Here is a 144,179-nt window from a genome sequence, read left to right as displayed (position 1 = left end):
AATGCTGCTCGTTACTACAAGAAGTCAAATATTAAAGGTTTGTAAGTCACGGAATAATTATTTGCTTCAAACTAGCATTTTTATGTTGCATGCTTCCGATAAACATAGAAGCAACATCTTTGGATGTAAGTCCGTTCTGTTCTCCATATAAGCCTCTTTTTGTTAGGAGCTTCTTAGAGGTTTTGCATTTAGTAATATTATCTTGTCCCAAGACAAATTATATGATTGTTTGTTGGCGTCATACTTGATTAGACCTTGTTCCAAATTAGTTTCTCTACCATCATAAGCTGCTAAGTGCACTCCTTTATGGGTGAGATTGGTTTTCTTGATATTAGAATGACACTTGCAATTTGTTAATGTATAATAAGGATGGTAGAAGGATTGGAGTGTTGCACTGCCAACTATCCTGGGATATAGTTATGATTTAAACTTTCTTTCAGCGATAAGTTTCAGATTAATTAAAAATAGAAAGAGTTCTGAAACATTTGGAAACTATTGAGTTAATGTTAAGTAATTTTAACACAGTAACTTTACTAGATTAGTTTGTAAGATACGCAATGATTATATGGTTACAAAGAAGACGAAGTTATTGAACTTATACAGCAAGAAATTTCATGCATTAATACATAACATCAAAAGTATCTATAAAATACTAAACATAGAAGTTTACGCACAACATCATTTATGATTTACCATATTGGAACAATAACTTTGTAGAATTTAGTGGAAGTAATATAATTCACTCCCATTTATTTGAGACTTTATAATAGGAAGATCTTAATGTGGATGATAGTGTGATCTTTTTAGATCTACATTGTAGATAGTATTCCTAAGCAACAATGACAGGATCGCCAGAGAGGACATAGTGGACTTACAGATGATTATTAATATTTGGATCATCTAATTAAAGAACTTCTTGATATAAAACAGATATAGCCTTTGCATATAAAATTGATGCAGGACCCCATTAATTTAACTAGCAGATCTGACTCTTCTGTATAGTATTAAGTGAAGAACTTAAATGTTTTTCTTTATGGAACTCAATCGTCTCTTGATCCAAGGACGGGGAGCATCAAAGTCATTATTGTTGTTTATTGTTATTTGTCGTAACTATTTTTGCAGATTTCATTACGTCTTTCCTCACTCCCTTCTCCTTCTCCTCCTCCTCTAAAACTTCTTCTTCTGGTACTATATCTTCTACCATTTCCTCCAATTCTAAGCCCAAAGAAGAGATTGGCTTCTCAGATTTGCAACAATCAATTGACGATGAGAAAATCCCAAAACATCCCCAATTTACCATCTATAAATCTTCCAGATTGCCTTTAACAAGTGACAACTATATCTAAAAAAAAGAAAAAAAAGTGACAACTATATCTCAACTATCGAACAAACTGTCCCTCTGAAGTTGGATCATGTGGATATTAAGCTTTTAAATCCAAAAGCTTTAGAAAAATATAACTGAAAATATAACTATCTTCATTTTGGGATTGTCCAGATCGGAACTAAACCTCTTTCTAGAGAAGGTCTAGATATCTCACTTCTTATCTGTCTAAGAGTATCAAGGTTCTTAGACTTCAATGATTCCCTCTTGGGAATTGTAGAAACCAATCTCCGCAGCGGTCCTATTTACTTTGACCGTTTTCCAAATTTTACTGTTTCTCTCAAAGATATTGATATAAAATTCTTTCACGCTCAATGTTAAAACTTTCAATTACAAGACCAAAATCGGATCTCTCCCAGTAACAATTATATATAGGATCCACTATAAGGCAATGAGTTTGACCTTCAATACTGGAGCTATGAGAAGTAGCTATAAAGGTGAGACTGTGCTTTTCAAAATAGATATGCAACGATCTCACCTGTTAGTTCCCAAGACAATTTCTTAAGAGTCAAGTTTCTCTATCCCAGAACAGGTTGTTGCAAGACACCACTCTAGTCGAGAAACTCGAAAATACTACAGTCTCCCAGATCCAACAATGTTCAATGGATGTGTGTTTGAGTTTGATGGTGCTGATTTGAGAATGAAGTTACACTAAGGGCCCGTTTGGCCATGCGATATGGTATCATCATATGGAATCATGATATGGTATCATGAGATGACATTGAAGGTTTGTTTGGACATGCGATATGGAATTTTTGTGTTGTATATTTTCTCATAAACATAAAAATCCCATAAGTTGTAAAACTATTAAAATAACCCCAATTGTTAATTGAATCTTATCAAATAAACAAAAAATTATAACATCGCATATCAAAATCACAAGCACATAAGACATTTTGTGATGTTCTTCCTTTGCGATTACGATATGCTTGTTGCACCGCTTTAGGAACCTTCCCTTCTATATATGTTCCATCAATCGCACCAAAACAATCCTACCAAATAAAAAATACATCAATATTAGTTTAGTGAACATAAAATAAATTAGAAGTATTATAGAATGCACTTCATAAAAATAATGTTTGTAAGAGTAATAAAAATAGTGCTTCCAAGACAATGCAAAGTCATAAAATAAATATTATCTGTTTAAACAAAGTTGATAGGAAATATGTAACTAAATACTAATAACTTACACATAAAATATAAATGTTCACTTATTAAGACAATAAAATAAATTTATTAATGTGATTGAAGTTTTACCTTAAACCAAGGCCAAAATTGAGTATTATGTCGAATTTTGGAATGTACACCAGTCATATTTTTTGGTTGTATAAATGTTGGTGCCATCTTGCTAATTGCCTCGGCAACTATTTTAACATGCCGGTTAATTGTTTCAAGTGAATGTTGAAAAGCTTCACAATCGTGAGGTGCGAGTTAAAGTGACTATATGTTGGTAAGAATAATAAATTTTATGTCGGTGAGAATAATAAATTTTAAAAAGTAATGATGCGATTATAAATTTTATTTACTTATGAAACAAATGGTAGTAGATATAAATGTGGGGTTGTTTTAACAAAATATAAACTCATGGATCAATTATTGTATTAAAATATCTCAAATCATGATATGGAATCACATGGTGATTCCATATCATGGTTTTTGGAGAATATGGTATCACCTCTCATGATATGGAATCATGAGATGGAATCAGCGTAAAATTGCATGTCCAAACGCTGATTTCATCTCACGATACCATATCGTGATATGGTATCGCATGGCCAAACACCTACTAAGTATTAATTATTTGTCAAGATATACCCATCATGTTTTCTTTTCACCATCCTACATAAGCTATCATTTAAATATTCGTTCTCTCAACAAATAGTCACAAATTATGTTCTTCCTAGACTAAACATCATATAGATTTAACAAGGTCTAAATATTTTAATTCATTCACCAAACAGGCTTAGCTAGTCACGATTACTTAAATTTTTCATTCATAGAAACATTTCATTATGGACAAGTAAATTTAGTTATAGAGAGATATACAAATGTCAACTTTGTTGTCAATACCGATTAACATTAAAATTACCTTCTGGGGAGGTCCGTTTGATATCCAAAAACTGCTCAGCAACAGTCGGACAAGTGGGGAATGTTGGGGTGAATCAGAAAAGTTTGGGTAGAGCCGGATCTAAGCGTTGGCTAGGTAAGCGTCCTGTAGTAAGAGAAGTAGTTATGAACCCTGTAGACCATCCCCATGGGGGTGGTGAAGGGAGAGCCCCAATTGGTAGAAAAGGAAAGTGATTAAAACACAATCCTAAACCTTTATCTAAAAAATGACACAATTTCTCATCTCATACTCAATCAATCACAAAAAATTTAAAAATAAAAGACATCTTCACTACACCATCAAGAATCAATTTTAGTGCAAAATCAAGAACTCCACAAGTTTAAAAGAGAGAAAAATAAAAATTAAGATAAAGACACAAGCTTAAAGCGAAAACATAAATGAATCAGAACATACAAATCAAACAAAAGAAATACTATCAATAAAGCTTGAAACACTATTACACAAACACCTTCTTCTTTTTCTTAATAATAATAGGGAGAATGATGAAATTTGTCATATCATTGTGTAGAAAGAATTTATTATACCTTTTTTATTAGTTAAAAAATATTTCCGTTATAATCTTGAGTGTTGTTAAAAATGTCGGAGGCTTGGTTGAAATAAAATATGTGAAAATAACATATTGATGGAATTAAAAGCCACAATTAGAAGCTAATTAATGAAGGGCAACAATTAGATTCCAACATTTTTAACAACACTCAAGATTATAACAACGACAAAAATATTTTAAAACTAATAAAAAAGGTAAAATAAATTTGTTATACACAATGATGAGGCAAATTTAAGTCTTCTCCCTTTTAAAAAAAGAAGAAGGAGGTATTTGTGTAATAGTGATTCGAGCTTCTATTGATAGTCTTTCTTTAGATTGATATGATCTTGATTCTTTCATGTTTCCGCTCAAAGCTTGTGTCTTTATTTTAATTTTTATTTCTCTCTTTTAAGCTTGTGAAGTTCTTGATTTTGCACTACAATTGGTTTTTGATTGTGTAGTGAAGATGCTTTGCCTTCTTTTTTTTTAATCTTTTGTGATTGTTTGAGTAAGTGATGAGAAATTGTCATTTTTTCGATAAAAGTTTAGGATTATGCTTTAATCACTTTCCTTGTTAGTTGGTATTGAAAACAAAGTTAACATTTGTATATTTCTCTATAACTACATTTACTTGTCTGTATTGAAGATGTTTCTATGAATGAGAAACTTAAGTAATCGTGATTAGCTAGCCTGTTTGGAAGATGTATTAGAATATTCGGACCTTGCTAACTCTATATGATGTTTTGGTCTAGAAAGAACATATTTTGTGACTATATATGTTGAGAGAAAATCTTTTCAAATGATAGTCATATATGATGGTGATAAGAAAACATGATGGGTATATCTTGACCTCAAATCAGCACCATCAAGCTCAAACACACTGATATTCTAAGGTTTTTCAAGAACCAATTTTAATGCAAAATCAAGAACACCACATAAGTCCCTACATATTTACAAATAAACCCTTCTTCTAGAATTCTCTACATGCCTAGAATATTCTAAGGTTTTTCAAGAATTCTTCCTAGATATTGTAGAGTCTTTCCAAGAAGTTCTTCATGGCTCTAGAATCTTCCCATAAATGCTAGCATACTTAGACTTCCAAATGGACAACTTTATGCCACGTGGCGTAATGATGTGGTGGGTCATGACGTACCGCTAAACTTGTGTCTTATCTCCTTAAAAGTGCTCTTTTTTTTTCCTTAGGTACTTGGAGAATGCCAATATGAAAATGTTCAATCTGTGGATGTTGTGTAAAGATGGTTGACCTCTGCTTGGATTGAATTCTGAAGCTTGCAGACAATTTACTGGTCTTCAAGGTATCTTATATATTCTACAATTTAATTTCATGATTGAATTAATGTAGAATTATTCACTATTTCTTTTACAGGAAAGTCACTTGAAAGTGGTTATGTTGCATCTGCAGACTGCACCACCAAGTATTCCGTTAAAGAAAGAAAATGGTTGAGATACTACTGATCGAACAAGGGTATCCAATGCCAACTTTCAAGGAAAGGCAATTCAACAACAATCAGTTTTGATCAGTTGAGTTGAGAGTTCTGCAATAAAAAGCACAACCTGGAATAAAATGCAGTAACTAAGGTTCTGGATTGATTGTTGGAAGGGCACATATATGTTTTTCTCTACACATTGTAAAGAGCATGTATAGAAACACTTGGGATAATTTTTATTCAATATCCATTTTTATTAGTCTACAGTAATTGTTAAGTAGTTGAATTGTTAGTCTTTCATCTTTTGATAGTGTTCCCATTTTTATTCAATATCCATTTTTATTAGTCTACAGTAATTGTTAAGCAGTTGAATTGTTAGTCTTTCATCTTTTGATAGTGTTCCAATGGTAACTACTTACAGATTCCATATACAGTAATTGTTTTGATCTGAGACTGCCTAAAAGTATTCATCTTTACAAAAGCTGATCTGAGGTTACCTGATTGTGACCATAGAGGAAGAATATTCTTTGGCTTATTTAGTCAGCAAAAATAATTTAGGATACCATAATGTCAAAATGGCTTTTTCTATCTATTATTATATGACTAGATATATAAGAGCCCATGCAAGCATTGACCTAATAAATATTATTTAATTTGTTTGAATATATGTGGCACAAACGATATTAGGAGAATCAATCAAATTTTCATATACTTTTTAAATATTTTAAGTTCTTAATTATTGTAATTTATAGTACGTTTAACGTAATTTTCAAATAATATATGTCACTCACGTTGTCTCAATTTATGTGGCAAATTTTGTAAGTCGATTAGTATGTTTTTTTAAATTTCTGAAGTTGTTAAATTTTGAGTCTTAGCCTAAAATAGTCCATCATCTTTGGGTTAAGACTCAAAATCATCCTTGAGTTTTCACATGGAACATTAATAGTCTGTCATGTTTGCAATATTGGTGCACTTTTGGTCCTCCAAAGTTTTGCCTATTTTTTAACGTTGATTTATTCATAATTTATGTATGGAATGTTTAATCGTCATTTTATATATTTAGTAGAAATAATAACTCCATGTGAGAGATTGTGAGAAGAAAAACACCTTATTTTTCTTTAGTCCATTCACTCTCTCGAACTGAATGTGTGGAAAAGGGTTTAGGATTCACTCTCTCGAGCTGAACCCATGACAACACAATACCCATAGACCATCAATTCAGTAATCTTGGTTTTAAAACCTCTCTGTCGAGCAAGCCAAAAACACGAACGTAGAGTTAAATTTGCAACTCCAACCCTTTAAATTGAACCACAATTACAGATTGGAATCACTTTTAAACAATATTTACATTAACAATAAACAATACCCACAAACTAAATCAACCCATAATCACATAATCACACCCCAAGCATTGGGGTTTTACCTAGACATCATAAAAAGATAGAAATTGATACCAAATTGTGTTTCCATCAACTGGGTACAATTAATTTCGTTTTTACAAAGGTCCAAGTGGAAGAATCTCAAAGACCCATTTCCAATTTCTTAAAAATGGAAAATTTCAATTCTTCAAAGCTAAGGAAAATATTGTCTCAATACTCTCTGCTCAAACTCAAAAATTACTCTAATGAATGTTTAGAATAAAAATTGATACTAAACATAATGTTTGAAAATGTATTTATAGTTGCCAAAAATATGTTGCGAAGGGCCATTCGGCACAATAAGTCAGGATCGCCGATCAACTCGACGATCTGCCCTTTGGTTAGTTCCATCGCCTTTTTGCTTTGGCCTTTAACATCCTCAAGTTCTGTAACTTTGGGCGATCCAACACTGCATCGTAGAATCGTTTGGCAACTCGCCAACTGTTCCTTTCTCTCGCTGACTTGATTTTCTCCTTCAGGGCTTGGCACACTGGAACTTTAGGCGAGGTAATAACCACTCGGCAACTTGCCCAATGGATTAGGCGATCAACATGCCTTATTTTCTTCGTTCTTTTAGCTGCCTTGTTCCTTTTTGCCCATTAGTGTCCATGCTTTGTTACTCAATCCAAATACCTGGAAAACAAGGATTTTACATAAGTTATTGACACAAAATAAGTATTTGAGGACACTAAATCTATCCAAATAAATTCCTAAATGAGTCCAATTCATGGACTCATCAGTCCCCAATATATTGTCCCTTACAAAATATCCAAAAGGATTGGTAATGTAACTTATGAGTTGGAGCTACCACAAGAATTAGCAGTGATCCATCTGGTATTTCATATTTCCATATTGAAGAAGTGCATAAGAGATCCTTCACTTATCATACCAACCGAAGATAGTGGTATCAAGGATAACTTGTCTTATGAGGAGATTCCTGTTCAGATTCTAGACCGTCAGGTTCGCAAGTTGAGGATCAAAGAAGTAGCATCAGACAAAGTTCTTTGGAGAAATCATTTTGTTGAGGAAGCTACTTGGAAAGCTGAGAAGGATATGAAGAAGAGGTATCCACAAGTCTTTGAGCCCAGAGAAATTCCAGACCAAGGTACTAATTCTCTTCTTAGTTCTCTTTAATTGATATGCCTAATGTGTTAAATTTGCTTGTTGGGTGTTTGAGCTGAACATTAGATGTTACGCCCTTAGTCTACTTAGAGTGATCTCATTCGAGGACAAATGTTCCCAAGGGGGAGATATTGTAACACCTCGCTAAGTGAAAGAGCTAGAATTAGAAAGAGTCATTTTTGGAAAGAAATGAAAAATCTTGAAATTTGTTTAAGTTATGTTAAGCTTAAGTTTTGGGTCAACTTCAAATGACCATAACTCCTAGTTCAGGATGATTTAGGTGTGCTACCAGATGCCGTAGGAAATATCTTTGAATTATCTTTCAAACGTGGCCGAGTTTGCTTGATTTCGAGTTCGTATGAGGGAGATATGACCATTCAAAGTTGGGTTGTCTAGATAAGAAAAGACAAAACCGGATTTTAGAAGGGTATTATGGTCATTTCACTACCCAATTAATTAATTTCATTTTTGGTAATTAAGTTTGGGTCTAAATGGGATTGGTTCAGTTTATGCTTTACAAGATTAAGTTACGGTTTTGAGAGAAGAGAAAACAAGAGGAGAAAAGAGGAGAATAAGCAAGGATTCGTCACGTTCTTGAAGCTAAGCTTGTGAATTTCGCCAAGGATTGATCCCTACGAGGTATGTGAGATCACATAGCGTTGGGTTAGTTCACCCACGCACCAAACATGATTCAATTCCGCAAATTTATGTTCTTGAAAGTATAGAAATTGAGTTCTTTATGGGTTTTGTTGAAATTCTATTGGGTTCTTGATTTGTTGAAGTTGATGAGAAGTTCTTCAGTTAAATTCATGAAAATTGATGTTGTTTTGAGTAGTTTCTTGCTCATTTTGGTTGTGTATTTGATTCTAAGCGTTTGAGGAAGGAACCATTCGAATCTAGGGAGTTTAGAGTTGAAAAACGAGCATGAAAATTCGTCAAAACTCTAGGGAGGGGGCTGGAGAGCCATGCTACTCAGAGCTCCCCAAACAAACTTCTTTAGTTTGGGCTCTGGGGCTCCACGCCAGCCAGTGCTCCCCAACCCTGCTTCTGAAATTTGCCCTCTGGCGCCCCGCGCCACTCAAAGCGCCATGGACGCCAGTTCTTCTACCTTTTCCCACTTCTTTCCATTTGAGTTTCCTTGAATCGTACCTACGTTTACCAGTTGATTTCTACACTCTAAGGTACGTCTAAACATCATGATAATATCTATAACACGAGATCATGACCCTTGACTCCATAAATCAAATTCAAGGTAGAACTAAGAGTCAAGTCACGAGAGTTCTTAGAGTCTTTCAAAAGTCTTATACAATTGTTTTAAACTTGTTTTAAATATTTAAGCATTGAGTTTGAGAAAGAGTAGAGCCAAGTTCATTTCTTTAAATGATACATGGGAACTAAGTAATCCCAGTGAACAAATGTTTTCACATTTAAGATAAGAGGAAACATCGATTTCCAAATAAGTTTTCATGAGTAGTTTTGAGTTCCATCTCTTTTAGGAGATAAGCTTTTGAGTAATTACCTCAAATCATAGAAATTTTTTTGTTTTAAAACATATGAGCTGAGTGTATTGGGAGTAGTATTGAGCATCGATATGGGGACGAGTTCATAATGACATAAGTCTCCATAAACCATGTAGTCATCGTGGGTAGAAAGGGTCATACTTTTTAGATGATTCCTTAATGCTTTTTATCATAGACTAGTGGATCCACTTAGTCAAGGCGTTCTATATCCTGGCAAGTTATAGGACAGTTCTGGTAGCGTGTGCGTGACGATATGGGGACGAGTTTATTGCTTTACTAGTTTAGTTGTTTAGGATGATCGGGGGTCTGTCCCGATATCCCTCATAGTTATTAGAGGATTCATAGAAAGTGAGACGATATCCGTTCTTTGGTATTATTCATTTAAGTTGTTTGTTTTAAGATTTGAGTTTGCCTTATTGGCTAGTTGAATGTTTTCTTTATAACATTCTAGTTTTATATGAGTTTTTCTTTGGTTAAGTTAAGTCTTCCGTTGAGTAGTAAGCCAGACCAAGGGTTCGCTTGGGGCCAACAATGGTTCTACAGTGCCAGTCCCGCCCATAGTGTAGGCTCGAGGAGTGACAGTCCGATGATATCAACCTAAGCAATAGTAATGATTGTTCTGAAACGATGATGAAAAACTTTATGATGTTAACAATTTTAGGGTTATTTTTTTACATATACATAATACAACATACTATAATAAAAAAGAGAATGATGTTCATAAGAAAGGAGTCGAAGGTCCTTCATTGGAATTTAGTTCATTTTGTTCTTGTATGGACGTGATGTTCCACTTTACTTGGAAGTGTTGTTGTTCGAAATTATTTGGTCTCATCTTTAACGTGTCTGATGCTGTTCTTTATAACTTCTTGGAATTTAGAAAATTTCGTTACTTGTAGCCAACTATTTTCATGAAGATTTTCTTATACTTCTTGCTTATACTTAAATCTCCGACTCATAATTTTTGTGCAACAAAAAAAATAGCACTTTAAGATTTCGGAGAAACTCTTTGGCTTAAGATAAAATGTTCTTGAAAATGTAGTATGTATCGAAAATATGGATATTATCGAATGATCATATGTAAGCTTAAGTAAATAGTTCAATCACGCGCGAAGCACAAATAATTTACCTAGTTTACTTAATAATGGAAAGAAAATAAATTGCATTGACCATGTTTCTTAATTTAGATTTTTTTAATAAAATAATCTATAATTCTAGGAGAAGAGAAAAGAAAAAATATAAAATAAAATAAATTTGGAAAGAAATCCAAGTCAGAGTGTCCAGATTAATTGTATTTTCTAAATAATATATATACTTAATAATGAAAAAACAAATAAATTGCATTGACTAGATTTCTTTAGTTCAGATGATACTTGACTATAAATAGGACTTTTCAAGTAAATCATGTAAACTAAATACTCAAATAGATTCTTTCAACACTTCCCCAACCAATAACTTCATCTGATGACTCAGGCCGCTACCATCTCATCCACCCCATTGGTAATCATTATTGACGATGAATTTTTGTCATCAGAAATTTGATGTTACAGTACGAAACCTACATCGATGTTGAGTCGAATGTTAGCTTAGAGACTACCACACTAAATAAGTACTACCAGATGAAGGAAATATGCTCGATCTAACTCCAGTGTAGACAAAGAGTACTCTAGAGCTGTAGATGTAGACGTCATCGTCTGTATATCTAGAGTACTCTTTCTAGGCACCGAAGTTAGATTGAGCATGCTTTCCTCATCTAGTAGTATGTCTTTATTTAGTGTGGTAGTCTCTAAGATAACACTCGACTCAACATCGATGTAGATTTCATACTGTAACATAGAATTTCTGATGATAAAAATTCATCGTGAAAGTCATCGTCAATAATGATTACCAATGGGGTGGATGAGACGGTAGCGGCCCGAGTCATCAGATGAAGTTATTGGTTGGGGAAGTGTTGAAAGAATCTATTTGAGTATTTAGTTTACATGATTTACTTGAAAAATCCTATTTATAGTCAAGTATCATCTGAACTAAAGAAATCTAGTCAATGCAATTTGTTTTTTTTCCCATTATTAAGTGTGTGTGTGTATATATATATATATATTATTATTATTATTATTTAGAAAATACAATTAATCTGGACATTCTGACTTGGATTTCTTTCCAAATTTATTTTATTTTATATTTTTTCTTTTCTCTTCTCCTAGAATTATAGATTATTTTTTAAAAAAAATCTAAATTAAGAAACAATGCAATTTATTTTCTTTCCATTATTAAGTAAACTAGGTAAATTATTCGTGCTTCGCACGTGATTGAACTATTTTCTTAAGCTTACACATGATCATTCGATAATATCTGTATTTTCGATACATACACTACATTGTCAAGAACATTTTATCTTAATCCAAAGCGTTTCTCCGAAATCTTAAAGTGCTATTTTTTTTGTTGCACAAAAATTATGAGTCGTAGAGAGATTTAAGTATAAGCAAGAAGTATAAGAAAATCTTCATGAAAATAGTTGGCTAGAAGTAACAGAATTTTCTAAATTCCAGGAAGTTATAAAGAACAACATCAGAGGTTAAAGATGAGACCAAATAGTTTCGAATAACAACACTTTCAAGTAAAGTGGAACATCACATCCATACAAGAACAAAATGAACTAAATTCCAATGAAGGACCTTCGACTCCTTTCTTATGAACATCATTCTCTTTTTTATTATAGTATGTTGTATTATGTATATGTAAAAAAATGACCCTAAATTTGTTAACAAAATAAAATTTTTTCCTCATCGTCTCAGAACAATCATTACTATTGCTTAGGTTGATATCAGCGGACTGTCACGCCTCGAGCCTACACTGTGGGCGGGACTGGCACTGGAGAATCATTGTTGGCCCCAAGCGAACCCTTGGTATGGCTTACTACTCAACGAAAGACTTAACTTAACCAAAGATAAACCCATATAAAACTAGAATGTTATAAAGAGAACACTCAACTAGCCAATAAGGCAAACTCAAGTCTTAAAACAAACAACTGAAATCAATAAGACTAAAGAACTGATATCGTCTAACTGTCTATGAATCCTCTAATAACTATGAGGGATGTCGGGACAGACCCCCGATCATCCTAAACAACTAAACTAGTAAAGCAATAAACTCGTCCCCATATCGTCACCCCCACGCTGCCAGAACTGTCCTATAACTTGCCAGGATATAGAACGCCTTAACTAAGTGGATCCACTAGTCTATGCTAAAAAACATTAAGGAATCATCTAAAAAGTATGACCCTTTCTACCCACGATGACTATATGGTTTATGGAGACTTATGTCATTATAAACTCGTCCCCATATCGGTGCTCAATACTACTCCCAAAATACTCAGCTCATATGTTTTAAATCAAAACTTTTTCTGTGATTTGAGGTAATTAATCAAAAGCTTATCTCCTAAAAGAGATGGAACTCAAAACTACTCATGAAAACTCATTTGGAAATCGATGTTTCCTCTTATCTCAAATGTGAAAACAGTTTTTCGATGGGATTACTTAGTTCCCATGTATCATTTAAAGAAATGAACTTGGCTCTACTCTTTCTCAAACTCAATGCTTAAATATTTAAAACAAGTTTAAAACAATTGTATAAAACTTTTGAAAGACTCTAAGAACTCTCATGACTTGACTCTTAGTTCTACCTTGAATTTGATTTATGGATTCAAGGGTCATGGTCTCGTGTTATAGATAATATCATGATGTTTAGACATACCTTAGAGTGTAGAAATCAACTAGGAAATGTATGTACGATTTGAGGAAACTGAAATGGAAAGAAGTGGGAAAAGGTAGAAGAACAGGCGCCCCTGGCACTCTGAGTGGCGCGGGGCGCCAGAGGGCAAACTTCAAAAGCTGGGTTGGGGAGCATTGGATGGCGCGGCACCCCAGAGCCCAAACTACAGAAGTTTGTTTGGGGAGATCTGAGTGGCCTGGCTCCCCATCTCCCTTTCGAGAGTTTTGACGAATTTTCATGCTCGTTTTTCAACTCTAAATTCCCTAGATTCGAATGGTTCCTTCCCCAATCGCTTAGAATCAAATACACAACCAAAATGTACAAGAAACTACTCAAAACAAAATCAATTTTCATGAATTTAACTGAATAACTTCTCATCAACTTCAACAAATCAAGAACCCATTAGAATTTCAACAAAACCCATCAAGAACTCAATTTCTATACTTTCAAGAACATAAATTCGCGGAATTGAATCATGTTTGGTGCGTGGGTGAACTAACCCAATGCTATGTGATCTCACATACCTCGTAGGGATCAACCCTTGGCGAAATTCACAAGCTTAGCTTCAAGAACATGATGAATCCTTGCTTATTCTCCTCTTTTCTCCTCTTCTTTTCTCTTCTCTCAAAACCCTAACTTAATCTTGTAAAGCATAAACTGAACCAATTCAGTTTAGATTCCAACTTAATTACCAAAAATGAAATTAATTAATTGGGTGGTGAAAACACCATAATACCCTTCTAAAATCTGGTTTTGACTTTCCTTATCTAGACAACCCAACTTTGAATGGTCATATCTCTCTCATACGAACTCAGCCACATTGGAAAGATAATTCAAAGATATTTCCTACGGTATCTGGTAGTACACCTAAATCATCCTGAACTAGGAGTTATGATCGTTTGAAGTTGACCCAAAACTCAAGCTTAACATAACTTAAACAAATTTTGAGATTTTTCATTTCTTTCCAAAAATGACTCTTTCTAATTATAGCTCTTTCACCTAGCGAGGTGTTACAATATCTCCCCCTTGAGAACATTCGTCCTCGAATGAGATCACTCTAAGTAGGCTAAGGGCGTAACATCTAACGTTCAACTCAAACACCCAACAAGCAAATTTAACACATTAGGCATATCAATTAAAGAGTACTAAGAAGAGAATTAGTACCTTGGTCTAGAATTTCTCTGGGCTCAAAGAGATGTGGATACCTCTTCTTCATATCCTTCTCAGCTTCCCAAGTAGCTTCCTCAACAAAATGATTTCTCCAAAGAACTTTGTCCGATGCTACTTCCTTGGCCCTCAACTTGCGAACCGGACGGTCTAGAATCTAAACATGGATCTCCTCATAAAACAAGCTATCTTTGATACCAATGTCTTCAGTTGGTATGATAAGTGAAGGATCTCCCATGCACTTCTTCAATATGGAAATATGAAATACCGGATGGACCGCTGCTAATTATTGTGGTAGCTCATATCATAAGCTACATTTCCAATCCTTTTGGATATTTTGTAAGCAACAATATACCGGGGACTGAGGGATTTATTTGGATAGATTTAGTGTTCTCAAATGCTTATTTTGTGCCAATAACTAATGTAAAATCCTTGTTTTCCAGGTATTTGGATTGAGGAACAAAGCATGGACACTAATGGGCAAAAAGGAACAAGGCAGCTAGAAGAACGAAGAAAAGAAGGCCTGTTGATCGCCTAATCCATTGGGCGAGTCGCCGAGTGGCTATTACCTCGCCTAAAGTTCCAGTGTGCCAAGCCTTGAAGGAGAAAATCAAGTCAGCGAGAGAAATGAGCAGTCAGCGAGTCGTCGAACGATTCCGTGATGTAGTATTAGATCGCCCAAAGTTACAGAACTTGAGGATGTTGAAGGCCAAAGAGAAAGGCGATGGAACTAACCAAAGGGTGAATCGTCGAGTTGATCGGCGATCCCGACTTACTGTGCCGAATGACCCTACTTAGCATATTTTTGGTAACTATAAATACATTTTCGAACATTATGTTTTGTATCAATTTTATTCTAAACATTCATTAGAGTAATTTTTGAGTTTGAACAGAGAGTATTGAGACAATATTTTCCTTAGCTTTGAAGAATTGAAGTTTTCCATTTTTGAGAAATTGGAAGTGGGTCTTTGAGATTTTTCAAGTTGGACCTTTGTAAAGACGAAATTAATTGTACTTAGTTGATGGAAACACAATTTGGTATCAATTTCTATCATTTAATGATGTCTAGCTAAAACCCCAATTCTTAGGGTGTGATTATGTGATTATGGGTTGATTTAGCTTGTGGGTATTGTTTAATGTTAATGTAAATACTGTTTAAAAGTGATTTCATTCAGTAATTGTGGTTCTATTTAATGGGTTGTAGTTGCAAATGCAACTCTACCTTCGTGTTTTTGGATTGCTCGAGAGAGAGGTTTTAAAACCAAGATTACTGAATTGATGGTCTGCGGGTATTTTGTTGTCATGGGTTCAGCTTGAGACAGTGAATCCTAAACCTTTTTCCACACATTCATCTCGAGAGACTGAATGGACTAAAACGTAGGTTGTTCTTAATTGTTGCTTGCTGGTGTTCGAGAGAAACCAACTTGATTGGGGTTAAATTGTTTGTGAGAAAGTTTATCCCCTCTAAAGACTAGCTTAGTCACTGATTTATAGCTATTCACTATCAATTGCAACTACCCATTTGTCTACCTTAGCCTATAATCCAATCACATCCCAAGAACCCGTCTCTTGTTAATTTGTTTTATTTGCTGCTGTTGTAGTTGATAATTACAACCAAAACCTCCCTGTTATTTGACACTTGTGTCACCCCTTAATTTGAATTATGTTTTTATTCGTAAATATCTATTCCTATGATTGACTTGAACATATTCTAACTTTGCTCTTGATTCTCAAACACGTACCACTTCCTGTGGGATTCGACCTCAACTCATTTAGTTGGGTTATATGCTGACTAACGATCGTTGACTCTTAGAATTGGATTAATTGTCTTTGATAACATTATTCAATCAAAATGGAGCCGCTGCCGGGGAGTGGTGTTGCTTGAGAATTTTCTGTTAAGTGGAATTTTGTTCTTGATAGTTATAGTTGAATCTACTTACTTTCAATTTTGGTTTTTGTGTTACTTGTTGAGCAGAGAAATTGAGCTTATCTGGTAGCAACAGGGCCAAATGGTTCACCCTCCTTTGAGATTGATGAGTCTCAGGGATGACATCCTAACCTTTAAGCAATTGGAGGGTGAGACCATGTATGAGTTGTGGCAAATATTTTAAGGACTTACAACAATGCTCAACTCATGGAATTCTAGATAAGATGCTTCTGCAGGGGTCTTGGCCCCAAAAATAGAATAGTGGCTGACCAAGTTTCTTCGGGTTGTTTGATTGGACAGTCCTATGAAACAACAGCCCAACTCCTTGATTGTGTGGCCAAAACCAACAAGGAGGCAGAAAATGACCAACACTTGGCCACATTATTGGGGTAGCTGGATATCTTGGCCAAAAAGGCAAGGAACTGGAAGAAGTGTCCAAGAAGAAGGACATATACATCCCACCTCACGAGCGTCGAAAGACAAAGAAGCAAGAGGGTGGGCAAATTGAAGAGGTCCTCTCACTAGTCCTCCACAAAGTCAAAGAACATGACAGAGTGTTGGAAGAGATAAGAGAAAATGTCTTGATGCTAAATCAGATGTCAACTTCTCATTCCATGTTCATTCAGCTACTGGAGTCCTAAATGGACCAAGTGTTGTCTTGTCTCTACCCAGAGCCAGAAAAGGGGATTCCTTATGAAAATGAGGCAAACCCAACTAATGGAACTTAAGTGGGGACTTGCGTCGTGCCACGACGTTAACTAAGGCGCTTCTTGGGAGGCAACCCAAGGCTTTATCGCTTTTTATTTTTTGTTTTAGAAATAATCGTGTGTTAATTTTGTAGGTTGAAGTGTGGAAAGTGTTGGAAAAATGCAGGTTGGCGAGCCAAAAGTCCAGTCGATGCATCGCTGAAGAGGTTGGCACACCCAACTTGAACTGTCGTTTGACTTAAGACATTTTCAAATTGGAGTCTATAAAACTCGACGAGCCCAGGAGCAAATTGGCAAATCACCGACCATGTCAGCGATTATGACTTTGTCCGCCGTTTGGACCCCCACATTAACTGGAGGTCCTGTAAAACTCGGCGAGGTAAGTGCCCACTCGGCGTGTCACCGAGTGGGTCGGCGAGCAATACTAATGTCGCTGAATGGGCTAGAACTGGACGGTTTTTAAAGGTAAAAAGTTTAAACTTTCTAACTCTTTCACTTTCCCTCACTTTTGAACTTCCCAAACTCACACCACACCATAGTTTCCATGTTTTTATGTTTTTTTATTACATTTTAGTCATCAGATTTGTGTTCGGAGTTGAAATCTTTGCCGCCTAGCTTTTCAAATCTTGATTATTTGGCATCAAAGGTTGGTTTTCCGAACCCCGAATTTAATTTTTAGTAATTTATACTCATTTGCAAGTGATTTTTATCTTAGTGATGTGTGCTGGGCCTCTATGATCATAATTGTATTTGTGTGAACCTAGCTTAACTTAAATATCGTGCCTCAAATTCCTATAATGTTAATTTCCTGAGATTTTATGCTTTAAAATTGTTTAAAATTGTGGGGTTGTGCTTGCATGTTGTTTGGTCAAGTCGGGTGAAGTCTAAGCACCCCGCATTTGTGCTAAATGACGTATTTTGCCCAATGATAGAGCGATTGACGTCATTCTTAAGGGCAAAAGTAATCAAATGGCCAAATTTGGCCAAACCGGGAGAAGTCTAAGTATCCCGGGGGCATGGGTGTAATGTGTCTTAGTTTAATTGTAATAGTGCATGTTTTGATTTTGTTTTTGGGGGCTGCGAGGTTGAATTTGGGAAGTTGGGTTGAAAGTAGGCACGTTGGGTCGTTTGGCGAGCTGGGTCGATCTTGTCGAACCACTCGGCGGTTTGCCAAAGTTCCCCTTATCGCCTTTAATTTCATGCTTTATCTTGAAAAAGGTTCTATAACTTTTGGTGAGAAGCCTGAGTTCGCCGAGTGCATTCAGCGACTCGCCGAAGGTCTTTCTTGATTGCCCTTTGTCTACTCCCCTATCCTTTAATGCTCTGTAACTTTTGACGGGCTAAGCCACGCTCGTCGAATGCCGTTGGCAATTCGCCGAAAGGCCTTTCCCATTGCTGATAGGCCATTTGTTTGAGAACTTTTTGAGCCAATCCTTTAGGCGAGCCCGATCTAGCTCGCCAACGTGATTTGGCGACTCGCCGACCGGATCGGCGAGTCTGTCTGTAACTGTTTCTTCTGTGATTCTGCTTGAATTATTTCTAACCCTTTTTGATGTTTTTGTAGACATGGCTAGACCAAAGGTTGCTGGTAGGGATATGTCACCCCGTAGAGGGTAAAAGGGATAACTATCAATGAGGATGTATCTGCATCCAGGGGCAAAGCCACCAAACTGCCCACAACTGGTGAGAAAGGAAAGGGCAAAGGTTAGGCCCCTGCGTCACCGAAGGCCAGCTCTGATAGTGATGGTATCTACGCCACTCACCTCACTAGTTTTGAGAGTGAGGGTGAGAACCAGGAGCATCAGGCTGCAACTTCAGAGCCTGAGGTTGATGAACTGTTAGCAACACAGAGGGCTGAGCTGCGATCCAAAATGATGAATGATCCGTCTAGGTTCAAGACTCCTCAGGCCACAACTACTCCTCCTCCAGCTCCAGCACAGGTTGTGGTTCTAGAACCACCAGTACATGGTCCTCCTCCCAAGTCTATGAACAGACTACATCAATGTTATGAATTGTGGATTAAGAGGCGCAAGAGTAGTAATGTTACATTGCAATTGAAATCAATTTCTTTGTTTATTCTTTCTTCTTTTGGTGCCTTGAAATTTAGCGTTGAATTTTAAAAGGTGTGAATGGAAAATAATAAGTTGTGACTTTTATGAAGAGTTCTGACTTTTCTAAAGAGTTCTAACTTTTCCGTAAGGTTGTGACTTTTAAGAGTAAAATAAGAATCCTGATCTGTGAGGGTGCCACATAAGCGGATCTAAGATTCTCTCTTTCAGGAAATAAAATTAATATGGTCACTTGAATTGAATTTCTTACTATATTATATTTTATTTTATAATTTTTCTTTTGTCTTCTCCTAGAATCATAGATTAGTTTTTTTAGAAAAGATCTAAACTAAAGAAATTTGGTCAATGCAATTTATTTTCTTTTCATTATTAAGTATATATAAAATACTTTTACACATTTATTTTTAGATTAAAATAACAAAAATAAGTTAAAAGATTCGTCCAAAAAGGTCTATTGTTCCAAACTTCCCTCGAAATTCCAGCAGGTCTAAAAATCAACTTCCAAAAATTGAGGTGGTCTCGACTCACGATAATAGAAGTAGAAAGTAGTCCTAAATCGCATGATCACGTCTATAAATAAACCTACTTTCCCATCTATTCCTTCATTTTTATTCAATTTGATCGATGGTTGAAATCAGTGATAAGTGCGGTGTTCCAATTTCATGATCCATTTGAATATGTGACTTCATGATTCTCATACCAGACCACGAGGCCACTTGCTTGGATTCAGTCTAGGTAAGGTTTTATTGAGTTTTCATATTGCACTTCCTCTATGAGTACTAAATCTTGGGTTTCTCTATCTAATTGTTGAAGTGATCATTAATAGAGATTAATTGGAAAAAAAGTTATTTATGTTGCACTTAATAAATCATTGCATAACATGTGTCTATTACATAAAATTTATTTACTTTACCATCGATAATTAACGTCTCAATTGTGGCCAATGCTCCTCTGGAGTTAGTTTTTGTTAAGTTTAGAGTCGAATTTACACTATTTCATCCTCTTTCGAAACCCTAGCATAGGGAACGACATGGTATAACAAACCCTAGCATGGGGAACAACATGGTGTAGGTAGTTTTCTATTTTCTTGGCCAGTAAGGCTTCGGTAAATACCAAGAAATAACCTCACATATTAGATTTGAATACGAGACTTCATGATTCTCATACCAGATCACGAGGCCACTTGCTTGGATTCAGTGTAGGTAGGGAATTATAGAGTTTTCATATTGTAATTAAAAATATGACATCTGAACTTAACTCAATCTCAAAAGTTAGTTCATTTCATTCTCCAACCAACATGGACTCCAATACCCCCTTCATGCTCAGGCCCAACTAGACTATATACCAAGAGTCTAAACTAGGATGAATCTGTATGTGACAGCATGTAAAGATTTGATATATAGGCTTAACTCAATCCTAAAATCTAGTTAAGAAGGGAGGATTGTTCAAGTACATATAAGAAGATAACTAGTCCATTCCCTAACCAAAATGGAACTCTAACACATTTTTTTATGTGAAACGACATAAAATGACACCTGAAGTTGTCCTGAATTTTCAAAAAGACACCTAAAGTTTGTGGGCATCCTATTACCCCATGAAACTATTTCAAATCACAATAAATATACACTTTTGTCCCATTTTCATAATAGTTGTTTTATCACATTTGATAGGCGTGTGCAGGAGTAAAAATACACCCCCAAACTAGTGTAAAAATGTCATGTGGCATTGACAATTTGAATTTTCTTCTTTATTAAAAGACTCAGTTTTCATCTTCTCCAAAACCTCCATTGATAGATGTTGAAGAGCTTTCCATCTACAACAAAAAAAAAATCCCCATCCTCAATGAAATTATCATCTAGCTTTACTAGCTTCAACTTCTTCCTTTTATTTAAAAGTTATGAAATCAACTAATATGTAAATCTTGAAAGTGCAATTGCAAACAAATTTTAAAACTAAATCAGTGAAGAAACATTCAAACTCAAATCAGTCCTACACTAACACTACATACACATGAATAATAGATAACCCAAGAAGAAAATAACACCAAATCACTATAAAGATGATTTTACAAAAAATACTACTATATAAAAAGAAGATTTTTTAAACCAAATTTGCATTCAAATCAAGAAATAATTAACATGTGAACCTTCACTTCTTTGTTTTGACTCTATAATTCAAGAAATTATCTCCGCAAAATAAATTTATTGTGACTATTGAAATGCTTTAGGGTTTTGATCATCAAAGAGAGAGAGAGTGGAGTGAAAATCTAAAAGGAGTTTAGGGTTAAATGGAGTGGGTTATGATTAAAATGTGAATGGGTCAAGATTTTATCCAATTTTTACTAAATAGATTGGAAAAAATATGTAATTATATTATTAATTGGGGTGAGATTCACGCTCAAGCCGTGAGAATGCAGATTGTGTAAAAAGTGTGTATTTATTGTGATTCTGAAATGTTTTGTGGGGTAATAAGACGCCCGCAAAGTTAAGATGTCTTTTTAAAAATTCGGAACAACTTCAGGTGTCACTTTATGGGGACTTTGAATTAAGGGTGACAAGAAGGTGTCAAAATAAAATGGCGGTGACATAAGTCTTAATTATTGAGTGTATGTGACAATTATGTAATTAAGGATTAAGGATTGTGGGAGTTGCCCTCAAGTTTTAAAGTTGACAGTTTGGTCCATTGTATTAAATGAGGGGTAAAAGGGTAAATGACTAACAACTAGTTTAACCAATTTTGCTGGGAACCAAAACTGGAGGGAAGCCAGCGAACTGAACCAAAAAGGGAAATAAAAGTGTTTTGTCGTTGTCGTCGTCGTCGTCGTCCTCCTCCTCTTCTTCTTCCTCTTCTTCCTCTTCCTCTTCCTCTTCCTCTTCCTCTTCCTCTTCCTCTTCCTCTTCCTCTTCTTCTTCTTCTTCTTCTTCTTCTTCTTCTTCTTCTTCTTCTTCTTCTTCTTCTTCTTCCTCCTCCTCCTCTACTTCTTCCTCCTCCTCCTCCTACTCTTCCTCCTTCTTCTTCCTCTTCTTCTTGAATCAGATTTAGCTAATCTGATCTTGTATCAATTGGAATTACTTCATAAGTGATTGTGTTCACACACCATTGTTTGGTAAGTAAGATTAATAGTTTTTTGAATCATTCATCATCATCTGGGTATAGACCTGCAATATTTTCAATAATCTGCATTCGTGTTTCCAACATAAGGTTATATATGTTACAACAGTTGACTATTGGAACAGATGATAGTCTTATGTTGCAACAGAAAGGTTATTTCAATCGCAACAAAATAGTCATATGTCGCAACATATAATTTACACAAGTCGCAACATATAACTTACACATGTTGCAACATATGATTTATTTATCGCAATAGAATAATTATAAGTAGCAACATATGACTTACATATTGCAACAAAATAGTCATATGTTGAAACATGTGATTTATTTGTCACAACAAAATAGTTATATGTAGCAACATATGACTTACATGTCGCAACATAATAGTTATATGCTGCAACATATAACTTACACATTTTGTTACAACATATGATTTACATGTCATAACAGAATAGTTATATGTAGCAACATATAACTTTATGTCGCAACAAAATGGTCATATGTTGAAACATATCACTTACATGTTCCAACATAATAGTCATATGTGGCAACATATAATATACATATGTATTAGTACTAATTGATTTTTGAATTAATTTATTCATTAGTACTAATAATTTTTTAATTAATTTCTTCAGGTACAATAAATTGAGGGATTATTTGTAGGGATTGATTGTTGTAGTGAATGGATCGAGAAGAAAAATCGATATATTTGGATTTGGAAGGATGGTAAGAAAGGGTCGATAGGGATGACTGTCGAAAGAAGTATTTTGTATGATGATTTTGTGAAGCCCTATACAGAAAAGGCATGGTAATTTTTAATATTTTTCGTATGTATTCACGTTTTTATCAATGTATTCTTCCTTTTAAATGTGTTATTTCTTCTGTAGTTTGATTTTTTCAACCATAACAATCCAAATGCATTGAGAATGATTAGCAAGCAGTAGACAAAGGCTATATTAGTGCATCATATGTGCTTGCCATAATTTCAATCTTCAAGGGCAATGAATCCATGAGAAAAGACTTAATGTTCATAGCCAATATGAAAAAAATTGAGCCACTAAAAACCAGGCGATGTCGACACAAGTTGCAATATATTTTAGATGAAATGTGGGTACCAGAACCTTATTTATTGGGAGAAAGACCCATTTGTTGCACTGTTCATCAACATGAGCAAAGCGTTCGCAAGAATGGTTGGCCCAGGAAAAGTGATGATGAAGATGAAGATGAAGATGAAGATGATATTCGTTGTGAATTATGTAGTTGTGATTTAGAACTAGATTATGTAATTAAATTTTTGTCTTATATTGTGTGATATTAATAAAATTGTCATATGTGGCAACATATGTACATTTTGCAGGATAATATGTTGAATTTTGCAACATAAATTGCAACGGATACGTCATATGTGGCAATATATATATATCCTAAAATGGTTTTTTTCATTTTAATCCAATTAAATTGTGACCTAATACAACATTTAAGACTAATATATAGTCCTACAACATGTTTAAGTACAAAATTATGGTCTAATACAACAACATTCATCAATTCTATCAATTATTTTTACAAATACTATCATACCGCTAGTTCATCATAAATGACCAAGTAATTTCATATGATAGTTATATATCACCCTTGTAAATCGTTGTTCGAAGTGTTATAACATATTTTTATTGCGTAATTATGGTTCAAAGTACTAAAATATGGTCCAATTTGACATTTTTCATTGCTAAATTGCTTAATTTATCGATTAACCCATCTATCAAATGTTATCTTTGGCAACATAGGTACGTTCTGTTGGATAATATGTTGAATTTTGCAACAGATATGTCATATGTGGTAACATATGTATATCCTAAAATGTGGTTTTTGGTATTAATCTAATTAAATTGTGACCTAATACAACATTTAATACTAATATATAGTCCTACGTAAACATGTCTAAGTACAAAATTATAGTCTAATACAATAATCTTCATCAATTCTATCAATTATGTTTACAAATACTATCATACCACTAGTTCATCATACAATGACTAAGTAATTCCATATATAATTATATAACACCCTTATAAATCGTTGTTCGAAGTGTTATAGCATATTTTTATTGCGTAATTATGGTCCAAAGTACTAAAACATGGTCCAATTTGATAGTTTTCATTGCTAAATTGCTTAATTTATCGATTAACCCACCCATCATTGTGTAATTATGGTCCAAAGTACTAAAATATGGTCCAATTTGACATTTTTCATTGCTAAATTGATTAATTTATCGATTAATCCATCTATCAAATGTCATCTTTGGCAACATAGGTACGTTCTGTTGGATAATATGTTGAATTTTGCAACAGATATTGCAACAGATTCGTCATATGTGGCAACATATGTATATCCTAAAATGTAGTTTTTGGTATGAATTCAATTAAATTGTGACCTAATACAACATTTAACACTAATATATAGTCCTACAACATGTCTAAGTACAAAATTATGATCTAATACAACAACCTTCATCAATTCTATCAATTGTTTTTACAAATATTATCATACCACTAGTTCATCATACAATGACTAAGTAATTCCATATGATAATTATATAACACCCTTGTAAATCGTTGTTCGAAGTGTTATAGCATCTTTTTATTGCGTAAATATGGTCCAAAGTACTAAAATATGGTCCAATTTGACATTTTTCATTGTTAAATTGCTTAATTTATCGATTAACCCATCCATGAAATGTCATATGTGGCAACATATGTACATCCTTTTGGATAAAACACGTAAGTACTTTATAAAAGTTATAGGCCCAACCTCTAAAACTAGCCCAATCGTCCCATTATTTCATTTCTAGAAGGGATATATATAAATTAGGGTTTTCATTTTCATTTCAAGAATAGGGTTATCATTTTCTTCCTCGTCGCTTAGGTTTCTCCGCTTCACTTTCTCTCTCTTCTCTCTTTTCGTATGGATCTCAGATCTCTGGAGTGCATGAGATATAATGATGTTATTTATTTCATCAGTCTTTTTTATTCTTTGTTTTTTAACACGCAACTAATTGATTGGGGTTTGGTTAAACCAAATCAATAAATAAACATAGTTTTGCACTTCAGTTCCAACATTTTTACTTGTTTTTAACAAAGCATAACACCCATGTGTTGCTACATATGAGTCAAATGTTGCAACATTTGAGGCATATGTTGTTACATATGACTCATTTGTTGCTATAGATGCCTCAAATGTTGCAACATATCACCCTTATGTAGCAACATTTGACCATATGAGACATATGTTGCTACAGATGACCCAAACACTACATAAAGTCAAATATGGCAACATTTGAGGCATATGTTACTATAGATGACCCATGTGTTGCTATATATGAGTCAAATGTTGCAATATTTGAGGCATATGTTTTTACAGATGACCCATGTGTTGCTACATATGAGTCAAATGTAGCAACATTTGAGGCATATGTTGCTACAGATAACCCATCTGTTGCTACATATGAGTCAAATATTGCAACATTTGAGGCATATGTTGCTACAGATAACCCATTTGTTGCTACATATGAGTCAAATGTTGCAACATTTAAGGCAAATATTGCTACAAATGACTCATTTGTTGCTATATATCACTCTTATGTAGCAACATTTGACCATGTAGTGGATAGATAGAGTAAAAAGGGAATTGGTTGAAGCAACATAACATATAACATCACAGATAAAATAAAACATTATCATTAATTACAAACACATTGTCAAGGCTCCAAGTTCTTATCTACTATCCCAGCAACCCAATTCCATTGCAATCGACCAACTGTATTGTCACACACCAAGGTGTTGGGAGGTTGAATTGGTGTGTTGGTAATCAAATGCTCAATAAATGCAAGCAAATATGACTCACATGCGACATTGGTGATATTTTTTACCATGGGTTTCAATCGACCTTCAAATTCTCATGGTTCATTGAGGAGCTAATCTGACAAATGCTTCATTATTCCACTTTGCCTCAACAAGTTTGACAACAAGTCGAACACAGGTTGTATGAATGTCAAAAACGCATCATGTTCTGTACACGTCAGGTTGCCGTCATAAGCATTCATGCGACCCTCGTGCAAGAGGATCTCAAGAGTCACAAAACTGCTAGAATTCTTTTTGCACCAATCCAATCATGCCTCCAGGATATGGTATAATTCCCCTGATGTAGTCAATCATATCGCCATTTCATACAAACTCATTAAGTAACTGTGTAAATCTTTTGCCACCAACTCTTGTTGCCTCCTCGCGGATACTGTCATACCTTTGTTTGAAGTTGGTATAGAAGTTGAGATCCATGATTCAATCCGTGGAATCATAGTGCTCAGGGTATCTCAACTGCCTCTCCCGCATGAGACTGAGAATTTCATCAATATACTGAAATAACAATTAATATTAAAGAGTAAATAAGAGTGTTGATTGAAAAGATAAAACAAACAAACATTATAAATTGAAGGTTAGTAGAGAAAAATTACTCAGTCTTCCCACCAAACGGTTGTACTACCTTTTTAATTTTTTTTTTTGAATTTCAACAGTATAATGTTGCAACATATGACAATTCAAAAATTGTCATATGTTGCCACATATCTCCTTTCTGTTGGGGTACATGCAGATAATTTTGTGGGTTTTTTTACAATAAAGGTTATATATGTTGCCACATATGATCTTCCTGTTGAAGAACATGCAGATAATTATGTGATTTTTTTTACAACAAAGACTATATATGTTCCAACAAAATAAAAATAATAATAATCATTAATATTATCAGCAAAAATAAAACTTCACCAATTGTTTTTTTACAACTTATCAACAAAAAAGGTCAATGGTATACATAACCATCAAAACTAAATCTAATCAATGGTAGTAACCATAAAATTTTCATCTCGACATGAATAATAAAATATTCATGTTGCTGCTCATATCCTTCGCATCGACAAGAAGAGCATTTGATGTTAGATGAGGAAGCTACACTAGCAAAAGATTGAGTTGTTGCCACAAATGAAGCTCCTTGTGACATTTTATCTACAAGGTAAATAAAAAAAAGGTTGAGAGTATACAATTGATTATAAAATAATAAGGATAGCAATTTATACATATGTTGACACAGATGAACATTTTGTTGCCACATTTGTACCTTTTGTTGACACAGATGAATCTTCTGTTGACACAGATGATCATTATGTTGCTCTAACACATAGGTGACATGTTCCAACATATGACAACTATGTTGGAATATGTACCAACATATCATCAATATGTTGCAACATACGACACAAGATGAACAAAACTAAATTTCTACAATCGTATGAACAAAATGTTGGACAACTGAACAAAACTAAATTTCTATTCATATGAACAAAATGGTCACAAAAAGAAGAACAAAAGCAATAAAAATGACTCTTCACTGAACAACAACAAAAATGACTCTTCACATATACATTTCCTAAAAATTAGAATTTTTTTGGGTTTGTCGATTTTCTTTCAAAAACAAAAATAATAGGTATCATTACACCATTATTCATTTTTCACATCTATAGAATGATTTCTTGTTCATTAACCCAAGAAAAGAACTTAGTATCAAGAGTGTGTTGTTCGAAATTGTAAAATCTTTCAAGAAAATGACTTGTCCGTTTTAAGTCGAACACGACCTTCACTTCAGAAAGAGAGAGACAGAGAGAGAGAGAGAGAGAGAGTGACGGCCGGAGATGAGGAGGAAGATAATGGGGGAGAATGGTCGAATTTTCTAAGGAAGAAGAAGAAGAGAAGAACGTTGGAGAGAAGAAGAAGAGAGAAAATTCTATTTTCTTTTAATATTTCTTTTTAAATAGAAAGTTTAAAATGTAGTGATTTTTTGAATTTTATAAAAGATTAGAAAGTTTTGAAAATGTTAATTTGGTCCCAAATTAACTTAATTACCTTTTTAAGTGGATTTGACCATTTCTTGGTCAAAATGTCACCAAAAATCAAAGCAAGACTTAATTGATACATTTCATTTCATTTTCTCCAATTTATGTCTTTTTCTCTTTTTTTAATACTAATTACTAATTTGGGAATTAAGACATAATTGACGAATTTTAAGTAGTTTCTCCAAGCATTTAACGAAATTTTGTGGAGACCTTTGGTTTTTGAAGTGTTAGTAGGCAATTGACTAGATGGAAATAGCAAAGATATCAATGTGTTTGAGTTTGATGGTGCTGATTTAAAAGTGATTTTTTTTTATTTGATAGTGAAGTACTAAGTATTAACAATTTGTCGAGATATGCCATCATGTTTTATTTTCACCATCATATATAAATACTATTATTTGAATAGATATTTCTCTCTACAAATATAGTCAAAGATATGCCATCATGTTTTCTTTTCACCATCATATATAAATACTATTACTTGAATAGATATTTTCTCTCTACAAATATAGTCAAAGAATATGTTCTTGGAGTAAACATCATATAGATTTAACAAGGTTTGAATATTCTAATTCACCGACTAAACAGGCTAGCTAGTCATAATTACTTTAGTTTTTCATTTATAGAAACAATTGCAATACAAACAAGTAAATTTAGTTATAGAAAAATATATAAATGTTAGCTTTGTTTTCAATACTGACTAGCAAGGAAAGTGATCAAAATGATACAATTTCTATCACCTACTCAAACAAAATATTTTTTTTTTAGAAGGGCAAAGCATCATCAAGAACCTATTTTAGTGCAAAATCAAGAACCCAACAAATTTAAAAGAGAGAGAAAAATAAAAATTAAGATAAAGACACAAACTTGAAGTGAAAATATGAAAGAATCCAGAATATACCAATGAACCAAAAGAAATACTATCAATATAACTTTGAAACACTATAACACTAAAACCTTCTCTTTCTTTTTTTCAAGAAGGAGAAGGATTAAGTTCGTCGTAACATTGTGTAGAACGAATTTTGTGACTATATTGTGAATTAACAGTAATCAAACATTCCTGAACTTTATATTTGTATTAGTTAAGTTGTAAAATTATTTTTTATACCAATTAATACATAGAAAAAACATAAAACTTTTTTTTGGATAAAATAAGATCTATTTTTTTTATAATAATAGTTTGGATCTGATTCAGATGGGAATGGGATTAATCTTTGGGATAAGCATAAGATTTTTTTTCAAAGGTATACCAAATATTCAAACAGTTGGCTGGGTCATATATACAATCCAATGTGAAGGCTGCATTTGAGTTAACTTTGACAAAACACAATTTGGTCCATTATGATATGATAAAAGTTATTCCTAGTTGTATTTTTATATCTTTTATTTGCTCTATAAATAGCTTAAGAGATTATAACATCCTCAAATTAAAGCAAGCAAATTCAAAGAAATATACAATGGCCTTTTACAAAGTTGGTATCCTTTCTCTCCTCCTATTGTCTGGTAAGGCTTTTTTTATATACCGTAAAATCTCTTTATAATCAATGACGTTACGTTTGTTGTCTTGATATTTATTGATGCAAAATAATGTTATAAAAAATCTATGATATACAAAGAAAATTTTAGCAAAATAGGTCACCTTACCCTATTGTTAAATTTTGGTAGCAACTAATTACAACCCTCCACATACACAAGCTGCATATATTTTAATATAATACAATTGATGACGTGGCCATCCAACATGAAAAAAACCTTGGTTAGAGGATGATTGTTATAGAAAGGTCTGACTGTATTCTATTGCACATCAAACTTTCAAGCTAAAAAAATGTAAAATGATACCTTGCTTATTGTGTTGATCAAATATTTGGGTGTTTTTCATAGGTATATTTCTGTTGGGAATTGAGGTGGAATATGGAAATGCTCAAAAGATGTGTCTCCAGGTTTGTGACAATGAAGTTGCTTACATGACTTGCCCCTCTTCAGGAGATGAGAAAATTACTGAAGTATGTGTCAACTGTTGCACAGCAGATGAAGGCTGTAAATTATTCCGCGCTGATGGATCGTTAATTTGTACTGGAACCCCTGAATAATATATATATATATATATACTTAGTAAAATGTAATCATTAAATTCATATTCGTTTGTAATAAGACCTGAGTTATTTTACTCTGGAGATTCGTAATAATATTTGCATCCTATAGCTATTTTGTCTAAGGTTTTAAAGATTTCAATAATCATCCTATTTTCAGCCACAGTTAAACTGCTCCTTCTGGAATTGATGAAAAATCTTGTCTGAGTAGACACAAATCCGCCTTATATCATAAACTTCTTTACAAGCCATCGTCTTACCTCATCTCATGTCAAGATTAGGAGACTACGAGGCACTTCATAAGCAATGTGGTCCTCATACAGAAATATACAACAGGACCGTTGAGCTTATCAAGTCTGGTGAATACAATGGATCAGCAGATTGTAATGTAATTACTTGGTCTGGATTTCCTTTAGTGGTTTAGGAAATAGAATGCTAACTTAAGCTTCTGCTTTCCTATATGCTCTTCTTACTAATCGAGTCCTACTCATTGATCCTGATTTCCTTAATTTTCAAATGTTTCCTGGTTGATTTCCCTTTGTTCAATCAGTTTAGTACCTTTGATCAGCCTACGGTTATATGGTGAAGCACGATATAATCAGCAATTCATCGACTCTAATGACTATGATTGATCAAGATAAATTATTTTTCTGTGACCACAATCAAAGTTTTCTCAAGAAAATCCCCTGCCTTTTTTTTCGTCCCCTGGCTAGTCATGAAGACAAATACTTATTTTGTGCCTTCTCTATTCTTGATCCCATCATTTTAGCAAAAAATCAGTAATCTTTTTCCGGAAAAAGTAACCATCTTCTATTTTCTTAGTAGATATTTGTTTTGAATTCTATATTGGGGCTTGTAAAGAGGTAGTATCAAACTTATTTGAAAACTTAGGCATTCAAATTAGATCAGTCTTGGAGAGAGGTGACAGTCCTTTTAAGTATGTAGTGGATCAAATCATCGATTGTACTATGAAGGAAAATCTGCTGCAAGAAATCAACTGGCAGTGAGGCTATAGTCCACGAAGCAGGGGAAGACCATACCCGTACTGATAACTTCTCTAAGGCTTGGATACTCAGAAGAGTTCCAGAAAATGTACTGACAGGAGAGATAGTTAGCTTTTATCAGCCAAGTCAGGAGGAATATCATTTGTCGTTGTATTTGTAAAATCACAATAGATGGCTTAACATGGCATATAGATCTTAGTCATTGTTTATTAGCGTGAATTATGTTTCGAAGTCTTAGTTTATATATATATATATATATATATATATATAACTATCTCTGTCACAAAATGCTTTCTCTTAATAGTTATTATTCTTGAAGACTACAAACACGTCAGTTATAGGGAGATGACACTGTAGACAATTAAATTCGAGTCCGCAAAACAATAATCAAGATTAGAAAATAATGCAATAATCATTTTTATTGACTTTAGAATATGAATATCACAATCTCTATGATTCCTCTAATTCGTCTTTTCAGATATAAATTCAAGGGCTCTTGAGCTTAATCTTGAACTTGATCTTGGATTCAAGGGCTTTGGAGCTTGTTTTTGAATCTTCGATGAACTTGAACTTTATCTTGACTTTTACTTAAATTCAAGGGATTCAAGCTTGTTTTGGAGTTGGTAGTCTTAATCTTGATCGTTCATGAACTTGAATGCTTGAATTATTGAACTTGTAGAGAAATCTACTGCTTTTGATCCACAAGCTCTCTTGTTAGAATTCTAGTCTCTTTTATCTGAATTATGAGACCCTATTTATAGTTGTTGAATAGAGGAGTTGTGATAAGAATAGACTTCTCTTCAACCAATCAAATTTAAGTGGCATGACATATTGGGTTTTACGAAGTGACTTGTCATTTTGACACATAACATGATTCTATTGGTTTCTTTGTTTGACTTGGCATGCCACGTCATTTGACAAGTGACACCAAACTAGGTCTCTAGGATGAGATCACATGGGGCTTAGCAAATTGGGCTCATTTGTCATAGCCCAAATAAATGGACTAGTCCAATGAAATTGAATTTGGGTAAATTACATAAATCACATAGTTTTAATATGAAATTACAATTTATCCCTAATAAGTTTTTAATTACATTAATCCTTTAAAAATTAAAAAAATCGGATACAATAATTGAAGCTTGGATACATTAATATGTAGCTCGGATACATTAAATATTATCTCAGATACATTAATATGTAGCTCAGATACATTAAAAACTAGCTTGGATACATAATATGTAGCTCAGATACATTAAATACTGGTTCGGATACATTAACATGTAGCTCAGATACATTAAAAAATAGCTCAGATAGATACATTAAATATTGGCTCGGATACATTAATATGTAGCTCGGGTACATTAAAGAAGTAAGGAATTTTGGAGATTTTTAAAAGTAATAGGGGATAATGGAAATAAGTGAAACAAAATGTGTGTATTTCTGTAATTTGTCCATTGAAGTTTAATTAAATTCATATTTATTGATTTAAATAATTAATTCAATTATATTAATTCACAATATTTACTGGACTAATATATTTTGAATTTAATAATCTCTGAATCATTTTATAAATTTATTTTAAATAAATTTTAAATGATTACAAACACATATATATAAAGTAAATATTAAATGAAGAGAGAATGTATCTTAAAACATAAATAAGGATAAAATAGTTCAAATCTAATTAATATTTTCTTAAGAGACGTATAAGATAGAAACACGACATATAATTGGGGTGAAAGATTGACTAAACTAAACTTTAAGACGATGAAGAATGAAGAAAAATTTACGCCAGGCACTGTTATGGGCCTAATAAGGTTATCACACATATTCATACATCATTAGGCTTACTTCTCACCTTATAAAAGTTTGAACCAAAATTCTCTTTTTTTAATGAAAAATATATAGAAAATTTACATAAATACACAATTTAAGATATCATAATTTATAAAATTTCATACTATTTAAGAATAAAATAGTCCACATCTAATTAATATTTTCTTAAGAGACGTGTAAGAGAGAAACACAACATATAATTTAAAACAATTTAAAATAGAAACCACATTATTAGCTCCACCGCATTAGGTTTAGGGAGGGCAATTATTAAAAGAGTAGATTTTATCTAGGTTTAGCAAACATAAAAAATTATATTTGTATGCTATTACTATGGTTTGCATAATTGCGCTCCATAACAAACTTTATTTTGCTATGGAGCATCAGATTGTATAACTCGCTGGCAGGAGCAGATTTGCATAAAATCGCTGGCAGGAGCAGATTTGCATAAAATCGCTGGCAGGCCTCTCATTTGTATAAAAGCGCAGCAATTGTATATGCATATCAGTTAGATAATTATATATATGTAACTACTATGTATATATATATCAATGATTGTGTTTGTATATCTCCATAAAATTTGAATTTGTATAAAATTGAATCGAAATAAAGCGTTTGTATATCAAATCTCTCTCTCGCTCGCTTTATACAACACAAATTATACATTGTAATTTGTATAATATGTGTGTGTATAAAGCGAGAAACAGAGAAAGACAAAAGAGAATTGGGGTATGAGAAGATCTGTATTTGTATAATTATAAGTGCATAAGACGAAAATATATGTATTTGTATTTGTATATACAGTTTTATTTCACTTTATACAAACATAAACGCATTTTATACATTTGTGTTTGTATAAAGTGAGAGAGACGAGGGAGAGGCTGGCGAGCGAGAAAGCTGGAGAGAGAGGCGAATGACAACTGTTTGCTACGGGTTACAATTAAATCAAACTGTGGTTATAACATTTAATTTGAATTAATAGTTTGTTATTTTATACAATTTCCCTTATTAAAATAGGAGAACGGAGAAAGAATCTCATCACCTCTACCCCAAAGCCTATAATTGGGGTTAAAGATTGACTAAACTAAACTTTTACACGATAATGAAGAATGCAGAACAATTCACGCCTGGCACTGTTATGAGCCTAATATGGTTATCACACACATTCATACATCATTAAGCTTAATTCTCACGTTATAAAAGTTTGAATCAAAATTCTCTTTTTTTAAGAAAAATATATAGAAAAATTACATAAATACACAACATAAGATATCATGATCTATAAAATTTCATACTATATAAGAAATGTCACGATCCGAGCCTACACTCTGGACGTGGATGGCACTCGAGAATCATTGTTGGTTCCCAAGCAAACACTCATCCCGGCTTACTACAAGCGGAAGACTAACTTAAGCATACAAAAGCTTAAAACTGAATTAAATTCAATAAATTCATATACTAAATTGTTTTAAAGGTTTGTACAATACTCAAAATATAAGTAAATACAGAAACTCCTCAACACTGTCTATCTATGAAGCCTCTACTATTACAGAAGGATATTGGGACAAGACCCATGACATCTCAAAACTACTAACTGTAAGATAAAGGTGAAGTCCTACGAAATATAAGAAGGCTCACCAAGCTGACTGGAACATCACATGACCTCAACGAAACGCTTGTTGATGATCCTGAATACATGTATATGCATCATGAAACGATGCACGCCAAATGACTCAGTACATGGAATGTACAAGCATGCAAGGGGTATTCTAAAGCATAAACATAAGCTTGAAGTGATGAAAAAGAAACATACTTACCACTTCTCAACTCAACTCCACTCAACTCAAAGAAACATAGTTCAACTCAACTCAGAGAAAATACGGCTCAACTCAATGATAAGATATTCAACACAGTGAAATAAGGCTCAACTAAATAATAAGATACTCGACTCTGTGAATTAAGGCTCAACTCAATAATAAGATACTAAACTCTAGTTACACAACTCTGGATAAAGCAACAATAAAAGATGCAATATATGAAAAGCTTTTAAACAGTAGATAACAACTTAATGTATTGAAGAATACAATATTAACTCAGTTTGTATATACAATACAATATAACTCTGTGGGAGATTCTTTAATCGACAACCATCACTATGAGTTATGTGATGATACAACGTCTTGCCTTACGCTGTCAGGGTCGTCTTATACTTTGTTGGGGTATAAAAACTACTACTAAGTGGATCCACTAGTCTATGCTAAAAAGCACTAAGGAATCACCTAAAAAGTATGACTTTTTCTATCCACGTTGGCTACATGGTTTATAGGGGTTGTGAGTTATCTGAACTCTCCCCCATATCGGTGCTCAATACTACTCCCAAAATATACTAGCTCATAGGTTTTTAAAAATATGACTTTTTCTGTGATTTGATAGTATTACTCAAAAATCTTGCTCTTAAAAGAGATGGTACTCTGAACTGCTCGTGAGAACTCTTTTGAAAATCGGTGTTTCCTCTATGCTTAAATAAAAAAACATTTACTCTTGAGATTACTTAGTTCCCAAATATCATTTATAAAGAAAATGAACTCAACTCTACTCTTCCTCAAACTCATATGCTCAAGTCGTAAAACAAATTTAAAAAGGTTTGCAAAAGACTTCTTAAAATAGGGTTCATGCATGCCGAATTATGGATGTAAACGACTCAATTCAAGGTTTTCAATAATCATACATAGAACTCAATATTCGGAACTCAACAACTCAAGAACTTAAGAAATTCAATGATACTACTCATTTCAAGAATGCTCAACTCAGATGGTTCATGTGGAATTATGGGCATGAACAACTCAACTCAAGGACTTTATGATACTACTTCATCTAAAGAATGCTCAAATCATAGGGTTCTTGTGGAATTATGGGCATGAACAACTCAACTCAAGGACTTTATGATACTACTTCATCTCAAGAATTCTCAACTCATAGGGTTCATGCGGAATTATGGTCATGAATAACTTAACTCAAGGACCTTCATGGGTAACATAAAATAGTCCCGTGATTAGGAATTAAATCTCAAAAGGATTAGGAACTCAATACTCAAGAATTAGAACTTGAAGATACTACTCATCCAAAGATACTCAACTTATGAAGTTCATGCGGAATTTATGGGCATGAACAATTCGACTCAAGGGTCTAAATAACAATATGGAATTCATGTATACGACTCTTCTCATTCTCATACTTACTTCCTCAAAACATAACTCAAAATCGATAGTTGATCTCAAAGGATTCACAATTGAACTCAAAAGCTTTCTTGAACTCTACGCTTAACTCTATCTTGAATTTGAATTATGAATTCAAGAGTTATGATTCATGATATGAAAGATTGCGTGATGATATTGTAGACTCATGAATACATTCTCATACTCAGTTACTCGAGTCTTGAAACAAGTTACTAGAAATTGAAGAAGACTCCTCAAAAGACTCAAAGAGACTTTCTCAAAAGACTCGAAAGAACTCTCAAGACTTGGATCTTAACACTACCTTGAATTTGAATTATAAATTTAGGTTATGATTGATGATAGGAACAATATCGTGATGATTAAATCAGTTTTAGATAGTTAATAATGAGAAACGGTTGAAAAATACCATCTGGGGAGCAAGTCCGCAACGCGTAGATGAATTTTAATATTTGGACGAAATAATTTTTGAAACAGTGGAGCCCGCATTCACTCCGCAACGCGGAGAGGATAATTTCATATTTGAGGAACAGGTCCGCGATGCGGACCTGGTACTTTGTTTCTGTTCGACTTTTTCTTACTTGTTTTTCGACCCTAATTCGTCTAGAATCGAATGGTTTCTTTCCCAATCACTTAGATTAAAATACTCAACTTATGTACATGATAATATACTCCAAACCACCCTCAATTCATTAACTTTTATCTCAAGAACTCCTCAAACCCATCCTAATTCAAGAACGGAAACAATACTTTCAAGAACTCAAATTCTTCAATGTTAAGAACGAAACTTCACTGAAAATAACATGATTGACATGTGGGTGAACAAATCCAACACTATGGAAGCTTGCATTCCTCTTAGGGATCAAACCCTTGGCAAAATCCACAACGAAACCTTAACTTTTCTCCTCTTTTCTCTTCTTGAACTCTTTTCTAAAACCCTAAGAGTAGATTAGGATTATTAAACTGAACCAAATCAGTTTATACCCATAAAACTTTACCAAAAATGAATTAAAGCTAATTGGATAAGGAAAAGACCAAAATACCCCTCATATTTTTGGGTAACTTTCCATAACTGGACAATCTAACTTCAAAAGAGCATATCTCACTCATCCAAACTCAAAACTTAGCAAACTCAGTGGTGTTGGGAAGATAATCCAAATTCCTTTCATTTGATATCTTATGGGCCACCTAAATCATCATGTACAAGTTGACCCAAAACTTAAAGGAACTTAGGAATGACTTGAATGATTTTCTCTTTAGTTCTTCTTGGAACTCAAGGTGCTACATCTAGTGACCTTAACATGTAGAAAAAATTTGAACTGCTTGATAAAAAATTACTCACTACAAAGGATGATTCAAGTCTTAGCTCAAAAAAAATTCGGGGTGTTACAACATCTCCCCCTTGGGATCGTTCTTTCTCGAATGACGGCTGGATTGAGTATGAAATGGGGTTACTCTTAATAAGGTCTGAGCCTAATGGTATGCCCTTACTATATTCAAGATTAGCCCAAATCCTAATGTTCGATTTCTATACTTCTTTATAGGGAATCTCATCCCAAGACTATTACTCTTTACCACCACATTGGGCTCATATAAAGAACCACTTAATGTTTAACAACACCACATTCTAGCTTAGTACTCTAACAACTCCATGGACTCCTACTAACCAACTCCTTCGGAACCAACTAAGGGTTCTCATTTAACTATTTCTCATAGTAAAACCTCATCCTCCTCTTTCTCCTCATTTATAACCTTATGTAGAATTATCACACCATCACTATCACGATAAGATCATTAACCTTCTCCTTCTAACATCACGCCACTACTAAAAAGATCTCTGAAAAGATATCTCCCATACTCCTTGGAACTCATTACTATGTTACTCTCAAACACTTAACTTGATTTCTCGTCTTATCATCTCCCCCTTAGGTCTAAAGCTAACACTTGAAGGCTATGGACCTATTCCACATAGAAAGCTCAATTATGCTATCTAGGCACACATGGAAAATGATAAACTTAATTAGAACCTCGTCTGATTACATACCATTTCGATACACCTCTTAATGCTCTAGTTACTCTTGTGAGTTAGCCACACTTCACTGCCCTTATCTAAAGGCTAGGGTCTCTCACTTGTACCACTCATATTTATTGCAGCTAACATCTTAATTCATCACCTACTCTTATGTCAAATTTACCAGATCAAATCTCAAGACTAGCATCATCACCCTCATGTTGCCATTCTTTTGGTCATAACACTCATCTCAAATTCAAGATTAATGTTTATTACTAAACCCGAATATCTATATGATTGCTCGCCTACTATATTATACCTCATTACTTGATCAGTTCTATAACCTTCTGAACATCATGACCCTCTCAAACTAATCATAAACCTAGCTTAGATCTATCACTTTATGAATACTATGTTCTCTTATTATTCAACACATGTACTTAGTATCCTCTAACACGATGACACATCGACATTAACTCTATTCTGGTTAACAATAAACTTTAACTTATCTTGACTAGTAACTATTCCTCTTCCTTCTATCAAGAACTTTCTACAACATTATTATTCCTTATTCTACTCATAAAGTAAAAATCTTCATTAGCAACTTACTAGGTGCATGACTATGGTAACATAGCTTGTCAAACACCTTCTCCCTTTCTTGAATTACTAAACCTCTGCATACTAACTCTGGGCTCTTTCACTACTAATGCTCATAATCTCGTAACTCATGTTACTTTTTACAGTGAAAATATTACTCAAGCTCTAAACATACTTCCTCATAAGGATCTCAACTGAAAAAAGGCTTAAGAAACAGAGTACAACCCATTTTTATCTCAAACACACGATTCATATAAAAATGGGTGCATTCTTTCGAAATTCAACACTTAACTCATTCATGTACTTCTCTCAAGCCCCTCTGAAGTCTCATGACTTCCTCAAGACTCTTGATAAGAATAACTCATCCATAAAGATTTTTGACTATACTTTTCAACCACCTTTAATATGAGAGGTAGTCGAATGAATCTGAAAATGCACGAGTATGAATAAATCTCTATGACGTAGCTCTATTGCACGATTAAGAGTATGAAAGAAGGAAAACTTTTCTTGAATGTCTGTAGTCCCTCATTTATAGAAGTGGGGCCCTCACACCCATAAATAAGATCCTAATTGACATGACTTGATAGACACCCTAGGGCACTTGAACTTGGCCCCGATACCAAGTTTTTCAAGACCCGAGCCTATACTCTGGACGTGGCCGGCACTCGAGAACCATTGCAAGTCCCCAAACAAACCCTCATCCTAGCTGACTAGAAGCGGAAGATTAACTTAAGCATACAAAAGCTTAAAACTGAATTAAATTCAATAAACTCAAATACTCAACCTTTAAAGGTCAGTACAATACACAAAATAAAAGTAAATACAGAAACTCCTCAACTTTGTTTATCTATGAAGCCTCTACTATTACAGAAGGATATCAGGACAAGACCCACGACATCTAAAAACTACTAAGTGTAAGATAAAGGTGAAGTCCTACAGAATATAATAAGGCTCACCAAAGCTGACTGGAACATCCCATGACCTCAACGAAACGCCTGTTGATGATCCCTGAATACCTGTATCTACATCATGAACCGATGCAGGACAAATGGCTCAGTACATAGAATGTACGAGCATGTAAGGGAAATTTTAAAGCATAAACATAAGCTTGAAGTAATGGAAAAGAAACAAACTTACCTCTTCCCAACTCACTCAACTCAGCTTGACTCAAAGAAACATAGGTCAACTCAACTCAGAGAAAATAGGGCTCAACTCAATGATAAGATATTAAAAACAGTGAAATAAGGCTCAACTAAATAATAAGATACTCGACTCTCTGAAATAAGGCTAAACTCAATAATAAGATACTCAATTCTAGTTACTCAACTCTGGATAAAGCAACAATAAATTATGCAATATATGAAAAGCTTTTAAAAAAGTAGATAGCAACTTAATGTATGGAAAAAGACAACATTTACTCAGATTGTATATACAAATACAATATAACTGTGTGAGAGATTCTATAACCGACAACCATCACAATGAGCTATGTGATGATACATCGTTTTGCCTCATGCTGCCAACGCCATCCTATACTTTACCAGGGTATTGAACCTACTACTAAGTGGATCCACTAGTCTATGCTAAAAAGCATTAAGGAATCATCTAAAAGTATGACCCTTTTTACCCACGTTTGCTACATGGTTTATGGGGGCTGTGAGTTATCTGAACTCTCCCTCATATCGGTGCTCAATACTACTCTCAAAATATACTAGCTCATATGTTTTTAAAAACATAACTCTTTATGTGGTTTGAGATTATTACTCAAAAATATTTCTCTTAAAAGAGATGGTACTCTAAATTGCTAATGAAAACTCTTTTGGAAATCAGAGTTTCGTCTATGCTTAAATGTAAAAACATTTACTCTTGAGATTACTTACTTCCCATATATCATTTTAAAGAAAATAAACTCAGTTCTACTCTTCCTCAAACTCATATACTCAAGTTTTAAAACAAATTTAAAAAGGTTTGCAAAAGACTTCTTAAAATAGGGTTCATACCGAATTATGGATGTGAACGACTCAATCCAAGATTTTCAATAACCATACATAGAACTCAATACTCGGAACTCAACAACTCAAGAACTTCAATGATACTACTCATTTCAAGAATGCTCAACTTAGAGGGTTCATGTGGAATTATGGGCATGAACAACTCAACTCAAGGACTTTATGATACTACTTCATCTCAAGAATGCTCAACTCATAGGGTTCATGCGAAATTATGGGCATGAACAACTCAACTTAAGGACTTTATGATACTACTTCATCTCAAGAATGCTCAACTCATAGGGTTCATACAGAATTATGGGCATGAACAACTCAACTCAAGGACCTTCATGGGTAACATATAATAGTCCCATGATAAGGAATAAAATCTCAAAAGGATTAAGAACTCAATACTCAAGACTTAGGACTTGAAGATACTACTCCTCTCAAAGATACTCAACTTATGAAGTTCATGTGGAATTTATGGGCATGAACGACTCTACTCGAGGATCTAAATAACAATATGGAATTCATGTATACGACTCTTCTCGTTCTCATGCTTACTTCCTCAAAACTTAACTCAAAATCAATAGTTGATCTCAAAGGATTCACAATTGAACTCAAACGCTTTCTTGAACTCTACTCTTAACTCTCTCTTGAATTTTAATTATGAATTCAAGAGTTATGATTCATGATATGAAAGATCTCATGATGATAATGTAGACTCACGAATACATTCTCATCATTATCATACTCACTTGCTCGAGTCTTGAAACAAGTTATCAGAAATTGTAGAAGACTTCTCAAAAGACTCAAAGGGACTTTCTCAAAAGACTCGAAAGAACTCTCAAGACTTGGCTCTTAACTCTACCTTGAATTTGAATTATGAATTTAAGGTTATGATTGATAATATGAAGGATATCGTGATGATTAAATGAGTTTTAGATAGTTAATAATGAGAAATAGTTGAAAAACACTATCTCGGGAGCAAGTCTGTGACGCGGAGATGAATTATAATATTTGGTCAAAATAATTTTTGAAACAGTGGTGTCCGTGTTCTCTCCGTGACGCAGAGAGGAAAATTTCACATTTGAGGAATAGGTCCACGACGCGGACCTGGTACTTTCTTTCTGTCTGACTTTTTCTTACTCGTTTTTCGATCCTAATTCGCCTAGAATAGAATGGTTTCTTTCCCAATCTCTTAGATTCGAATACTCAACAAATGTACATGATAATCTACTCCAAACCACCCTCAATTCACTAACTTTTATTTCAAGAACTCATCAAACCCATCCTAATTCAAGAACGGAAACAATACTTTCAAGAACTCAAATTCTTCAACTTCAAGAACGAAACTTCGCTGAAAATAACACGATTGACGTGTGAGTGAATAAACCCAACACTATGGAAGCTTACATACCTCTTAGGGATTAAACCCTTGGCGATATCCACAACGAAACTTCAAGAACTTGACAAAACCTTGACTTTTCTCCTCCTTTCTTTTCTTGAACTCTTTTCTAAAACCCTAAGCGTAGATTAGGATTATAAAACTGAACCAAATCAGTTTAGACCCTTAAAACCTTACTAAAAATGAATTAAATCTGATTGGGTAAGGAAAAGACCAAAATACCCCTCATATTTTTGGGTAACTTTCCATAACTAGACACCCTGACTTCAAAAGGGCATATCTCACTCATCCGAATTTGAAACTTAGTAAACTCAGTGGCGTTTGAAAGATAATACAAAGACTTTTCATTTGATATATTATGGGCACCTAACTTGTAACATCCTGCCTTAGAAAGAAACTAGAAATAAAAAGAAACCATTTTTGGAAAGATCAAATTTGGAATGTTTGGCAAGTTGTGCTAAATATAAGTTTTGGGTCAACTTCAAACGACCATAACTCTCAGTACATGATGAGTTAGTGTACTATAAGACATCAAATGAAAGGTCTTTGAATTATGTTTCCAACGCCACTAAGTTTGCTAATTTTCGAGCTCGTATAAGGGAGATAATCCCGTTTGAAGTTGGGTTGTCTAGATAAGGAAAGTTAACCGAATTTTAAAAGGGTATTTTTGTCTTTTCAATACCCAATTGGGTTAATTCATTTTTAGTGAATTAATTAGGGTCTAAACTGATTTGATTCAGTTTACACCTTACAAAATTACGTTAGGGCTTTGAGAGAAGAAAATAGAGGAGAAAAGAGAAGAAAAGCGAAAGTTTATCGTTTTTGAAGTTTCGCTTCTGGATTTCGCCAAGGGTTAATCCCTAGGAGGTTATGTGAGATCACATAGCGTTGGGTTCGTTCACCCACGTGCCAATAATGATTTATAGCGTATTTACGTTCTTGAAAGTAGAGTAATTGAGATCTTGATGGATTTTGTTGAAGTTTCTATTGGGTTCTTGATTGTTGAGTTGTTGAGGAGTTCTTGGATTATTTTCATGAGATTTGAGGTTGCTCTTGAGTGGATTCTTGTATACTTTGGTTGGGTATTCGAATCTAAGTAATTGGGGGAGGAACCAATCGAATCTAGATGAATTAGGGTCAAAAAACGAATAATGAAATTCATCAAAAATTTGGGTGATGGGGGGTGGGGTGTCGTGCCACTCAAAGCGCCCCACAGCAGGTTCTGTAGTTTGGGCTCTGGGGCGCCGCGCCACTCAGAGTGCCCCAACCCAGGTTCTGTAGTTTTGGGTCTGGCGTCCGACGCCACTCAGTACTCCAGGGTCGCCAGGTCCCCTACCCTTTCCCACTTCTTTCCGTTTGAGTTCCCTTGAAACATACCTATGTTTTCCAGTAGATTTCTACACTCTAAGGTATGACTAAACATCATGATATCATCCATAAACATGAATTATAACCTTGAATTCATAAATTCAAATTCAAGGAAAGTTAAGAGCCAAGTCTAGAGAGTTCCTAGAGTCTTTTCAAAAGTCTTTTACAAATTCTTTAAACTTGTTTTCAAACTTGAGTTTCGAGTTGAGTAAAGAGTAAAAAGTGAAGTTCATTTCTTCAAAAAAAGTATATGGGGACTATATATTCTCAAAGAGTAAATGTTTTCACATTTAAACAAGAAAGGAAACACTGATTTCCAATAGAGCATTTGAGCTAGTTTTTCAGTAAAGAGTAAATGTTTTCATAATTAAGCAAGAGAGGAAACATTGATTTCCTAGAGAGCCTTTGGGCTGGTTTTTGAGTAATTATCTCAAACCACATAAAGAGTTATGTTTTTAAACATATGAGCTAGTTATATTTTGGGAGTAGTATTGAGCACAGATATGGGAGAGAGTTCAAACAACTCAGAACCCCCATAAACCATGTAGCCATCACGAATAGAAAAGGGTCATACTTTTTAGATGATTCCTTAGTGATTTTTATCATAGACTAGTGGATCCAATTAGTAGTTAGGTTCTATACCACCGGCAAGGTATATGACTTCCATGGCAGCGTGAGGCAAACATTATATCATCACATTGCTCTTAAGTGATGGTTGTCAATTAGAGAAACTCCCACAGAAGTATTTTGTATTCTTATATACACAGAGTTAATTGTATTTGTATATACAAATAGAGTTTATATTGTATCTTTGCATACAAACTGAGTTACTATTGTATTTCTCAATACATAAAGTTGTTATTCATGTTTTAAAAGCTTTTCTTTATATTGCATTCATACTATTGATTTATATTGAAATAAGTTAAGTTGAGTTGAGTTGAGCCCATGTATGTTCTTTCAGTTCCTTTCAAGCTTATGTCTTGTTTTAGATTTCCCCTTGCATGCTCGTACAGTCAATGTATCGATGCCAGTTGGACTGGATCTTTTATGATGCGGATACAGGTAATCAGGATCAGCATCCAGCGCATCGTTGATTCTAGTTGAGCTTCAGACTTGTTCGTGAGCCTCCTTGCTTCCAGAGGATCCCTTTTATTGTTTTATTAGTTAGTTCATTAGGATGTCGTGAGTCTTGTCTTGACGTCCATCTCAGTGGTTAGAGGCTTCATAGACAGCTGATGTTAGTTCATGAGTCTTTTACATTTCCTTTTCAGTTATGTTGAGACTTGAGTTGCCATTTTGGCCAGTTGAATGTTGATCTTTAAAACATTCTAAGTTATTTATTAAGACAGTTTAGTTATGATTGTATTTCAATACTTTCCTTTATCATGAGTAAGTCTTCCGCTAAGAGTTAAGTCAGGCCAAGGGTTCGCTTGAGGCCAACAATTATTCTCGAGTGTCAGTCCCGCCCAGGGTGTAGGCTCGGGGAGTGACATAACTCATCCTGTACTGAAAGTTATGGTCGTTTGAATTTGACCCAAAACTTAAAGGAACTTAAGAATGACTTGAATGATTTTCTCTTTAGCTCTTCTTGGAACTCAAGGTGCTACATCTAGTGACCTTAAAACTTAGGAAAAATTTAAATTTCTTGGTAAAAACTTACTCACTACGAAGGATGGTTCAAGTCTTAGCTCAATAATTTTCCGGAGTATTACAAGAAATTACGTAAATCCCCTCTCAGATACATCTCATATTCCCTCTTGGATACATCATCATGCCTTCTCATATACATCTTTATCCCCTCTCGGATACATCCCTCTCCTCTCGGATACTTCTCTGTCCCCTCTTGGATATATCCCTGCATTAACAAATGTATCATTTACAGTGTATCGGACAACCAAGAAATGTATCCAGAAGCAATGGAAAATTCAAGATTTTTATAATAAGAAATACTTCTGGAATATGATGTAATTAGCCCATATAAATTAATGAGATTTCTATAAAATGCTTGAAATATATATTACATTGCGAAGGAAAATAAGAGGGACAGTAAGATTCTCAGAGGTACTATTCCTCCTACACTATATATATATATATATATATAGCGGGATTTGGTGAACAAACTTGTGGGTTCATCAAACGAAGTAAATTTTTGTATAGGAATTTTATAAATGACTACAGTTTGGGCTTTATTAATAGTTTGTAGTTATAGTTTATACATTTATCTGTTGTAGCAAGAGATGTTAAGCGATAGTATATGTATAGGCGCATTTAGATTGTATTAATGAATACAGTGAATATATATAAAAATACAAACAATAAAAGATTACAAAGGATGGTATGGAATTGTATTTCGTCACTCACTCACTCTAAATTCACTTGTCTCATTTCCTCCACTTTATTAATCATTACCGGTACTTAATTATTCTTAATACACTAAAGGCAAATACTTAAATACATACAATTTTATTGAATACAATCATGATAGGTTGTATGCATTCACTTAATTATTCTTAGTACACTAAAGGCAAATACTTAAATACAAGGGTGAAACACAATGGTGTATACAAGGGTACAAATAACAATGAATACATTGTACAATCAAGATGAAAGTACCAAAATATAGTGATTATCGAAAAATTCTTCCTTCAGAATATACATAAATACAAGCGAAATGTAAAATATACAACATATCTGCAAAACATTTCCGAGGTACAAAATCAAGGCGAAAATACAGAAATACATAGATTTATCATAAAAATCCCTCCTTCAAAAGATACAGTAATATAGTCGAAAACAAACAATTCATAGAGAGGCGATTAATTATATTTTCTAAAAAGTAAGAATAAATATAGTAGAAAATATATATATATGGAAACTTTAATTTGGATTCATTTATTTTAAAAAATAATCTATAATTCTAGGAGAAGAGAAGAAATATTATAAAATAGGATAAATTTAGAAAGAAATCCGACTCAAAATGACCAGATTAATTGTATTTTCTAAATAATATAAGAATAAATTAAACATATATATATAAATTACATTGACTAGATTTTTTTAATTCAGATGATACTTGACTAAAAATTGGCTTTCTAAGTAAATTAGGTAACTAAATACCCAAATAGATTCTTTCAACACTCTCCCAACTAATAATTCCATCTGATTACTAAAGCCGACACTGTCTGATCCATCTCGCTGGTAATCATTACTGAAGACGACTTTCACGAGAAAGCTTACCATTGAATTTGTTGTTACAAACTGAAAACTACATTGATATTGAGTCGAATGTTAGCATAGAGATAACCACACTTAATAAAGATGTACTACCATATGAGATGAAGAAAAATTGTTTAGTCTAACTCCAGTGCCGACAAAGAGCACTCTAGAGATGGAGATGTCATCGTCTGCATCTCTAGAGTACCCTTTATCAGCACGTATGTTTAATTGAAAATGTTTTCTTCATCTAGTAGTATGTCTTTATTTGGTGTAGGGGTCTCTATGCTAAACTTCAACTCAAGATCGATGTAGATTTCGTACTATAACATCAAATCCGACAGTAAAGAGTCATCCAGAAAATCATCGTTAATAGTGATTACCGATGGAATGGATAATACAATGGCTGCTTGAATCATTGAATGGAGTTATTAGTTGGGAAAGTGTTGAAAGAGTCTATTTGGGTATTTAGTTTACATGATTTTGAAAGGTCCTTGTAGACAATAAAATCCGCGTCGAGAAAACAATAATCAAGAACGAAAAAATTATGCAACAATCATTTAATTGATTTAAAGTGCGAGTATTACAATCTCTATGATTCCTCTGAATTCGCCTTTTCAAATATAAATTTAAGGGCTCTTGAGCTTGATCTTGAATTTGACTTTAACTTGAACTTCATCTTGATCTTGATCTTGATCTTGATCTTGATCTTGATCTTGATCTTGATCTTGAACTTGAACTTGAACTTTATCTTGATCTTGGCTTCTAGTTGAATTCAAGGGTTTCGAGCTTGATTTTTAATCCGGCGGTCTTGATCTTGACCGTTCTTGAACTTGAACTTTATCTTGATCTTGACTTCTAGTTGAATCCAAGGGCTTTGAGCTTAATCTTGAATCCGGCGGTCTTGATCTTGATCGTTCTTGAACTTTATCTTGATCTTGACTTCTAGTTGAATCCAAGGGCTTTGAGCTTGATCTTGAATCCGGCGGTCTTGATCTTGATCGTTCTTGAACTTTATCTTGATCTTGACTTCAAGTTGAATCCAAGGGCTTCGAGCTTGATCTTGAATCCAACGGTCTTGATCTTGATCGCTCTTGAACTTGAACTTTATCTTGATCTTGACTTCTAGTTGAATCTAAGGGCTTCGAGCTTGATCTTGAATTCGACGATCTTGATCTTGATCGTTCTTGAACTTGAACTTTTTCTTGATCTTGACTTCTAGTTGAATCCAAGGGCTTCGAACTTGATCTTGAATTCGACGGTCTTGATCTTGATCGTTCTTGAACTTGAACTTTATCTTGAACTTGAATGCTTGAATTCTTCAACTCTTAAACTTGAACACTTAAATTCTTGAATTATTGAATTCTTAAACTTGTAGAGAAATTTGTGACTTTTGATCCACGAGCTTTCTCTAGCTTCTTGTTTAGAATTCTTGGTTCTCTTTTCTGAATTATGAGGACCCCTATTTATAGTTTTAAAATAGAAGAGTTGTGATTGGAAGAGGACTCCCTTCGGCCAATCAGATTTAAGTGACATGGCATATGGGCTTTATGGAGAAGGCTTTAATTAAATCTATATTTATTAGATTTAAATAATTGATTCAATTATATTAATCCATAATATTTATTTGAACTAATATATCATAAATTTAATATAATCCAAATCATTTTATAAATTTATATTTAATAAATTTTAAATGACTACAGTCTTATTTATAGTAAAGTATCACATCAACTAAAAGATCTAGTCAATGTTATTTGCTTTCTTTCCATTATTAGGTGTCTTTATTATTTATCTTAAAAGATCTAGTCAATGCTAAATTAATCTTATTTTATAATTTTTCTTTTCTCTTCTCGTATAATTATAGATTCTCTTAAAAGAAAATAATCTAAATTATAGAAACATGCGCAATGCAATTTATTTTCCTTCCTTTATTAAGTAAATATATATATTCTACTTAATTTATTCTTAGTTTATAGAAAATACAATTAATCTGGTCACTTGAATTGGATTTTTTACTAAATTTTATTTTATAATTTTTCGTGTCTTATCCTAGAATCAATAGATTAGTTTTTTTTAAATCTAAATTAAAAACATCTAGTCAATACAATTTATTTTCTTTTCATTATTAAGTACACTCTTCGTCCACTTTTAATTGTCATGTTGAATTTTTTGAAAGTTGATTTGACTAATTTTCAAAGTTAAATTAGATTACATTAATTCGATATTTTAAATAAAAAATTTAAATATTCAGAAACTATACGAAAAGTACTATAAATTGTAATTTTTTACATATCAATATGATGAAAAAATATATCGTAAAATGTTAGTCAAATTTCTTATAATTTGACTCTAAAAAAAGAAACCATGGCAATTAAAAGTAGACGGATATAGTATATATAAAACTATTTTTACACATTCATCTTTAGATTAAAATAACAAAAATAAGTTAAAAGGTTAAATCCAAATAGGTCTATTATTCCAAACTCCCTCGAATTTCCAGCGGGTCTAAAAAATAATTTTCAAAAGTTGAGGTGGTCCTAAATCGTGTGATCCCTTCTATAAATGAACTCATTGATTCAAGTATATATGTTTTCTATATTGCACTTCCTCCATGAGTATTAAATCTAGGGTTTAATTTCTCAATCTAATTGTTCAAGTTAGGGGTGTACAAAATCGAACCGAAAACTAAATTAAACCGCAAATTGAGTCAAACAGAAAAAAAAATCCCACTAGTGGTTTAGTATTGGAAAAAAAAACCCGACTATATTTGGGTTGGTTTGGTTTTAACTAAAAATAATCAACCCAAGACCAAACAACCTGACATTATAGATATAATTTTAAAATTTTATTTTATACATAAAAATATTTACTTTGATATCATTTTTAAATATTTCTTATGATTTTTCCTAGTTTTTATCTTTTCATATATTATTTTAAGTTTGAAACATAGAATTCTAAATGGTCCAATAAATATTATAGTCCACAGATGTTGGTAATTATAATAAAGCTTAAATCAAATCAAATTAATAATAATGCAAAAAGAAAATCAATTAAACACTAAGACAATAGTATTGAATAATTGTTCTTTAGTTTTACATTGGTTTAGACAATTAAAATACATAATTTAATTTTAATTTCCTTTAATATTTAGTCATGTAACTAATACTTATTAAACTTATTTTAGCATGATTTAGTACTTTCAAATTATGATCATTTTCATTATGACTTGTTAATTTGCAATATTTGTTTTACGTGATTTCATCATTATTATTTTTGTTGGATATTTAGTTTCATTAATCATATCATATTTTGTGTTATTATTTTAAGAAACACCTTAAATAGTAGTATTTTGGTAGGACTAAAGAAAATATTTGAAGTACAAGTAAATTATATGCTTGTATAAATACTTTACCGGAAAAACCTGAGGTTGAAAAATCCAAGTTTTATTGGTTTGGTTTGGTTTATAAATTTAAAAATCTGACACAAATAGTTTGATTTGATATTTGAAAAGCCCGAACCAACCCGACCATGTACACCCCTAGTTCAAGTGATCATGAATAGAGATTAATTGGAAAAAACGGTTATCTATATTGCTTTTATAAATCATTGCATAACATGTGTCTATTACATAAAATTATTTACTTCACCATCGATAATTAATGTCTCAATTGTGCCCAATGCTCCTTTTGGCGTTATTTTTCGTTAAGTTTAGAGTTGAGTTTACCCTCTTTCATCCTCTTTCGAAACCCTCTGTTTTCTTGGTCACTAAGGCTTCGGTAGATACCAAAAAGTAACCACATGATTGGATTTAATGTAGGTAGGGTTTTATTGAGTTTTCATATGGTAATTAAAGATATGACATTTGAACTTAACTCAATCTCAAAAACTAGTTCATTTCATTCTCCAATCAACATGGACTCTAACACCCCCTTCACGCTCAAGCTCAACTAAAGCACATACAAGGAGTCCAAACTAGGATGAATCTGCATGTGATAGCATGTAAAGACATGATTTCTAGGTTTAACTTAATCCTAAAAGCTACTTCAAGAAGGAATGATTGTTCAAGTTCATATGAGCAGACCACTAGCTAGTTCGTCCCCAATCAATATTGGACTCTTAACACATATTTTTTTATCCTAACTACTTTGGGAATTGAGACATAATTCATAGTTTTAAATAGTTTCTCCCAGTGTTTACTGAAATTTTGTGGAGACCTTTGATTTTTGAACCGTTAGGCCCTTCTTTCTGTTTGAGGCAATTGACAGGGTGGACATACAATAGGTTTTGCTTCTGCAAAGATATCAGTGTGGTTGAGTTTGATGGTGCTAATTTGAGAGTGAAGTTACACCAAGTATTAATTATTTGTCAACATTCATTCACCATGTTTTCTTTTCACCATCTTATTTAAACACTGTCATTTGAGTAAATATTTTTTCTTGTAAGAAATATAGTCATTAAATATGTTCTTCATGGACTAAACATCATATAGATTTAGCATGGTCTGAATATTTTAATCTATCAACCAAACAGACTAGCTAGTCACGATTACTAATTTAGTTTTCCATTCATAGAAAAAACTTCAATACTTACAAGTTAATTTATTTATGGAGAAATATACAAGTGTTAGCTTTGTTTTCAATACTGACTAACAAGGAAAGTGATTAAAGCACAACCCTAAACCTTTGTCGAAAAAATGACACAATTTTTATCACCTACTCAATCAATCACAAAATATGTATTTTAAAAAAAAAAAAAAAGTCAAAGCATCTTCACTACACAAACAAGAACCAATTTTAGTGCAAAATCAAGAACCCCACAAGTTTAAAAGAGAGAGAAAGATAAAAAATTGTTGTTCATCCTGAATTCCTATGACACTTAGAACAAAAATTTTGAAGAACTTGAGAAGAAACGACAAAGTTTAAAGAGTATTTCAAAACTAGAAAATTAAAACCAATAGAGAAAATTGAATCAGAAACAGATTAGAAACAATATACAAAATATTTTTCTTAAAGAAGAAAATCGAGTCCACTGAATGTACAATGTCCCCTTAAGGAAATTATTTCCCCCAAGTACCCTAGGTTAATGGAATATATCTTCCCAGGATAGAACAATCTTACTCACCGGTGTATCGGTACCTAAAACCACGGTGTCAGCGAACCACTCAACGGTAGTAAAGTACACTTAAAATACTAAATTTACTAGTAGTAGAAGAAGTCCAGAAAATTGGTTCTCTTAAAATGAGAGGAAATCCCTCTATTTATAGACAATAAAGGGTAGTGTGAAATAGTGTTTATTGTGCCTTATCGAAAATGTCATAATCTTTTGGAAAGGTCACAACTTTTTATAAAAGTTACAACTCTTCATAAAAGTCACAAATTTTCATAAAAATCACAACTCTTCATAAAAGTCGTAACTCTTCATTTTCCATTCACACCTTTTAAAACCCAACAATCCCCCACATGAATGGGAAATGACTCCAAGACAAAGAAACGTACAAGTGTGTACACTTTACAAGCAAGAATTAATTGCATATAGATAAGTAGGTTTCCCTTTGAACTTTCCGTAGTGAACATATGTCGGATATACTTGATCAATCGGTAGACTTGATATCTTTGAACCGTCAAGCTTTGGTGTATACCTAGACAACCATATGTCACACAATCAAAATTTAACATTTATGATTCTTACGGTTGTGTTCGTTTCAGCCATGAACACCTCCTGGTTTCATGAGTGTATAGAGAATAGGCTTTTTATAATGATTCTCTTTGAAGCGGCTTCCACTTCACACTCATATAGGTGATTTCTAGTACATGTTATCGCGTAGATACACTATTTGGTCAAATCTGTCAAACTTAGCAAATCATTAAAATCTTTAAGCTTTATTAACTCATTAACAAGCCTTAATATTTTATCCTTGTTCCTGAGCATTGTCTCCATCATGAGAATGGATTGAGTTGGTTGACAATGCCGAACCGTCAGTCACAACTTTGTTTTCTCCTTGAACCTAGCTCTTGGGATCTCCAGTCTGCTAGGTAGAGTTGCTGCCATGAGGACTTGTCCTAAGCCATAAACTCATTCCCTTAGATGATATTTCAACTCTCTCTCTCTAATTAGACCTTTTGTAAGTGGATCCAACATATTATCCTTTGACTTTACATAGTCAATTGTGATAATTTCACTAGAGAGTAATTTTCTAACGGTATTATGTTTACGTCTTATATGACGAGACTTTCTATTATACATCATGCTTTATGCCCTACCTATTGCATCTTGACTGTCAAAGTGTATGCATATTGATGCTAAATATTTGGGCCAAAAGAGAATATCTATAAAGAAATTTTGGAGTCTTTCAACTTATTCACCGGCCTTATCTAGAGCGACAAGCTCAAAGATCATTGTAGAGCTAGCGATACATGTCTATTTGGAAGATTTTCAAGCCTTCTCCCCACCAAGAGTAAATACATATCCACTCGTGGATTTTACTTCATTTGATTCGGTGATTCAATTTGCATCACTATATTGTTTCAATACTGTTGGATATTTGTAATAATGCAAGACATAGTTTTGAGTATGTTTTAAATACCCCAAAACTCTTTTCATTGTCATTCAATGAGTTCGATTGAGATTACTTGTGAACCGACTCAATTTAATAATAGTATATGTTATATCTGATCATGTACATTTCCTGATATACATCGTACTTCTCAATACTCTGGCATAATCCAATTTTGAGTCACTTCTGCCTTCATTCTCTTGAAGTACAAAGTTCACATTTATTGGAGTTTTGACAATATCAAAATCTAAATATTTTAACTAGTCAAGTAGCTTTTCAATGTAATGAGATTGTGGCAATGCTAAACATTATGGAGTTCTAAAGAATTCTTATACCTAAGATTGCATCAGCAACTCCAAGAGCTCTCATATCAAATTTTCTTTCTAGCATATGTTTAGTAGCATTTATGTCATTAGTGTCTCTACTGATGATCAACATGTCACCAATATACAAACAAACAATGACCTTGTGATTTTAATGTAAACACATTTATCATTTCCATCATTCTTAAATCCATTTGCAAACATGGTTTGGTCAAATTTCTTATGTCACTGTTTGGGTGCTTGTTTTAGTCCATAAAGTGACTTAACATGTTCGCACACTTTCTCTTCTTTATCGGGAACCACAAAATCCTCGGGTTGTTCCATGTAAATATCTTCCTCCAATTCTCCATTTAACAAAGTTATTTTCACATTCATTTGGAGGTCATATACCGCAGTAATGCAATTAGCATCCAAATGAATGTAATTCTAGTTACTAGCGAGTATGTATCGAAAAAATCAAGACCTTTTTTTTTGTCTAAAGCTTTGACAAAAAGTCTTGCTTTGTATTTGTCAACAGTTCCATCGACTTTCATTTTCCTTCTGAAGATTCACTTTGAACCCAAAGGTTTATTTCCTTGAGGAAGATCAATCAACTTTCAATATGATTGTTCAAGATTGAATCAATCTCACTATTGATACCATCTTTCCAAGAGGATGAGTCCACAGAAAACATAGGAAATGTTACAAAATCAGATCTGAAGGAAGTAGATGTCCTTTGACATTTACTATGCCTATAAATCTCTTTATTAAGTACATTCTCTTTTTGTTCTTTCCAAGGTCTTTTAGGCCCTTCTCTAGACTACTCAAGTCTAATTTACAGTCCACAGTCTTAGGTCCTATTTAAATCCTTTTAGGAATAGAAAGTTGGACTTTGACTTGACACCCTTACACTTTGAAATATTTCAAGTTGAATTTCTTTCATTTTAATTTCTCATATGGAATAGATTGTGTCCTGAACAAACAAAACTTTTTATTCCTTTCTTTTTGAAAAGACAAACCTTTTTTGTTGTTCCCTTTTGCTGTAAGAATAGTTTCTCCACGCAAGTTTTGTGGTAAACCTAAACATATAAGTAATGTTGCCATCATTTCCTTCAAAGTTCATTTTTTTCATTTTGCAATTCCATTAGATTGAGGTGAATAGGGAATTTCCAAACATATTTATGCAAAAGGAGACTTATATTCTCCATCCCTATCACTTTTTATCTTTTTCCCAACTGATTTTCAACTTCAATATTATATTGCCTTAACCTTTCTATTGTTTCATCCTTCCCATTCACCAAATAGACATAACCATAACTAATGCAATTGTCGATAAAAGTTATGAGATATTTTTTTTCCACCACGAGATGGTGTTGACTTCATATAAAAAATGTTAGTGTAAATCAACTCTAAGGGATTAGAATTCCTTTCAACAAATTTATAAGAATGCTTAGCATACTTAGATTCAACACAAACTTGACATTTTTTATTTATTGCACTCAAAGTTAGACAATACTTTTAAGTTGATCACTTTTCCTTGCAAGGTTTTGTAATTGACATGTCTCAAGTGTTCATATCACAAACAATTTGACTCAAGCAAGTAAGAACAAACAAAATATTGAGTTTGAAAAGCTCTTTGTGAGATAGGTTTGTCTCACAAATATTTTGTTCCTACTTCCTATAATTTTGAGTGATACAAACATTGTTTAGAGTCAGCACCTTGTCAAGTGTCTTTTTTAGAAGGACATTTCCATAACTTTCAATTTGATTGTTATAGAACTATCCATGAACATACACTACTAAAAAATTGCCAGAAAGAGACGAAAAAAAGCAACGGACTGCGTTGCTTTTTTGGCCAAAAGCGACGCAGTCAATCTCGTCGTTTTTTGGCTCGATGCTTTTCAAAAGCGACGGACTGCGTCGCAAAAAAGCGACGAATATCGTCGCTTTTTTTTTAAAAAAAAATTATTATTATTTTACAAATGCGACGCCGTCCGTCGCTTTTTTTATTTTTTTATATCATTTAATCTTTAAAAAGAGACGAAGTCCATCGCTTTTCTTAATTTTTAATTTTTTTAGAATCTTGAAAAGCGACGGACTAAAGGACCCCGTCCGTCGCTTTTCTGGATTTTTCAAAAAATAAAACCCAAAAAAGCGACGAACAAAACCACCCTGTCCGTCGCTTTTCCTGCAATTTTTTTGACAGCAAAAACTACAAGTTTTTGTTGCCCACTTGCAAAAGCAATTCAATTCAACCCAATCAATCCCTAAACATTATAAAGAAGCTACACAAAATATAAAACAACAAACTTAAATTAACATTCAAAAATATCTAAATCACAATTTAAAGACTTATAAAGACTTTCAAAATTCGTTTCAAGATTTCAAGTAATTCAAACTTCAAATTAAGTTCAAATTATGTTCAAGCTTAATTAAATAGTTCATAAAGACTATATTTTATCAACATTTCTAAAGTTCAACCTAATAATTAGTTCATAAATTCTATAAATCAAGATTCCTAAAGTTCACAATCAAAAGTTTGAAATCCTACAATAATTCAAGATTCCTAAAGTTCACAACTTAAAGTTCTAAAATACCACAATAATTCAAGGTTTGTAAAGTTCACAACCTAAAGTTCTAAAATCCCACAACAATTCAAGATTTCTAAAGTTCACAATCTAAAGTTAAAATCCTACAATAATTCAAGATTTCTAAAGTTCACAACTTAAAGTTCTAAAATCCCACAATAATTCAAGATTTCTAAAGTTCACACCAGTTCTAAAATACTAAAATAATTCAAGATTTCTAAAGTTCTAAAATCCTACAAAAATTCAAGTTCTCTAAAGGTCACAACTTAAAGTTCTAAAATCCTACAAAAATTAAAGTTTTCTAAAATTCATAACTTAACGTTCTAATATTCTACAATAATTCAAGATTTCTAAGGTTTCACACCCTAAAGTTCTAAAATCTTACAAAAAATCAAGTTCTCTAAAGTTCACAACTTAAAGTTCTAAAATCCTACAATAATTCAAGATTTCTAACGCTCACAATCTTATAAAGTTCTAAAATCCTACAATAATTCATGTTCTCTAAAGTTCACAACTTAAAGTTTTAAAGTCCCACAATCATTCAAGATTTCTAAAGTTCTAAAATCCTATAATAATTCAAGATTTCCAAAGTCTACAACCTAATTAAAGTTCTAAAATCCTACAAAAATTCAAGTTCATATCTAATTTCTAGAATTTCTAAGTTCAAGAATATAATTCAAGTAACCCAATTTTCAACAACAATATAATATATAAGCACAAATACAATGACAAATTGGAAAATTCAACTAATCTCTAACTTCTAACTTCTAACTTCTAATTATTTGTTAGCTCTAACTTCTAATACTTAATTTACAATCATATTTAAAAATCCTCAATTCAAAAGAAAACTAATCCTAAAATCTAAAATCTTCAATTCTCTCCCTAACTAACAATAATCAAATGTACAAATTAACAATTGAATAACACAATTCTTCAAACTAAAAAAATATACAAACTAAGAAATCAAATATAATTACTAGAATTGAAAAAAAAAACTAAAATTAAACTCTAAATTTAAGTTCTCAAAAGTTCACAACTTAAAGTTCTAAAATTCTACAATAATTCAAGATTTCTAAAGTTTACAACCTAAGTTCTAAAATCCTACAATCATTCAAGATTTCTAATGTTCACAATCTAAAGTTCTAAAATCCTACAAAAATTCAAGTTCATATCTAATTTCTAAAATTAATTCTATATAAACTTCAAATTCAAAAATTTCTAAGTTCAAGAATTCAAGTAACCTAATTTCAACTTTCATATAACACATATCCAATATTTTTCTAACTTTAAACTAATCTAACTTTCATGTACAATCTAATATTTTTCTAACTTCAACTTTCAAAAAAAAAAAAAAATCAAGAACTTCTAAATTAAAAATTCAACTAATCTAATTTCGACTTTCATATACAAATATTTTTCTAACTTCAAAGTAATCTAACTTTCATATACAATTCAATGTTTTTCTAACTTCAACCGTCAAACATACAAAATTCAAGAATTTCAAAGTTGGAAAATGTAACTAATCTAACTTCTAACTTCTAACTTCTAATTATTTGTTCGTTCTAACTTCTAATACTCAATTCACAATCATATTTAAAAAAAAAAAACCAATTTAGAAGAAAACCCATAAAATCAAAAGTCTTCAGTTCTCTCCTAACTAACAATAATCAACTATACAAGTTAGCAATTGACTAACATAATTCATCAAACTAAAACAATATACTAATTTATAACAAATCAAATATTACTAGAGTTGAAAAAAATTAAAATTAAATCCTAACCTTAACAAGTTAAGGAAAAGAGGCAGTGAGGACGATGGGTGGCGGCGCCGACGGGACTAATGCTCAAGGAGAGAAGGGCGAAGGCGGTGTGGGGTGGCGGCGCAACAACTTGGTTTTAGAGAGAAGGGAGAGAAGAGAGAAGAGAGAGAAAGAAAGATGGGAAAATGGGGGGAAAACCCGTTTTTGGTTCAACTTAATTTAAAAAAAGCGACGGACAACGTCTCTTTGTCCTTCGCTTTTTTAAAAATATTTGACCAAAATTTTGACTAAAAAGCGACGGACTAAGAGACGATGTCCGTCGCATTTTTAAAATGTTTGACTAGATATTTTGACCAAAAAGCGACGTACTAAGAGATGCCGTCCGTCACTTTTTGTAAAATAATTTTAAAAATAATTATTTTTATTAAAAAGCGATGGACGGCATCTCTTAGTCCGTCGCTTTTTCTTTCGTCGTTTTTTAGCAGTTTTTTAATTGTGATAGTTTCATCGGGTCCAATAAAGGCAATATAATCTAAATAATTCTTTTACAAAACATGACAAATGATTGTTCACCAATATTCATGTCTATACAAATAGTTATGTTTAATAGACATATCTTTTCATGAAAAATCATAACAATTTAAGTGATACTCTTTCATAAAAGAACACAATTATTTTGAACAAGTGTGTGTGTGTATATATATATATAATTTGGTAGTTTCATACTAGTCATACCATATACTAGTAAAAGAGAAACTCAACGACCACAATATATACTCCAAGAATTTTGTGGGTCTAACATAATACAAAAGTATCATTGAATTTCATATGCACAGTGTCCTCTTAATAAAATTATTCCCCTCAAGTACCCGAGGTTAATGGAATATATCCTCCCAGGATAGAACGATCTTACTCACCGGTGTATCGGTACCTAAAACCATGGTGTCAATGAACCACTCAACGGTAGTAAAGTACACTTAAAATACTAGATTTAATAGTATGTAACATATCGCTTTAGAAATAGCTAAATTTAGAAAGAACTAATTTGAAAAGAGCCAATTTTAGAATTTTGCAAGTTATGCTTGAGTTGTGAGTTTTGGGTCAACTTCAAACGGAATAACTTTCAATACAGGATGAGTTAGGTGGCCCATAAGATATCAAATGAAAGGTATTGGAATCATCTTTTCAACGCCATCGATTTTTCTAAATTTTGAGTTCGGATGAGGGAGATATCTCGTTTGAAGTCTGCCTGTCCAGTTAAGGAAAGTTACCCGGATTAATGAGGGGTATTTTGGTCTTTTCCTTACCCCATCAGCTTAAAACATTTTTAGTATTATTTTAAGGGTCAAAACTGATTTGGGTCAGTTTTGACAATCCTAAATACACTTTGGATTTTGAGAGGAGTTCAAGAAGAGGAAAAGAAGAGAAAGGAAGAACGAACAAGATTCTTGCAATTTTGGTTTTCACCAAGGATTCGTCCTAAGAGGTATGTAAGTTTTCATAGCGATGGATTCATTCACCCACACGTCAATCATGAGTTCCTTTTACAAATTTTGTCCATAAGATTGAGTATATTTGAGTTCTTGATGAGTTTTATTAAGTTTGTGATTTAATCTTTAAGTATGAGGTTTCGTTGAGTTCTTGCGATGAGGATCTTTTGTTTGAGTATTCCTCTTGAGCGATTTAGGGCAGATTTTGTTGTAATTATGTTGGGTCTAAGAATTCAAAGGAGTTTGAGGGAAATTGTTTGATTCTAGAGGAGTTAGATACGAAATTGAAGCAAGAAAACTCGTCATAAATCTGGGCAGGGGGTGGGGCGATGCGCCACTCAGTGCTCCCCAAACCATCTTCTGTAATATAGGGGTTGGCTCCCTGCGCCACTCAGTGCACCAGGGTCGTCTGCCCCTGTCATGTTTCCATCGTTTGATCCGTCTGAGTTCTTTTAAGGTGTACCTTAATTTACTCATTTCTGATTCTAACTACTCTAAACTACATCTCAACAATGATAGATTCTTCATAAAATGAATCATAACCCTAGAATTCATAATTTAAATTCAAGGTAGACTTAAGAGTAAAGTCTTGAGAGTTGGTACGAGTTATTTTAAGAAGTCTTTTACATTTTTTTAAAACCTGTTTAAAGACTTGAGTACTTGAGTTTGAGGATGAGAATTTCAAAATGAATATATGGGAACTAAGTATTTCCAAGAATAAATGATTTTACATTTAAAATGAGAGGAAACATCGTTTACCAAATGAGTTCATGAGGAGTTTTTGAGTATAATATTTTTTAAGAGAACCTTTTGAGTAATAATCTCAAAGCTTGAGGATGAGGAAATGTTTTTAAACATATGAGCTAAGTATATTTTTGGAAGTAGTATTGAGCACCGATATGGGGACGATTTCATACAACTCGAAGTCCTCATAAATCATGTAGCCAACGTGGGTAGAAAGGGTCATACTTTTTAGATGATTTATTATTATTTTGTAAGCATAGGTTAGTGGATCCACTTAGTTGAGAATGTCTTATACTCCGGCAAGGTATAAGATAGTTCTGACAGTGTGGGCGAGACGATGTATCACCACATAGCTCATAGTAATGGTTGTCGGTTAGAAAATCTCCCAAATTAAGTTATTTTGTATTTTACATACAAACTCAGTTATTATTGTATTTTTAAATACATTGAGTTGTTATCTACCGTTTAAAATATTTTATAGAAACTGCATCTTTATTGTTGTTTTTATAATGTATTGAGTTGAGTATCCATGAGTTGAGGTTGAGTCGAGCAGAGTTGATGTGAGTATGTTTCCTTCTTTCCAAGTTCAAGCTTTTATGTTATGTTCAATATTCCCCTTACATGCTCGTACATTCAAGGTACTGATGTTGTTTGGCCTACATCGTTTCATGATGCAGATACAGGAGATCAGGGTCATCAACAGGTGATTCGTTGATACCATTTGCAGTTTCAGAGTTGTTTGGTGAGCCTCCTTACTTTCGGATGATCCCTTATTTATTTCCATCTATTTCAGTTTTGTTAGGTTGATCGGCGGTCATGTCCCGACATCTCTCATAGTATTAGAGGCTTCATAGATCGATAGACAGTAGTAGTTAAGAATTCTATTTTATTTTCTATTGTTAATGTTCTAGACTTGAGTTGCCCTTGTGGCCAGTTTGAATATTTCTAAATGTTCTAAGTTTAAGCATTTGAGGCATTTGAGTTAAAACTTTAAATTTGAGTTAAAACTTTATATTTAAGTTATCTTATGTTGTGTAAATCTTTCGCTGAGAGTTGAGCCAGGTAAAGGGTTCACTTGGGGGCAGCAATGGTACTCTAGTATCGGTCACGTCCAGGGTGTAGGCTCGGGGCGTGACATAGTAGTAGTAGAAGAAGTCCAGAAAATTGGTCCTCTTAAAATGAGAGGAAATCCCTCTATTTATTGACAACAAAGGGTGGTGTGAAACAGTGCTTATTGTGCCTTACCGGAAAGGCCGCAACCCTTTGGAAAGGTCACAACCTTTCATAAAAGTCACAATTTTTCATAAAAGTCGCAATTTTTCATAAAAGTCACAACTCTTCATAAAAGTCACAACTCTTCATAAAAGTCACAACTCTTCATTTTCCATTCGCACCTTTTAAAACTCAACAAAATTAATGTAAAGACACAAGCTTTAAGTGAAAACATGAAAGAATCAAGAATATGTACAAATCAACCAAGAAAACAATACTATTAATAAAGCTTGAAACACTATTAAGCAAACACCTTCTTCTTCTTTTTAACCGAGAAGGATTAAATTTGTCTTATCATTGTGTAGAACAAATTTTATTTTAATGTTTCTCCCTCTTAAAAAAAGAAGAAGCATATGTTTGTGTAATAGTGTTTCAAGCTTTATTGATAGTCTTTCTTTTGGTAGATTTATAGGTTGTTGATTCTTTCATGTTTTCTCTTTAAGTTTGTGTTTGTCTTAATTTTTTATATTTCTCTCTTTTAAACTTGTGAGGTTCTTAATTTTGCACTAAAATTGGTTCTTGATTGTGTAGTGAAAATGCTTTACTTTTAAAAAAAAAAAATCTTTTGTGATTGATTGAGTAGGTGATAAGAAATTGTCTAGTTTTTTAGATAAAGGTTTAGGATTGTGTGTTAATCACTTTCCTTGTTAGTCGGTATTGAAAATAAAATTAACGTTTGTATATTTCTCTGTAACTAAATTTACTTGTCTGTATTGAAGATGTTTCTATGAATGAAAAACTAAAGTATGCGTGATCAGCTAGCATGTTTGATCTATAGATTAGAATATTCCGACATGTTAAATCTATATGATGTTTAGTTAAACATATTTTGTGACTATATTTGTTGAGAAAAAAATATCTATTCAAATGATAGTTTATATATGATGGTGATAAGAAAATATGATAAATATATCTTGACAATTATTTGAGAGAGTTGATTTGCTTGTACGGAATGATAATTAATATTGTATGCCAAAAACAACCAATTTTTGGGATCAGTGGAATATTGTCACTCAGCGATGCGGGGTTGCATGTGTATAATTTTTGGAGAATTAATTAAATAAACAATTAGTATTTATATAGTTGATGCTTAACTTGTTTGGGACTGAGATAGTATTGTTGTTCTTATTATTTTCTTTTTTCAATTTGCTAAACATAATATTTGCGATACCAAGATAGACAATTATCGTCTTCAGATTATATTGATTTAGGGTGTGTTTGGTATGAAGGAAAATGTTTTTTTTGGAAAAACAAATTGATTTCTAACTTATTTTCTCATGTTTTGTTGGTGAGTAGGTGTTTGGTTGGTGAATGGAAATATTTTCGGTGTAAATGCACGTTTTGGAACTCCTTTTACTTCTTGTGATATGGTATATTCATCCTTCCTTTGCGTGATTTCGTTAATTAATTTGACACAGGCTAAGGCTGCTTTTGCTGATGAATTGAGGACGGAGGATGTGCAAGATGAGGAAAACCTCCGTATGTTGTGTTACGAGAGGGGGGCGAAACATTGGATTCTTTGATAGCAAAGTTATTCTTTCATCGCGAAATCTGAATAATATCCATTACTTGAAGTGATTCTTGATTTTGCATATGACCAATTAAGATACTAGGGAACAATATTCTCAATTTCTTGTGAATTCTTAGCCTATTTTTGTACTCATTCTAGAAACCACAAAATCACAAAGAAAATAGATTCATAAGTTTGATTCCTTGTATAAAACACACGTGTAAGAAATATTCGGTTGCATGTAAAGTGTAGTTCACAGATGAAAAAATGGCAATATGGATTCATTTTCATTGTTCTTTAAATGATTATTATATGTGTTGAGAGATTACTTCTCACATGTTTTTTCAAATGAATGGTTGAGTTTCAAAGGGTTTAAGCTCCTCTATTTCAAGATGACATGATTTTAGGAACTTGCAGTTTGACTTTAGTATCCAGTAAAGCATAGATGATATGGGCAAATGGTAATCACATCATCCCTCACTCAACTCTTTTTTATCCGTACTAAATATAAGTAGGTCGGATATTATCACATTTTTAACCTGCCCATATGCCAAGCGCGTTAGTGAGAACATATTTATATGCAAATCGAGATGAAAGCAGTAAAAGTATCCACACCTGGATTATATGACGAAAACTTTTTACTCCTATGAATATCCAATGAAAACCAGTACAGGTTCTCACAATGTATCTAGATTTGCCACCTTCATAGGATACACGTCTATATAACTCAAGCTCCTATTTGTCTCAAAAACAGAATATGCAAAAACAGTCACTGTTCCTAACAATGGCTGAATATCAACACCTGTTGAGCTCCATTTACAGCTATTGAGGCACTGTCACTCAACTTAGTGTGATGGTTCTATCCCTCTGTCTTTGTTTTTACTCCATTTTTTAAACCTGCAAGTACGGATTGCTACTGTCTTACTGAGAACCAAATGGTCGATCCTCAACCACTAGAGTTGTATCCCTGCTCTAGAACAAGCAACTTTAACTGCCAGAACTTGAGACATCATCCTTGAGCCGCATCTACTGAAGCTAAAGAACAAACTTTTACGTCAGTGACTTGGATAGGGACTATTTTTTAATAAAATCTCAAAGAGAGCGATCATTATTTTCATGTGTAGGAGGGTTCACACTTGACCTATAGCACAGAACAGGGTCATAGGTTCAATCTACTGAGTTAGAAAATTGCAAAAAGCTTAGCGCAATGAAATCATTCATAAAGAAGGAACCAAAGTTGAATTATGCCATTGATTACTGGTAGCCACACTTCCAGAAGTCGAGAATAACTTGACCTCAGCTCAGTGTCTCTGGGTGTAGATGAGGTTTTTTTTAAAGGCTCTTCTTCAAGTTATGCGACCACTTTGAGTATTTTGATATGAGGGCATTGTTGAATAGAACAGGTTAAGGCCCGAGCAACAAGGAAACACCACATTCAAAGGGGAGATCATGCTTCATTCCTGATCCAAAGAAGAAAAGGAGGAAAAGCAGGTATTTTTACCATTAAGGTTCTGAAAGATACAAAAACTTTTCGTGTTTGGCATTATGTTCCATATCTTCTACATGTTTCAACGGGTTGAGAGGGATGATCCGCTGATAGTTGCCTGTATCGGTGTCCTAGATAAAATGCTGTCAGTATCCACATCAAGCAGACCTGAAAGAAGAACCAAAGTTATGTTGAACATTCAACCTTTATTTCTCTGAGGCTTTTCAATCACTAAAGAGAAGTGTGCAGTAGTGTGTATCCACTATCCAATCATCTGGAATTGTATAAATCTAAAACTATAATTTCAAGACATTAAGAGTAGTGTTGTCAAGGAGGGTTTTACTTACAGGCAGGGCATATAGAGAAACAGCTGATGCCTTGCCACTGAGAGTGCTGAAGAGTAGCTTGTACATTGCAGCTGCTGTAGCATCCCCAAGTCTTTGAACAATTACATCTATGCATACCTGTATAGACACGTTGGCATACCACAAAAAGAAACAATAGAATCATTCTACTGCTAGGGATATTCAAGTGACACTTACAACCACAACAATCCTTTCAAGTGTCATGAAACACTTGTGCAGACATAATAAAATAATGCTTAACCTTCTAGCTTTGCTATATCCTATCAAAAAGATTATTAAAATTGGAAATCAAGATTTGCTACAGACATGATATTCACAATTCAAGCTGCTGCTAATATGTAAGATGGAACAATGATAATCTTTCAGGTCACTATTTTTGTAACATACCTTTGCTTTATACTTCTCGTCCTGTGAGACAACAGTGAAAAGAAGCTCCCTTGCAGGCCTGGTAATGACGTATGTGACCACCTATCGTAAAAGACAAAAAATATGAGGCTCAATTGCAGAAGTGTATGCCTACGCCTACTTATCTTTTATTCGTCACAAAACCTGTTGGCACGGCATATTCAGTACACCTTAACTTTTCTTTGTTCTAATTATCCACCGCATACTTGGGTTTTTGATAGCCTCAACCCCTTGGATGGTGATGCAGGAAAGAGTGTGGATACACTCTCTTCTAAGGGCATGGAAGTAAAGAAAATTGAAAAATTAGCTTCCGAGTGAGGTATTTTCCAACCATTGATTGCCACATAGATAGTCTATTTGTTCCAATTGTCTCTTTCTCCTTGCTTCTTCATAATATACAAGGCATATTTTACCCCATCTTTGAACTTTTTATTTCTCCTTTCAAAGGAAAAGTTTATCTGTTTCAACTGTGTATTTCTTCTTTTTGACACTAACTATGTATTTCTTCTTCTTCATACCAAAAATGCAAAATAATTGGCTGAACACCATTATTTTTAGCCAAATAAAAAGTTTTAGCTACAATAATGGGTTCTAATTGTATATTTATTTCTGTTTCTTTGGCTACAATAGCTATTTATTCCTATTCTGTATTATTATTAAGACAAATCTGTGAAGAACATAGTTAAAATTTCATTATTTTTAGCCAAATAGAAAAAGTTTTAGCCAAAATAATTTAGTTTCAATTGTGTATTTGCTTTTGTTGCTTCTTTAGATGTGATGTCTATTCATTTCAACTATGTAATTTTTCTTTTTTGGGGTAAATCTGTAAAAAAAAAACTTGGCTAGAACTTCATTATCTCCTGCCAAATAATAAAAGCTTTAGACAATATAAATATATAATAGAGCACCAACAGTGTAATTCTTTTTATTTTATTTTTTTTAAACTGGTAACTTTGTATATTCCTCAAAAGAGAGTACTAAAACTGTACTGGTCAATATTTACACAAGTACTTCAAATCCTACTATCTTTTCCTAAATTGAGTATGGTACATCAATTACGGAGATTGTATCATTTGAGTATAACTGATTACACCAAAAAAAATAGAAGCATAAAACAATATAGCTTGACTTTTTGCATACTGTTCTCTATACTATCAAAAGTTCTAGGTCTTGTATCCTGATATATATCCTCTAGTATCCCACCAGCAGAAGACCATAGTAGATCATTGGACTCCTCAAGGGTGGAACTTCATCTTTAGAAGACAATTAAATGACTGTGAGATTCAGAGGGTAGCAGATTTTTTCAACACCACTGAGCAATCTAATGGACTGGAAGGGGGTCAAGACATTTTGTGGTGGAAAGGCAGTCAGAAGGGTAGTTTTAAGGTGGGCTATGCATACAAAAACCACCCCAATCAGCCTCACAGTCATTGGAGAGGAATCTGGAAGTCAGAAATCCCACTCAAAGTGGCCTGTTTTGTCTGGTTGTTAGCCAAAGAAGTTGTACTGTCTCAAGACAACTTAAAGAGGAGGTGGATACCATTACGTTCTAGATATTTTTTTTTGTGGGGAAATTGCTAACAGGCAAGTATCTCTTTCTACATTGCAAGATCACTGGCCAACAATGGAGGTTATTCCTGAATCCTGAATCTTAAGGGTATGCCATGGACCATGCCTGCCAAGATCACAGAAGCAATCCAGAGTTGGGAGGAAGCAGGAAAGCAGTCCAAGAACAGAGACAAATAGAGAATTATCACAGCTAGTATATGGTGGGCAATATGGAAGGAAAGGAACTCTATAGCCTACCTGCTTCATGCCAAACATCCTTCCAAAATTCTGTTTTCTCTCCATTCCCCACTTTGATCTTTGTGTTAGCATTAAATTCATGTCACAGAGATCTAATGAATCTCCATACACTGACCCCATATGGTGTAATCACCTCTTTGGTCATCCATTTGTCTTCATCTACATATTTTGCGTTAATGACTTCCTTCCAGTAGGTCTGCTCTTCATTATTGAACTTCCACAGCCATTTTATCCTAAGGGTTTTGCTCTAATTCATCAAGTTCTTTATTCCCGGACCCCAATGCTTCTTTCCCACTATCACATAGATTACTTACTCCTTAGGAAGGGTGATAGAGGTCGCTGTAAGGATTGCAAGGTTATCCCAAGTGAAAATCTTACTACCCAACACAAGCTTTTGGTGATGGACCTGGAAATTAAGAGGGATAGGAGGAAGAAGAGGGTTTTCGATCGACCGAGGATTGAATGGGGTGGCTTGACCCCTACCCTTTCTCGGGAGATGGGCGAAAAGTTGACTGGGATGGGGGCTTGGAGTGGTAGTGAGGATGCGGACACCATGTGGAATAAAGCAGCTAGTTGCATTAGGGAAGTCACTTCTAAGGTGTTGGGGGTTTCAAGGGGTAATTTTGGAGGCCATAAAGGAGATTGGTGGTGGAATGGGGAAGTCCAAGGCAAAGTGGAAGCAAAGAAGGCGGCTTACACAAAGTTGGTGGAGTGCGAAGACGAGGAAGAGAAGCGGACGCTTAAGAAGGTTTATAAGACGACAAAGACAGAAGCTAAGTTAGCAGTTACGAAGGCTAAGACGGCAACTTTCGAACGCTTGTATGTCGAGCTGGGGGACAAAGGTGGGGATAAGAAATTGTATAGGCTTGCAAAAGCAAGAGAGAGGAAGGCTCGTGACTTGGACCAAGTGAAGTGTATCAAGGATGAGGAAGGCAAAGTATTGGTGGAAGAGACCTCCATCAAGCAAAGATGGCACAGATACTTTCACAAACTTTTAAATGAAGAAGGGGACGGAGACATTGTGTTGGGTGAGTTGGCGCACTCTGAAAGACTTCGGAACTTTGGGTACTGTAGGTGTTTTAGGATCGAGGAGGTTATAAGTGCTATTAGTAGGATGAGCAGGGGAAGAGCGACCGGACCTGATGAGATTCCGGTGGAATTTTGGAAGAGCACGGACAAGGCAGGTATAGAGTGGTTAACTGGGTTGTTTAATGTTATTTTTAAGACAGCAAAGATGTCTGATGAGTGGAGATGGAGTACAATGGTTCCGTTGTATAAAAACAAGGGTGATATCCAAAGCTGTAACAACTACAGGGGTATCAAACTGCTAAGCCATACTATGAAGATTTGGGAAAGAGTGGTGGAGATGAGGGTGAGAAGAGGGGTGTCCATCTCTGAGAATCAGTTTGGATTCATGCCGGGACGATCGACTACGAAGCCATTCATCTTATGCGAAGGCTGGTAGAAAAATATAGAGAAAGGAAGAGAGACCTACATATGGTATTCATTGACCTTGAAAAGGCCTATGACAAAGTACCGAGGAATGTCCTCTGGAGGTGCTTGGAGGGTAAAGGTGTCCCGATGATTTATATTAGGGCGATAAAGGACATGTACGGTGGAGCCAAGCCTCGGGTTAGGACGATTGGAGGAGACTCGGAACATTTCCCAGTTGAGATGGGGCTGCATCAGGGATCAGTCCTTAGCCCTTTTCTATTTGCTGTGGTGATGGATGAGTTGACGCGGTCTATTCAAAAGAAGGTACCATGGTGTATGTTATTTGCGGATGACATAGTACTGATTGATGAGACGCGGGACAGAGTTAATGCGAGGCTGGAGGTGTAGAGACAAACGCTGGAGTCCAAAGGGTTCAGGTTGAGTAGGACCAAAACTGAATATTTGGAATGCAAATTCAGTGATGCGGTGGATGAGGCAGATGGGGAAGTGAGACTTGACACACAGATTATTCCTAAGAAAGAAAGTTTTAAGTATCTTGGGGCTGTAATCCAAGGAAGTGGTGACATAGACGGTGATGTCACACATCGCATTGGGGCGGCTTGGATGAAATGGAGGCTTGCCTCTGGAGTCTTGTGTGATAAGAAAGTCCTACCGAAACTTAAAGGTAAGTTCTACAGAGTGGTAGTTAGACCGGCCTTGTTATATGGAGCGGAGTGTTGGCCAGCCAAGAACTCACATGTTCAAAAACTGCATGTTGCGGAGATGAGGATGTTGAGATGGATGTGTGGGCACACGAGGAGCGATAAGATTAGGAATGAGGTTATCCGAGAGAAGGTGGGAGTGNGATGTTGAGATGGATGTGTGGGCACACTAGGAGCGATAAGATTAGGAATGAGGTTATCCGAGAGAAGGTGGGAGTGGCCTCTGTGGTGGACAAGCTGAGGGAAGTGAGACTGAGATGGTTTGGGCATGTGAAGAGACGGTGCACAGACGCCCCAGTGAGGAGGTGCGAGGGGCTGGTTGTAGAGGGTACGCGGAGGGGTAGAGGTAGGCCTAAGAAGTATTGGGGAGAGGTGATTAGACAGGACTTGGCTCAGCTTCGCATTACCGAGGACATGACTCTAGATAGGAAGGAGTGGAGGTCACGTATTAAGGTTGAAGGTTAGTAGGGCTAGCGTGTTGTCTTCCCGTGCGAGGGTTTCGGTGGGTAGCGTTTGTAGTAGTCCTAGCCTTGCTCTTGTAGTTCTTGTCTGTGATCCTATAGCCATTTGTCGTTTACTGCGTTTCACCTCTCACAGTATTTTCTTGATGTTATTGTCTCCTTTGTTGATTATGCACTTTTCTCTTATTGGATACTATATCCTATATAATGTTTCCTCTTCTTTTACTTGGGTTGTCATACTTGAGCTGAGGGTCCTCCGGAAACAGCCTCTCTACCTCCATGAGGTAGTGGTAAGGTCTGCGTACACTCTACCCTCCCCAGACCCCACTTAGTGGGATTTCACTGGGTATGTTGTGCTGTTGTTGTGTAGCCTTAATTCTTACTGTTTCCTTGCCAGAGGAATTTTCTTCTCATTTATCCAACCTATTGATTACCCTCTTGGGAATTGGGAATACTAACATCATATAGATTGGTAGTGAATCAAGAATATAATTAATCAAGGTCAACCAACCACCCATAGAGATATGTTGTGATTTCCATCTTGCTATTTTTATTTCTTCTTTTCTTTTGATGCAATGAACTTTTGTTTCCAACTTATATTTCTTATCAATTCCATAAAGAGTTTATTATTAGGGGTGTGCATAATTTGGATTAACTCAAAAATCAAACCAAACCGATTTTTTTTTGTTATTTAGTTTGGTTTTTTGGTATGGTTTTGGATTAGAAATTTTGGTTTCTTGGTTTGGTTTCAGATTTTAGAAAACAAATACCGAAAAATTGAACCAATAGAGTATATATTATGTTTATATATATATATATGTGTGTGTGTGTGTATATATAACGCATTTCATTCTTGGTACATGGTCAATAAAGAAATAGACTAGCATTAAACAATACCTACATTTTGGTTTGATATTAATATTAGGAGTGCAATTTGTTGACTTGTTCCATTATGCTTTTGTAGGAGACTAGCAGTGTTTGGCTATCTCATCAAACATATATATATATTGTTATCCTAGCAGTGTTGTCCACTATTTCAATCATGTGAATTGAATTTAGGAAAAGTATTAATTTAAGAGAATGTCATTACCACTTCTCATTCTTTATAATAGTTATTCTTTTTTTGTCATTTAAATATAACTATTCAATTATATTAGATCTGTGTTTTCTTATATGACACAACTGAATAACCAAAAACACAAACTGAAAAAAAAGTAAAAATGAACCGAAAAGAGCAAAACCGAATCAAACCAAATTTATTTTGATTCAGATTGGATGACATTTTATCAAAACCATAAAATGAAAAACAGAAACCGAATGATGCAAAACAAAACCAAAAAATCGGATGCACAGACCAATCCACTATATTCTGTCAAACGAAAAAAATATCGCCTCAATAATGGAGTTGTTAACTCTTTTACGAATTTGGCCCGCAAAAGATGATCCAAAAATTCAATGAGTATAAAAAGGATTTTATTTTTAAAAAATGACACATCGACAAAGAATCCACATGGCAGCGCGTGGGTCTCACCTCCATCAGATGAGATTGGTCTATAGGGAAAGGAGGAGGTAATGAGGACTACGGAAAGTTTAGGTGTGGACTAAGTGCCCATTTGAATTGGCTTATTTTAGGTGTTTTAAAGCCAAAATAGCTTTTAAGCAGTTTTGTAGTGTTTGGGTGAACTAAATAAGTGCTTATAAGAACTTATTTATAAGACGATAACAAAAATTCTAACTTCTGACTTTTGGCTACAAGTCATAAGCCAAAACTCGATCCACACAGGCACTAAATAAATTGTGCCAAGTTTATGGGGTAATAATGTATTCTGCCAACTAAAAATTGTACGAATGCCAGAATGGCGTTCCTCTTTTACAACTTCTTGTCATTATTTTTATTACTGTTCTTTAGAGGTTGGGAAAAGGATGTAAGGAAAATATACCTTCCTCAGGGTTTCTGAGATGGCCACTGCAATCCATGTGGGCCATACTGCTAAAGCAATTAGATTCGCGAAGGCAACAAAAGGTGCAGAGCAAATAGCTAGAGTAACACCAGCAAAAGTAAGGATGCCCCCCTGCAACCAAGTGGTGAATAAGGACTTTTAAAACGTGTGACACTAGAGATGCCAATTAAAATGAATCATGTTGTAGCATGTTGTGAATGTAGAGAAATATAAAAGAAAGAACGGGAACTGCAGTTCAAGAAAATAGGAAACTGATCAACTTAAAAAACTGTCCTAGATATCTTATCACTTCAAAATTCTACTTACTCTGACTTTGCATACATGGGAATTCTTTGTAGATCCTTCAAAATAAACTTCTAACTCACTAGGAGCTAACATTAACCAACAAGATATTAACACTCTTACACACCCCCAAGTGATAGAAATAGTTTATGTTCTATGGTGGAACTCAGATAAGGAAAGTGATGCGAATGACAAGAATATTTGGAGAGGAAGAAGCCTTCCAGTCAGAACCTCCATCACATTGAGAGTAGATAAGAGAAGTTTTAAATTAGAGTTGTTCAAGTAGCATGTAGAGATTGTATACACTTCCACAAATTGGAGAAATTGAATGTCCCCTCAAAACCCCTTTCCCTCAGACACACAAAAGGGAGAAATAGGATTAGCTTCATGATTGAACTTTTGCATGTTATATACATCTACACCATACCGTCAAAGTGAGCTGTCCAGCAAGGATAAAAATAGCAATAAAACTATTGATCTGTGCAAATAATCTTCTTCTACCAGTGGGATCTGTTACTGCAGCAGCAATAACAGTTACTTTCTGCAAAAGAGTCAAAAGGTTGGGAGTGAGGCTGCAGTAACTATAAGCGGGTTTTTCATAAAGGCGGTCATCTATGTGAGATTAGTAAATCACATAAATACACCACATTACAGATCATGTGATCCATTCTGTCACTTAATAAAAGGAAATTCTTCTCATACCTGAAAGTAAAAAAAGGAGGACACAACTGCACTCAGCCAAAGGAATAATGAGACATGCAATAAGTAAGTCGAAGAAAGAATGAGCTTTAGCCCATCCAATATAGCCCAGAACTGAGGCTTTGCTACAGAAGCTGGAGATTTTGGGGAAGTTGTTCTCTGTGTGAGCCCTGGTATATTCTCGGCCTCTTCAGCTTGATCGGTATCAGCTTCCCTAAAAACAAAACGCTAAAGTTAGAGACTACAACAACAACAACATACCCGGTATAATGCCACAAAGGTTAGAGACAACTCGATTATAATATTCTTTTTGGGTGGGGTGAGGAAGGGGATAGAGAAAGTAAGTCATGCAAGGACATTCATATAAAGTGCCTCTTTTTCATTGCTAGTATGTGTACTCGACTTCATTCTTCCTCTATATCAAAAGATGTATATCTAGAAAGTTAATAGTATCCAATAGTTTTATACTTCGCAGTGTGTGTCTTCTTTTTGTTTATACATTTATATTGATAACTGAGAAATCCCAGAAGGACAAAGGTGCACGATTTGAAACTCGGTGTCTAATGGACCGGTCTCTATGTGAAATCTTCTTTTTAGTAACAAATCATCCTACTTTTTCACTTTTCAGCTATATATTAAATATACTATCGCCAAGCTAGAAGTCGCCCCTTGTCTCCACCTTTCATCCTCCTTCTATTTCCTTTTATAGATACGTAATACTTCATTCCTCACAATTTTAGTGGGGTATCTGACAGGATATGGAGTTTAAGAAAGCAAGACTTAACTTTTAAATCTTGTTTTCTGAAACAAGTCATAGACATTTGTGTGGTTATAAATCATCTCATTAACAGTAAAATGGGAAGCTTAAATTTAAATTATTTTTAGGGAAAAGGGTCAAAAATGCCCTTATACTATATGAAATGATCAAAAATGCCCGCCTCCAAGGCCTAGCTCAAGTGGCAAAAGGTGGAGGATTTGTGGCTTAGGTCGCAAGTTCAAGCCTCACACCATGCAAAGCGAAGCCTGGTATTTAAGTGGAGAAGGGTAGAGAGGCGGGCCCATTATCCACCGAGTTTAGAACGCTGTGATTGGTCCAAAGGGCGGGTCACAGATGGATTTCTCGGTTATCAAAAAAAAAATGAGCAAAAATGCCCTTTGTTTATACTTTGGTCCATTTATGCCTTTACTATTGGTGAAATGGCCCAAAAATTCCCTCAGGTGTAACAGAGGTAACGGAAAATAATTAAATTGTACTTAAACAATTTAATTAGTCTTAACAAAATTTGTTTTTTCCTCCCCTACTCTGTAATTTAGTCCTGAAATTTTCCGTTATAAATAATGGTCAGCCATCTCCATTTCTAACATCAAAACTTGAATAGCTAAAGATCCAAAACTCAAAAAGATCATCCATCACCACAAGGAACTTATCACAAAAGGCTTAATCCCATTTCTCTTCCACACCATGAAGAAACAGAAACCTCACCACAACAGGTTCCATTGCCTCTCCGGCACCTCTAACCGGAGCTATCACATGCTCATTCGAGCTGATTCCATCGAGGGCTCTTCTCACTGTAGAACTCAATCAGAGTTTCAGCCTCTGGTCACAGTTGATTTCCTGGATCTGCCTCAGCCGAGAAGCTTCAATAATAGATCATCTTCTCTGTTTTACCAGAACGCCTCCAAATTGACTGCTACCAACAATTCACAAGGGACTACTGCTGTCGATAATCTCCGTCATAGAATTTTTCTGATGCAACAGATTACGTTGAGAAAACTGCTACTACTGACTATATGTACTTTGTGTTTTCAACTTTTAGGTGATCTTCAAGTGTAAATGTGAAATATTTGTTTGGTTTGATTATTTTCTACTAGTAATACTGTTGTTCAAATTAATTAGTCTTAATTTAAGAAATCTAGAAGAGGGGACTAGGGTTTTGAAGGAGGAAGAAATAATTTTGTGAATAAAATGGAGTTGGGTTCATCGGATAAGGAGAAGAGGGTAAACAAATTAAGACTAATTAAATGGTTTAAGTATTTTCCGTTGCCTCCGTTATACTGAGGGAATTTTTGGCCCATTTCACTAACAGTAAGGGCATAAATGGACCAAAGTATAAACGAAGGGCATTTTTGATCATTTCATATAGTATAATGGCCTTTTCGACCCTTTTCCCTTAATTTTATAATATAAAAAGGTGTCATTCTTTTGGAACAAACTAAAAAGGAAAGTGTGCGACATAAAATGAGATAGAGGGAGTGACAAGTAAGGCTAAACTCATTGACAGACACCTAAAGTTGGCACCATTTTTCATTTAGACACCTCAACTAAGACTTGTACCATTTAAACACCTATAGTAGGGTTGACTGTGTCTTGCGGTGGCTCCTAAAGTAAAGAAAGCCACTTTCCAATCAATTACGACTCCTCACTCAGATATTGATAGTATCCGTGAAGTTCTTGGAGAAATGAAAACTTCTTGAAAAGCTTCGACCAATGTATCTTCCACATCTTAGATTCAATCCTATTTGAGAATCAAGCGTCGAAACATCTAGAAGGGTCCGCTTATAGTTATTCAAGTATAGATACCTCCCGCCCCTTTCTAAAATACTAAAACAAAAAACCTTTTTAAAAATTCTTTTGAATCTTACCTTTCTTATTATTCTAGGTATTCCACCTAGAGAAATCTAAATGGACTAATTGATTAGGACGACTAATTCCATAGCAGTGTTCTTAATGGCGCTCGCCATTCGCCAAAGGCGCAAAGGCGAGGCGAGGCGAGCATGTCACGCCATTTCTCAGTGAGGCGCGGCGAGACCAATTAGGCGGCGTGAGGCGACATGAGGCGACGTAATGGCGACCTGAATGGCGGCGCCTTTTAGTTTTAAAATTTTAAAAAGGTCTTGGACTAAATATTAGTCAAAACTAGGGTTTTTTTTTTCATATTTCCAAACTTGGGACTCAGTCGCGACTCTCTCTTCAACCTCGTGATTCTCTTCAACCTCGCGATTCTCTCGATTCTCTTCAACCTCGCGATTCTCTTCTTCTCCTTCAGTCGACTCTTCTTCTCTTACTTTCTTCCTCGCGAATTGAAAGGTATGGTCTCTTTTCTTTCTTCTTCTCTTCTCTTCTTCTCTTCTTTTCTTCTGTTCAATTTCTTGTGAAGTGAATCTGAAATTCTGAAATCTGAAGTTCTGATACAGTGATACTACTGCTTTGCTGCCTTCTCTGCTCTGTTTTTTTTTACTCTGTTTCTTCACTGCTTTCTTTTTAGAGGTACCAAAGATAAAATACAAATGACGTTAAAAGACCCATTTAACTACTATTAGAATTATTTATTTGTTTTTGAAATTTTAATTTAATTTACTTGGAAAATCAGTACTTAAGTATGCAAATTTCATTTACGTTTGGAATTTAGAAAAACATTCAAATTTTTGTTTTGATCTACAGTTCTACACCGTATTTCTCTTTTTTAAAATTTATCTTACATTTTTTTTTTTTTATAAAAATGGTATCATTTAAATTACATGTCATGTTAAATCATATATCACTGCTCTGATTTTTTCCTCTGTTTTCTTTGTTCACTGTAAAATGTTGCTGAATGCTACTGCTTTCACTGTGCTGTCTATTATTTTTAAAAAAAAAATTAATTCTTCTATAGTAATTAATATAGTATCTGTTGTATTGTACAATAGTGAATTAAATGGCAGATGCTAGCAAAAAGAGGGACCTTGGGTGGAATTATGATACTCAAGGAGCAACGAAAGATTCGGTTAATTGTATCTTTTGTGGGAGTACTTTTAATGGTGGAATAACTCGACACAAGCAACATTTAGTGGGTGGTTTCAAGAATGTTAAACAATGTACAGCTTGTCCGTCGGCGATTAGAGAAGAAGTAAGGGCTTATATGCAAAATAAAATCGCTAATAATCCCAAATTTCAAGTGAGGCTGCCAGAAGAATATATTGATATTGATGATGTTGATGATATGGATGAGTATGCGGAAATGATACCTCCCTCCAAAACTCCAAAGATATCTTCTAGTGGAGGTGCATCATCCACCGCGCGGAATGTGACGAAAGGCCCTATGAATCTCTATTTTCCGCATAAATCAACACAAAAAGGAGGCTTTGAAAAAGGAGGAGGAATTGATGAAACAAAGAAAATTCTAAGAGAGCGTGCGGTAAGTGCTTTCGTGATATGGATGTATGATGCGGGGCTCCCTTTTAATTGTGTCAATCACAAATCATTTGATAAATTTATTGAGACAGTAGGACAACATGGCCCCGGAATGAAGCCTCCTACATTTCATGAAGTTAGAGTTACTCACCTAAAACAAGAGGTGGAGAAAGTGGAAAAAATCGTTGATGAGCATAAAGTGCAATGGACAAAGTTTGGATGTTCCATTATGATGGACAAATGGACGGCACGAAATGGTAAAATGATCATCAATATTTTGGTGAATTCTCCAATCGGTAGTGTATTTCTTGGTTCTGTTGATGCTAGCAATGAATTTACCGATTCCACCAAAATGTATAAGTTGTTTGAAAGCACTATTGAAAGAATTGGACCGGAAAATGTTGTACAAATTGTCACTGATAATGCTAGTGAGAATGTTAAAGCGGGAAGCATGATGATGGGTGCATACCCACACATTTATTGGACTCCATGTGCCGCTCATTGCATCAACTTGATGTTTGGTGACATATTCAAGGTTAAGCCATATGCTTCCGGTAATATCACTCTCATATCCTCTAACTTTCTTTATAGTCAATATTTAATACTTATTAGCTACTAATTACTATACTCTTACCTTAACAGTTTTTAAGAAGGCCATCAGAATCCATTCTTACATTAGTCAAAGGCCATTGTTGTTAAACTTGATGAGAAAATTCACCAAGGAAAGAAATTTGGTGAAACCGGCCAAGACAAGATTTGCAACGGCCTTCTTAACTTTGAGAGCTATGTACATACAAAGAAAAAACTTGAGAACTTTAGTCCTCTCAACCGAATGGACTTCAAGTAAATTTGCAAAGGAAACTTTGGGGAAAGAAGTTGCCAATCTTATTATTTCTGCCCACTTTTGGGATGATGTTGTTCGAGCACTTACAGTTTGTGGCCCTTTGACAAAAGTGCTTCGTTTGGTGGATGGGGAGAAAAAACCACCAATGGGCTATATTTATGAAGCAATGGATAGAGCCAAAGAAACTATTGAACGGGGTTTTCGTGGAATTAAGAAGCAATATGAGAAAGTGTTTGAAATTATTGATGCAAGGTGGTCAGACCAACTCCATCGGCCTTTGCATGCTGCAGGCCATGTTTTGAACCCAGGATTGTATTATAAAGCTCAAGAAGAGGGAACTTTACTACAGAGTCTGTGGACCGAGTATTATGCATGTGTTGAGAAGATGATCCCCGATACAACAATACAAGATTTACTAGTCGCTGAGCTTCCTAGGTACAAAATGGCGAATGGACTATTTGGTTGTGGTCCGGCTAAAAGAGCTAGAGACACAAGGTCACCGGGTAAGTGAGTTGATTTAGCTCTTACTTAAATTATTCGACTTATTTACACTCATTAACCTTTAAATTTATTTTATTATAGTGGAATGGTGGTCACTATTTGGTAGTGAAACACCAAACTTGCAAAAGTTTGCCATGAAAGTATTAAGCCTAACTTGTAGCTCATCCGGATGTGAGCGAAATTGGAGTGTGTTTGAACACGTAAGTAAAAAAATTATATCCTAATTTCCATATTATATTATTATCAATATCTATTAGTTAATATCTGTAACTTATGTGTAGATTCATTCCAAAAAGAGGAATAGGCTTGCACTATCGCGTCTCAATGATCTAGTGTACATTAAGTACAATAGAACATTGAAACGTCGTTATGATGCTCGTGATCTCATTGATCCAATTCGCTTGGATAACATTGATGATTCAAATGAATGGTTAGTTGGATGCCCTGAAGATCAAGAAGATGAACTAGTATATGAGGATGATGATCTTACTTGGGGTAGTGTTGCTACGGCAATTGGAGCTGATGAGAGTATCTATCATCTTAGGGGACTTTCTTCAAGATCAAGAGCACTTGACAAGGGCAAAGGAGTAGAAACTTCATCTACAAATTCAACTTCAAGTAGGACTCGGACACTATTTGATGAAGACTACGAGGAGGAAGAAGATGAGGAGCAATATAATGATGTAGAGGATGTTGATCTTCAAGAGTTGGATAGTTTTGAAGAAGAATAGACTTTTAGAGTTCTAGTATTATCTTTTGAATTATTGGGTCTTTAAAGTTCTAGACTTTTAGTATCTACTTTTTGTTTTTGAATTGAAATATTTGCTAATATATGTTATTGCTATTGAGATTTTGGATATTTATATATGCAATTAAATATTTTTAATTTTTGGTATTAATTGGCGCCTTGATTCAAAAAGGCGATCGCCTCGCCGCGTGGAGAGGCAGGCCCTTGTCGCCTTTTGTCGCCTCTCGCCGTCCAAAACACTGTTCCATAGGTATAGAAATATCATTATTTGATGGTTGATCTAAGTTCATGCAATTTATTAATAAAACTAAACAAAAAAATTATTCATTTTTATTAGTTATTTATTATTAATATTTGGTCAATCGTTCAATAAAATCAACTGAAAGGGAAATCATTTCGCCCTTTTTTTAATTTAATTACACATCGTAAACCTATACAACAAGAATTATTGACAAAAATTCTTATATTCAAATTGTTTTAACAATGAATTAATAATTCTCTCTAATCCATCTAGTTCCTTCTTGTACAATCATCTGATGAAGTCTCATCAAATAGCTCTTCCACTTCCGGTGGTCACATGTCATTTCACGGTCTGTCGACTCACTCGTAGAAACTGAGGAGGCCACTATGTCTACTAGTCTGGTTCACGAGTGGGTTCACGGACCGTCATTCCATTTCATGGCCCGTGAACTATTTCAAAAAAATTGGTTTTGTAATTTGTTTGTGTTTTCTATAGTTTTTTTTAAAACTGGTAAATGTGTATTCCCCAGCATTAAGGACATGTTGGACACCATCAAAAAGTGTTAGATAAATGTACTAACAACTATACCCCGCAGGTACCATAACTCCAAAATCTCGACCACAACGAGGGGGGAAGGCCTGAGAGATTGCTTCCCGCTTGCGAAATACTCCGGACTTGGAAGTAGAAGAACAACCACAGTTGAAGCCTTGCACCACGAGGTTGCAAGCACAGCAGCAACAAGCACCTCTCCCCAGCTGAAAAGGGAGGGTAAACCTGTACTTCGAGCAGCTTGGTGAGTCTGGAGGATGCTAGTTCCAGACGTATAGGGTCACTGAGCGACAGGGACGAGTCTATGGCCACAACCTCCTCTTCACAAAAAAAGAGGCAACTTGAGATCAGAGGCGAGAATTCCCAATACAGAGAAGAGGGGTAACATCAAAAGGAGTGTGTTGGATGAGGTACATATCAGATCCTCTGATTTGGTAGAGATGCCCGAGTTTCAGGCTTTTTTATCATTATGTATTGGGGTTGATGCGCGGTGTGCCAACCTCCAGGTGAGTACAACCCCATCTTGATCTGCGAATTCTACTCGGTATATACAACCACCCTTATTAGTATGCGGAAAAACAAGGAGTCTACCAAGGGCCAGCAACCATTGGACAGTGTGCGGGAGCGCTAAGTGTCGGTTAATATTTCAAAATGCACCGTCCAGCAGTCTATATTTGTGCCAGATGAGGTGCCGCTTAACACAGTGGAGTTCAGGTACAAGTTAGAGGGTCAAAGGATTTAGATTGGCTGGCTAGCATCGGTGCTGACAAATAGAACATTGGCCTAGTTGACTAAATGATAAGATCTTGATCACCAAGGGATCCCTCTTTGCGGTGAAGTTCTGGTGGGCGATTGTACGCCTACACTTGATTCCAACTACGGCTGACAATACACTCACTCTAGATCAGGCCGTGTCGCTTGCCAGCCTCATGTCGAGGTTTACTGAAAATTTACCCCAAATTATAGTGGAGGAGATCCGAGAGCTTGCACTGCGATTTGGGACCCAACTCCCATTCCCTTGATTGATCGCATAGTTGTACACTGTACAGAGAGACTCAGGTGCCTATATTGGTGGGTGTGGACCAGTCGGTGCAGGTGATTCACGTCCAAGACACTATTAAAAATTTGCGACGAGTCGAACCCTATTCCTAAGGGAAAGACAGCACCGTCCACTTCAAGGGATCTATTGTTGGAGGACTTTCCCGAAAAGAGTGAGCAGGTAGAGCTTTCGGCCATACAGGAGACAATCGAGCCACCATCAGAGACATATCCCACTACTGCTCCCAAAATAGTCCCCAGATATGTGCTTGCCCATAATTTCTACACTACTATCATCAGACGGTTGGATTAGGATCACATACTGTCCTGTCTCTAGTCAACCAAAGATCTGCAACTTAGCAAGTGGCTCTCAAGACTACGGTCCAATCGACTAACAGTCAATTGATTCCATGAACTGTGGAATGACTCGTGATCCTCTGCAAAGACCAGACCTAGAAGACAGAATCATGGTTGACTCCTGCTTTGACGGATCGTCAATTTGTTTGACGGTCCGTGAATTGGTGTCGCGGCCAAAGTTTTCCTATTTTGTTTAGGATAGGAGTGCCGTTTATAAATACTAGTTTCGCTTTTGGATGTTACTTAGTTTGTTGGATATGTTGTGTACGTTAGAGTTGAGAAAGATCCATTAATCATTTTTCTTGATTCTCGGTGATTTTTTGCTACTATTTTGGCATTGTTTTATGGTTAATACAAGTTTGTTTCTTCTACTCATCTGTTACATGTTATTTATCATGAATTATTCCAAGTCTTATGATTTGAATTTTGCAAGTATGAGTAGCTAAACTCCATAACTAGGGTTGTGGGAACCATGATGGATTAACGAATGTAGGTTAGAAAAACTAGTGATTCTTGAATGGTGAAACTGCATGTATTGTTATTCTCTTTGCATAATTACTTTGGACAGTATTAAGCATTAGAATTCGCCATAAATCTTAACTTGCATGAAAAAGAAGTCAAGGTTAGGAAAAGAGATTAACAACGTAGACTTGAGGCTACTAACCTTCATCTAATGATTTAAGCTCTCACAAGGATAATCAATCTGAAACCATTAAGAAACTTGATACACAAACATTTGTATGCCAAAAGGATATAATGTGATATTCATCTAATTGGGTCAAAAGACTTTTGTTAAACTCTTATCGTTAGTTTTGCATGCATATCGCCGAGATAGATCACTAATCGCATCAACTTGTTAAGTTATGAAATCATCGGGAACATAGTCATAGCTCACTCTCATTATTTGAAGACAAGAAACTTTCACCAAAGTGGTTATTGATAACACAAGATACAAGCAGTTTAACTTTTCATATTGCAAAACCCCCCTTGAAATAAAGACTACCAGCCGGATAACTGTACCTGACAAATTTCTCACCATATTCTCTGTGGGATTCGACCCTAACCTTGATTGGGTTCTATATTTGACAGCTACCGCTTTATATCTCATTTTAGAGGTGTAATTTGGGCATATCACTGTCCAGAGATGCCTTCAATATATAAAGTGTAGAGGAAGAACATGTCCAGACTGATTTACAATCATTCTTATAGTTTGTTCTTAAGGAGTTAAATAATGTCATCCTCTTTATACTCCTGGACTATCAAACTGTACAGATAAAGATATCAGGTTCATGGTAACCTGTGAGTACAATGCATATCTCTTTTTTCAGTTTGTTCATATAAAAAAGCATTTCCTCCTAAATCAAACACCTCTGTATCCCAAAAAAGAAAATGAAGGGAGCTGAAATAGAGAGATCTATATCAAACTTACACCATGACTCAACTAGACTAGAAAAATTATGATATCGTAGAGAGAACTTTCACTAATAAAGAAGATCACCATCCAGAGAAAGATGAGACAGCAATGCAACAGAAAACCAGGAATAACAGGGTAAGAAACCTGAGACAACCATCCTAAGGCTAATAGGGAGAGAAAGAACAGTAATTGCTTGCATGGAAAGAGCTATCGAGGGAGCTTAGCGAGCTGATTGTACAATTAGATATCTCTTTTCCTAATCTCATCTACTGGAAAATTCTATTGCTAAAAAATCTAGTGATAATCCCTGATCGGGGTAGGACAAGAACAACAAGAAGAAAACCTGATGGGAGATAGTTCTTCAGGAAGTTGTAAGATGTCTTTCTTGATTCCTTTTGATGACTGTGCAGCAAGTTCCATGAGAACTGCTGAAACAAGAAGTAAATCTGCAAAAAAAACAAAAGGGAACTACTAAGAAAATAGAAAACAACAAAGCCTCAAGAGAATAATAAGAATAAGGAAGCAAGATAATCATAAAGAGATACACACACGGTCCTAACCAAGCCATTCCTGTGGCAAATAACGAACCACACAGCTGGCCTAGTGTAGCACCAGCACCAATAAACCCAAACAATCTTGAACCTGACTATATACAGGAAAAAAAGTTAAACTGTATCTAAAATTGCTACCGTGAAGTGTAAAAGCAATATCATGATCTATTATGGTCATGGAAGGCATATATTAAAACCCTTGAACTTCCCTTCTGTAGGTCCGTTCAAATTAACGAATCAATTAGAGGCACAATTACCTCACTATCCATCACATCAATAACTCTAGCCCAAGTTGAAGATATAGTAATAAGATTAAGCAAAGCAACCTGAGAAACAATGAAGCAAGAATCTTATTCAGGAAACAAACACCAAAGAATGATAAAAAACTTACTATTGTAATAGTTGAGAATTAAAGCAAAAGCATTTACCCAAAGAAACAGGCCAATTCTCACTGACACGTAGAACCACCCATGGTTGCTCCAACTGGACGAGTTTGGAGTACTCATGTGACTCACCTCCACTTTTAACTCTTGTTTTAAAGTTGAGGACACATAGAGCAGTCCCTGCATTATTGCCATTTTTAAATCATAACAGTTGCATCGTCAAAAGGGTTGCTGCCAAAATCATGAAGTTGTACCTTGATATTAAATGGTGAACTCCCAGGAGTAGAAAAAAGCCACAGGATGTAGAACGCAACAAGTGTGACCCCAAAAAACCTGTGTATCAAGACCAAAGCCTGGAATTTAAAGAAGGGACCATTACAGATGACATTTAAAAAGACCCAAAACAAACCTAAATCAGCTTCTAACACTCCAAATTGGTCTCACCACACAAGAAAGCAGTAAGTAGCTGAACCTAATTCATAGCATTCAACAACAAAAAGAGTGTCTATAAGTAGCTGAACCTAATTAATAGCATTAGACAACAAAAAGAGTATCTATAATTTGATATCCTTATGTTGTAGAGTATCAAGATTTGCAATTTCTTTCTTCTCATCAATCATTATTAACATAGCCAGATAATTTGGAGTCGTAGAGGAATTCAATATTACTCTCAAATGACACCAACTAGGCCAAAAATCATCATTTATCAAATACATCAGTAAAACAACAATTTCACAGGTTTAATACAACACTCTATTGCGGTCAAACAGAAACCATCAAAATACAACTACTTCATGCTTAATACTGATACGGAGGCATGGATGAGTTATTCCAAATGCAAATGGGGAATAGATTGTAGGCTTTGTTAAAAACCTAAACTTGTGCAGAATTAGTAGAACTCCAACAGGGTCTAAAACTAGCACTTAATGGAAATTAATTCCACTGGAAGTATCAAATATAGTCTCAAAAGAAGTGTTAAACTTGGTTTCATCAATTTTTAACATATTATTTCATATGAACTTCATTTTATCTATGATTCTCTTCCTCTACTTGTGTAAAGAGACAATAAATATAATAGAGCAATGAAAGAAGGAATTAGCGAGTTACCTTTGACTTGGAAAGATTAGGCAATGAAAAGATTAAGGTGGAAAGAGGGGCAGCAAAGAGTGTGAGTATCAAGGATCCCACAAACAAGCTGGGGAGATTCCCCAATCCCAAAGATATAGCCCCTTCATCACGTAAAGGAAGAACCACAAAGTATGCGCTCAAAATCTGCATATATCATTAAATTCATTAAGAACAAGAAAAACGCCAAGAAGATGTTTATGATGGGGCAATTGAATCGATACTTACAAAGAAAAAAGTGGAGGAAGAGTAAAGCAATGCGGAGAGCTCGTGAGGAAGAAAAGTAACGAAAATGGAAACAAATGCCTCAATTTGATCTCTGCCCACCAAAATCATCTCATCTCATGCTCGATCAACGAATACAAATACACACAAATCTCACAAAGCTCTCACTGTCAAGATCTGCTTATTGCGAATCTTTGAATGGCTAATTGGGTTTGTCAAATTCATATGAGCTAAGCTTAATCTTCTTTTCTTCCCCTTAACCCAAATTGCCGGAATTCGTCAACTTTCGAGTGCAAGTCAAGTATAACACCTTGTTTGGATGGTTGTTATCATTCTATATTACTCCCTCCGTCTCATTTTATCTGTCACATTTTTACTTTGCATTTGTTTTAAAAAATAATGTAATTTTATACTTCTATTCTTATTTAATGTTTTCTTAAGTCAACTTTATTAATAAATGACAAGATTAATTAACTATTCTATTAAGGGTATAATAGGCAAAATATGGTAATTTATGCATAAATTTTATAAAATGGCAAGTATTGTTGTCCAGCTATTTATAGAAAGGATGACATATAAAATGGGACGGAGGAAGTATATTATACTAGTAAAATTATGTGCGGAAATTTAATATCACGAAATTTATAAAACAATACTTAAAACCTATCAATCATTAAAACAAAAACACTATATTATCTTACATACAAGATTACATAGTAACGAACATTAATAATGTAAAGAAAAATGAAAATTATAACATCTTATCATTTATCCTTAATAACATAAGCATAAATTAATGATTATAAAAAAACATATCAGAATCTATAACAATAGAATGAAACAGAAAGGAAAAAATCAAGCCCACAGAACGCACAATGTCTCCTTATGAAAATTATTCCCCTCTAGTACCTGATGTTTAAAGGAATAGATTATCTTGTGATAGAACGACTCTATTCACCAATGTATTGATACAAAAATAATAGTGTCAGTGAGCCACTCAACATGAGCAAAGTACACAAATATTGAATAGTGTAGAAGATGATTGTATTTCAGAATTTTCGTTGTTTTAAAATGAGAGGAAATCCCTTCATTTATAGACAACAAAGGGTTATGTGAACAAATGTTTATTATGCCTTATCGGAAAGGTCACAACTATTTGAAAAAGTTGTAACTCTTCGGAAGGGTCACAACCTTTCATAAAAGTCACAATTTTTCATAAAAGTCACAACTTTTCATAAAAGTTTCAACTGTTCATAAAAATCACAATTTTTCATGAAAGTCACAACTTTACATAAAAGTCACAACTTTTTATGAAAGGGAAAACTAATTTTGGAAATAAACAAATTTAAAGGAAATCCAAGTTTGTGGTGGATTGTACTGTATTGTATTGTATTGTTACTTAAATTATATTTATATAGTCGGTGTAATTGAGTCATTACCTTAATATTTTCTTCTTATTTTGTTTTTACTTATTAATTTAATTATTTTATTTTATCATTTACCATACATAGTAGATCAATTCTCATACACTATAATCTCTTGTAAGTTTATCATTTAAATTATAAATATATGACATTATGTAACAATGAAAAATGATGCAATGTATCGACTTTGTGATGTGTTTTAGTATATATAGTTGTGGTCTGTATATATATTAAGGATCATGATCGTTTTGTTTGCTACAGTTATAGGAACTATTAAGAATTCAGATTACATAAGAATGAGAATTACTGGGAGTTCAGTTTGAACACATATTTGGAAATTATTGAGAGTCTTGATTATGAAATTGATCTAGAGACTATTGAATTTGTGGGATCATGTTGATACGTGTGTAGAATTAAATTTATCATTTATGAGTCAATAATTTGATATATCCCTACTATATGTATGTTAATATTGATTGAGATTATCGTTGTGTGTATCAGAATATGAGATTTATATTGTAATATGAGGCTCTTGGTGGAGTATTGTGCTCAATAAAGTTTGTATCTTCATTTTAGATCATAACTAACATAAGCATTGTGAATATTATGTGAGTTCCTGATGCATATTCCTTGAGGTTTGCAAGTAAAAGTAAGGTCTCATTTGTTTTTATTGTTTGAATCTGAATACATATCTTAATTTATCTCTAGATCTAAACACTAAAAAACTAAGAGATTTGTTATTCAACATCTAAATATACATAACTTACTTATATGTATATAATAAATATATAGTTCAAATAAAAATTAATCAAATATTTTAAAATGTATTAATAAAATAAAATTATTATTTGATATAAAATAATAATTATGTTTGCTAGTGATAGTGGAGATAATTTATCCTGGTGGTGGTGATAGTAATAGTTGTTATTAGTGGTTAGTGATGACGGTGGTGATAGTTATGACAGTGGAGGTAGTTGGTGTTGTGGTGGCGATTGATAATGATGGTGGTGATCGTAATGGTGAAGTTCATTGATATTAGTAGTTGGCGGTGACTGAAGAATGTGTGGTGGTTGATGATGTATTTGTGGTAGTTGGTGGTGTTGATGAAGGTTGCTGAAGAATGTGTGGTGGTTGATGATGTGTTTATGGTAGTTGGCGGTGGTGTTAGTTATGATGATGGAAGTGGTTTGGTAGCATAGATTAACCACAATGGTGGTAATGGCTGATAGTAGTGGTGGAGGTGACGACAATGACTAAGGTGATCAAAGAATGTACAGTAGTAGTTGACGATGGTGCTAGTTGTGATGCCTGAGTTTGTTGGTAGTAGAAAAGGACTGCAGTGGTGGTAGTGGTTGATAGTAATAGTGGAAGTAGTGATGGCTATAGAGATGATGGTGATTGTGGTAGTAGTATAATTATAATGATGGAGGAGTAAGTGTGGTAGCAACTGCCAATAGTGGTGGTTATGATGGCAGAGGTGGTTGGTGGTAGACGACGATAATGGTGGTTGATGATGGTAGTAGTGGTGGTGGTGGTTGTGATAGCATGGGTGGTTAGTGATAGTTGTTAGTGATTGTGGATAGAGCGATGGTGAATATTATCCACAAGGGAATACCTTGAAATAATATTAAGATTGTGTTCTACATCTTAATATTAATATCCAATTAAGTGCTTAAATCATTATGAAAATAATTGTACTTAATGGTCTAATGTCTAAACCATTCAAATTCAGACCACTATTAATTGCAAACAAATGAGGCCTAAATTTGTTGAGGTTTCTATACTACTATGCGCACATTTTTCCTTTTGATTATATTGCACAAATTAATGAAATTAGTTGGTTTTGTTTAAAGTTCATCATTACTTTATTAGGGACGGTCAATGATATTTATTGAGCATTCATTGTCCTTTTATTTTCTGAGCTATGTACAACCTAATTTGAGTACAATGCGGTTCGGGATGGTGCTTAGAGGTTGTTCTGAGCTATGTATTTAGGTTCTATCCCTTCATTGTTCATCATTTTATAATAATATTGTGTATTTCAAATAGTTATGTATTTTCTTAGACAATTATTCTTTATCTTTAGTCTCTCATCACTTGTGATACTGATTTTGAATTGTTGTGTAGATTTCTATTATATTTGTGATATTTTTATTGAAGTTATTGTCTTGTTAAATTTTCTTAATTCTTATTAGATTTATATCATATAATAGTATTGTGTTGTAGTTTGTCTTGCCTGAAAACAGTCAAGTCCCATCAAAATTTATTTAAATTGAATTGTGATCAAATATAAATAAATAAAAGATTGAAAAACAACTTTAAAAAATATTTGCCTTCTTATCAAACATACATGCATATTTATTACCTTTTGCTTTATTTCAAAATTTGGGGGAAAAATGAGTTTGTGTTTAAAGTATTAATTATATCTATTTGACTCTTAAAATATGAAATTCAATGTCGAATTAATCAATATTTTTCACCTTTGGACAAGTGAACACAAGAATGATAAATATAGTAATTGATTATTTGTAACTTAATATGAACAAAAGATTTGTTTTAAGTATATGTTGGAATAAAATATTATTTTGGTTTTCTTTTTTTTTTTGGTAGTAAGACGACTTATTTATTTATATAAAATGAGTCAGTACATCAAAGTCCACTACATTACTGCTAACACTAAGTAAGGATTCTGGTGCAGTAGGAATAGCACTTCGTAAATTACAAAAAGACTTAATACACCTAACAACTGAAGTTCCTCCCTTGTCTACTTGTAGTGCTTCCAGAACAAACGTAGGGGGAACTGTCCATTCCTCAAAGAGCTTATCATCTATCAACATGTGGCCATTACGCGCTAGTAAATCAGCCACCCTATTTTGTTCTCTGAAGTCATGTTTGATTTTTGGCTGATGGAATAACTCCATGCATTCAAGAAGGATATTAGAAAAGTGTCATTGCCAAATTCAGCATACTTATTACCTCTGTTGAATCAGTGAAGATCTCTATTTCCTGAATGTTCAATCTTCTTGCTAACTGGAGACCATGTAGCAAGGATAGAATTTCTGCACCCGTAGCAGAGAAAATATTTATTTTGGAGTTGCTTCCTCTTATCCAATTTCCATTAGTATCACGAACAACACATCCTGCACCCCCACCCTTAGTACTATTGAAGGAGCCATCTATGTTAATTTTAAAGGCAATTTTGGGAGGAGTCCGACGAATAGCTTCAGGGCTAATGTGAGCTTGTCGTGCACTAACGTTCTTTAACCGCTAGATGGATAAATTCAAGGGTCCTGGTGATTGCTAATGATATCGGGATGTCAAGATTAGCTTTGTTATGATAATTATGATTTCTACTAAGCCAATTATTCCACATAAGAAATGGAAAGACTTGTTTCCAATTGATAGACTTAATCTTAGTAGTTATTTTTCGAAGACTATCTAGCCAATTTGGATTATTAGACTCTGTAATAAGGTTCTTTACTCTATTATTATCCCAATATTTTTGGACGATGGGGCACTCAATAAAAATATGTCTCACAGTTTCAGGATTGTTGCAGATTGAACAGGAAGGATTCATGTTTATGCCTAGAGAATGCAAATAATGACATGTTGGCAGTCTATTTTGGTTACAAAGCTAGAGAAAAAACTTAATTTTATTGGGGCAACTATGTTTCCAGATCCAATTGAAGTACTTACTATGAGTAGGAGCTTTAGAGGATTTATCTTTTATGAACTTGTAGGCTGAACTAGTAGTGAATAAACCATTATTGGTAAGTGACCAAACAAGTTTGTCTTCCGAATTCAGGTGGTGGGGCACATATATTGATCTTATTTTAGTAACAATATCCTGTGGGAGATCGAAAGACAACCTATAGAAGGACCAGGTTCCTGATTGGATGAAATCACAAATCTTTAGGTTGGACTCGTTTCTATTTAAAGGACCCATAATTTGGGAGTTGAGGGGAATAGAGTTTGGGATCCACTTATCTTGCCAGAAATTGATCTTATTGCCTCGACCCAGTTCCCATCGACTCTAGTCTATGCATGTCTTCCAACCATGGATGATGTTTTTCCATGTAGAGCTGGTAGTCTTTAGATGCTTATTACTAGTTTGGAGGTCTGTATTTCTAGTGTATTTATTGGTGAGGAGAGTGGCCCAAATGGATTTAGGTTTTTTGTAAAGTCTCCATGCTGAGTTTTGTGAGCATTACATCATTTCTAGCACTACAATTTTGTACTCCCAAACCCCCGGATTTCTTGTCCTTAGTTACTACATCCCAACTTAGCAAGTGAAGTTTCCTCTTAACGTCATGTCAGTAGTACCCCAAATAAAATACGTTGTACTCTATTGACTTGCTTTGTAATGGTACTAGGTAATTTGATATACTGCATAACATGGGTAGTCATATGACTAAGAGAAGATTTAACAAGGGTCGTTCACCCCGCTATATTTAGAAATTTTGTTTTCCAACTTGCCAATTTGGATTGGAGGTTGTCGGTTATAAATTGAAAGTCTCGTATTTGCGGTCTTTTATTGAACATGGGGAAGCCTAAATATTTTCCAAAAGATATGCTTGTTTTGATCTTCATGGAGGAGGAGATCTCATCTTTAATCTCTTTGGAACAATTATTAGAGAAGAGGATTTTATATTTTTGGTTATTGATCCTCTGACCTGACCAAGAGCAAAAATTATCAAGGATTTTAATAATGCTATTGCTACTTTTTTTGGTTGCCTGGGACATAAGTACTAGATCGTCTGCGAAGAAAAGATGTGAAAGGCTTGGGCAGTAAGTAGGTGGAGATTTTAATGGGGATCCATATTTTCAAATTAACCTCTTGATTGATTTGGTGAGAGAGTACTTCCATACATAGAATAAACATATAGGGGGACATAGGGTCACCTTGTCTTAAGCCCCTAGAAGGAAAGAAAAAATTTGTACGTGTACCATTAATCAAAATAGTAGTTCTATTGGTACAAATACATGACATGATAAGATTGATTATATTCCTAGGGAAGTTGAAGTAGTGAAGTGTTTGTCTTACAAAAGACCATTCTATTTTGTCAAAAGCATTTTCAAGGTCTATTTTAGCAATGAAGTTCCCAGTTTTTCCCTTCATTTTTCTAAAGTGGCTAATGATCTCTTAGACAATAATGGCATTGTCAATAGCCTGTCAATTTTTAAGAAAACTTGATTGACAAGGCCCAATCAACTTATCCATCATTGGTCTGAGTCTTCTAGATATAATCTTAGTGATAATCTTTTAAGTCGTGTTGCACAGACTAATGGGACGAAATTGTTTTAGCGAGGTTGCACTTTTACACTTAGGAATCAAGCAAACATGAGTCATGTTGATATCCTCGAGAATGCATTCTTTTTTAAAAACATTCTTACAGAATGAGATTACAGATTCTCCAACTATGTGCCAATACTTTTGAAAGAAAAAATGGTGCAATCCATCTGGACCTGGAGCTTTAAAGGGATGGAAGGAGTTGATAACATTCTTGATTTCCCCATCAGCAGGCTCGGAGCCTAAAAGGGCGCTATCTTCTGCAAATAAGGTGAAAAATCCATGGATAATGGGGTAGTTATAGGTTTGGGAGTTACATGTCCTGAATAAATTATTATAATATGAGGTAATATGTTGCAGGATCAAATGTTGCTCATAGATCCAAGTGTCATCCTCCAATTTAAGGAAGAGAATTTTGTTCCTTCTACGACGATTTAGAGTGGTAGTATGGAAAATTTTGGTATTAGCATCCCCTTCATTAAGCCAATTTATTCTAGATTTAAGTTTCCAAAACTCCTCTTCTCTTTTTAGAATATCATTATATTCTTTGATGAGATCTTGTTCAAGGTCCAAAAGGAAATAACTATTCGGATAGTTTTTAGAATTGTGGATACCTTGCAGTCTTTTTATAATATTATTTTTCTTATAGAAAATGTTACCAAAAGTATTCTTATTCCAAGTGGTAACGTCTCACTCAAATTGTGAGATAGCATCAGGGAGGTTGTGAGCATTTTTCTAAGTATTATCACTAATATTAGGGAGTTCTGGATGGGAGGACCACATTGTTTCGAATCTAAAGATACGTTTTTTATTAGTAACTATATCTTTAAGGAGAGATAGGAGTAATGGGCAATGGTTGGAGTGGGTTCTGGGTAGATGAAGCACTTGAGTGTCTGGAAAGCTCATTAGCCAATCATAGTTGGCTAATTAACATAAATATGTTAATTATAGTTGACTAGTGAGGCATGGAGGAAGGCGATTGAATATTGATGATTGTATGGTATCCGTATTGTTGTATGGTTTTATAGTGTTTAATTAACATAAATATTATGAAGGCTAAACTTATATACAGTCCCTTAAACCCCTGTTTAGACACTTGAACTCAGCCTTCTTCCAAATATAAACACAATACTATATACAATTTTGTTACTCAAAATACATCTGAAACACAGGTTGTGATTAATAGATTAAATGTTGAAGGAAACTAAGGTACCTTATTAAAGCCACTCCAATTATTGGTTGGTTAACTACTCAAGTAAAGAACTTGTGCCAACTCCATCTCAAACAAGGTTCTATAGATTCGATAGGTTGTCACAAAAAAAATAGAATTTATATTGATACGAGTACATAAATAACATTCTTGATTTCCCCATCAGAAGGCTCGGAGCCTAAAAGGGCGCTATCTTAAGGTGATAGATCCATGTATAATGGGGTAGTTATAGGTTTGGGAGTTACATTTATAATATGAGGTAATATGTTGCAGGATCAAATGTTGCTCATAGATCCAAGTGTTATCCTCCAATTTAAGGGAGAGAATTTTGTTCCTTCTACGACGATTTAGAGTGGTAGTATGGAAAAAATTGGTATTAGCATCCCCTTCATTAAGCCAATTTATTCTAGATTTAAGTTTCTAGAACTCCTCTTCTCTTCTTAGAATATCATTATATTCTTTGATGAGATCTTTGTTCAAGGTCTAGAAGGAAATAACTATTCGGATAGTTTTTAGAATTGTGGATACTTTGCAGTCTTTTTATAATATTATTTTTCTTATAGAAAATGTTACCAAAAGTATTCTTATTCCAAGTGGTAACGTCTCGCTCAAATTGTGAGATAGCATCAGGGAGGTTGTGAGAATTTTTTCAAGTATTATCACTAATATTAGGGAGTTCTGGATGGGAGGACCATATTGTTTTGAATCTAAATATACGCTTTTTATTAGTAACTATATCTTTAAGGAGAGATAGGAGTAATGGGCAATGGTCGGAGTGGGTTTTGGGTAGATGGAGCACTTGAGTGTCTGGAAAGCTCATTAGCCAATCATAGTTGGCTAATTAACATAAGTATGTTAATTATAGTTGGCTAGTGAGGCATGGAGGAAGGCGATTAAATATTGATGATTGTATGGTATCCGTATTGTATGTATGGTTTTATAGTGTTTAATTAACATAAATATTATGAAGGCTAAACTTATATACAGTCCCTTAAACCCCCATTTAGACACTTGAACTCAGCCTTCTTCCAAATATAAACACAATACTATATACAATTTGGTTACTCAAAATACATCTGAAACACATGTTGTGATTAATTGATTAAATGCAGAAGGAAACTGAGGTACCTTATTAAAGCCACTCCAATTATTGGTTGGTCAACTACTCAAGTAAAGAACTTGTGCCAACTCTAGCTCAAACAAGGTTCTATAGATTCGATAGGTTGTCACAAAAAAAAAAAAAAATTTTTATATTGATATGAGTACATAAATAACATTCTTGATTTCCCCATCAGAAGGCTCGGAGCCTAAAGGGGCGCTATCTTAAGGTGATAGATCCATGTATAATGGGGTAGTTATAGGTTTGGGAGTTACATGTCCTGAATAAATTATTATAATATGAGGTAATATGTTGCTCATAGATCCAAGTGTTATCCTCCAATTTAAGGGAGAGAATTGTGTTCCTTCTACGATGATTTAGAGTGGTAGTATGGAAATATTGGTATTAGCATCCCCTTCATTAAGCCAATTTATTCTAGATTTAAGTTTCTAGAACTCCTCTTCTCTTTTTAGAATATCATTATATTCTTTGATGAGATCTTGTTCAAGGTCCAAAAGGAAATAACTATTCGGATAGTTTTTAGAATTGTGAATACCTTGCAGTCTTTTTATAATATTATTTTTCTTATAGAAAATGTTACCAATAGTATTCTTATTCCAAGTGGTAACGTCTCGCTCAAATTGTGAGATAGCATCAGGGAGGTTGTGAGCATTTTTCCAAGTATTATCAATAATATTAGGGAGTTCTGGATGGGAGGACCATATTGTTTCGAATCTAAAGATACATTTTTTATCAGTAACTATATCTTTAAGGAAAGATAGGAGTAATGGGCAATGGTCGGAGTGGGTTCTGGGTAGATGGAGCACTTGAGTGTCTGGAAAGCTCTTTAGCCAATCATAGTTGGCTAATTAACATAAATATGTTAATTATAGTTGGCTAGTGAGCCATGGAGACAGACAATTGAATATTGATGATTGTGTGGTATCCGTATTGTATGTATGGTTTTATAGTGTTTAATTAACATAAATATTATGAAGGCTAAACTTATATACAGTCCCTTAAACCCCCATTTAGACACTTGAACTCAGCCTTCTTCCAAATATGAACACAATACTATATACAATTTGGTTACTCAAAATACATCTGAAACACAGGTTGTGATTAATTGATTAAATGTTGGAGGAAACTGAGGTACCCTATTAAAAGCCACTCCAATTATTGGTTGGTTAACTACTCAAGTAAAGAACTTGTGCCAACTCCAGCTCAAACAAGGTTCTATAGATTCGATAGGTTGTCACAAACAAAAAAAATCAGAATTTATATTGATACGAGTACATAATATTGGAGAAGTGCTAAGCAGAACAACAGTCCACTCTACCAGCAAAACTGGAAGGATTAGGCACATCATCTTTTATACAAAGTGAAGAAACTGCTTTACAAACTGCCCTATAATCTCTCCTTTCGGAGGCGCTCTAATTCTTTGGCCATTTGCCAATGTTCTAAGGTTAAAGTGGTTTCACCAAAACTTAGAGATACAAGACGACCCATTGTCAGAAACCTGCAGAACAAAAACACTGGCTTCAATACAACCACTGTCATGACATGAACACCAAATGAGATCCAACTAATACTGCAACTGACCTGCTGAAATCTAGGCTACCTAAGCTTCTATCTGCCTGCCTTGCCGCTACTAAGTCATCTTCTACCACCTGTGATATGGCAACCAATAATTAGTCAAAACAACTTTGGAAGATTTACAATCACCACTTTGGATCACAAACAATAAGCATAAGAGTTTCAAGGGGACTTTTTACCAAGGAGAGTGGTTGTTGATAATCATTTATCATAAGCAGGGTAACACTAAGTGTTTAAATGGAAAAATGTTCATACAAATCTAAGATGGCCATTTTATCGTAACCCCACATTGAGAGTTTCCAGATAATGTTTAAACTCATTTTCTGAGATGTCAATCATAAACTCTTACCTTCTGCATCTCTTGCGTAATAGAGTGAGACAACGATCTCATAGTAGCCAGGTACCATCTCCAAGATTGCAGAACTTCTATCTCAACATCTTGAGCAGCATCTACTGACAATGGTCGAAATGGTAAAACCAAATCTGCTGGGAGTATGTTGGATTTCCCCTCAGAAAGAACTAGCAACTGAATGTCCGCAGGCATGTCCATTTTATAATAAGTGAAGTCATATTCAACCTAACAAAAAAAAGAAGAGAAGAAAAACTGGCTATAAGATGGACTCATAGTTATGAAAACTATGTATAAACTCCACCTGCATGTATAATCTCAGCCTGATAATATGATCATACTATATTATTATCTCACTTTAGCATATACTACTGTCTTCCAATACCGGACACAAGAGAAAGGATATTTGCAAGTTTATCAATCCATTATTACCTTTTGATGTTCCAACAAGCTTTGCAGGACTCTTGCATTCTCAAGCCCAATAGGATTAAGTCTCCCTTCTTGTAATTGAGTCTCGTCAATAGTTAAATGAGAACCTTCAGCAAGTTGCAGTATCCCTGATGCCAGCCTGAAGCATTCACCACAAAGTTACACGAATGACCAATGACATGTCAACTGAACATACAAATCAGTAAATCTGGTTAATCATATTGAACTGCTGTACCTATTAGTTTGATAATTTTTTTTGGGGGCAAGAGGAATTTTGTTAAGGTAATCCACTGTTAAAGGTACACAATGTGTGAACGGTAGAAGGTTCTTGAGTGCAAGATTAAGACGAAGACCATAAACAGACAGGGTCTCCTTGTTAAAACATGTTAGGTTCAAGGAAAGCTTTCCAACGGCAGTTGAATCCACTCTAGCATGCACCTGAAAGAAATGGAGAATATACTTGATATTAGTATCTTACATATTTAAAGTCTATAATCTATCCAGCTACAGGTAAGAAAAATGAGTCATTTTCATGCCTTAGACAACAGATGCAATAACATGAGATTAGCTGCTACACCATCATTTCCTAGGATAGTCGTGAGATGCCTTAATAGAGTTTCCCTTATTTCTTTCACCAGGTGGGATTTAAGCTGCAACAATCATAACAAGAACGAGGACCATTAATCACAAGAAAAAGAGAAGTAATTAGTCTACAGTGCAAGAATAATTTATGCTGACAAACCCCACACCTGCATTATTTTCTGCATACTGCCAACAAAAACCCTCCTACCCTACACCCTCCAACCCCCCAAAAAAGACTCAACAAGAACATACCCAGTGAAATTCCACAAGTGGAATCGAGGAAGGGCAGTGTGTACGCAGACCATACCCCTAACTCATGGAAGTAAGGAGACTTACCAGAAGACCCTCGGCCCAAGTATAACATATCCAAATAATGAAAAAAGGAAAGCGACGGAGGAGAAACAAACAACTAATAAAGAAACAGTAACAATACAAAATAATGCAATAGCCTAAACACAATCAACAAGTGATGGTGGAATCAAAAGCAAGACACTAAAAGAAAATGGCTAAACCCCTCCAAAAAACAAGACAACACTCGATACCTACTAACCTTCTACCCTAATAAGCGACCTCCATACTAGGTAAAAATAACAAGAGCTTGCAATCCCACTACTTACCTCAAGTGTGGGAGAACCTGAAATAAAGTCTTGATTGGAAAGCTTCTTGTGAATAAGGCAATGGAGTCGAGGTACCTGAATCAGAGAAGCCTCTTAAAGTGCATTTATAACCACAGTGATGGAAACTGGCAGCAGGAATACATTCGCATTAAAGTATTCAAACCAAAGAAAGAATAAAAAGGAAATAACAACAGGAAGACCAGTCTGGGAACAAAACACTAATAAAGTTAAACTAAATATGGTGTACTCGGAGACTTGATTGTTTTTATACCACTGGCCTCTCCACATAATCATTCTGCACAGTTGATTTTTTATTTTTTTTATAAACGAGAAATCCGTCTGTGACCCGCCCTTTGGACCAATCACAGCCTTCTAAACTTGGTGGATAATGGGCCCGCCCCTCTACCCTTCTCCACTTAAATACCGGGCTTCGCTTTGCATGGTGTGGGGCTTGAACCTGCGACCTAAGCCACAAATCCTCCACATTCTGCACAGTTGATTTAGCTCCTACTAGATGTCAATTTCTTCTTGGTTTTAGCTTAAGATTCTGCACAGTTGATTTAGCTCCCTACCAGATGTCAATTTATTCTTGGTTTTATAGCTTAAGCTTCTGCACAGTTGATTTAGCTCCCTACCAGATGTCAATTTATTCTTGGTTAACTTAAGCACTGAAGCCATCAAATGATTTAATAGATAATATCAGGAGCAATTGCAATGGCTTCCTTTGCACAGAAAAATACAGTACCCTGATCTATGCCCTTGTATGTGCTATATAGAATGTAGTGAATTCTTAACTGTGATGTTCCCTTTTAATTTGATCCGGAAAACAGAATGACATACTAATATTCCATAATCAAGTATCAAAGCCAGTGGTGACAGATAATGATAATTGGTCTACAATACTGACACCCTAAATCTCAGTCCATATAATTAAAGAAGGTCTCAACTAATAAAATACATTACAAGAAAAATACCTTGGTTGGAGGCATCTGAGTCTGTGTATCATCATCACCCAAATAGCCCAAAATATCATTGTCAACATTTTTGTCTACCGAAAACTCCGGATCAAATGTTAAGACACCAATGAACTCAAAAACATCATTTAGCTTCAAATCAGATTCAGGAGAGTCGTATATCTGTAAGATTACAAATGTACCGGTAAAATTTTAGCAGATAAGGTGCACACGCAAACCTCAGCATAAACTAGCAACTCAAGATTTACCTTCACAAGACATGGCAAAGAATTTCTGTCAAAATATGGAAGCACACTCGTAGCTGAACCAATGTCAGCAGTTGGAGTGTCCCCTAGATTGGATGAATTGGAAGTGATCCCATCCTCACGCTGTTGTGTTAACAAAAAATCAAGAAGCTTAATCAGATGTTGATGGATAACAATGTGACGAATAGACAAAAAATGCAACCACTGAGAGCAACCAACGAGACCAGAAGTTTACATCCACAATTTTCAAGTCAAGTACAGCTAGTGATTGGTAGTTGAATAAAGTAAGAGAGAAGTAACAATGAACTCAGTGTGACATACCATCTTTTTATTGGAGGTGGAAGCTTGAACCTCCTCATTTGTCACCTATCAATAAACAAATCATTAAAACGCCTTATGTGCATATGCCCATTAGTCAACCAGTTGATTATACTAGCAAAAGTTTAACTTCGGTACATCCAGACAAACAAATGGAACATACTTGCATATCAATGTCATCCATTGCTGTATCATCCTCCCTATGGCGTTTCTCCCTTTGTGGAGATGAGGAAATTGAACTTGGATTGAGCAGGGATTCAGAGGAATATTCAATCCATGAATTCTGCCCTGGAACCTAAAGCAACACCAGAAAATCAATTATTTAATTGTGTTTCTCAAGAATCAAAACAGAAGTAAACAGGATTTCTTTTTTGACAAGGTACAACAGGATACTAAGAAACATACTGTCTAGCAAAAGAATTACAGTATTAAATCTTCTTCCATAATCCAAAAGATAAAATAGGATTTTCATCATCTAGCCAACAACCATTCCACCATAAATGTAGATTTTGAAGACATGTTCTTCACAAAAGAAAAGGAGTATGTCTAGTGGATAAACAAGAAAGTAACAAGGTTCTCAAGACTCACAGGAACACAGTAAAGTAATCGCCGCTCCCACACTCGCATGTCAGGTGAAGATCCCGTAGCCATAGGGAATTGAAAGTAGTCACCAAACTTATTCGTTCTCCAAGTTTCTCCATCCTAATTAGAACATTAAAAAAAAATAGTAACGAAGACATAGGTACTCTGTAAGTGAGAAAGCAGGCACAAAAATGATATTATACCTTGTACATGCCAACATATAATTCATTTCCCAGCATATCTTGTATCATTCCCCGAAATCGAACAAGAGTATTGGATTTCAGCCGTGCAATAGATGAAGGATTCAGAACTGGAACCTATAAAAACAAGATACTACTACTAATCAGCTACTCTTCTAAAAAAATAATAGAACCGAGTGGAATTTCAAGACAAAACCTGAGAAAGGCCGCCATCGTCATAGAGAAACTTCCTGAATAGATCAATGGCGCCCCAGTCCTTGCCGTCGAACGCGGCTAGATCAGAGACTTTACTTAGCGCATTTTCAAATGTCAATCGGACAGCTCCCTGTGGATTTAGTAGGCAATCGTAAGCGACTCCCACCATTGTTGATTGTATTCGCCGGAGAAAAGGAAAGTAGAGAGTGAGTTAGGGTTGAAGGAGAAATGGCAGTTGCTGGTTAAGCTATAACTGATCTAAAGTAGGTGCCATTTCCCGCCAAGCTATGGGATTTCCCGCCAATTTGGCCGGTTGGGTTTAAGTCCAGTTATAAATTTCGGGCCCCAATTTTGGATTGGGCTCTATAGGACCATTCTGCACTCTGGGCGAACCTAACATATATTTCTGATGATAATCATTTAATTTATGAGGAATTGACACGTAAAAACTACTTCGTAATGACCTATTTTTCTTTTTAGTTTATTTAAGAAAAATTATATTTTTTCTTTTTTTCGTAAAATTTTAATTTTAATTTTTCATATGACATGCTCCCGTCCATAAGATTTAAGGACATTTTTGTACATTTAACATAATTTTAATTTAGAACCACAAAATTGAAAATTTTTCTTTATTTTCTTAAATTTCGTGTCAAGTTAAACTATGTCATTCCTTTTTAAACAAAGTGAGTCTCATTCTTAGATTAAATTGATAGTAGCTAGGGAAACCGAATCGAAAATCGAACCAAACCACAAAAAAAAATAAAATCCGACTAGTGGTTTGGTTCGTCTTGGTTTGGTATTGAAAAAACAACCCGACTATATTTGGGTTGGTTTGGTTTTAACTAAAAAAAACCAACGCGAGACCAAACCAACCAGACGTAATATTTAAAATTTTAATTTATACATAAAAAATTTTACTTTGATATAAGTTTTAAATATTTCTTATACTTTTTCATAGTTTTTATCTTTAATATATTATTTAAAGTTTGAAACTTAGAAATCTGAATGGTCCAATAAAGATTATAGTCCACAGATGTTGGTAATTATAATAAAACTTAAATCAAAATCAAATTAATACTAATGCAAAAAGAAAATCAATTCAACACTAAGAATGACAATAATATTGAATATTTGTTCTTTAGTTTTACATTGGTTTAGACAATTAATATACATAATCTATTTTTAATTTCCTTTAATATTTAGTGTAACTAATACTTATTAAACTTATTTTAGCATTATTTAGTACTTTTAAATTATGATCATTTTCAGTATGACTTGCTAATTTGCAATATTTGTTTTATGCAATTTCATTATTATTATTTTGTTGGATATTTTAGTGTCATTAATCATATCATGTTTTGTATTATTTTCTTAAGAAACACCTTAGATAGTTGTATTTTGGTAGGATTAAAGAAATATTTGAAGTACAAGTAAATTATATGTTTGTATGAATACTTTACCGAAAAAATTCGAAAATCCGAAAAAATCCAAGGTTGAAAAACCCGAAATTTGTTGGTTTGGTTTATAAATTTAAAAATCTGACACAAATGGTTTGGTTTGATATTTGAAAAATCCGAACCAACCTGGCCATGTACACCCCTGATAGTAGCCATTTTTAATAGATTTGGGTCACATATCAATCCATTTTAAATAGGCTGAAATAGGTTGAGCTAACAAATGAGCGGGTCAATAACCAATCCAAATCTAAATGGGTTGAGCGGATTGGATTTGATTTTGCCACCCCTAGTGAAAAGTTGAATGAGGGTCTCCTCACCTGTGAAAGAATGATGTTAGTTTCATTTAAGGGCATGCTTTTTACTGAAAAAAATAATCTAAATAATCTCATCCATCATTTATTAAAATAACAAAACAAGGAAACAAACGAATGTTTAGATATTTTGAAGTGAACTTAAATTTTTTACCTTTGAACGCTTACAATTGCAAACTTGCAATCGATACTTGGACTCCTCAATGTTTTCATTTTATAATACTATAAGCATCTAGTTCAATTGAATATACACCTTCCGGATTATTGAGACATGACTACAAAATTTCAAAAAACAAAATATAAAATAGAAGAAAATAAAAGATGAATGAGAAAATGTGAAGTGACTAACTCTATATTTATTATTGAAGAAAGAGATATAACTTCAGGTAAAAAGTTAATAAAAGAAATTGTAGTTTATCTATTTATGAACGAACTATCTTTAAATTTGGTGATGTGTTTAAGGTTGAATTGACGAAAGTTAACTTCGATTATCACAATTCGCTCACAATTGGACGAAGTGTCCATTTAGGTTTGTATTAAATCTCTTTTATTATGTAGTGCCCAAAAAATGTTCATTTTAAAGTCGTACTCTCCTTATAATCTTCAAAGAGAAAGATTATTTTTTCCAATGGTGGTATCCAGATCATTTTGAGCTCTCACTCATTAATATGGGGCAATGATGAAGTTAGTAGCTGGGATACGAGTTCGATCGAATTCAATAATTTTCACTTATAAAAAGTGTTTGTGTCAAGAAATTTATTCAATATGTACAACTATAAGAATTTAGAACTCAATTATTATCACTTAAAAGTTATCATGACTCTAAATTGAGAATTCATAAAGTTAAAAAATCATAGCTCTGCCTCTAAATACACTGATATACTTGAATAACTCTATTCAAGAGGCAAAGACCAATTGATAACATTCATGATTGAGTCAAGAAAAAAAGAGAAACACAAAATGGCCAAGGCTGTTATATTCTTCTGAGTTCATATATAAGAGGAGGAAATAGTACTACTAATTCGCCCTTAAGATATATACTACAAAATTCATCTTGAGAAGAGCTTGGTGAAGAAATTTCCAGAGTTGGATTTTTCTAGGCAAGCTACGTGCGCATATCTTCCCAATTTGTCAACTTGCCTTGCTTCTCCACTCGTATCTTTCTTGCAAACCTTGCACGTTTTGTCTACCCATCCCTCCTCCACATATTGTCCATCCACTGTTAATTTGTTCCCAAAAACAAAAACAAAAAAAAGAGTGGTTAATTAAAGCCATAGATAATTACATAATATAATTAATTAGGAGTATATATATATAATTACCCTCAACGTAGGACTTGAAGAAATCTTTGTATGTCCCACCAATCTTCCTTCTAAGAGCTCCATACTACAAAAAAAGTCGTCTTCATAAGTAAACAAGTACTAATACACAACTTGATTAACATATAGTGTTAGTGTCGTTTGATAGCTGATAAAAGTTATGCAAGTATTAGTAACTTAGTGATGTACAAGGAATTTCTGTATTTTTTTTATGTAGGTATTCATATATTAGTTAGCTATATAACTTATCTCCAAACCAATTAGCAAATTAACGATGCATTATAGAAATGAGAATTTACCTGTTCTCTAGACATTCTCTCTCCGGATTGTGTTTTTTCTCTTGCTTCATCAAGAAGCTCAGCGTCCTTTGAAGATCTAACTTGGGAAAAATCAAGAGCTTCAGTTACACTTGAAAACAAAGATTGTTTCCTCTTATTTTTTGGTTCTTTTTCTTGTGTATCCTCTGTTTTAGCCTTTGCTGAAATTGCTACTAGTTTTGATGAACAAATTTTGCTGCTACGAAGAATACTGCATTTGGGGAAATATTCTGAACCACTCAAATAGTAATTTTGAGAAGGTGAAAAGGGAATAGCAGCCCTCAGCCCCATTATGTTGTATGAATTTGAGGCTTAATTAAATACTACCTTGAAGTTGTACCTTTATATGAGAATTTTGTTTGTGGCATACTTATTTTTTTTATATTAGAATAGAAAATGCAGGGCCAGTCCCATAACTGGTGGTTCATAACATATGACGTGGCTTTTGGCTGACAACTTAAATTCCTTAAATAAAATATTTCCCAATAATATTACTCCTCTTGTCTATAGATTTGTCTTTTTTCACCTTTCATGTGGTTATAATGAATTTTGTTTCTCTTATTAATTGTCCAACCTTCTTCCTATAAGAATCAAGTAACAATCTTAGCTTAACTAGCGTTTGATTAATTCTTGTTCAAGTATATGTTGTCTATATAGTAGGGGTGTACATGACCGGGTTGGTTCGAATTTTTCAAATATTAAACCAAACCATTTGTGTAAAAATTTTAAATTTATAAACCAAACCAAACTAATAAAATTCGGATTTTTTCGGGTTTTTCAACCTCGGGTTGGTTCGGGTTTTTCAAATACCAAACCAAACCATTATGTCGAATATTTAAATTTATAAATCAAACCAAACTAATAAACCTTAGATTTTTTCAGATTTTTGGATTTTTTCGGTAAAGTTTGCATACAAACATATATTTAACTTGTGCTTCAAATATTTCTTTAGTCCAACCAAAATACAATTATCTAAGGTGTTTCTTAAAAAAAACACAAAGTATGAGATGAGTACTGATGACACAAAAATATTCAATAAAAAATAATAATGAAATCATCATATAAAATAAATATTGCAAAGTCATAATGAAAATGATCATAATTTAAAAGTACTAAATCATGCTAAAATTATAAGTTTAATAAGTATTAGTTACATTAATAAATATTTAAGGAAAATTAAAATTAGATTATGTATTTTAATTGTCTAAACCAATGTAAAACTAAAGAACAAATATTCAATATTATTGTCATTCTTAGTGTTGAATTGATTTTCTTTTTGCATTAGTATTAATTTGATTTTGATTTAAGTTTTATTATAATTATCAACATCTATGAACTATAATCTTTATTGGACCATTTCGCATTCTAAGTTTTAAACTTGAAATAATATATTAAAAGATAAAAACTATGAAATAGTATTAGAAATATTTTAAAATTATATCAAAGTAAATATTTTAATGTATAAAATAAAATTTTAAAATTACATATATAATGTCGGGTTGGTTTGGTTTCAGGTTGGTTTTTTTTAGTTAAAATCAAACCAACCCAAATATAATCGGGTTTTTTTTCCCAATACCAAACCAAGTCAAACCAAACCACTAGTCGGATTTTTTTCAGTTTAACTCGATTTGCGGTTTGGTTCAATTTTGTACCCCCTACTATATAGCAAGCTATTTGAAGTGTGCGCAAGTTTTCTTTGCATACCATAGTTGTAAAATTTAAAAAATAATTTTATTTCTTACTTAATGATATAATAACGTTTTCTTCTGGAGAATGAAGCAACAGACTTTTAATTATTTCCAGTTAGTCTTATATTTGCCCTGTTATTTTATCTCGAGAATGACACATAAAAAATTTGAATAGATAAGAGATCAAATAAAAAACTTCAGTTATCTGCACAATAATTTCATTTACCTCTCTAAATAAGGTCCTAATAAGATACATAGCTATATGAGTACAGTGAAATGATTTAATTAAACAATGTAGACCATGCCAACTTCAAGAAGGGATGCTGGAGGAACTTTAAGGGATACATCTGCACCTCTGCAATTCCTCCTAAGGAAATTATAACCATAATTTATAGCCAACCTCTTCAACACAGATGATCCTTGTTTTGCTTTCACGTGTGAATGTCCTAGTACGAATGCTGTACCTGCTTGTTGTGCTGTATATAAATCTTCTAGCTCTTCCTGCAGCTGAGAACTCATTTCGTCCCGTGAATCCACTTCCGACTCATTATCTATGGCAAATCTCACTCTTCTTTCCACAGGTTGCATCTCTATCACACTTTCAACTGTAGGGAACCCGACAGACACGCTTGCAGGCTGCATGGTTTCTTCGAGTTCGAAAGCTGGTGTGCCTGACAAATCTAGAGTTCCTATAACGGTCAGTCTACATTCTCCTGACGATGCACCAGAACGTGAGCAGTCATCCTCGTTGCATGCCTCGATGATTCCATGTGCCTTGTACCAATCATACCGGATGAAATCAGCCAGCTTACTGACTAGTTCGGATTCAAAGGAGTCGACATCCTGGTGAACGTCACGGTAACCATAACGGACAATGCATCTATAGGAACGATGAGCTGCAGGACCAACGCGGCCTACGAGGTATCTCTCAGCTGGGGGAACAAAAGGGACTGGCACGGATTTCACACACACGAAAACAAGTATCCGGTGGTAGGCAGGGAGGTTGGTAACAAAACGTGAGAAGTTGGCTGGAATCCCAGAAGTCAAATCTGTGAATACGAGGCCGATGCCAGGGACTCGAGTAATACCCAAGCTTGGACCTAGTGCCAGCAGCCATTCTAATGAAACCTTATTGTGGAGATCATATTCATACTTTTTAACTGTGGCGTAGTGCCAAACAAACATGACAGTAACCAAAAAGAGTGCAAGCAGGATTGGTAGCCAAGCGCCTTCAAGAAACTTAATGACGGAGGCTGAGAAGTAGAGTAACTCAATAGACCCAAACACAAGGAGAAATCCAAGGGCAAGTATTGGAGGCTTGTTCCAGCAGAGGATGATGACTAATGAAGTAAGGCAAGTGGTCACTAGCATCACCGCCATCACTGCTAGTCCTGCAATTGATAAAGGATGAAACTATGACACCTTAAGATATACATTGAAGTTTCAAGTTAAGTGCTTGCTGAACTCTATACAGCTTCATTCATATAGAGAAGAGGGAAAAGAGACTAGTAGGAAAACAAAACAAAAGGAAAGAGCTGTTTAGGGCCTTAGGCTGACAAGAAGGAAAAGACTCTGATTGAGTCACTATAAAAGCAGGCAGCCAGCAATGAATTGTCTTATAAGAATGCCAGGTATATGAAACATTTTTTCTATAGCATATAGTAAAGGAAACATCTACTGTAAGAAGTAATAAAAGATTTTTGAAGATCACACATTAAGCCACATTGAAGAAGTTAATCAGAACTGTTAAAAGGCTTTGAAAATGACCGACAGTAGACAGTAATTGATGCCTTTATAACGTGGCTTGGAGAAAGAATGATTGGTCACAAGTACCTGACGCATTTCCCATGTGCTTTGTGTCTCTGAAACCAATAGTCACAGCAACACAAAGAATCATGAGTATCCAATTGATCTCGGGAATGTATATCTGGCCATGTATCTTGGCATTGGTGTGAACAACCTTGACTCTTGGGAAGCAACCAAGGGATTGACTCTGGTTGATTATTGAAAATGTTCCGCTGATGATTGCCTGACTTCCCACAACAGAAGCCAGAATGGCTATTACTAGCACTGGCCATCTCACAACATCTACATTGCAATTAATTTTTTTTAAAGAAAAAACAGAGAAGGAATAAGTCACTGAAAAATATGCATGGAATTCAAATGAAAATTGATAAACATAATCAAGAAGTTTGTTCTACAAAACCAGCTTATGTTCATGAAAACAATTGTTAACAACGGATAGAAATGGTGGTCTTTCTCTGATGTCTACAAGTACTTATATAGGCCCAGTCCCATACAATGCCTTAATGAAGTAAACACTATGAAAACACCCACAATTTGATTGAGGATAGGCCAGACTTGGCTCATACTTGAAAAAAATAATCATTTCCATAGTCCATGCCCTTCACAATTCAGCACCAGTTCATTTCATATATCTTGATGCAACTGGATAACAGTGTCTAATTTTTTATTTTTTATTTTTTTACCCTCCCAGGAGCTACCACCCCTTTTGCTCCCTTGGTGACTTGAACTCGCAACCTTCGGGTTGAAAGTGAGGGGTGCTTACCATCCGAACAACTCCATCTCGTCATAACAGTGTCTCAATAATTATCATGTTTAGACATCAGGTCATTCAGGTTTCAATTTCATACATAAACCGTTACATCATGAAGAACTTGAATACGTAAATAATACATTGCAAAGGATATCAACTAGCATGGTTGCAATATCTGCTGACAAAGAAATCCTTACATCTAGAGCAATTGTTGACTTCAAGTTCAACGTTGCTCATTGCTGTACTAATGATAGTTCAAGCATCAAGAATTTCAGTTCAATTGTATGAATTATAGTATACATCCCTCGAAACTGAGATCAATTTACTTTAAATGTAGAACTTCTACTCCCCCAGTCCCAACAACCTTCCCATTTTAAGATGTCACAAAACGTTCGACCATATGACAGGTAATATTATTCTATACAACTTTCAGAATATCCAACAATACAAATTCATTTAACTATCAAATGTTAAAGATGTTTTCTGTATCATTTCTCAACCAAAAATTAATATTTTCTTCTACTATCACTACCATATTATACATGTCCTTTTTTTTTGTGGAAAAACATATTATACTTGTCAAATTATTACCTTCAAGTCAATGTTTAGTTATTACCAAAATATTGAACTAGATAATTAAAAAGAAAAAAAGAAGTTACTACCACAGTATAAAATGTGTAGCTTACCTACTTTAGTGTCTTGAATATACACAAATTTATCAGCTGAAAGCTCAAACTCCATATCAAACATAAGTACATAACTATGTATGCCTTTTTTTTTTTTAACTATGTATGCCTCAGTACCATCTAAACTTGTTTAACATTGTAATGATACCTGGAACTGATACATAGAAACCAATCTTGTGAATGGTGTGGTGATGCTTTGATAAGAAAGCTGCTTGACCCATATAGGCCAAGATTAGTGCTGGATAAACCAGAAAGGTGAATGCAATCTGTGGCAGGATAAAGAATTAGAGATATCATTTGAGATTAAAATACAGTCTATTGCTGTAAACGTACAAGTACAAAATTTGGTTCATAGAGTTTACTTGAATTGCAGTATATGAGAAATGCCCAAGATCAGCAAACATTGCTTCAGAACCTGTAATACGGTAAATAAAACATTTTAACATTCATTACTGAAACATTGGATCTTTGTTGCAGTGCATCACTATGTCCTATATAGTACACTATTTTTTTTTTTTGAGCAAGGTAACTTGACTATGTCCTATATAGTACACTATTGATACCATGATTATAGCCTAACCAAATCTAGATGTATATAGTACACTATTGATACCATATTCAAAGCATGATCCAGAGGTGAACAATGTTGAATATAAAAACATTATCAAGTATCAGGCCATACATTACATCAGAACACAATTCTCTCCCCATCACAATTTATTTGTTTCTTTTCTCTAATGAATGGCCAATTTGACCAATCTTCAGAGGTATATAGAATATAGAATGGTTCTTTTTTTTTTCAATGTAAAACTTGGACATTTTGAAACTACGAAAGAGAAAAAAGTTGCAACCTTTTCCATGTTAAAGTGATGAAAGAATACATCAAAATTTTCAAAGATAACTTTGTTTGGCTCTTGGCAAGGGAAGACACAACGATTTTATGAAAGAGAGAGTACATTTAAGCTATTGGCAGATTGTATTATATGAATCTGTACTGAACAGATGCTTAATCTGTTTTGTTACAAATATGTATTTTCTAACCAACTGCTCTCATACTATTAATTTCAATCAAGTATTTCATGTCAATTTTTTACTAGAATAGCCTTCAACAAATCCTAGAACCATAGATCATGTACTACCACAAATTGGACCTTATATTTGCCAACTGACATGCTTTTAGATACTAGAGAACAGGCATCTGACATATGAGCAGGTAAGCCTACAGAAAGCAAGGTACATACAATAGCATCACTTTTAGCATGTTCTAGATGGCAGCACCTGATTTATATAAAGCTGCATATTGGACTTCAGAAGATATACCAAAGAAACAGAGCTTATGACCACTCTAATACAAAAAAGCGAAGTGTAAGAAGACATATTACCAGTTATGCAGAGCAGAATTCCACCCAGAGACATCCATCCACCTTTTCTTGTTTTCTTCAGGAACTTTACCATGTAATAGGGGGAAAGAGCTTTATAAACCTGTGGATTCCAGTGAATAATGTTGTATAACCCAAGAGCACTAATGCAGAGTAACCAGGTCATCACAATTGGTGCAAAAACAAAACCAACTCGATGTGTGCCATAATGTTGTAATGCGAATAGGCAGACCAATATGAAGCAAGTTATTGGAATCACTGCATCTGCATAAGCCAAACATGGATGTAATTCAACAGTACTTTTGTCAAAAAAGAAGAAGGCAAAAGTACTCATTACCCCTGAACTTGAAGCTTTTTATACGGTGTACACCTAAACTAAATTCCGTTTTAATTACCCCGAACTTGTTTATTCCTCCGTCGCGTACACCTTTTTTGTCCACCTGGCGTAGAAATTGACAACACACTCTACTAGGCGCATGAGGAAGTGATTTTTTGCCACATAACAAAGCTACAACGGTAAAAAAACATAAAATCTCCATTTTTCTTTAATATTTGGCATATTTTAAACGAAAAATAGGGCAAAATGTAAATGAAAAGTAAAGGAAACAAAGAACACTTATTTGGTAAGAAATTCCGACAAATTTGAAATTCAAGGAGTTCTGCGAAATCAGCCCTTATTCAAAAATAACTTTTAAACGATGAATTAAAATATTTGGCATATTTTAAACGAAAAATAAGGCAAAATGTAAATGAAAAGTAAAGGAAACAAAGATTAACACTTACTTGATAAGAATTTCAGATAAATTTGAAATTTAATCGACCAACTTCACGTCTAGAAAAACCCAAATCCAGAAGGAGTGCCGCGAAATCAGCCCTTATTCAAAAATAACTTTTAAACAATGAATTTTAAATTTAAGAAATTTATTTTTTGCAATATTAATTTATCTAGGTGACTATTATTTATCCAGGTGGAAATCCACATCATCACTTTTGCCAGCTGTTGCGCGCGTGTAGTCACAATAGGAGCAGGTGGACGAAAAAGGTGTACGCGATGGAGGAATAAACAAGTTCGGGGGTAATTAAAACGGAATTTAGTTTAGGTGTACACCGTATAAAAAGCTTCAAGTTCAAGGGAGTAATGAGTACTTTTGCCAAAAAAAAAACATGGATGTAATAATGAATCAAAGTTTAACAATAACTTCTGTAAAGATCTGTAGTGATTAACACTTATGCAGCAGATACATCTGAAAAGTAAGGAAGAAACAAAGAAATATAACTCAGCAGAAAAGATATTAATGTCAAATCTCTTCTGTTGTTTCCCGCACCCATCCTTTAACTAAATACCAACAAGAAATATAAGAGGAAAACATTGGAAACTCAAAATAGTTGGCTGATTTAAGTCTGCCCCTGCACACGTACCCCCTCCCCAGCCACACCCCAAAAACCACTGTCTTTTCTTATATCTATACCATTTCATTCCAGGTGAATTTCTTGTTTCAACTCATCGCTCTGTGTTAAAGTCGTGGAGAATGAACTTCACTTCTTGTTTGCTCTAATATCTAGTTTTGATAAAATACCATATATAAATAGGTAAGCGCCTAAGCGATATCTAATTGAATTGATTCACCAAATCTTACGTCTACCAAAATAGAAGAGATGTCTATTAAGGTCAGCTTCATGAAAAAAGGAAAGAAAGGAAGCAAGTTTAGCGAACATAGAGATGGAAATCGATGGATTTTGCCCTGCTGTTGTCACCAGAAAGTTGGAAAAAGAACACTAGACTTATCAGATACATAATACAATAGCTTGTACAATTTAGGAGGAAAGTCCTTGTAGCAAACATAACTTGTTCCACTCTCAGACTTCACATGTTTATCATGTAAGGTACTCAGAGAGAAAAACAACGTTTTCCTTTCAGTTGAAAGAAACAATGACACTGGTAAATTTGACAAGAGACAACAATTGTGGTACTACAAGGTTCTTTGCCTAAAATATTCTTTTCAGTTGAAAGCTATGTTGACATTGGTCATAATACCTTTTGGAAGTGACAACATTTCTGACACAATCACTACAATGAGATACATTTTTTCTTTGGTCCTTCTTTTTGTGTTGAATGGTACTATGAGATTCTTTACCTGGTCAGAAGCAAAACCTAAGTTTGACAGAGTAATTGTTACCCCAGAAGTGAGTTTGAACAGAAAGGTCAAATATTTCTAGACAGTGAGTTTGAAAAGAAAGGTAAAACATTCCAGACAAGTGAGTGCCCTACTGTTACAGCAATTATATCTTTCCCTTTTCCATGTAGATAGTACATACTAAATAGTGACCAAGTTGTAGCCATATAAAGAATAATTTTTAAGATTTTCTTCTCTCTCTCTACCGTATGCTCTCTGCCTGTAACCAGCCACCAGATTGTAATAGAATAATAGTGAGTCGTCTACTATTACCAGGCCTTACAATTGCAAGGTCTGTGCATTGACAACAGTGGAAGTTTTCTCGGCCAATTTGGTTATTAAGGCTGAGAAGGTTAGAAATGGGTAATGAGAAGATGAACAGAGAGGAAGACAGACATCCTTATCCATGATCACTGAAATGTTGATTGACACTGAACAGGTAAGTTAATTAAGCATCGATACCACAACGTTTGACTGGATTGTCTCACAGTTTTGCTCTATATTCTGTAACACAATCAATCACTCCATACTTTGATTTTGTACTAAGACAAGGATATTCAAAAAGAGTAGTACAAGATAGGAGCAAGACATACTAATTAAATTACTTCAATTTCTTTGATGCAACTTCTAAAGTGTAATTGATAACAAAATGGCATGCTACAAGAACAACACATTTCAGTTTTCAAGAAATAGTTTCATTGTAGACAAAGCAGCTTACATTGATGATGCTCCCGAGACATCGATAACTCAAGGCCAGAGACCGCAGAGAATACTGCAGTTGGAAGAAGATTCCATGTCAGCATCTACCATAATTCTAGAGAAGATGAATTTGATGCAAAACAGCCTACCATACCAGATATGGCTGGAGTAAGCAGCCCATCTCCAATCACCATACAAGTGCCAAGAAGCACCAAAATCAGCAAAGCAGTGTGTAAGGACTTGTGCTTCTCAAGAAGCAACTTCAACTTTGAGCTGTTCTTCATCTCAGGAGGATGCTCAAGTTTGTAGGTAGAAAGAGCTTCATCAGCAACTTGTCTGTTAGGCAGAAGGCTAACTTTGGCATGCCTGCATATTAAGGAATAGAGCGCAAAAGTACCACCTGCAGCAGAATCCATATAAATCAATTTAACAACCAAATACCAAGCTTATCTTTGTGACTTGTAGTACATACCTTCTCCATTGTCATCAGCTCGAAGCACAATAAAGACATATTTGAATAGAGGAACTAGAGTTAAAGTCCAAAAAACGAAAGAGAGAACGCCAAAAATCTCTTCATTAGTCTCTGAATGATGAATGTCTTCTGCAAATGTGCTCTTGTAGACATAGAGAGGGGAAATACTGAGATCACCATACACTACCCCCAGACTCTGATAAGCCAGAATCAGTGTACTCTTCCAAGACTTCTATAATAATAAAGAAACATAAAGGGGGAAATAGGTGTAAGTAAGATGTGAAAAAAAAAAAAAGGAGAAAAAATATGACTGTAATTCAGCAATATAATACAATCTACAATATGGCATAACTGTTTTCAAAATTTCAGCAGATTGAAGAACAACATATACACACCTTTGAAGTGTCCCAACACTTGCCATAATCGATATCCATTCTCCTCAAAAGGCTTTTTGTACTAATTTGCTGGATACTAATAACAAAGAGATAAGATATCCTTACTTGAAGTACAATTTCTTAAACATATCATAATCCTGCAAGAAATGAAAGATCCACAAAAATGATGAGGCAATATAGCACCGAACCAACACTAACACAAATCACCACTATCAATCCCTAAATAAAAAAAGAATAAAGGCATGAAACAAACCCCTTTTTTTAATTTAACCCACTTGGCCACTTATTGGGTTAAACACAATTGTGCACAATGCAGGACACTAAAAGTAAAACTTCCATGGAAACTCATAAGCTTTCTTTCTTTCGTTAATAACAAAGTATAGAAAAGGAAAGCAAAACTTACTCTTGTGCAACAAATGGTTAGATTAGTAGAGTTGGAAGAAGAAGAAGAAAACGTACTAGTGTGAGATTGATTCAACGGCAGTTACATTATCATATCAATCACACCAAAGTTGAGCCCACGTAAATTAAGGCGATTGTAAGGACCAGAAGTAGGTAGTCCCCACTCTACTCAAATACTTACTATATATATATGTACAAAATATACAGGTCAGGTCACCAAGATAATAGTACTACTTGCAGTGATATAGTATATGAAAACACTAATATTTTAAAAAAATTGGTAATAGTATTTCTTTAAGAAGATAAGGAGTAGACGTTCTTTCACTACAAGTGTGAAAACTTACCAGAAATGATTTTTGGCTCAAAAGCAGAGGAATAGCAAAAATGGGTGTTGGGTAGATGGTGAAGTGAGAGGCTCGAAAAGAACAAAACTATATATATTATACACTAATAACTCTTTTTTTAAACAGAGGTCTCGAAATTGATTTCTGAACAAATAAAACTTATCTTAAATAGACCTATATGACACAAATTTAATAATCGAGCTCTAATGTGGTACCGGACAATGGAGAGAAAAAAAAAAAAATGCTAATTATCTATGTGAGGAGAGGCAGCAGCACGTGATGAGAACATGGACCCCTTCTCTTCTGCTCAATTCCATTTTGTTCACGATTCCAACGCTTATTTATCTATCTTTTCCCATTTCAAGCAACGTGTAAAAAGCTACTCTCTTTTCGTATTCTTGGGCTTTTCACCCTTAATTCTACTGAAAATCCAACTTTACTTTAATCAAATATAACTAACTGGTTTAACAGCTAACAAATTTAGGAATGAATAGTCTTTCCTAATAAATGCATCCTCAGCTCAGCTGCATAGGCAAACCTAACCTACTACATCCATAACTGCAAAGGAAGACTAAAGATATGCTAAATAAACAGTAGGTATCCATATTCTGACCCTTTATCTTCTTGGACTTCTCCCACAAAAACTAGATCTAGACGTCCATGATATACATTGAAGAATCATTTTATCACTGCTTTTCGATAGAACCAAAATACCACAGATATATTTTAAAAAAAGTTGAAGTGGGTAATGTGGTCATTTCACTCAAACCAGACGTTTAACCATGTTTTATTATGAGATTAGAAGACAATAAAAATGCTAAAACAGCAGTTAAAGAAAAACCAAAGACGTTTTGGGTAGCCGACAACTCAAACTTGAGAATATTGTCACTTACCTAAACAAGGGAAATGATGAAAATTTGAGAATGTGCAGATGCACAAAATTAAATTTTAGGGAACATGTTCCGAGAATTAAGCATGAATACTTTACTCTTAAACAATTCATTGCCTGATCGTACAACTAAAAAAAGCCAACAAAAGAATACTGTATTACTGTACTAGTACAGTAGTGTATATTTGGACGCACACAGTAACACAACAATCAATGTGAGACACATATTCACCCAAAATCATTGTTGGATAACATGCCCTTTTGCTGAATATTGCTACTTCACATCAAAGCTCCAACATTAGTAACCAACAATAATATATTCAATAAAATTTTACTGGGATATGAAAGAATAGACAGTACTATATACTTAAATTTTATTATTACCTCGTGGAAATAACAAGCCGCAAGATTTGTAAGGCCAAATTAAAAGAAATTATTTTCCTACTTTGCCGTTATTAACTGTGTCAATCCACAATCTATGATTCTTTTGTATTGTTTGAATTCTTATATTTACCTCTATGAGACTTACGCTTGTATATTTTCAAGTATAACTATTTTTTTTTAACACGAAACTCCTCCTTTTGTCTGCTATTGTTTCTATTGCCTCCAATTAATCATCTTTCTTGGACTCTTGTGCTTTTGCTGTTGCTGTAGTTGAGGTTTCAGTCATTGTGTCGGAATTTTGTTTATAAATATCTGTAATTTATGATAAATAATATCATAAAATATAATGCAATACACTAGTGTTTGAGAAATATTCTTTCTACAAATTAATCAATTTGAAAGTGAATTGTTTACATAGTCCTACATGTAGGCTCGTTGTCTAATGAAACTCGTTATTGGTCAAACACATGTATTGTTTTGGGTAGGGGTGTCAAAAAAGAGCTCAACTATAGATAATCTGTTTAGTTTAATAAAAATTTCAAGGGTTGAACTTAAGATAATTTGAATTGGGTTCGATCTCAACTCATTGAAGTCTTAATCCATTTAATGAGAATTCTCAATTGAGTCCAATTTAATCTCCAAATTCAACTCATTTTAAAATTTTTTATATTTGTATTTGATGAATGTATGCTCTATATTGAAGGTATGAATTACTATCTATTTTACACCTTTTAGAATTTACTATCCATTTGTAATTTCTATTTTAAAATTTTCTTGATTTGAAATTTAAATTGTGGTTCTAAAAGTTAAATAGCAATATGTAAAATTATTGAGATTAAGCGGGTCAAATTGAGCGGGTCATGACCCAATTTTTAGCCCAACTCATTTTAGTCCAAAGTAAACTTGGGCGGGTCAAGATCCAACCCAATTTTTATTTCAACCCATTCTAATATCTCCAATTTCAACTCAACCCTTCCATTTGACACCCCAACTTTTGGCTATTCTTGTTAAACAAGCTAGGAGCAAATCCTTTTCGCTTATCGAGGCCAAATTTCATAGAAAAATCTTATTTTTTTTAATTGTCATATATAAATTGAACAATAATAATTTATTTAGTATAATCCTACAAATGAGGTATGAAGAAGGTAGTATGTAAGCAAATCTCATGAAAAAATATAATAAAAAGTTAGAAAATTATATATAACTTGACTCAAGAATTTAAGAAATGATATAATACTATCAAAATAGTATTGCGCTAAATTTGATAAATATATATAATGATATTGAAATAGTATTAACTTGTTGCGGTGCTTGAAATTTGAAGAAAACACCACAAAACACAAAAAGAGTCAACAAATTTATATAATGTAGGAAGTTTGACTTCAAAATATTCAACAATAAAAAAAATAAAAATAGTGAAAGGGAAATGAAAGAAGTAGATATAGAATTAATAATATGGTTCATGTTAATTGTCATAATATTAATGAGACAACAATATATATAATCAAGTAAGAAATGATACTATAATTACTTAAAAACTATCCCTTTTATTCTCAAATTAATTAATCATACATAATTTTTTTTTTATAAAAAAGACATATAATACTACATATAATTTAAAGTGAAGAATATGAATTCACGTGAATTTGAGTAACCCAAAATACGCCGCTAGGACCAAATTTTTTTCTCTTTTTGGATCATTGTTACCCATTATTTTATAATGTATTGTATTGTATTGTATTGTACTCTATTGTATTGTATTGTATGATAGATACAATGTTTGGCTACTCTGTATTGTTTGTTGTTGTTTAATAACATTTTAATTGTTTGGTTTGATTGTATCGTACTGTATTGTAATTTATAAATTTACTAACATATCCTTAATTATTCTAGGGTAGGAGGTTTGACTAGAATTAAATAATATAAGGTAAAGGGTAAAACAGTATTTTGAAATATTATGTAAAGATATAATTGGAAAATGAAATTAAGTAACAATGGGAACACACCAAATCGGTTATTCCATAAAATAGGGGTTTTCATTGTTACGTAACAACGAAATTTAATAATACAATATAATACATTTTAAGTAACAATCAAAACAAACATTGTAGATATAGTAACGATACAATACAATACAATGGGTAACAATGATCCAGTGTAAGTAATAATGTTTGTTGGTTCATATGTCTAAAATTCAAATGTCGAGTTTATTTTTACATTATTCTCACTCTCAAATTGATAAATTTATTTTACGTTTTTATATAATGGAATTAATTTTTGTTTATTTCCGTTAATTGATGAAACTAACATTAGAATAGAATTGTCTAAAAACAAGTAACAGTTTCTTTGATCAATTTTTTAATAAGCCAAAAATGCTTATTTAAATATTTAATGTGTTTAGTCAACCTTAAAAAACATTTTTCTCCTTCAAAAGTACATTTAAGTCTTAAGATATTGTCCAAATACAAATTACTGCTTTAATATTTAAAATAATAACATTTTTCAAATTAATTAACCAAATAGTGGTCGTGTCATGTGATAAAAGTTTGGCAAGATTTGAAAAAAGGAAATGTTTATCTCTTTAACAAGCAAAAGTGAGCTCCACACAATTATGAACGTTGTGTCATTATATTAATTAACTAAAGAAAAGGCAAGAGCTTGATTGGCGGTAGGCATGAAATAAACGGGGGTCCAATTTTTACCTAACTTTTAATTTCCGCAAAAGTTGAAAAGGGAGCTTTCACTAAAAGAATGAAATAAATATACTTACTAGAATTGATGTTAGCACACTAAGCAAAAATGGCTACGAATAATGGTGAGAAGTAGATAGATAGTGAGGTTTTTTAAAACAATAGGATAGAAAAGTAATGATGGTGGTTGTATCACTATTAAGATATGATCTAAATTTGGCCATGTAAAATATTTGTGATGATCAAGTGTTTCTTGAAGCCAAAGTAAATTTTGTGAAGCCAAATCGTAATATAGGGGAAAAATAGATAACATATGTGATGGAGTTTGATGTAGATGCAATGATGAATTACACGACCTAGAATTATACTACTCAACTTTATTTTTTATCTAAATAAACCAAGTTGCTTAACATGTTTCAATTATGAGGTAAAGATAGTGAAGTAAAAACATAGTATTTTACCTGAAAATATTTGGTTCAAAAGGTGTAAAAATCATGACCGGTTTCATAACCGGATTTACTCCCAATTTCACTAAATACCAACGAGTCTTACCACAAAATAGATTATAAAACTATGTACCCTAAGGAATAATCAAATAATTCATACACTAGCACAAGCCTCCAAGGTGTGTGTTCCCAAGTCTTTGAGTTTCCCACAACTTGAAGACTATAATCCTAATTTAGCTTATAACTCACTGTACTAATAACGATACATCAAAACACAAAGAAAAACTTCTTAGAACATAAACTTTGTACTTGGTTCTTCAAAGTGTAACTTAAGAGTTCAGCAACACCTCAGAAAAGTCAATATGCCAATTGCTTTTTTGCTCTTTAAGTGCGTAAGTATTCTAGACGATTTCACCTTTATTTATGCTCAACTCTTCATAGAGTTTTTTGTTGGGTATATAGTAAGAATTAATGGAAAATCAAGGGAAGATGAAAAGAGGAATTTGAAAGGTTCTTTTATGATTTAGTAAGAAAAAACATTTCTTCCTCATTGGTGGTGGAAAGAAAAGTTAAAGTGCTTAAACGGAGAAACACTTCTACTTGTTAAAAGGGTTGGAAAGAGGGACCCCCTCACGTCGTCGTTGTTATCGCTCCATTGGCTACAATTTTGGCTTTGGAAAATGATCGAGAGATTAGTTTTTGAACAAAGTTTATTTTAATTATTTATTAAATTAAATTAAATTAAATAATGGCCAAACCAAGTTTAATTATTTAATTAATTAACCGAAACGATCCAACCCAACTCGGATCCACGCGACCCCGTGTTTTAAAATATCTTTTCCGTTTTAGTTGAACTCCCCACCGTTGGAAATGACTGTTTGGAAAGGTTGCAACTTTCAGGAACAACCATGACTGTTCTCGAAGGTTTTAAACTTTCATGAACGGTCGTGTGGTTTCAGAAAGGTTGCAAGCTTTTGGAAATAATGCTTCTTGGCTATAAATATCTGTGATTCCTCAGACTTTTCACTTATGAAATTTCTGAACTTCTTCTTCTGCATAATTAAATATTCGTGTACTTTACTGCCATGCTCGCTGACACCATTATTTTGGGTAGCAATATATGGTGAAAAAATCATCCTATCCTGGGAGAATATATTCCATTAAACCTCGGATACTAGAGGGGAATAATTTTTTTAATGGGACACTGTACATTCGGTGGCCTCGGTTTTCTTTCCTTTCTGTTTCATATGATTGTTACAAATTCTGGTATGCTTTATAGTTATTAATTTTTGAGAAAGAGTTTTCAAATATGAATTGAGTAAGAGTAAAGGGAACTAAGTGTTCCCAAAGGTATCAATTTTTACATTGATAAATGAGAAACTTTGATTTCTAAATGAGTTATGAGTTCAAAGATATTGAGTAAGTGTATTTTTATATATCACTATAACACCCCAAAAATTTCTTAAGTTAAGACTCGAACCATTCTTCATTTACTTATAGGGTCATATCGGGTGATTCATAAATTACCCATATGTGGAAAGTTAAATTCTTCAGTGTAGGAATGATTTGAATATGAATTAAGGTCACTAGAATCCCCTAGTACAAAGTAGAGTTGAAAGTTTCCTTATTGATTAAGTTTTGAGGTAAGATTCTACTTGGGTCAACTTCAATCGACCATATCTCTTAGAATATAAAAAGTTACGTGGATCATAATCTATCAAATTAAAGGTATTTGAATCTATTTCCAACGCCACCAATTTCGCATCGATCCCATTTCAGAGTAAAAGTTATGAACATTTTAGTAATTGATACAGTGCAGTGACGAATTAGCCGACGGAAAAACATTTAAAAGGGTCTTTTTGTCTTTTTACCTCCAAGATAACCCTAAACGAATTTCTTTACTAATTAAAGACCCAAAACAACCAGATTTTCATCTCTTAATCCATCATTCTCTTCTCTCTCAAACCCTAAGACAAAACCTAAAATAAAAATCAAAGTAGAAGACTCCATTCAAGATTCTTTCAATCTTTTTCAAGATTCTTCTTTAAGAATCACTAATGAAAATCATTATTTTTGGCCATAGAGATTTCAAGAAACTAATTCAAGAATCTCAAGAAAGATTTTCTTGATTGTTTACCTTCAAGCTAGGGTTTCAAGACTTCTAATGAAGTTCTTTAAAATTCTTCAAGATTCTTCAAAATTCTTCAAAGATTCTTCAAAAACCTTGTTCTTCGAGGTATTTAAGGCTATCATAGTGTTGAACTAGTTCGTCCTCACACCCTACATCTACTTTCAAATCAGTAAAAGAGAAATCTAGGATTCTACCCCTAAATTTGAGTATTCTTGATATACGTTAATTTTGAGTTCTTGAATTCTTGAGTCTCTTGAAATTCTGTTCCTAAATATTGAGTTTCTATATTTTTATTGAGATCTTTGAGTTGATTTGTTCATGTCTATAATTCATCATGAACCCTATTTTGAGTTATAAATCTGGAGAAGTTTTTCAAAGCCAACACTTGAGTTTTTGTAACATCTCACAACTAGAAAGAACTAGAAAGAAGTTTAAAATCTGGAAATAGTTATTTTTGGAAAGTACAAGGAAATCTGGAAAATTGTAAGTAAGCTAAAGTTGAATTTTTGGTCAACTTCAGACGACCATAACTACTAGCTCAGGATGAGTTAGGTGTAGTTCCAAATATGGTTGAGAAGCTCTTGGAATTATCTTTCCAACGCCGCCAAGTTTGTGCAATTCCGAGTTTGTATGAGCAAGTTATCCCTTTTGGAAGTTGGGCTGTTGAATTAGGGAAATGCTCAATCCGGAAATATAAGGGGTATTTTAGTCTTTTCACTGTCCTATTATTTTAATTCAATTTTAGGAGTTTCATATGGGTCAATTCAGAACTTAGTCAGTTTTAGAACTTGAGATTTCACACTAGGGCTAAGGAGAAAGGAGAAGAGAAAAGAAGAAGGAGAAAAGGGCAAATTCATCAAGATCGATCAAGGAACTTGGAGTTTTGCCAATGATTTACTTCTATTAGTTATGTGAGGCTCTCATAACGTTGGGATCGTTCTCCCACATGCCAAACATATTTATTTCAGTTTGGATTCGTCCTAAAAGCATTTGAATATTGATGATCTTGATACCTATTCTTGAGTTCATATATTGTTCTTGAATTTGACTGAGTTGGGAAGTTTCTGAGTTCGTTACGTCGCATTATAGGGTCGTTTCGAGTTACATTTTTAGGTACATTGCTGGGTATCTGTATCTAAAAATGATTTAAGAAAAAGAATTGAGTTTGGGTGGATTGGGGAAGAAAAACGAAGAAGAAATTTCGACGGGCGAAATCTGAACATGGGAGCGCGTCGCACAACCTGTTCCCAGAATTGAAATTTCAGCTTTGCGTCGCGGAGCTAACACGAGGTGTTCTGCCTCAAAAGACGTTTTCAGAACCCAAATTAAATTATGCCTCCGCGTCATAGACCCACCTTTAAATATTGATTTTTGGTTTTTTTTCTCATATTTAGCTATCTAGAATCATTCCTAAACAACATGAGATCTTTCCATACTCAAATCTTAATCCTTGAATCCATTATTCAATTCAAAGATCAGTTAAGAGTCAAGTCAATAACAGTTAAGATCAAAGTCAAGAGTCAAGTAAGAGGAGTTCATTTCAAGTTTTCATAAGTGTTTTACAAACATTTTAACTTTGTTCTAAGACTTAAGTTTTGAGTTTAGTAAAGAGTAAAGTTGAAGTTCTTTTCTTCAAAGAAGTATATGGGGACTATGTATTCCCAAAGAGATTTAAAAATGTTTTCACATTTTAAATAAAAGCGGAAACTGAGATTTCCAAAGAGCCTTTGGGATAGTTTTTAGAAAGAGTAATAGCTTTCTAAATGAAGCATGCAGGGAAACTGAGATTTCCAAGATAGCCTTCGAGCTAAGTTTTTGAGCACTAATCTCAAATCACAGAAGAAGTATGTTTTTAAAACATAAAGAGCTAATATATTTTGGGAGTAGTATTGAGCACCGATATGGGGGAGAGTTCAGACAACTCACATCCCCCATAAAGCATGTAGCCACCATGGGTAGAAAATGGTCGTACTTTTTAGATGGACTCTTTTCACAATAGACTAGTGGATCCACTTAGTAGTTTAGGTTCTATACCTTTGGCGATTGGTGATGAATCCCTCTCCCCCTCTTTTCTCTTTTTTCCCCTTTTAGAATAAGAGAGGAAAAAGAAAGAATAAAAAAAGTCGATTCAACATTCGGGCTCAAGTTTGAATTAACTGAATATTAATCATAGAGGAATGGGGGTAGAATAGAAAATGGGGATCTAGGGCAAGAGTATTATACAAGATAGTTAAATGATTACTTCAATTTGAAATATACTTTAGAAAAATCGTTGTATTTTACTATGACTTTTCTTTACTATTACTTTATTTTCGTGATTTTAATCTTTGACTTTTAGAATTGGATTTCAAGTAAGTAATTTCTATTTTATCCTTTCTTCGTTTTGAATCGAAAATAGAAGAGTTGAGTTATCAGTATAGCTCTTATGTGATGGTTGTTGGTTAGATAGACTCCCACAGAAGTTATTGTATTTTTATATAAATTAGTTTATTGTATTTTTACATACATTTCAGAGTTATGTTGTATTCTTGTACATAGACCGAGTTGACATCATGTTTTTAAACATTTTTTCTTTATATTGCACTTGTTTAAATTGCTTTATATTGAAATGAGTTCAGTAAGTATTCATGAGTTGAGAAGAGCCAAGGTAAATGTTTCTTTCAGATTCCCTTTCAAGCCTATGTTTGTTAGCATTCCAACTCGCATACTCGTACATTCAATGTACTGATGCTAGTTGGCCTACATCTTATTATGATGCAGACACATGTAACTAGGATCGGCATTCCAGTGCACTGTTGATCCAGTGAGCAGTTCTGAGTTAGTCAGTGAGCCTCTTTGCATTCCAGATGACTCATTTTTATTGCTTTCTAGTTAGTTCATTAGGATGTTGTGGGGGTTGTCCCAACATCCATCTCTGTTGTTTTAGAGGCTTCTTAGACAGTCAGATGTTAGTCCTTTGAGTCTTTTCATTATCTTTTCTTATTGTTAAGACTTGGGTTGCCACTTTTGGCCAAGTTGAATGTTGAATCTTTAAAACATTCTCAGTTATTTCTTTATTCAGTTCAGTTAAGTTCGCTGATCATTATAGATATGAATGTTGTCTTCCGCTGAGTTAAGTAAGCCAGGCCAAGGGTTCACTTGGGGCTAACAATGGTCTTCGAGTGTTAGTCCCGCCCAGGGTGTAGGCTCGGGGCGTGACAAACTTGGTACCAGAACACAGAGTTCAAAAGTCCTAGGGAGTCTATGAAGTCGTGTCTGTAGAGTCCTATTTATTAGTATGAAGCGCGCCACATCTATAATTAGGAGGCTGCAACATTTAGGAAAATTTCTCACTTCTTTCACACTCATTTCGTGCGTTAGAGTTTGATCTCTAAAAAGTTTCCCTCTAATTCGTGCTTGCGCGTGTTTTTAGATAACTATGTCTCCATAAAGAGCTGGTAGAGGACATCCTGCTAGGCATAATGTTGAGGAGCAAGGGTTACCCAATGCACCTGAAGTGCAACCACAATGAGAAGTTACTAATTCTGAGTTAAGAGAGGCTATTAGGATGCTCAGTCAAGTTGTGACTAACCAAGCTGGGCAGCAGAGAGGAGCTCAACAAGAAAAGGTTGACACTTCAAGAATTCGTAAGTTCTTGAGGATGAATCCCCCAAGTTTCACTGGTTTGAGCACTGTAGAGGATCCAAAGAACTACATTGAGGAACTGAAAAAGGTGTTCGATGTGATGCATGTTATTGATACTGCGAGAGTTGAGCTAGCTGCATATCAGATGAAAAATGTTGCTAAAACTTGGTTTGATAAGTGGAAATGGTGTAGGACTGAGGATGCACCACCTGTGAGTTGGGCATGTTTTAAAGAGGCTTTCTTGGGGCGTTTCTTTCCCCGAGAACTGAAAGAGGCTAAGGTACGTGAGTTCCTCACACTTAAGCAGGATTCTCTAAGCGTTCATGAATATGGGTTGAAATTCACCCAACTGTATCGCTATGCTCTTGAAATGGTTGCGGACATGAGGAGTATGATGAGTTTGTTTGTTACTGGTTTGGGTCGCCTGTCAAGCAAGGAGGGCCGGGCAACAATGCTTATTGGGGACATGGACATCTTGAGGTTGTTGGTTTATGTGCAACAAGTAGAGGAAGAGAAGCTTAGGGATAGAGAAGAGTTCAAGAACAAGAGGGCTAAGACAGGGAATGAGTCCGGGCAACAGAAAAGTAATGCCAACCGGTCATCCTTCCAACAGAAATAGAAGGTCCCTGCTCCATCACCTGCTAGTGCACCTGCACCTAAGAACAAAGGCGAGTACAATAATCAGAACTTCAGAGCTAAACTTGCTTATTCTCAGGGTAGTGTGGCACAAGGGGGTAGTAAGCCTCTTGCATGCGCCAAGTGTGGTAGAAACCATTCAGGTGTTTGTCGTGAGGGCTCCACTGGTTGTTTCAAGTGTGGTTAGAATGGACATTTCATGCGAGAGTGCCCAAAGAACAAACAGGGAAATGGTAATGGGGGCCATAGAGCCTAGTCTTCTTCAGTTGCTCCACCAGACAGAGTTGCACCTAGAGGGGCTACTTCCAGTATTGGCGGAGGAACAAACCGCTTATATGCTATCAACAGTCGCCAAGAGCAAGAGGATTCACCAGATGTTATCACTGGTATGATTCAAGTCTTTGACTTTACTGTTTATGCCTTACTAGATCCAGGAGCGAGTTTATCTTTTGTAACTTCTTATATTGCTATGAACTTTGATGTTATTCCTGAGCAACTTAGTGAACCATTCAACATCTCTACGCTTGTTGGTGAGTCTATTCTAGCAGAGATAGTCTATCATGATTGTCCCATTTCCGTCAATGACAAGAGTACCATGGCTGATTTAATCAAATTAGACATGGTAGACTTTGATGCCATTCTTGGTATGGACTGACTTCATGCTTGTTATGCCTCAGTTGATTGTAGAACTTGAGTTGTCAAGTTTTAGTTTCCAATGAGCCAGTCTTAGAGTGGAAAAACAGTTCAGCAGTGCCTAAGGGTCGTTTCATTTCATACCTTAATGCAAGGAAGTTAGTTTCTAAGAGGTGTGTCTATCACTTAGTCCGAGTTAATGACTCAAGTGTTAAGGTACATTCTATTCAGTCAGTTCCAGTAGTAAAATAGTTCCCAGAAGTCTTTCCTGATGATCTTCCTAGAGTCCCTCCTGAGAGAGAGATAAACTTCGGTATAGATCTTTTTCCAGATACTTGTCCTATCTCTATTCCGCCATACAGAATGGCACCAGTAGAGTTGAAAGAGCAGTTAAAGGATCTATCAGATAAGGGCTTCATTCGACCAAGTGTCTCACTTTGGGGCGCTCCGGTCTTGTTTGTGAGAAAGAAAGATGGTTCCCTTAGGATGTGTATAGATTACCGTCAGTTGAACAAGGTTACCATCAAGAATAAGTATCCTCTTCCAAGAATTGATGATCTTTTTGATTAGCTTCAGGGTGCTTCCTGTCTCTCAAAAATTGACCTTAGATCAGGCTATCATCAATTAATAGTAAGGGAATGCGATATTCCAAAGACAACTTTTAGAACCAGATATGGTCATTATGAGTTTTTGGTCATGTCCTTTGGTTTGACCAATGCACCATCATCATTCATGGATCCTATGAATAGAATCTTCAAACCTTATTTAGATATGTTTGTTAATGACATACTAATATATTTAAGGGATGAAGAAGATCATGCTAGCCATCTCAGAATAGTTCTTCAGACTTTGAAAGATAAGGAGTTGTATGCTAAATTCTCTAAGTGTGAATTGTGGCTTGAATCTATGGCATTCTAAGCCCATATTGTGTATNGAAGAAGATCATGCTAGCCATCTCAGAATAGTTCTTCAGACTTTGAAAGATAAGGAGTTGTATGCTAAATTCTCTAAGTGTGAATTTTGGCTTGAATCTATGGCATTCTAAGGCCATATTGTGTATGGAGAGGGGATTAAAGTTGATTCTCAGAAAATTGAGGCAGTGCAGAATTTCCTAGACCCACATCTCCAACTGATATTAGGAGTTTCTTGGGTTTAGCTGGCTATTATAGAAGGTTTGTAGAGGGGTTCTCGTCTATTTCGTCTCCTTTGACGAAGTTAACTTAGAAGACTGTTAAATTTCAATGGTCTGAAGCTTGTGAGAAAAACTTTCAGGAATTGAAGAAGAGGTTGACTACTTCCCCTGTTCTAACCTTACCGGAAGGTACTCAAGGTTTTATGGTGTATTGTGATGCATCTATAGTTGGTTTGAGTTGTGTGTTAATGCAGAATGACAAAGTCATAGCTTATGCCTCCAGACAGTTGAAAGTTCATGAGAAGAACTACTCAACCCATGACTTAGAGTTGGCTGCTGTAGTATTCGCTTTGAAGATATGGCGTCATTACTTGTATGATGTGCATGTTGATGTATTCATTGATCACAAGAGTCTTCAATATGTGTTCACCCAGAAAAAGCTTAATCTTAGACAAATGAGGTGGTTAGAATTACTCAAAGATTATGACATGAGTATTCTTTATCACCCAGGTAAAGCTAATGTTGTTGCTGATGCCTTGAGCACATTGTCTATGGGTAGTACTGCCCATGTTGATGAAGAAAAGAGAGAGTTAGCGAAAGATATGCATAGACTTGCACGCTTAGGAGTCTGACTGATGGATTCCACAAAAGGAGGAATAATGGTGACGAATGGGGCTGAATAATCACTAGTGTCAGTAGTGAAAGAAAAGCAAGACCAAGATCCCATTTTGCTAGACTTAAAAGGCAAATATTCATAAGCAAAGAGTATTATCTTCTGAACAAGGGGGAGATGGTGTATTTAGATATCAAGGTAGATTGGGCGTACCTATGGTGGATGGACTCCAAGAGAGGATCATGGATGAAACTCATAGCTCCAAATATTCCATTCATCTGGTTTCCATAAAGATGTATCGCGATTTGAGAGAAGTGTATTGGTGGAATGACATGAAGAAGGGTATTACAGAGTTTGTTGCTAAGTGTCCAAATTGCCAATAAGTGAAAGTAGAGCACCAAAGGTCCGGTGGTTTGGCTCAAAATATAGAACTTCCGGAATGGAAGTGGGAGATGATAAATATGGATTTCATCACAGGGTTACCAAGGTCTTGCAGGCAGTATGATTCTATTTGGGTGATTGTCGATAGAATGGCGAAATCAGCCCACTTTTTACCGGTAAAAACTACCCATTCAGCAGAGGCTTATGCCAGGTTATATATTCAGGAGGTGGTAAGACTTCGTGGGTCCCAGTCCCCATTATTTCAGATAGAGGTGCACAATTTACTTCATAGTTCTGGAAATCTTTTCAGAAAGGTTTGGGTTCACAGGTGAACTTGAGTACTGCTTTTCATCCTCAAACAGATAGGCAAGCATCGCACACCATTCAAACTTTAGAATATATGTTGAGGGCTTGTGTGATTGATTTCAAAGGGAATTGGGATGATCACCTACCTCTCATTGAGTTTGTTTACAACAACAATTACCACTCTAGTATCCAGATGGCTCCATATGAAGCTCTTTATAGGCAAAGATGCAGATCTCCTATTAGATGGTTTGAAGTTGGTGAAGCAGGGTTGATAGGACAAAATCTAGTTCACTAAGCCATGGAGAAGGTGAAGGTGATTCAGGAGAGGTTGAAAATGGAGCAGAGTCGTCAAAAATCCTACTCAGATGTTAGGAGAAGGCCATTAGAGTTTGAAGTAGATGATTGGGTTTATTTGAAGGTTTCACCCATGAAGGGTGTCATGAGGTTTGGTAAGAAGGGGAAACTTAGTCCTTGGTATATTGGACCTTATCGCATAGTCAAGAGGATTGGTAATGTAGCTTATGAGTTGGAGCTACCTCAAGATTTAGCAACAGTTCATCCGGTGTTTCACATCTCCATGTTGAAGAAGTTCATGTGAGATCCTTCATTGATTATACCAACTGAAAATGTTAGGATTAAGGATAACTTATCTTATGAGGAGATTCCGGTTCAAATTTTAGATCGCCAAGTTCGCAAGTTGAGGACCAAAGAAGTAGCTTTAGTAAAAGTCCTTTGGAGGAACCAATTTGTTGAGGAAGCTACTTGGGAAGCTGAAGAAGATATGAAGAAGAGATATCCATATCTCTTTGAATCCGGAGGGAATGCATACCAAGGTACCAATTCTCTTCTTAGTACTCTTTGAATTATGAGTAAATATGTTACTTGTTGCATTTGCTTGTTGGGTGTTTGAACTTGATGTCACTACCCTTAGCTTAGTAAGAGTAAATCTCATTCGAGGATGAATGTTCCCAAGGGAGAGGTATTGCAACATCTCGCAACTAGAAAGAAATAGAAAGAAGTTTAAAATCTGGAAATAGTTATTTTTGGAAAGTATAAGGAAATTTGGAAAATTGTAAGTAAGTTAAAGTTGAGTTTTTGGTCAACTTCAGACGGCTATAACTACTAGCTCAGTATGAGTTATGTGTATTTCCAGATATGGTTGGGAATCTCTTGGAATGATCTTTCCAACGCCGCCAAGTTTGCACGATTCCGAGTTCGTATGAGCAAGTTGTCCCCTTTGGAAGTTAGGCTATTGGATTAAGGAAATGTCCAATCCGAAAATATAAGGGGTATTTTAGTCTTTTCACTGCCCTATTATTTTAATCCAATTTTAGGAGTTTAATATGGGTCAATTCCGAACTTTGGTCAGTTTTAGAGCTTGGGATTTCAGGCTAGGGCTAAGGAGAAAGGAGAAGAGAAAAGAAGAAGGAGAAAAGGGAAAATTCATCAAGATCGATCAAAAAACTTGGTGTTTCGCCAAGGATTTACTTCTATCAGGTATGTGAGGCTCTCATAACGTTGGGATCGTTCTCCCATGTGCCAAGCATATTTATTTCAGTTTGGATTCGTCCTAAAAGCATTTGAATATTGATGATCTTGATACCTATTCTTGAGTTCATATATTGTTCTTGAATTTGACTTAGTTGGGAAGTTTGTGAGTTCGTTACGTCGCATTATAAGGTTGTTTCGAGTTAGGTTTTTAGGTACATTGCTGGGTATCTGTATCTAAAAGTGATTTAAGAAAAAGAATTGAGTTTGGGTGGATTGGGGAAGAAAAACGAAGAAGAAATTTCGACGGGAGAAATCTGAACGTGGGAGTGCGTCACACAACCTGTTCCCGGAATTGAAATTTCAGCTTCACGTCGCGGAGCTGACACGAGGTGTTCTGCCTTAAAAGACATTTTCGGAACCAAAATTAAATTATGCCTCCGCGTCGCGGACCCACCTTTAAATATTTATTTTCGATTCTTTTCTTATGTTTAGCTATCTAGAATCAATTCTAAACAACATGAGATTTTTCCAAACCCAAATCTTAATCCTTGAATCCATAATTCAATTCAAGGATCAGTTAAGAGTCAAGTCAAAAGCAGTTAAGATCAAAGTCAAGAGAAGTCAAGAGTCAAGTAAGAGGAGTTCATTTCTAGTTTTCATAAATGTTTTACAAACAGTTTAACTTTGTTTTAAGACTTAAGTTTTGAGTTTAGTAAAGAGTAAAGTTGAAGTTCTTTTCTTCAAAGAAGTATATGGGGACTATGTATTCCCAAAGAGATTTAAAAATGTTTTCACATTTTAAATAAAAGCGAAAACTGAGATTTCCAAAGAGCCTTCGGGATAGTTTTTAGAAAAGAGTAATAGCTTTCTAAATGAAGCATGTAGGGAAACTGAGATTTCCAAGATAGCCTTCGAGCTAAGTTTTTGAGCACTAATCTCAAATCACAGAGGAAATATGTTTTTAAAACATAAAGAGCTAATATATTTTGGGAGTAGTATTGAGCACCGATATGGGATATAGTTCAGACAACTCACATCCCCCATAAAGCATGTAGCCACCATGGGTAGAAAAGGGTCGTACTTTTTAGATGAACTCTTTTCACAATAGACTAGTGGATCCACTTAGTAGTTCAGGTTCTAAACCTTTGGTCGGGTATAGGATGCGCTGACAGCGTGAGGTATATCGCTGTATCATCACTATAGCTCTTATTTGATGGTTATCGGTTAGAGAAACTCCCACATAAGTTATTGTATTTTTATATACATCAGTTTATTGTATTTTTACATATATTTCAGAGTTTTGCTGTATCCTTGTACCCAGACAGAGTTGACATTATGTTTTTAAACATCTTTTCTTTATATTGCACTTATTTAAACTGCTTTATATTGAAATGAGTTCAGTAAGTATTCATGAGTTGAGAAGAGCTAATGTAAGTGTTTCTTTCAGATTCCCTTTCAAGCTTATGTTTGTTAGCATTCCAACTCGCATACTAGCACATTCAATGTACTGATGCCAGTTGGCCTGCATCTTATTATGATGTTGACACAGGTAACTAGGATCGGCATTCCAGCGCACCGTTGATTCAATGAGCAGTTCAGAGTCAGTCGGTGAGCCTCTTTGCATTCCAGAGGACTCCTTTTTATTGCTTTCTAGTTAGTTCATTAGGATGTTGTGGGGGTTGTCCCAACATCTATCTCAGTTGTTTTAGAGGATTCATAGACAGTCAGATGTTAGTCCTTTGAGTCTTTTCATTATCTTTTCTTATTGTTAAGACTTGGGTTGCCACATTTGGCCAAGTTGAATCTTTAATCCTTAAAACATTCTCTGTTATTTCTTTGGTCAGTTCAGTTAAGTTAAATGATCATTATAGATATGAATGTTGTCTTTCGCTGAGTTAAGTAAGCTAAGCCAAGGGTTCGTTATGGTCCAACAAAGGTCTTCGAGTGCCAGTCCCTCCCAGGGTGTTGGCTCGAGGAGTGACAGTTTTAAACTGAATTTTTTGAGTAAGTAAAGATGAGTTTTGAGGGAAGAGTTCTATTCATGAGTTCTTATATGGTTATTGAGGTCCTCAAGTTGAGTCGTTCATGCTTATATTCCGTATGATCCCTACAAATTGAGTTATAAGTTTTAAGAGTCTTTGAAAGTCAATCATTGTTTTTCAAACTGAGTTTTGAGAAAAAAGTTTAAAGGTTCCATTTCATAAAGACTTAAGAGTTTCTAATGTTATTTTATCATATATATATATATATATATATATATATATATATATATATATATTCATATACATATGTACCTAAGTTAATTATTCGACTTGAAAGATAAGTTCATAAGCACATGTTTCAAGAAAGTAAACATCTCATGTTTTGAAAAGTATTTCAAGTAATGTAAGAAGTCCATTCTTTTTAATGGGTGAATTGAGCGAAAAGTTATATTAATTATTTTGGGAGTAGTATCGAGCATCAAGTTGGTATAGAGTCTCTTATGTTCGAAAGTCCCACATAACTACGTAGCTAGCGTAGGAGAGGATATCATTGATTCTTCATGCGACTCCTCACCGTCTCTGAGAAGGCATATAGTTGGATCCATGGTTACGATATCATCTTATACCCTAACAAGGTATATGATGGGCCCTTGCAACGTGCGGTGGGATGTTATATCATTGCTAGGCTCATAGTAATGGTTATCAGTGTCACACCTCAAGCCTACACCCTGGACGTGGCCAACATTCGAGAACTATTGCTAGCCCCAAGTGAACCCTTGGCCTGGCTTATTTAACTTAACGGAAGACTATAAGCATTAAGAAAGAGATTTACATGCTAAACAACTCAACTGTCTCAAAACTGAACTCATAATCTTTTAAAATTATACATTTAACTTACCCAAGATGGCAACTCATATCTGAACATAACTCAATAACAAAATGATGACGAATGAATTAACATCTGACTGACTATCTATGAAGCCTATAAAATAAAGAGGGATGTCAGGACAGGACCCCGATCATCCTAACATCGAAAAGACTAGAAAGCAAATAAACGGATCCTGTGGAATGCAAAGAGGCTCACTAACAGACTTTGAACTTCTCATTGGATCAACGATGTGCTGGATGCCGATCCTAGTTACCTGCATCTGCATCATAATACGATGTAGGCCAACTGGCATCAATACATTGAATGTACTAGTATGCGAGTTGAAATGCTAAACATAACACAGGCTTGAAAAGATTCTGGAAGAAACACCTACCTGGGCTCTTCTCAACTCATGAATAAACTTAACTCAGAATAAAGCAATGAAACACATGCAATATATGAAAAGCTTTATAAAATAGTAAAAAGCAACTTAGTTCGTTAAAGAAAATGCAATAATAAACCCAGCTGTATTCATATACAAAGTGATATAGTTTAGGTGGGAGTTTCTCTAACCGACAACCACCACTATGAGCCTAAGTGGTGATACATGTCTTTACCATCACACTGCCAGACTGTCCTATACTTTGCCGTCATATAGAACTACTTAACTTAGAGGATTCAGTAGCTTAACTTATGTGATCATCTAAAAAGTATGACCCATTAATACCCATGATGACTACATAGTTTATAGAGACTTGAGTTAATATGAACTCGCATCCCCATNGGTGTTTCGCCAAGGATTTACTTCTATCAGGTATGTGAAGCTCTCATAACGTTGGGATCGTTCTCCCATGTGCCAAGCATATTTATTTCAGTTTGGATTCGTCCTAAAAGCATTTGAATATTGATGATCTTGATACCTATTCTTGAGTTCATATATTGTTCTTGAATTTGACTTAGTTGGGAAGTTTGTGAGTTCGTTACGTCGCATTATAAGGTTGTTTCGAGTTAGGTCTTTAGGTACATTTCTGTGTATCTGTATCTAAAAGTGATTTAAGAAAAAGAATTGAGTTTGGGTGGATTGGGGAAGAAAAACGAAGAAGAAATTTCGACGGGAGAAATCTGAACGTGGGAGTGCGTCACACAACCTGTTCCCAGAATTGAAATTTCAGCTTCACGTCGCGGAGCTGACACGAGGTGTTCTGCCTCAAAAGACATTTTTGGAACCAAAATTAAATTATGCCTCCGCGTCGCGGACCCATCTTTAAATATTTATTTTTGATTCTTTTCTTATGTTTAGCTATCTAGAATCAATTCTAAACAACATGAGATTTTTCCAAACCCAAATCTTAATCCTTGAATCCATAATTCAATTCAAGGATCAGTTAAGAGTCAAGTCAAAAGCAGTTAAGATCAAAGTCAAGAGAAGTCAAGAGTCAAGTAAGAGTAGTTCATTTCTAGTTTTCATAAATGTTTTACAAACAATTTAACTTTGTTTTAAGACTTAAGTTTTGAGTTCAGTAAAGAGTAAAGTTGAAGTTCTTTTCTTCAAAGAAGTATATGGGGACTATGTATTCCCAAAGAGATTTAAAAATGTTTTCACATTTTAAATAAAAGCGAAAACTGAGATTTCCAATGAGCCTTGAGTTAATATGAACTCGCATCCCCATATCAGTGCTCAATACTACTCCCAAAAATATACTTAGCTCATATGTTTTTAAAACAACTTCTTTCTTTGGTTTGAGGTAATTACTCAAAACTTAGCTTAAAAGCTTTCTTAGAATCTATGTTCCCTTTTCTTTCTCAAATTGTGAAAACATTTTCAAACTTCTTGGGAATACTTAGTTCCCATATACTTCTTTGAAGAAATGAAACTTCAAATCTTTACTCTTTGCTTAACTTGAACTTAAGTCTTAAAACAATGTTAAAACATATGTGAAAGACTTCTGAAAAAAACTTTAAGAACTTATCTTGACTTAACTCTTGACTTCTTGACTTGACTCTTAACTTCTTCACATGACTCTTAACTTTCCTTGAATTGAATTATGGATTGAAGGATTAGGATTTGTGATAGGAAAGATCTCATGATGTTTAGGAATGATTTTAGATAGCTAAACATGAGAAAAGACCGAAATATCAAAATATGAGGGTGGGTCCGCGACGCGGAAAGGATTTTAAAATTTAGTTTCAAAAATGTATTTTGAGGCAGAACTGTCCGTGCCAGCTCCGCGAAGCAGAACAAAAATTCCCAAAACTGGGGACTAGCTGCGCGATGCGGAGGCACCTCCAAATCTCGACCGATGAAATTTCTTCTTCATTTTACAGCTCTAAACTCCCTGAACTCCATGGGTTCTTTTACCCAACACTTAGAATCATCTATACCCTCAATATATATTAGATTCTACTTGAAAACACTACTAAAAATGCGAATTAACCTCAAGAAACTCCAATCAATAACACCCATAAGAATTCAAACGAAAATCTATCAAGAACTCAAGGATTTACTTTCAAATCTAATAACTTCGTTGAAATTGAATCATGATTGGCGTGTGGGAAAATTAACCCAATGCTATGTGATCTTATATACCTTGTAGGGATCACCCCCGACGAAATCCACAAGCAATTTACGACGATCTTGACGGGTCTTGAACGTTCTTCTTCTTTCTCCTCTTCTTTCTCTTCTCTTAAAACCCTAAATTTTTTAGTGGAAGTGTAAACTGATATAATTCATATTAGACCCCTAATTAATTACCAAAAATGACTTAAAATAAAAGGGTAAGGAAAAGACCAAACTACCCTTTTAAAATTCGGATTGAACTTTCCTTATTCCAACAACCCAATTTCCAAAGGGGATAACTCACTCATATGAGGTCAGAATCATGTAAATTTAGAGGCGTTGGAAAGATCATTCCAAGAGCTTTCCAACCGTATCTGGAAATACCACTAACTCATCCTGAGCTAGAAGTTATAGCTGTTTGAAGTTGACCAAAAATTTACTTTTCCTAACTTAAACAATTTTCCATATTTGTCATTATTTTCAAAAATGATTATTTCAAGTTCTTAGCTTCTTCCTAGCTATTTCAATTTGCGAGATGTTACAGTCAGTTAGAGAAACTCCCCACAAGTAAAGTATATTATTTCTTGTTGCTTTCATTGTATATTTTATTGTAAAGCTTAAATGGTTTTCACTTCATGTTCAAATATTGATTCATTTGAGTTGCTTTCAGTCATTCAATTTAGTTATTTGTTTACTTAGCTATGTTACATACTCGTACATTCCATGTACTGATGTCATTCGAACTGCATCCTTTTAAGATGCACATATAGGTGTTCATGATTATCAACAGGTGCTTCGTTGAGATCACTCTACACTCCAGTTAGCTTTGGTGAGCCTTCTTGTATTCCAGTGGGCTTCAAAGTTACTTTCCAGTTAGTAGTTTTGAGGTGTCGTGAGTCTTGTCCCAACATCCTTTCTTAATAGTAGAGTCTTCATAGATAGACAATTTTGAAGAATCTTTTAGTTTTAAGATATTTTATTTAAACTTATGTTTAATAATAAGTATATTTAGCAAGGTTTTGAGATTCAATAAACTATTTTTATACTTTTCTTTTAATTTTATGCTTATGTATGCTCAAGTTAGTCTTCCGCTTGTAGTCAACCAGGATGAGGGTTTGCTTGGGGACCAACAATGGTTCTTCAGTGTCGTCCACATCTAGGGTGTAGGCTCGGGTCGTAACAAACTTGGTATTAAAGCACAAAGTTCAAGTGTCCTTGGGTGTTTATGAAGCCGTGTCAAGTAGGATCTTATTTATCATTTTAAAGGCCTAACTTCTATAAATGAGGGATTATAGACATTTAAGAATTGTTTCCATTCTTTCATACTCTAAATTGTGCAATTGAGCTGTGTCATAAGGAAATTATTCAAAACTCGTGCGTTTCTCAGATTTATTTGGCTATCTCCCATACTTAAGGTAGTTGAAAAGAAAAGTCAGTTTATTATCGATGAGTTATTCTCAACAAAAGTAATGAGACTACGTAGGGGCTTAAGAGAAGCCCATGAGTGAGTTTAAGTGTTGAGATTCAAAAGAATGCACTCTTATTCATATGAATCGTGCGTTCGAGCTAAAAGCAAAATGTATTCCTAAACTCTTTTCTCTAAACCTTGTTTCAGTTGAGCCCTTATGCGAAAGTATGTTTTGGAGCTTGGGTAGTATTTTCACCCGAAAAGATAGTATGAGTTATGAGATTATAGGAAGTAATAGTAAGAGTGCCCAAAAGTAGAAGAATGCATGCAGAGGTTCAGTAATCTAAGAAAGGGAGAAAGTGATGAGGCAACTTATGTTATTGTAGTCATTCACGCATTAAGTTATTAATGAGGAGTTTTCCCTTATGAGTAGACTAAAAAGTGATGAGTTTGTGTAGATTGCATGATAGGAGGTAGAGTAAGAGTTACTAGTTAGGATGAGTTGGAGTATACTTTAAATAGAAACGAGGTTATGATGACGTGTCATTGAGTTGGTAACAACCAAGTGTAGGCGCTGGATAGAAAAGCAAAATTATTCATGAAGTGATAGATCTAAGTTAGGCTTACAATTTTTTAGGGAGATACCATAATATTCAAAGTGTTATAGAACTAATTAGGTAATGATGTATAGTGAATGGGTAAATAGTACTTAAGTTGTGAAAGGAAGTGCGACGGTAAATTGTGAGTATGAAGACTGAGAGATAAAGAATGATGATTTGTCATGAGGTTTTAGTGGGCGAGTGTTTCCTAATTTTTATCTAGTAGTTGTAAGTTAGTATAGTGAGCGAGCAATCATATTGATATCCAGATTTAGTAATAAACATTAAGCTTGAATTTGAGATGAGCGTCGTGATCAAAAGAATGGCAACATGAGGGTGATGATGTTTGTCTTGAGATCTGATCTGGTAGACTTGACATAGAGAAAGTGAGGAATTTAGATGTTAGCTGCAATGAATGTGAGTGGTACAAATTTGGGATTCTAACTTTTAGATAAGAGCGGTGAAGTGTGGCTTAGTCATAAGAGTAACGAGAACATTAAGAGTTGTACTCGAGATTGTATGTAATCAGACGGAGTTCCAATTAAGTTAATGATTTTCCATGTGTGCCTAGATAGTAATTTGAGCTGTCAATGTAGAATAGGCTTAAGTAAGCATTATTTTTCCCTTGAAGCGTTAGATGAAGCAGCCTTATAAGCCAATGAGAAGAGGTTAATAGAAGCATCTTAGAAAGAGGTTCTAGATGGAGTCTTAGTACCTGCTTATGGAGAGTTCAGTATGCATGAGATAAGCCTTTTCTAGTATTAAAGAAAATGTAGACCAGTTTAAAGATGAGGGAATATATCTATAGTTTTCAAGTATTAGCTTTAGACCTAAGGGGATATGATAAGATGAGAAACCAAGTCAAGTGTTGAGGATGATATAGTGATGTTTTTCGAATGAGTTTTAGAGGTACATCAATTAATTCATACTCTAGTGTATTCCTCAAAGTTCAGTCATTTGACCATCATGGTGATGTTCCTTATATCAAAATTGTGCTCATGACCTATGCTCATACACTCTAGAGAGATTCACATCTATGCTCAATTTCCAGAATGAGGGGCAAAGACTTTAGCTCATTGATCTCAAAATTACTCCATAAAATTGTGGATATTAGTTTCATGCTATGGAACTATTCATAAAAGCATTCATATCTCACAGTATGTTCAGTCTCACAAATTCATAATTTACTCTTAATGGCTAGCAACATAATGTTATGCCATGCATATTCTTATATCAGATTTTTTGAATGAATCGTGCTTATGATCTTTCGCTCTAAAGTCCTTTCACTAATCCTTTTTAGTTTTAGATAATGGTGTTGTTGATAGTAGTTATGTGATGATAAAATAGAGGATTGCCATTTCTTATTTTGGTAGTGATGGTGTGTTTATTCCATCTAAGGTTATGAATGTGGAGGAAGAAGGAGATACAGTTTTACAATGAGTACTAAGTCAGCTTCCTTGTAGTAATGCATGAAAGTTTAGTTGGTAGAGTTGATGAGAGGATGATAAGTTCTTAGAAAGTGGGTTAGTAGAAGACTATGGAGTGGTTAAGGTTCTAAGCTTGAATGTGGTGTTGTTAACATGTGGACAGTACATGATACATTAGGTGTTTCGTGATATGAGCTCGAGGTTAGCTGAATATAGTGGTAAGGAGTAGTGTTCTTGGGATGAGATTTCTTACAGACGTATCGAATTAGAATCTTGTGATTTAGATTAGAATAATCACCTTATGTTAAGTACTTTGTGATTCCGAGTAAGATTCTTATTCAAGGTAAGTGTTTCTCCAAGAATTTCATTCTTTCCAACTCAAATTACTCTATACAATTATAAATCACTAATAAAAATCATAATTCTTGGCCATAGAGAATTCAAGAAACTAATTCAAGAATCTCAAGAAAGGGTTTCTTGATTGTTTACCTTAAGCTAGGGTTTCAAGACTTCTAATGAAGTTCTTCAAGATTCTTCAAGAACCTTGTTCTTCCAGGTATGTAAGGCTATCATAGTGTTTAACTAGTTCTTCCTCACGCCCAGCATCTACTTTCAAATCAGTTAAAGAGAAATCTCGGATTCTACCCCCTAGATTTGAGTATNATAGAGAATTCAAGAAACTAATTCAAGAATCTCAAGAAAGGGTTTCTTGATTGTTTACCTTAAGCTAGGGTTTCAAGACTTCTAATGAAGTTCTTCAAGATTCTTCAAGAACCTTGTTCTTCTAGGTATGTAAGGCTATCATAGTGTTTGACTAGTTCTTCCTCACGCCCAGCATCTACTTTCAAATCAGTTACAGAGAAATCTCGGATTCTACCCCTAGATTTGAGTATTCTTGAGATAGGTTGATTTTGAGTTCATGAATTCCCAAGTCTTTTGAAATTCTATTCCTAAGTATTGAGTTTATATATTTTTTTATTGAGATCCTTGAATTGATTTGTTCATGTTTATAATTCATCATGAACCCTATTTTGAGTTATAAATCTTGAGAAGTTTTTCAAAGCCAACACTTGAGTTTCAAACTGAGTTTTTTGAGGAAGTAAAGATGAATTTTGAGAAAGAAATGTATTCATGAGTTCCTATATGATTATTGAGGTCCTCAAGTTGAGTCGTACATGCCCATAATTCCGTATGAACCCTACGAATTGAGTTATAAGTTTCAAACTGAGTTTTGAGAAAAAGTTTAAATGTTCTATATCATAAAGACTTAAGAGTTTCTATTGTTATTTTATTCATATATATATATATATATATACATATGTACCTATGTTAATTATTGGACTTGAAAGATAAGTTCATAAGTACATGTTTTCAAGAAGGTAAACACGTCTCATGTTTTGAAAAGTATTTCAAGTAATGTAAGAAGTCCATTCTTTGTAATGAGTGAATTGAGCAAAAAGTTATATTAATTATTTTGGGAGTAGTATCGAGCACCGAGTTGGGTTAGAGTCTCTTATGATTCGAAAGTCCCACAAAACTATGTAGCCAACGTAGGATAGGATAACATTGATTCTTCATGCGACTCCTCACCGCCTCTGAGAAGGCATATAGTTAGATCCATCGTCATGATATCATCTTATACCCCCGCAAGGTATATGATGGGCCCTTGCAATGTGCGGCGGGACGTTGTATTATTGCTAGGCTCATAGTACTGGTTTTCGGTTAGAAAAACTCCCCATAAGTAAAGTATATTATTTTCAAGTTGCTTTCATTGTATATTTTATTGTAAAGCTTAAATGATTTTCACTTCAAGTTCATGTATTGATTCAGTTGAATTGCTTTCAGTCATTCAGTTCAGTTATTTGTTTACTCAGCTATATTACATACTCGTACATTCCATGTACTGATGTCATTTGACCTACATCATTTTATGATGCAGATATAGATGTTCATGATTATCTACAGACGCTTCGTTGAGATCACTCTACACTCCAGTTAGTTTTGGTGAGCCTCCTTGTATTCCATAGGACTTCACAGTTACTTTCTAGTTAGTATTTTTGAGGTGTCGTGGGTCTTGTCCCGACATCCTTTCTTAATAGTAGAGGCTTCATAGATAGACAATTTTGGACAGTTTTTCAATTTTCAGATATTTTATTTAAACTTATGTTTCATACTAAGTATATTCAACAGAGTTTTGAGATTCAATAAACTATTTTTAAACATTTCTTTCAATTTGATGCTTATGTATGCTCTAATTAGTCTTCCGCTTGTAGTCAGCCAGGATAAGGGTTCGCTTGGGACCAACAATGGTTCTTGAGTACTGGCCACGTCCAGGGTGTAGGCTCGAGTCATGATAATTACTTATTATGTTGAGTTCAAAGATGAGAAAGTATTTTGCAAAGCTTTAAATGATTTAACTCCTCTATTTCTTTACATTTAGCTTGAGTACATTGTTATCTATTGTAGTCCTTCTTTAAGTTATTTGTTATTCAACTATATTACGTACCCGTACATTTAATGTATTGATGTCATTCGACCTGCATCTTTTAATGATGCAGATACTTCTTAGGATCCTCAACAAGAGCCCGCTGAGATCACTTCATCTGCTCGTCAGGTTTTAAGTAAGACCTCCTTACTTCTGGAGGACTACTTTTTTATGAGTTGTTAGTAGTAGTTCATTTGAGGAGTCGTGGGTCTTACCCCAACACTCATCTTTGTATAGTAGAGGCTTCATAGATAGACAATTTTGTAGAATCTTTCAGTTTCAGATATTTTATTTAAAACTTATGTTTCATACTCAGAATATTCAGCAAAGTTTTGAGATACAGTAAACTGTTTTTAAATGTTTCTTTTAATTTGATGCTTATGTATACTTGAGTAAGTCTTCTACTTGTAGTCAGCCATGATGAGGGTTCTCTTGGGGGCCATCAATGGTTCTCGAGTGTTGGCCGTGTTCACGGTATAGGCTCGGATCGTGACAAAATTTCACTCTCTTTGAGGGAGTGAGAAGCCACAACTGTTAATCCTTTTCTATTAAACAAGCATATTTTCTAATTTTTTTGAGATAAGGCGCAAGTTGTCCCTCTAACTATATTCGAAATCCCAGCGACACCTAACCTTAAGTAGGGTCTCATTAACCCAGTAAACACATATTTATGTATTTTTTTTTTGCTCCTTTTGTGTTGATGTGACATAGATAGTGTGCTCACTCTCGAATGCAAGTGCGAGGTAAAAAGGAAAAAACAAATCTGATCAATATTGGACACATGTCCTCTATTAATTGGACATTTTAGAATTGGTTAATACACATAATTATTAACATTAAAATTTGTATATATTTAATTATTTTTTTTAAAAAATCTTTGTAACATATTTAATTCTCTACTCACTTTTAAGTTTTTATTTTCTTTCTTCCATGATTTTCTTATCTTTTCACTTTTATTTTAGAAAAATTATCCGCGTTCTTTCTAATTATTTTTTTTTGAAAAAAAGTGTCCTTTTAACTTTAACGTTTTAATATTTTTTTTGTGTTTATTTGATTTTCTTCACTTTTTGGATACTTGTTCGAAATTATCTTATTTTATATACAGGACATTTGGAATTAAATTTAATTTGAAATCAAAAGGATAAACAAATAAAAAATCTATAGAATGAATGGAGGTAAAATATGATTAAAAAAAATTACGTTATGTTTGAGAAAATCTTAAATACTAGGAAATAAAAATTTAAAAAGTTGTGTATTTGAGAAATTTTTTAAATACAAGGTTTTTAATTTTTTTTTTTTTATGTATATTAACTTATTTTTAATACAATGCAAAGAAAATAAGAAGATTGTTTTCAAAAAAATATTTGTATTATACATGTGACAACACATGTAGGGGTGTTCATGGTTCGGTTTTGATCGGTTATTGGTTAAAATTAAAACCAAACCAATTTATTCGGTTTTTAATTTTCTAAAACCAAATCAAACCAAATGAAAAAAATAACCGTCAGTTTGGTTGTTGTCGATTTGGTTCGGTTTTGTTCTAGTTTTTGGGTTTTTCAGTTTGAAAGTAATAAACTAAACTTGTTGAGAGTATACGCATTTCGGTAGACACAAACACCTAATACATGAACAATCTACATGAAAGTTATTGTAGATTCAATTAAGCAATACTAAAAAAAGTAATTGTGGATTCTATTATGCAATACTAGAGTTATTATTACACGAATAGAGTGATTCAATTAAGAGAAAGTGTGACTATCTAATGTGGTGTAGGGTATGTAAGATTAAAGTAGTGGACTTGATCTTAGGATTTTAATAGTTGAGCTAAAATTTAAGTATTGAGCTTGAGAAAATAGTAAAGTTGGGACTTAAGTTAATTAAAATCTAACATAATATTTATATTTTATTTATGAATAATATATAAATAATTATAAAATTTTTATATATAATTTCTCGGTTTGCTTTGGTTGTTTTTGTGGTTTTTTTTAATAAAATCAAAACCAAACCTAATAGTATCGATTTTCAAAATTTAAAACCAAACCTAACCAAACCACACCAAATATCAGATTTTTTTGTCGATTTGGTTTTTCAACTATAACCATGAATAGCCCTAAGCGCATGTATATCACCACAACTAATTGAATCGGGTCTTGGCTGCACGTCAGCATTAGTTGTATAACAAAAGCACGGAAATACATAATGAACGAGTTTAGAGGAGGGGAGGGGGTAATAGGACCCTAGTTAAGTTTAGATATGTTGTTGAGATCGGATTTAGTTTAGAATGGTACTTGTGTCTTATCCTTTTTTTTTCTTTATCTTTATCGTCACCTCACCACAACCTCACCCTCCACTAGCACCCCCACCATTCTAACTAGTGACACCACCTCCAGCCTCCTCTAACACAATCAAAAGCCACCTCCCCCTTCAACACAATTTAGACTAAGCCACTCCTCCAAAACAACCGCCAAAAAGGTTGTAGTTTTACTTATATAATTACTACATATCAAGTACAATTTTTGATCCAAAAATCTTTACGTTGAGAACTTACATGCCTTCTTTCTTCTTTCTTACTTATAATTACACTCCAAGAGTAGTGAAAGAACGAAAAAAAGCTTTAAAACAAATTAAAGGGTTAAGACATTTAGCCTTTAAACTAAGGTCCTATTACCATTTACCCCCTCCCCCCCCCCAAAAAAAAAAAACTCATTTGAGAAATAATTTTGTACACCTTTTTGATTTACGTGACACAAACATCTCCCACACACCTGAACTACGTGGAGTCACAGAGTGTGCCACGTAAGCCAACTGGTGTACCAAAATTACCAAAAAATGAGTTCAGGTGGGGGAGGTAATATGACCGTAGTTTAGTAAAGATATGTCTCTAAAATTTTGATCTTAGTCTAGGAGAGTGCTTGTTCCTTATCCCAAAGTTAAATGGAGATGAAGGAGATAAAAATGTTTGATTTGTAATGTGAAGGAAATATTTTAAGGATAAAGAAAAAGAGAGAAAATATTAATCATGATAAAATATATCTATAGAGGGCATGTAGCATATTATCAACTACTCGTTTGGTTATTTGTTCCAAGTCAATAGTTAAAGACAATATTTATTCCACATTTAAAAAGTTCAAGGGGTTATAAAACTCCCACAAATATAAAGTGTGTGCTTGAAATTTTTTGTATAGTTCAGGTTGGGATTTAATTTTGCATTTT

The 144,179-nt window shown here is 34.3% G+C and overlaps 5 protein-coding genes, 1 long non-coding RNA gene and 1 pseudogene across 9 annotated transcripts in view; 3 read left to right on the top strand and 4 right to left on the bottom strand.

Annotated features, from left to right (window-relative positions):
- Positions 1-5,763, top strand: part of LOC125872590 (uncharacterized) — a 6,837-nt gene extending 1,074 nt beyond the window's left edge. The window contains exons 3-5 of the long non-coding RNA XR_007447144.1: positions 1-37; positions 5,239-5,351; positions 5,423-5,763. The exon at positions 1-37 is cut by the window's left edge and continues 24 nt beyond it. This is a non-coding gene — a long non-coding RNA (uncharacterized LOC125872590). The remainder of the gene's footprint in view (positions 38-5,238; positions 5,352-5,422) is intronic.
- A 23,917-nt stretch (positions 5,764-29,680) lies between these two features.
- Positions 29,681-30,399, top strand: LOC125872588 (proteinase inhibitor PSI-1.2-like). Its single transcript, XM_049553337.1, has 2 exons — positions 29,681-29,742; positions 30,121-30,399. Exons 1-2 carry the CDS (start codon positions 29,697-29,699, stop codon positions 30,327-30,329), a joined length of 255 nt encoding a protein of 84 aa, XP_049409294.1. The 5' UTR covers positions 29,681-29,696; the 3' UTR covers positions 30,330-30,399.
- Positions 30,400-30,499: 100 nt separating this feature from the next.
- Positions 30,500-31,493, top strand: LOC125873666 (galactoside 2-alpha-L-fucosyltransferase-like; annotated as a pseudogene).
- Positions 31,494-63,826: 32,333 nt separating this feature from the next.
- On the bottom strand, positions 63,827-85,221 carry LOC125872998 (uncharacterized). 3 transcript variants are annotated; one of them, XM_049553831.1, is made up of 14 exons: positions 84,978-85,221; positions 84,732-84,896; positions 83,879-83,977; positions 83,670-83,804; positions 83,499-83,567; positions 83,240-83,336; positions 83,034-83,136; positions 72,831-73,041; positions 72,556-72,669; positions 71,826-71,957; positions 65,445-65,525; positions 65,040-65,156; positions 64,708-64,860; positions 63,827-64,241 (listed from the first exon to the last, which is right to left on the bottom strand). In XM_049553831.1, the coding sequence occupies exons 1-13, from the start codon at positions 85,083-85,085 to the stop codon at positions 64,750-64,752; spliced, it is 1,542 nt and encodes a 513-aa protein (XP_049409788.1). In that variant the 5' UTR covers positions 85,086-85,221; the 3' UTR covers positions 63,827-64,241; positions 64,708-64,749. The 3 variants fall into 3 exon arrangements, with proteins under 3 accessions (XP_049409788.1, XP_049409789.1, XP_049409790.1); XM_049553832.1 differs by having other exon boundaries at positions 63,827-64,235; XM_049553833.1 differs by having other exon boundaries at positions 83,670-83,771.
- Positions 85,222-95,274: 10,053 nt separating this feature from the next.
- On the bottom strand, positions 95,275-100,356 carry LOC125873155 (mini-chromosome maintenance complex-binding protein). The gene is made up of 14 exons (XM_049554037.1): positions 100,086-100,356; positions 99,893-100,006; positions 99,696-99,809; positions 99,271-99,402; positions 99,111-99,155; positions 98,793-98,912; positions 98,545-98,706; positions 97,571-97,645; positions 96,908-97,021; positions 96,607-96,809; positions 96,375-96,510; positions 95,943-96,170; positions 95,600-95,667; positions 95,275-95,516 (listed from the first exon to the last, which is right to left on the bottom strand). Exons 1-14 carry the CDS (start codon positions 100,251-100,253, stop codon positions 95,405-95,407), a joined length of 1,791 nt encoding a protein of 596 aa, XP_049409994.1. The 5' UTR covers positions 100,254-100,356; the 3' UTR covers positions 95,275-95,404.
- A 2,409-nt stretch (positions 100,357-102,765) lies between these two features.
- On the bottom strand, positions 102,766-103,826 carry LOC125873247 (uncharacterized). The gene is made up of 3 exons (XM_049554147.1): positions 103,471-103,826; positions 103,175-103,238; positions 102,766-103,071 (listed from the first exon to the last, which is right to left on the bottom strand). The coding sequence occupies exons 1-3, from the start codon at positions 103,777-103,779 to the stop codon at positions 102,902-102,904; spliced, it is 543 nt and encodes a 180-aa protein (XP_049410104.1). The 5' UTR covers positions 103,780-103,826; the 3' UTR covers positions 102,766-102,901.
- A 1,629-nt stretch (positions 103,827-105,455) lies between these two features.
- Positions 105,456-114,016, bottom strand: LOC125872348 (potassium transporter 2). 2 transcript variants are annotated; one of them, XM_049553063.1, is made up of 10 exons: positions 113,998-114,016; positions 113,539-113,675; positions 113,144-113,375; positions 112,826-113,071; positions 112,691-112,744; positions 109,802-110,062; positions 108,782-108,834; positions 108,568-108,685; positions 107,010-107,264; positions 105,456-106,567 (listed from the first exon to the last, which is right to left on the bottom strand). In XM_049553063.1, exons 2-10 carry the CDS (start codon positions 113,575-113,577, stop codon positions 105,462-105,464), a joined length of 2,364 nt encoding a protein of 787 aa, XP_049409020.1. In that variant the 5' UTR covers positions 113,578-113,675; positions 113,998-114,016; the 3' UTR covers positions 105,456-105,461. The 2 variants fall into 2 exon arrangements, with proteins under 2 accessions (XP_049409020.1, XP_049409021.1); XM_049553064.1 differs by lacking the exon at positions 113,998-114,016 and having other exon boundaries at positions 113,144-113,372.
- Positions 114,017-144,179: the final 30,163 nt, after the last annotated feature.

The sequence above is a fragment of the Solanum stenotomum genome, chromosome 8 (assembly GCF_019186545.1).
Source record: "Solanum stenotomum isolate F172 chromosome 8, ASM1918654v1, whole genome shotgun sequence".
NCBI classification, from domain to species: domain Eukaryota; kingdom Viridiplantae; phylum Streptophyta; class Magnoliopsida; order Solanales; family Solanaceae; genus Solanum; species Solanum stenotomum.
This window is presented reverse-complemented; position numbering and strand designations above follow the sequence as displayed.

What these genes read in the sequence shown, in the direction of transcription:
- LOC125872588 (XM_049553337.1), top strand. Translation starts at nt 29,697, where the DNA reads ATGGCCTTTTACAAAGTTGGTATCCTTTCTCTCCTCCTATTGTCTG. An exon ending in TTCTCTCCTCCTATTGTCTG is followed by an intron (nt 29,743 to 30,120) that starts GTAAGGCTTTTT and finishes TGTTTTTCATAG; the next exon opens with GTATATTTCTGTTGGGAATT.
- LOC125872998 (XM_049553831.1), bottom strand. Translation starts at nt 85,085, where the DNA reads ATGATTTTGGTGGGCAGAGATCAAATTGAGGCATTTGTTTCCATTTTC. An exon ending in AATGGCTTGGTTAGGACCGT is followed by an intron (nt 83,137 to 83,239) that starts GTGTGTATCTCT and finishes TTTTTTTTGCAG; the next exon opens with ATTTACTTCTTGTTTCAGCA. An exon ending in CCTCCTTTTTTTACTTTCAG is followed by an intron (nt 72,670 to 72,830) that starts GTATGAGAAGAA and finishes ACTCTTTTGCAG; the next exon opens with AAAGTAACTGTTATTGCTGC.
- LOC125873155 (XM_049554037.1), bottom strand. Translation starts at nt 100,253, where the DNA reads ATGGTGGGAGTCGCTTACGATTGCCTACTAAATCCACAGGGAGCTGTC. An exon ending in TATATGTTGGCATGTACAAG is followed by an intron (nt 99,810 to 99,892) that starts GTATAATATCAT and finishes TGTTCTAATTAG; the next exon opens with GATGGAGAAACTTGGAGAAC. An exon ending in CTCAGATGCCTCCAACCAAG is followed by an intron (nt 97,646 to 98,544) that starts GTATTTTTCTTG and finishes TCTCTGATTCAG; the next exon opens with GTACCTCGACTCCATTGCCT.
- LOC125873247 (XM_049554147.1), bottom strand. Translation starts at nt 103,779, where the DNA reads ATGGGGCTGAGGGCTGCTATTCCCTTTTCACCTTCTCAAAATTACTAT. An exon ending in AGAGAATGTCTAGAGAACAG is followed by an intron (nt 103,239 to 103,470) that starts GTAAATTCTCAT and finishes CTTTTTTTGTAG; the next exon opens with TATGGAGCTCTTAGAAGGAA. An exon ending in CTTCAAGTCCTACGTTGAGG is followed by an intron (nt 103,072 to 103,174) that starts GTAATTATATAT and finishes ACAAATTAACAG; the next exon opens with TGGATGGACAATATGTGGAG.
- LOC125872348 (XM_049553063.1), bottom strand. Translation starts at nt 113,577, where the DNA reads ATGGATATCGATTATGGCAAGTGTTGGGACACTTCAAAG. An exon ending in AGTGTTGGGACACTTCAAAG is followed by an intron (nt 113,376 to 113,538) that starts GTGTGTATATGT and finishes TTATTATTATAG; the next exon opens with AAGTCTTGGAAGAGTACACT. An exon ending in TTTCTATGTATCAGTTCCAG is followed by an intron (nt 107,265 to 108,567) that starts GTATCATTACAA and finishes ATTGCAATGTAG; the next exon opens with ATGTTGTGAGATGGCCAGTG.